The sequence below is a fragment of the Chiloscyllium punctatum genome, chromosome 41 (genome assembly GCF_047496795.1).
Source record: "Chiloscyllium punctatum isolate Juve2018m chromosome 41, sChiPun1.3, whole genome shotgun sequence".
Lineage (NCBI taxonomy): Eukaryota > Metazoa > Chordata > Chondrichthyes > Orectolobiformes > Hemiscylliidae > Chiloscyllium > Chiloscyllium punctatum.
Window position 1 is genome coordinate 11,879,686 of NC_092779.1, and position 106,816 is coordinate 11,986,501.

A 106,816-nucleotide genomic window follows, 5' to 3' on the forward strand; every position below is an offset into this window, starting at 1 on the left:
AAACAGACCCCACCATCAAGGATATATTTCCCTCCCCTCCCCTATCAGTGTTCCGGAAAGACCACTCCCTCTGCGACTCCCTCGTCAGGTCCACACCCCCCACCAACCCAACCTCCACTCCCGGCACCTTCCCCTACAACCGCAAGAAATGCAAAACTTGCACCCACACCTCCCCCCTTACTTCCCTCCAAGGCCCCAAGGGGTCCTTCCATATTCATCACAAATTCACCTGCACCTCCACACACATTATTTAGTGCATCCGCTGCACCCGATGCGGCCTCCTCTACATTGGGGAGACAGGCCGCCTACCCGCACCAACCAACCCAACTGCCCTGTGGCTGAACACTTTAACTCCCCCTCACACTCCGCCAAGGACATGCAGGTCCTTGGCCTCCTCCATCGCCAGACCATGGCAACACAGCGCTGGAGGAAGAGCGCCTCATCTTCCGCCTAGGAACCCTCCAACCACAAGGGATGAATGCAGATTTCTCCAGCTTCCTCATTTCCCCTCTCCCCACCTTTTCTCAGTCCCAACCCTCGGACTCAGCACCGCCTTCTTGACCTGCAATCTTCTTCCCGACCTCTCTGCCCCCATCCCCTCTCCGGCCTATCACCCTCACCTTAATCTCCTTCCACCTATTGCATTCCCAACGCCCCTCCCCCAAGTCCCTCCTCCCTACCTTTTATCTTAGCCTGCTGGGCACACTTTCCTCATTCCTGAAGAAGGGCTGATGCCCGAAACGTCAATTCTCCTGTTCCTAGGATGCTGCCTGACCTGCTGCGCTTTTCCAGCAACACATTTTTCGGCTCTGATCTCCAGCAGCTGCAGTCCTCACTTTCTCCTAATAACCAAAATCTATCAAACAAAAGAAGAGATACCGAAAAGAAAAAAAAGACAAAACTCAACTAACTACTAATCTAACCTACAACTAACCAGAATGTATAATTAAATCTCTTACATTACTCAAGAAAAGAAAAAACGACGAATAACACAGAAACTGAGTAGTAAAATACATGCTCGGAATATATTAACATCAGATTGTAACAAAACCCGTATTCATGCAGGATTCCTCTCCCAAGGAACTCTGGACCAGCCAGGTTCGTTGTCTCAATTAGATAAAAGCCCTTGATAGGACGGGCAAAATATCTGTATCTGTGTAATTCAAGAAGGGCTGCCATATTTTATAGAATAATTCGGTGTTTTGGTGCACCATGTTTGTAAGGAAGTCAAGGGGAATATATTCCATGATTATTCTATGCCATTTCGAGAGTCCAGGAGGGCCCTCAGCCCCCCAGTTTACCAAAATATGTTTCCTTGCACAGAAAGAGAGAACGGAAAATAATCTCTTCCCGTGCGTATCCAGGGAGGGTGAGCTTGAAAAGCCCAAAACGAGAGATACTGGATCCACTCTAATTTCCGTTCCCAAGATTTCTGGCAGGGCATTTGCTACTTTAGTCTAATATTTACGGATCTTATGACAAGTCCATAAGCAGCGTACAAGAGTGCCCACCTCTGTTTTACATTTGGGACACATTGGAGATGCTCCTGCCTTAAATTTTGCCAATCGGTCCGGTGCTATATGGGCCCTATGAAGTATCAACTGTATGGCCTGGGTTATGTTGCAGATGGAGATTTTTCTGGCATTTTCCCAAATGTCATTCCACATTTCTATGGAGATTTCCAGCCTTAAATCCTGATCCCATGTTTAAGCAGATTGTTCATATCTTCCAATACTTCATCATGTAATAAATGATAAAGAGTGCTAACCGAAGGTACCCCCATTGGCCATAACACTCTACGTTCTCTGTCTGATTTATAAAGACTATCTAATAGCGTAGTCTTCTTCTGTGTGAAATCTCGAATTTGGAAGTATCGAAAGAGATCACCATTAGGCAATCCAAATTTCTGATTCAGCTGTTCAAAAGACATCAGGACCCCTTCCTAAAACAGATCCCCTAAACAGGAGATACCCCTGGATCTCCAGAGTTTGAATGTGGCATCTGTAAGCCCCGGTTGAAACCCCCATGCCCCCACTATCAGAGTATAGAGGGATGTTTTATGTGAATTGCCCTCATTTTGTTGCATTATATTCCAAGCTTGAATTGTATTTAGGATTATAGGGTTTTTACAGTGATCCGTGATGATTTTCCTCTTGTCTGAAAATAAGAGGTTAATAAGTGGGCATTTTACTTGAGAGGCCTCGATGTCCAGCCAGATTGATTGCGGGTCAGACAAGACCCAATTGGCTATGTAGCTTAATCGGGAACTTAACTGATATTTCCTAAAATCTGGGAAATCCAATCCTCCCCTTGCCTGTGGAAGCCGTAGCTTCTTCAGCTTAATGAGGGGCCGTCTATGATTCTAGATAAAGGAACCCAACCAGCCATATAATTTACGTAGTGCCAGCCTCAGCAGCATCACCGGAAGCATTCGCATAGGATATAGGAGGCGGGGCAGGACATTCATTTTAATTAGTGCTATGCTACCCAGCCAGGAAATTGGAAGGTCTCCCCATCGCTGGAGGTCCTGTCTTATCCTTTCCAGTAAATGCACAAAGTTAGCCTTGTATAACTGACCAAATACTGGGGTAATAAAAATGCCTAAAGAGAGAAATCCTCCAGGGACCACTGAAAGGGAAAGTGGGATCCGTCCAATAAGTGGGATATACTAGCGAGGCCGCCCATTGGCATAGCCCCCGATTTTGAAAAATTAATTTTATAGCCTGAAAATGAACTAAATATATTAATGACTTGGATTAAGTGAGGCACAGACATCAGGGGATTACTGAGAAATAGGAGAACATCATCTGCATAAGGGTAATTTTATGTTTACCTGTACCAATCCTCGGGGCCGTTATATTAAGGTCAGCCCGTATAGCTTCTGCAAGTGGCTCGATTATTAGGGTAAATAGCAATGGCGAGAGAGGACATCCCTGACGGCAGCCCCTACCCACACTGTAACCACAACTGCTTTGGAATCATTGTACAGTGTTGAGACCCATTTGGTAAACACCTTTCCAACGCCAAACCTTTCCAATGTGTAAAACAGATATGACCGTTCAACCCTGTCGAATGCCTTTTCCCTGTCTAATGAGACTACTACTCCTGGTATCTTTCCCTGATGGCAGGCAGAAATAGGTTTTATTGTTACATGTACTCAGGAGTACAGTGAAAAGTGCGCAAAGTCGTCACTCTCCAGCACAGTCTTAATTACAAAACCCCGAACTTTTAAAAAAAAAACTACCTTAGATACAAACATCCTCCCATTCTTTGTTATCTAATTACATCAACAAGGGGCAAAGATAAGGTGAATAGCAAAGATCTTTTTTTGGGTTAGGAGAGTTCAAAACTAAAGGGCACACGTTTAAGGCGAGACAAGAAAGATTTAAAAGAGACCTGAGAGGCAACTTTTTCACATGGAGGGTGGTGCGTGTATGGAATGTGGGGGAAGTGGTGGAGGCTCACACAGTTACAGCATTTAAAAAATCTATTGGACAAGGTACACGAATAGGAAAGATTTAGAGGGATTTGGGCCAAATGGGGGAAGTGGGACTAGTTTAGTTTGGGAAACTTGGTCAGCATGGGCGAGTTGGACCGAAGGGTCTGTTTTTGTGCTGAGTGACTCTATGAAAGAAACGGGGTTTTGATGACTGAAAACTGGAGTGTGGCAGTTAGACCAGAGAAGAATAGGTCCGAGCTGTGTACGATTGTTTAGGATAGCCTGTGTGGAATCGAGGTACCTAGCCCTGGATATGGACCTGGACACTGGGAGATGGGGTGGGGGAAGGAGTCAGATTCCATTTGAGACGATCAACTGTGGAGAAGGCTGTCTGTAAAAACCCCTTGAAACTGACAATTTCCTATTGGAAAGATGTTGTGAAACTTGAAAGGGTTCAGAAAAGGTTTACAAGGATGTTGCCAAGGTTAGAGGATTTGAGCTATAGGGAGAGGCTGAACAGGCTGGGGCTGTTTTCCCTGGAATGTCGGAGGCTGAGGGGTGACCTTATAGAGGTTTACAAAATTATGAGGGGCATGGATAGGATAAATAGACAAAGTCTTTTCCCTGGGGTTGGGAAGTCCAGAACTAGAGGGCATAGGTTTAGGGTGAGAGGGGAAAGATATAAAAGAGACCTAAGGGGCAACATTGTCACGCAGAGGGTGGTACGCACATGGAATGAGCTGCCAGTGGAAGTGGTTGAGGTGGGGACATTAACAACATTTAAAAGGCATTTGGACAAATACATGGATAGGAAAGGTTTAAAAGGATATGGGCAGGGAAATGGGGTAAGAGTGGATGGACATTTTGTTCAGCATGAACCAGTTTGGGCCAAAGGGCCTGTCTCTGTGCTGTAGGACTCTATGACTCTGGTTGGTTGCACAGGATATTGCAAAGACTATGAGCTCAGACATCAAGCCTGTAATAGCATTGAAGGCTTGTGCTCCCAAACTGGACACTTCCCCAGCCAACCTGCTCCAATACAGTTACAATACTGGGCATCCACCTGTAAAATTGCTTGCTTATGTCCTGTACAGAAAACAGGACAGCCTGACCCACTACCACCCATCAGTTTATTATCATCAGTAAAGTGCTGTAAGGTATTATGAACAGCAACTGAGTGTGGTATCACTTGTGTATCCACAAGGACTCTTACCAATTTTTATAAATGCACCATTGAAAGCATCCTATCTGGATACATCACAGCGTGGGTTTGGTAACTGCTCTTCCCAAGAATACAAGAAATTACGGAGAGTCCTGCACATACTCAGTCCATCTCACAAACCAGACTTAATCAAACCAACATACCAACATGATCAAAGACCCCTCCCATCTCAATTACACACTCTTTCACCTCTTCCATCGGGCAGAAGATATAAAAGTTTGAATAAACGTACAAATAGCTTCAAAAACGGCTTCTTCCTGGCTGTTATCAGACTCTTGAATGGACCTTTTAAATATTAATTCTGATCTCTCTCTCTCTGCACCATCTCTGTGGCTGTAACTCTGTATTCTGCACTCTGTTCTGCTACCCTGATGCACTTTGTATGGTACGATCTGCCTGTAGAGCATACAAACAATACCTTTCACTGTATCTTGTTACATGTGAGAACAAAAAATCAATCAATCAATCAAAGAGTCATCATAATCAATGGGAATCAGGGTCAAATCCATGGGTTAGAGTCATATCTGGCACATAAGGAGATGGTTGTAGTTGTTGGATGTCAATCACCCGAGCTCCAGGACATCTCTGCAGGAGTTCCTCAGGGTAATGTCCCAGGCCCAACCATCTTCAACTGCTTGATCAATGACCTTCCCTCCATCATAAGGTCAGAATGGTGACCAATGATTGCACAATGTTCTGCACCCTTCACAACTCCTCACATACTGAAGAAGCAAGGCTTGGTCAATACCCAGACTTGGCCTGACAAGTGGCAAGTAGCAGTCACACCACAAATGTGTCAGACAATTACTATCTTCAAGAAAGATTTGAGCCATTGTCCCTTGACAGTCAATGGTATTACTATCACTGAATCCTCCACTAACAGCATCCTGGAGTTACTATTTACCAGTAACTCAACCAGAATGGCCATATAAATAATGACTTAAAAACAGGTCAGAGGCTAGGGGACTTGCAGTGAGTAACTCATCTCCTGACTCCCCAAAGCCTGTGCAACATCTACAAGGCATAAGTCAGGAATGCAGTGGAATACTCCCCACTTGCCTGGATGGGTGCAGCTCCAACACCACTTGAGAAGCTTGACACCATCCAGGATGAAGCAGCCCGCTTGATTGGCATTACATCCATAAGCATCCACTCCCTCCACCACCAATTCTCAGTAGCTGCAGTGTGTACCATCTACAAGATGCACTGCAGAAAGTCAATAAGGTTCATTTGGTAGCACCTTCAAAACCCACAGCCACGACCAACTAGAAGGACAAGGGCAGCAGAGAGATGGGAATTCCAACAACTACAAGTCTCCCTCCACTGAGCCACACACTATCCTGACTTGGAAATAAACCACCATTCCTGCAGTGTCACTGAGCCAAAACCTTGCAATTCCTCCCTAATAGCATTGTGAGAGTAGCTATGCCAAACTGGCTGCAGTAATTCAAGGTGACAGCTCACCACCATAAGGGCCATTAGGGATGGGCAATAAATGGTGGATCAGCTTGCAATGGTTATGCCCCATGAATGAATTTTAGAAAAAAAGAACAAACATTCAAACTAACACAGGAATAGGCCATGTGAACACTCAAGCCTGCTTCACCTTTCAAATTAGATCATGGTGCGATCTGTCTATGTTTGGAATTCCACATTCCCAAATACCGCTAATAATCTCTGATTCTATTGCCTTACAAGAATCTATCAACCTCCACCTTGGGAATATTTAGTGACCCCACCTCCACTGCCTTCTGAGGTAGAATTCCAAAGTTGCATACTCTCCATGAGAACAAAATTCTCATCTCTGTCCTCAAAGGATGACCATAATTGGAAATCAGTATCCCCTAGTTCTGGACTTACCCACAAGAGGAAACATCTTTACAATGTCATAGAGATGTATAACACAGAAACAGGCCCTTTGGTCCAACTCGTCCATTCTGTCATTTGTCATCTAATCTCATTAGCCAGTATTTGGCCCATAATCCTTCTCAACCCTTCCAATTCATGTACACATCCAGTTGCTTTTTAAATGTTGTAATCGTAAGAGTATAACAGGACTTTAATCAGATGGGCCGAGGAATAGTAGATGAAGCTTAGAAAATGTGAGGCGTGCATTTTGGTAAGACAAGATTTATTACACCTAAGGGTGGGGTTCTGAGGTATGTTGCCAAATAAACAGACTTTTGGGTGCAGGTTCATAGTTCATTGAAAGTAGAGATACAGGTCGACAGGATAGTGAAGGCGGCTTTGGTATGCTTGGTCAGTGAATTGAGTATAGGAGTTGGAATATCATGTTACATCTGCACTGGACATTGGTTTGGCCACTTTTAGAACACTGCTGTTCTCCCTGTTGTAGGAAAGATGTTGTTAAACCTGAAAGGGTGCAGAAAAGATTTAAAAGGATGTTGCAGGATTCGGAGGGTTTGAGCTACAGGGAAAGACTGAACAGACTGGGTCTATTGGTTAAGATCAGTCAGGATCTTCTGAACTTCAATCAGATCACCACCACTCACTTTCTAAACAGTGGTGTTGCCTGCTGGATAACTCTACCTTATGAAGAGAGTTGACTCTTCAAAGTTCACCACTGGAGGAAGGCAATTTTATTGAGGTGTCGGAGGGTGTAGAAATCAGCCACGGGAACAATAGAATCTTACAAGGATAAGGATAGCCTTTTGTTGGGTACACATCTACACCCATAACAACATTATAGCAGTTATAATTTTAAACCAAACTCGCATTGCGTGCATTTTGAACTCTCCCTCTATACTAACTCCTCTTAGGTATATTGACCAATTACACCTAAGTTATAGAGGTGAAATAACACAAGATAACGTGCAAGGTGTGTTTCATCAGTCAATAGCTGTTTTACTGGGAGTTCAGTGACGATTGTTCATTTATTTACATTTTTACTAAGAACGGGGGGAGGGGGGTTGGGTGAGGAGGTTTTAAAATATTACCTTGTATAAAAGACAGGTAGAAAACAATGTTTCCTTCATATGGAATCAACAGAATGAGGACTATTACACTCATGGAGGGAAAGCACCTGAAGCAAAAAAATAGTGCAAAGCTATGATGGGAAGTGTGATGGCTGCACTAGTTTTGGGCTGCTCTAACAAAGACTTGCGCCAATGAGATTCATCTCCTGCCACACTGGACAAGTTGTGCAATGGTGCTAACCGCTGCACTCTTGGGATGCAGGTGTTTCTAGAGTCTCGAGTACCTGACTGAATGGTTTTCCCTTCCTCCTGTCTGCCATTTACACAACAGTTAAAGTGTTCAAATGGAGGCAATAGATGTGCTCCTACATTTGGGGTGGCTCAGTGGTTAGCACTGCTGCCTCACAGCACCAGGGTCCCAGGTTCAATCCTCAGCCATGAGTGACTGTCTGTGTGGAGTTTACACATTCTCCCCATATCTGCATGGGTTTCCTCTGGGTGCTCCGGTTTCCTCCCACAGTCCAAAGATGTGCAGGTCAGGTGGATTGGCTATGCTAAATTGCCCATAGTGTTAGGTGCAGATCTCTGCAATGTGGTAGCCAATATCTTGCTGATAACAGTCTGGACACCCAAGATAACTGTCCTTCGGAAATCCTTCCTCTGGTTTTTCTTGACAGATGCTGCCGGACCTGCTGGGCTTTCCCAGCAGCATCTGTTTGCATTCCATATTATTCCAGTCTTTTGATTTGTCTCCAGAACCATCTTAGTTTTAATTTTTGTAGTTATCTCTCTGCCTCAGTTGATCGGGTTATAGGTCATCCCTTCAAATTGTTATTCAGCTATTGACACTTCACTCACACGGTCTAACATCCTTGGTCACCCGCAGAGATTTATTATTTCACACTCCACCCTATCTGTACGATCTTTTGATTTCTCTGCCCATAAATTCTGTGTTCTGTCTGCTTCCCTCTCACTTCACCTGACAAAAGGGCTACACTCTGAAAGCTTGTGATTTCAAATAAACTTACTGGACTATAACCTGGTGTTGTTTGATTTCTGACTTCGTCAACTTCAGTCCAACATCAGCACCTCCACAGCTTAGGAAATCTGTTATGTGCTACAGACAAATCTGTAGGTGTCACAAATTCCATTAAAGCCTGCAGTGCTGCATTGTCATTCATTCTACCACAGGTACAGGAAATGGACTCCACCAATTAATCTACCTTCCAGAGCACTTTTCTGGAGATTATTTCTAGAATTCAAATAGATGACGCTCTGCAAGCATCTTTCTTTTAAAAGCAAAATCCATAAGATCACATATAGACAGGACAGCTAACAAGACGTTTGGCAAACTTTCCTTCATTGTTCAGTCTTTTCAGGTGAGAATGTGGAGGTTGTACAGGACATCGACGAGGCCTCTTCTGAAATACTGTGACCAGTTCTGGTCGTCCAGCTATAGGAAGGCTATTATCAAGCTGGAGAGGGTTCAAAATAGATTTACCAGGATGTTGCCAGGTATGGAAGGTTTGAGTTATAAAGAAAGGCTGGATATGCTGGGACTTTTTCCACTGGAGCACAGGATGTTGAGAGGTGACCTAGTAGAAGTTTACTAAATAATGACAGTATGGATAGAGTTGAGGGTAGCTGTCTTTTCCTCAAAATGGGGAATTTCAAGACTAGGGGGAACATTTTTAAGGTGAGATTTAAAAAAAGACATGCCGAATATGTTTTAGAGGGTGGTTCACGTGTAATGAACTTCCTGAAAAAGTGGCAGATGTGGGTACAATTACAATGTTTAAAAGACATTTGGATGGATACCTGAATAGGAAAGGTTGGCAGGGATATGGGCCAGGAGCAGGCAGGTATGATGAGCTTAGCTTGGGATTATGTTCGGCGTGGACTGGTTGGGCCGAAGGCTCTGCTGCCGTGCTTCATGACTCTATGTGGACCAGGACCTAGATCGATCAGGTTTCCAACCCACGAGGAGTGAGAAAGGAGCATTCCAAATACTGGATCACTGGGAAAGTAAAACCACAACATTAAAAACAGTCTTGCAAATATCTATATAACCATGTGGCTTTGCTGCTGAGAGACAATATTTCAGCCACTTCTTTCTCATCTTCAATCCCAGAATCTTTTGTCCATTCACAGGAACATGATGTGTGGGTAATATCAGTGGACATATGATCCAGAGCTCCAGACAGGTGCAATGCCAGGTATACAGTATTGACCATTCGCCCATCAGTATATTAGAGTCATCAAGACTCTGACCGTCAGCTTGCTCTCTCTCTCTCTCTCGGTGGATGATGTGTAGCCCACTGTGACCTCCAGCTTTTGTTGTTGTTGTCAGTACAGATTGCAGCATTTGCCAGTACATTACTCCAGCTGTCTGTAATAGGCAGAATAAAGACTACGCGCAACCAACCCATGTTTGTAAAACTCAAAACATCCACTGATCAATGTGATTTGGTGATTGGACAACACTTGCTAAACAATCCCAAATGCACAAATAACATCATGAGCAACCAATCACAGAAAATATCCTTGCTTACTAGAAGCAACACACACTCAAAACAAAAGGATTATGCACAAGTTTTGTGCCTTTTACAAATTATTTGCAAGTTTGGAGAGCCTAGAATTCCAGCTTGCTTTCTCTGTGGCAACACCTTGGTCATTCAGTTGATTTGCCAATCATTCAACATCAATTGTCCTGTGGTATAAATGGTTGTGACTGTACTGAAATTTTCAGGTTTTGCTGCTGAAGTGCTTTGGCAACCTCTCTTGCATTTCAGAAATATTTTATGATTTAATTTCTAGATTTCACGCTATTCTTTGATATAACATACCATCTGTATGAAGTTGGCACTTCGGTGATAAAATTAGATCTGTCTACTATTGTGGCATCTCTGAACTGAGACTATTTCTAATGTGTAGAACCTTAATACATCAATCATCTCTTTCATCGTGTAATGCATATAGAACAATACTTCAAAATAAAGGAATATTTCTTAAGATGTAAACAACCAAAAGGCAGGCTATACAACTGTGTCCATAAAGAAACACGAAGTTTTTGTTGTTACAATAGATTATTGTGCTGCTAAACCAAGTAATGCAAAGATAATTTTCACCAGTAGTACCTCTATCCCTGATGAAGGGCTTTTGCCCAAAACGTCGATTTTCCTGCTCCTTGGATGCTGCCTGACCTGCTGTGCTTTTCCAGCACCACTCTAATCTAGACTCTGGTTTCCAGCATCTGCAGCCCTTGTTTTTATCCAGTATTACAACAAAGCCAAACTCTCCTGTACATTCCAAGGAGTTCCTTTTCCAATAAGAGTTCAAAAATGTATTTTCTAATAAACTGCTGTGTAGTTCTTCGTCAACATTGTTGGACTGCAATCCTACTCAATTATTTCTCACACTCGACACCTCGATGGATAGTTCTGTAATTGGCAAATTACTAGCAGCACACAATCTTGACAAGACACCTGCTGCTCAAATAGGCCAGTCAACTACCAAAATATTGCATTTGCAGTCAGCAGTAATCAGGAAGGAGGGAATATTTAATGTAAAAATAAATAAATAGCACAACTTGTTTCTGTATAGACATTTTAACCTCTAGAACTAGACTGCTAATTTAGTATCACATATCAACTGACCGACTTTGGCTGGGGAATCTAGTTTCAGGTTAAGTAGCCTGTCATTTAGGACAGAGATGAAGAGAAATTTCTTCAAAGGGTTGTGAATTTGTGGAATCCTCTCTCTTTCTCTTGAATGTGCTACAGACAGTATTGGATATAGTTATGGATGAGAGATAGATTTTTGGTGTCTTGTAGGACATGGGGAAATGCAGTTGAAGGAGATGATCTGTCACTGCTGTACTGAAGCAGGCAGGAGGGGGTGAATGGTCTACCCCTGCTCCTGTATGCTATATTCTTATGAAATAAACAGGCCACTTCAATCACTTCTTGACAAATTTAAGAAAGATCAATTTGGAATTTGCTACCAACCAACAGGATAATACAGGAGGATTAAGGCTTAAAACAAAGATTAGGCTAAAAGGAAATGAGTTTTTAAAAAAATGTTGCGGTATTTAATGATGCCATCAATAGAACGTAACAGTGGGAAACAAAATCATGTGAATTAAGTTTATTAAAAACAAAAATAATGCAAAATTCCTCCAGTAAACAAAACTTGTACAAACATGAACGGCAATGTCTCCACAAAGCAGAACAAAATATTATCGCCTTGGTCCTCCTCGGCCTCTCCCACGTCCTCTTCCCCTGCCACGACCTCTCCCCCGGCCTCGGCCTGCAACTGGTGGTTAAAACAAGGAGATCGAGGTTAGTGAGTAAACTCGAACCTAATTCAATCAGATTGTAATGACATTCTGCTACAGTAAGAAAGCATCACAGAAAAGTGATATGCCTCTACAAATCCACAAGATTGTGTGAATGTCAGAATATTTCACAGAATCCCTAGTGTGGAAGCAGGCTATTCGGCCCATTGAGTCCAAACTGAAGTGCATTCCATCCATTTCCCATAGCCAATCCACCTAACCTGCACATCTTTGGACTGAGGGGAAACCGGAGCACCCAGAGGAAACCCAAGCAGAATGGGGAGTAAGTGCAAACTCTACACAGACAGTTGCCTGAGGCTAGAAGTGAACCCAGGTCCCCGTCATTATGAAGCAGCAGTGCTAACCACTGAGCCCCCCTGTTTCTCAAATATTTGGCACTTTCCCACCATTTGTGAAATCAACTGTCAGGCGTGATTTCTCCAATTTTAAAAGTGTAGATTAGACACAATATAAAGCTTCAAATGCTTTAGACCCAGCCTTGCAGAACCATTCCTCGGGGGTCCTGCATTACTTTCATCTTTCCTGCCAGTTGCTAACACATCAAACAGGTTCAAGGGGCCAAACTTAATACTCCTGCTACTAGTTCCTATGTTCTGTTTTCAAGGCTCTGGTGAGGGGAGTTAAAGTTACTGCACTGACTCTTTAAAAAAACAGATGCACAACAGCCTGTTAGCTCAGGTCAGATTAGAATCCAAATGCTGACAAATAACTGCCTTTCACAATTTCTGGAAAGTGAGATTTTCAACATGCCTCACCAAAAAAAAGAAAAGTTTCTAAAAACCAACAGCTGGAGGGAAGAGGGAGAGAGCCTTCCCCTAAGAATAGCAATCTGACTAAGTTAATGGTGAAGCTGTCTATCTGGGTGAGCAAGGGATTGAACACTACTCACTGCGCTGTCAAAGCCTGGCTGCGCTGGATGCTACTCAAGACAAAATCATCTGGCCCCCAAAATAAGACGGAAGATGACTTAATAATTAGATTAAAATGTTCCAGCAACCCATTCAGCAAACGCCATACCTGCTTCTCTCTTTTTTGATTTAACTTTGGGCTCAACGTCAACGAGCAACGTGTCCAACGGTAAGCTGTCTGGGAGAACAAAGTAGCGAATGTTGTTTCCTCGGATACTCAGTGTCTCAAGCTGTACAGGTTCTCTGTTCTTTAATGTCATCTTCACAGCTTTCAGGTGAGTATTCATACTGACATCCACGCCTGCAGGAGAAATCAAACCACAAAATGCTTTGCATCAAGCTGTTGCAATGGGATCAATCACTTGGTTCTTTTCTTTAAAAAAAAGTATTCCTTGAAGGGATGTGGGAGCCCCTGGCCTTTGTCGTCCCATCACTAACTGCCCTCAGGAAGGTTCAAAGATAACCAGATTACAGGAAGGTCAGAATTACTCCACAGAGAGTACAGTGGAAATTGATAAGAATGTTGGCAGGGCTTAAAAATTGCAGCTCTCGTGAAAGAGTGGATAGTCTTGAGTTGTTTCCCTTAGAACATGTTGCCCTTCGAATGGAGCAGGTTGAGGGGTGAATTAATCAAGGTGTATAAGAATATTGAGAGGCTCGGGTAGAGTGGACAGGAAAGGCTAGTTTCCCCCGATGGACATGTCAATTTTAAAGTTTTATGGCGAGCAGGAGGATTATACGGGGAATGAGGTAAAACTGTTTCATCCAGAAGGTGGCAGGTGTCTGGAATTCACTGTCCAGTCTGGTGGGTGAGGCGGAAACCCTCAACTCATTTAAAAGAAACAGGATCTGCATCCGTAGCACTGGAACATGCAAGGTTATGGACCACATCCTGGAAAATGGGATTAAAATGCACATTCATTTTTTCAGCAGGATCCATTAAAAAGCAATCCAGTTAGTCCCACACCTAATTTCCCACAAATGTTTCTCTTTTATAATAATTATCCAATTCCTTTTTAAATGTTACGACTGAATGTGTTTCCACTGCCCTATCAGGCAATACATTCCAATCCCACCCCCCCCCCATCCCAACTCTTCGTGCAAAAATAACATTTTATGAATAAAAACACAACAGGAGTTTCAGATTGATCACCAAAATGTCAGGTTAGAAGTTTATTTATTACATCTTAACACCAGTTTAAACCAACTATGAAGAGTTAAATTTTGTGTTCCCTCTTTACCTGTGATAGTTCCATGTACCTGGGTTCCATTTTTCAGCTCAATGGTCACAGTCTCATGGCTCAATTTCATCAGAAATCTGTGCAAAGATATTCCCATTAAAACATGAGAAAATCATGAATAATACATAAGCAATAGTATAGAACAGTAAATGCAGAATGGCACATCACAGAAGGGCCACTCTTCAGTCGATTGGGTCAGCATCCTTTCAAAATAATTATCCAATTCCTTTTTAAAAGCTACAAATGAAGGACAATGATTCTATAACTACTAGCCTTTCAAGCAATGCACGATTTTTCAGCACTGTGGCTCAAAGGTTAGCACTGCTGCCTCACAGCACCAGGGACCCAGGTTTGATTCCAGCCTCAGGCACATTCTCCCAGTGTCTGCATGGGTTTCCTCCCACAGTATAAAGATGTGCAGGTCAAGTGAATTGGCCATGCCAAATTGCCCATAGTGTTAGGTGCATTAGTCAAAGGGAAATGGGTCTGGGTGGGTTACTCTTCGGAGGGTCAGTGTGGACTGGTTGGGCCAAAGGGCCGTTTCCATACTGGAGGGAATCTAATCAAATAAGATGTGTGTGGCTAACTCGGCCAGCATTTCTATTATCCACAGGGCAGTTAACAGCAAACCACATATGTGTGGGTCTGGAGTCACATGTAGACCAGACTAGATAAGGATGACAGTTTCCTTCCCTAAAGTTTTCCCAAAAATTGTCAATGGTAATCATTAGAGTCTTAATTCCGCATTTTTACTGAATTCAAATTCCTAGGTCTCTGGATTAATAGCCTATGATAAATCCATGAGGTCATCACCTAATGACTTGTTGCGTCAAAAAGAAATTGTGTCACCACTGGTTCTTTTGCTAATCTTTTAAATTTTATCCTCTGGTTACTAAAGAAGAAACAGTTCTTTTTTTTATCCCATATTGTTCCCTATTCTAAAAACCTCTGAATTCCTTCATAGCCTTCCCTACTCCAAATAAAGGTTGAAACCTCCCTGCCACAGAGGTGCTCCCTGACATATCTTAATTTTTAATTCTTAACCACTTCACCTGACAAAGAAGCAATGCTACTAAAGCTTGTGATTTCAAATAAATGTGTTGGACTATAACTTGGTGTCGTGTGACTTCTGACCTTGTGCAGCCCAGTCCTACACCAGCACCTCCCTATCATACTGATTTTGGTCATTGCCTGAGATTTGCATGCAGAAGGTGTCTTGCTACAGTTGTCTTGACCCTTCATGGGAGTATTCACGTGCAGTAATGTACACAGATTTGGTTTCTTTATCGAAAGAAGGATATACTTGCCATAAAGGGAGTACAACAGAGATTAAGCCCTGGGATGGTGAGATTGTTTTATGAGGACAATTTGAGATGATTGGTCCTTTATTCCCTTTTAAAGTTTTGAAGAATAAGAGGCAATGTCATTGAAACACAATTCATACAAGGCATGACAGAGTGGATATAGATATGATTCCACCCCCCCAGACGAGTTCGCAACCAGGATAAGGACAGACCATTTACAATGGAGCTAAGAAGACTCACTTAGAATCATTGGTAGTTCTCTCCCTAAGAGGACTGTGGAAGCTCAATCACAGGTTCAACACAGAAATCAACAGGTTTCTGGAGATTAACAACATTAAGGAATTGGAGACAGTACAGGAAAATGACAGAGGAAATGATCAGACACAACCTGGAATGGTGGGACAGGCTCAACGGGCTGAATAATCTAATCCAATTCCGATTAAGCTTTTTTTGTACCCTTTGAAAAGTGAGCATGTCTCCCCCTAAAGGTTGGAGCCAGAGTTGGAGACAATACTCAAGCTGGGGATGAACCGGAGTTTTGTTCAGCCTGAGCAGAATACGGGCGACGCCTTATGGACAGAACGGCATTTGTCTGCTCACAAGACTTTAAAGAAATACAGCTGATTACTTGTTCAAATCTCAAGTTCTGAAATTCCAGTCTGTGCAATCAAAAACTAATCACACACTTTTATTCAAATACTGCTGACACATTCTTTTTAATACAGTGTCCCTTTGTGCCTTACTTCACGTGCATATTTGCACAAATCCCCGTCGAAATGCAGTTGACAATTGGAAGGATGCAAACGTTATGCAACTGCATAATAGTTCATTTGGACAGGTTATAATTCGATGATTTAGATCGTGGAAAAAGACCAGAAACAAGCAACGATGAAAATACTCAACAGGAAAGAGAATCGAAAAGGGATTTGGACCAGATTGGCTAAAATAATAATCAACTTGTCAGCAAAATTAAAGCCCAGGAGCTGACTGGATTATGTGCATGCAAAACTGGCTAAAGAACAGAAAACAGGGAGTAACAGTAAACAGTTATTTTTCCCGATCTAGAGAGAACATTGATGCTCCCTCAAAGCCAATCAACATCAGCACCTGTGCTCCTTTTCATATAGATTAATGAGCTGGGGTACAGAGAATCACTCCATAGTTTTCAGGACCACAATTCTGAAATGTAGCAATATTAGCAAATTACAGACTTCAGGAAATTAACTTGGGAAGCAAACAAATGAAATTTCATACAAAAAAGGTGAAGTGCTCCACTATCAGATGAAGAATGAGGAACAGCAGTATTAAATAAATGGTATAAGAGTGCAGGGTCTGACAGACCTGGGGTATTAATTATGCAGATTTTCAAAAACAGCAGGTTGAGAAGGCTGCTCAGAAAGCAAATGGGATTTATTTTTAAACAGAGGCAGGGTGCAAAAGCAAGCAAATGATAAATTTACAAAACATTGGTTGGGCTGAGCCAGATTATTATGGTGTCCACAGCATGATACATTTTAGGAAACTGCCAAGACACTGGAGAGTGCATTGAGAAAATTTACTAGAAAGGTAAGAAAAAGGGAAGCTTACTTATGAGAGTGTGTACTGAGGCAGGGATGGTTCACCTGGAGTGTTCAGAAGACTGGGAAGATTCAATAAAGATCACATACAGTTTTAAAAGGGAGGAACTGCTTGTAGTGGCCGAAAGTCAGTGAGGCTCAGACACAGATTGAAGATAATTGGCAAAATATCCAACAGGAAAATGAGGAAACATACTGACACGTGAAGTGGGTTGCAACTTAAAACTCGTTCTTGATTAGGCAGTTCAAAGGGAATGGGATAAATACTAGAAAAGCAGGAATTTGCACCATTCTGGGGAAAGCGCTGGAGACAAATCGGACAGCACTTTCTAAGGGTTGGCATAGAAACAACAAGCTGAATGGATCCCTGTGCTGTATATTCTGTATTCTGAGATGCTGAGAACTGGTGGTCAGCCTTCAGGAACACCACTCACAATTATCATCCATGGACTTTGAAACCAGAGAGTAGGCAGCCCTGATTTTGCGAACAAAGTTGCCTACTTCAGGCAAATCCTTGCCAGCAACTGGGCCTCAGAACAATCTCTTCAATAAATTCTGGCTCCAATCTCATGTTCTTGGGCTTCTTTCTCTATCACGCAGAATGGAAGATACCCAAATATATCAAAACTGCTTCAAAAAATATTTATTAACAAAGGAATGAGGCTTTTACTGATGTTTTAACTAAGATGCAAGAATCTGGCTGACGCCTACATCCTATGACATATTGGCAAACCCTGAGATCACTAAAGGCAAATTCATAATATATATAAATAATTTGGAAGAGGAGACAGAGTATAACATATCCAAGTTTGCTGCTGACACTAAACTGAGTGGAAAGGCAAACTGTGCAGAGGATGTGGAAAGTCTGCAGAGGGATTTAGACAGGTTAAGTGAGTGGGCATGGGTCTGGCAGATGGAGTACAATGTTGGTAAATGAGAGGTTGGAAATAAAACTCGTAGATCAGAGTATTATTTAAATGGCGCTAGATTGCAGCATGCTGTTGTGCAGAGGGACTTAGGACTGCTCAGACATGAATTGCTACAAGTTGATTTTCAGGTGCAACAGGTCATTAGGAAGACAAGCGGAATATTGGCTTTCATTGCTAGAGGGATTGAATTTAAGAGAAGGGAGGACCTGTTGCAATGGTATAAGGTGGTGGTGAGGCTGCAACTGGAGTATTGTGTGCAGTTCTGGTCTCCTTACTTGAGCAAGGATCTGCTGGCTTTGGAGACAACGTAGAGGTAATTCACGTGGAGGTTGATTTCGGACATGAGGGGGGTTACCCTATGAGGAGAAGTTGGACCGCCTGGGATGGCACTCGCTAGAATTTAGAAGAATGAGAATTATGAAGCAATGAACAATGAGAATCTTATAGACACATAAAATTATGAAAGGGATAGATAAGACAGGAGTCGGCAAGTTGTTTCCACTCATGGCTAAGACTAGGACTAGGGGACATGGCCTCAAGATTAGGACAGAGATGAGGAGGAACTGCTTTACCTAGACAGTAGTGAATCCATGGAATTCTTTGCCCAAGAAAGCAGTAGAGGCAGTTTCATTAAATAAATATATTCAAGACACAGTTGGATTCATTTTTGCATGATAGGGGAGTTAAGGGTTTAGTGGATAATGCTGGTAGGAAAACCTGAGACAATGGATAGATCAGCCATGGGCAAACAAGTTAGATGGGCCAAATGGCCTCCTCCTCCTTCTATTAGTATAAAATTATGAAATGCCAATAGTTCCTTCAGAACAGATTGAAGCCATGCATTTCCAAAACATAACTGACTGATAAATGCTTAGATATTAAAGGCATTAAGGAGCATGGAGAAAAACAGGGATATGCTTTCGAGCTCGAGAATTAGCCATCATACTGAATGGCAAAGCAGGTTTGAGAAAGATACTCTTGCTCCTAGCTTCCACCAACTGTTCCATTCCAGATCTCCAAATAATAACTCATAGGTTCTTTGGAGCTTATCTTGTAGGACATTTTAAACCATGCACACTCCAAATGCTGCCTCCTGCCAATTCACCCTTGCCTGCATTGTCAGAGATGATTTACTTTGAAAACGGTGAACCACTTCATGGCTTCACAATTCATAGATTTCTAATCTAAAAGGAACTCTAGATGAAGTAAATGCCACCACTTCCCCAAAAGCTCCCTTGACAGTCATTTTCCTTCCTGGCACTCTGTTTGCTCTTCATTACCACACTCTCTTCCCACCTACCAAATGACAATTCCACCTCCTGCACCTACTTAACTTACAGGATATTGTTTCTGGCCTTAGTCCAGTGACTCATAAGAGCTAATCTTTTCCCAAATCTAGAGATTTTACCTCCGATTATGTTACTGATGTGAAGAAATTACAGAGCTATTCTCATAACTCTCAGCTATTTTAAAAAGTGGGGCACTGGAAAAGCACAGCCGGTAAGGCAGCTTCCCAGGAGCAGGAAAGTCGACGTTTTGATCATAAGCTCTTCATCAGGAATGTGATCTTTCCTGATGAAGAGATTATACTCGAAACATTGACTCTCCTGCTCCTCGGATGCTGCCTGACAGCTGTGCTTTTCCAGTACCACACATCATGACTCTGATCTCCAGCATCTGCAGTCCTCTCTTTCTCACAGCTATTTTAAGCAAATGCAACACAGAACAAGCTGAAAAATGTTGCCTTTCGTACAGTTTCAATCAATTCAATGCGCAATTCTTCACACAGAAGAGGGCAGTTCAGCCCACAGTTATCACATAGATTAGATTAGATTCCCTACAGTGTGGAAACAGGCCCTTCGGCCCAACAAGTCCATACCGACCCTCCGAACAGTAACCCACCCAGACCCATTTCCCGCTGACTAATGCACCTAACACTATGGGGCAATTCATGTAACGTGCACATCTTTGGACGGTGGGAGGAAACCAGAGCACCCGGGAGAAAACCCACGCAGACACGGGGAGAATGTGCAAACTCCACACAGACAGTTGCCTGAGGCTAGAATTGAACCTGGGACCCTGGTGCTGTGAGGCAGCAATGCTAACCACTGAGCCACCGTGCCGCCCAACTCAGGATATCACAGCTAGGGCAGATCAGGTAAAGAAAGCAGATTTCTTTTTCTAAAAGGCTATCAATGAACTAGATGGGTTCTTATGGCAATTGAAACGGTCACCATGAGACCAGCTTATTATTCTCAATTGTTTATCAAATTCAAACTGCACAATCTACAATGATGGTATTCAAATCAATGTGCCCAGTACATAAGCTGAGTTCTGGATTACTAGTACAATGATATCTCCACGATACCACCACCTCCTCCACTGAAATTTAAAGATCCTTGTTTTGTCTTGCACCATTATGGCAATCCAACTTTCATCCTGTCAGATAATTAAAATGCAAGAGATTAAAAGCTGAGAATTCAAACGCTACCATGGTGTATGTAAAATTGAATTCAGTAAATCTGCTCATTTGTGGGCTTGCACATTTCCATGTAAATGGCTCAGGGGGTGGGTGAGGCCATTCTTTATTAGCCCATATCAATGACACTGACAATCTGGTAAAAAACCTAAATTGTACATAAGTTATTTGTTTCTACTGCTGGTGCACATCGGCACACTACCCCAACATTGGTGCAGATCACAAAATTCATTCTTTACATGGTAAGGATAAAGTGAAGAGGAAAATTGCAAAGGAATAACACCAAGACTGAAGACTTAGAATCTGGGAACCAAAACTACAATCAACCCAGTACAATACACTGCAGTTCCATGGTATCATGCTAGAGAAACAATCTGAGAGCGAGGGGCAGACTTTAGTAAAGCCTCTGACAAGGTTCCACATGGTAGACTCATTAGAAAAGTTGGATCACATAGGATTCAGAGTGAGTTTGTTAATTGCACACAAAATTGGTTTAACAACAGGAGATATAGTGCGATGGCAGAGGGTCATTCTTCAGGTTGGAGGCCTGTGACCAGCTGGATCCCTTTGATCCACAGGGATCAGTCCTGGATCATTGTCGTTCACCATCTATATAAATGATTTGGATGAGAACACAGAAAGCATGGTAAGTAAGTTCAGGACAACACCAAGATTGGTGGTGTAGTGAAGTGAAATTATCTAACACTACAAAGACGTCTTGATCAATTGGGTCAATGGGCTGAGATGTGGCAGATGGAATTTAATTTGAATAAATGAGCGCTGTTGCATTTTGGTAAAACAAAGGCAATACTTATAAAATTAAAAGTAGGGCCTTGGGTAGTGTACCAACTTGGAGATTCAGGTACATAATTCTTTGAAGTCTGCATTACATATAGATAGGGTCGTTAAGAAGGCATCTAGCACATTTACCTTCAATACTCAGACCTTTGAGTACAGACGTTGGGACGTTACATTGAGATTGTACAGGGCGTTGGTGAGGCCTCTTCTGGAGGACTGTGTCCAGTTCTGGTCTCCAAATTATAGGAAGCTGGAGAGGGTTTCAGAAGCAATTTACCAGGGTGTTGCCAGAAATGGAGGGCTTGAGTTATAAGGAGAGGCTGGGACTATTTCCACTGGAGCGTAGGAGGTTGAAAGGTGACTTTAGAGGTTTTTAAAAGAAGGAGGGGTATAGATAAGGGGAATGACAAGTTTCTTTTCCCTAGCATGGGGTATTCCAAAGCTAGGGGCATATTTTTTAAGATGACAGTTTATTTAAATATAGTGTGGTTCGTGTACGTGTGGAATGAACTTCCAGAGGAAATGGTGGATGTAAGTGCAATTATGATGTTTAAAAGGCATTTAGATAAATACACAAATAAGAAATGTTTTGGAGGGATATGGGCCAAGTGCAGGCAGGTGGGACTAGTTTAGTTTGGGATTATGGTCAGCATGGACTGGTTGGACTGAGGGGTCTGTTTCCATGCTATATGGCAATGGCAACTTCACAATCCTTTCAAAGTCACAATTCACTCAGGAGTCAATGCCAGCCAGACCCAGACAGGTAGCACAGAGACACTGAAGAGTATGTCCAACCCTTGCTGGCCATCTACTTGGCACCAATGAGGCTGGGCAGGGGGCACTGTCACAGTGACTATTGTACGTGCACACGCAGGAGGTCAAAACAGGCAACTCTTGGCTGACCACCCGTCCTGTCACAGGCATCGCTTGGAAGGGCAAGACTTGACTGCGTGTGGGTGGAGGTCAACACCAATAGTCCTGGAAGACCCGTTGTCCCACTGTGGGTCAAGGACAAGAGTGACCACAGACAGCTCTCACTGACCATCTGTCTCTCCATGGGTATTGTTAGAGAGGAAAGAGGGTGAGTGGGTGTTGAGAGAGACTGAACCCTGTGGATAGACAGCAGCAGGAATGGGAGGGGGAGCAAGTGATGCACCCTCAAGTCGAACAGCGGGACTTTGTTAGAATAAAACTGAGTGAAATGTTCTCTGTTTTTAAACAGACTTTTTAAAATGGTTTACAGACAAAGGGAGAGCGGAGTGAGTCTGATCCAAGGTCAAAGAGCTCAATCAGAGCAGCTCCTTCCCCATTGTAAATCCAGGGGGTGGGGAGACACTACAGCCTCTCCTCCACCCACCCCTCACCCAGGATCCTAGGCCTTTAAGCGCCGGGGTCGCCCCGTGCCGGTGTACGGGTCTCCCCGCGGCCTGACTAGGCCCCAGGCCTCATCCAGGCCGCGGCTTCTCCAACCTCATCCTCCTCCCCACCGATCTCTCCCAGTCCCTGCCCATACCCTCCGTTCCGGTAGGTATAGGCCCAAGGTCACCCATCCCCGGCCTCCGATGCCTCCTCTTACCGGACCAGCTTCATGATGGAGGCGGATTGTTCCCGGGGGCCGCGGAATACAGGCGCCACAACCCGCCCTACAATAAGCATGCGCAGGTGGCCGGCGGCCGGTCGCTACTACTGCGCGTGCGTTAAATGGCGGTGGCCGGCCGCCGGTCGCTACTACTGCGCATGCATTGAATGGCGGTGGCCGGCTGCTCTTCTTCGCGAGCGCAGGTTCGCGCTGATTTAGAATTGAGCATGCGCAAACGTTGGACCAGCCATGCGCATAGGTGCAAATGCTGAACACGAGAGATACGGTAGGCGGTGCTCCCTACTGCCACCTTTAGTCAAATCTGGAAATAACGTCCAGTCCAGAAAATCTCACTCTGGAAAGTTAATCACTGGAATTTAGAAGGATGAGGGGGAATCTCATACAAACATTAAATCCTGATAGGACTGGACAGGCAAGATGTGGGTAGAAGGTTCCTGATATTGGGGAAGTCCAGCACTAGGGGTCACAGTTTAAGAATAAGGGGGAAACCGTTCAGGACTGAGTTGAGGAAGAATTTCTTCACTCAGAGAGTTGTGAACCTGTGAAATTCTCTCCTACAGGAAGCTGTTGGGTCCAGTTCATTAAATATATGGAAGAGGGAGCTGGTTGTGGTGCTTGCAGCTAAAGGGCACAAGGAATACAGAGAGAAAGTGGGAATGGGATACTGAAATTGCATGATCAGCCATAATCATACTGAGTGGCAATAGAGGCTCAAAGAGCTGAATGACCTACTCTTGCACCTACTTCCAGTGTTTCAATGAGAGTTGTAAAGTATTTTTGTTTTAATAGATTGCATTTTCTGCTGCCTCAGTGCCAAACAACCGGGTTCAATTCGAGCCTCAAGCAATTGTCTGTGTCGAGTTTGCAGTTCTCCCTGTGGGATTCCTCTAGGTGCTCCAGTTTCCTCCCACAATCCAAATATGTGCAGGTTAGGTGAATTGGCCATGCTATATTGTCCATGGTGATCAGGGATGTGTAGATAAGGTGCATTAGCCATGGGGACTGTACAGTAATAGGGTTGGGGAATGGGTCTGGGTGGGTTATTCTTCGGAGGGTTAGTGTGGACAGGTTGGGCCTAATGGCCTGTTTCCACACTGTAGGGATTCTATGATCCATTTGAAAACAAAATCAAAAATATTCATTTTAAGCTTTTCTTTACACTGTTCAACTTGTGACTTTGTTGGATAAGAAGCTTTGGTGCTGAGCATCATAAAACTACACAACACTGAGTGTGAACCCGTTATTTCCAATGTTCTTTTGCTCCAGTTCAGTTTGCAAATATTCTCTTTCAACTATTTGCACAAGTTCAATATAATCGAAACACTACCAGCTACATGTCTAGTCACACACTAAGCTCAGCTGATACCCAAATTATCCTTAATCATAGAGCTTTGCAGCATGGAAACAGACTTTTCGGTCCAACTCGTCCATGCCAACCAGATATCCTAAATAAATCTAATCCCATTTGCCAGCATTTAGCCCATATCCCTCTAAACCCTTCCTATTCGTGTACCCATCCAGATGCCTTTTAAATGCTGTAATTGTATCAGCCTCCACCACTCCTCTAGCAGCTCATTCCATAAACACACCACCATCTGTGTGAAAAAGTTGTCCCTTAAATCATCCCCTGTCACCTTAAACCCTGCTCTCTAGTATTGCACTCCCTGTCCCAGGGAAAAGATCTTGTCTATTTACCCTATCCATGCCCCTCATGATTTTATAAACCTCTATAAGGTTACCTCTCAGCCTCTGATGCTCAAAGGAAAACAGCCCCAGTCTATTCAGTCTCGCCCTATAGCTCAAACCATCCAATCCTGGTAATGTCCTTGTAAATCTTTTCTGAACCCTTTCAAGTTTCACAACATCCTTCCTATAACAGGGAGAGTGGGATTGCGTGCAGTATTCCAAAATGGCCGAACCAATGTCCTGTACAGTTGCAAAATGACCTCCCTATTCCTATACTCAATGCACTGATCAATAAAGACAAGCATACCAAATGCCTTCTTCACTATCTTGTCTACCTGCAGCTCCAATTTCAGGGAACTACGGACCTGACTCCAAGGTCTCTTTGTTCAGCAACACTTCCAAGGACCTGCTGTGAATCCTGCTGTGATTTGCCTTTCCTAAACTGCAACACCTCTCACTTATCTAAATTAAACTCCATCTGCCACTCCTCAGCCAATGGCCCATCTGATCAAGATCCTGTTGTACCGAGGTAACCTTCTTCGCTGTTCACCACAACACCAATTTTGGTATCATCTGCAAACTTACTAACTATACGTTCTCTGTTCACATCCAAATCATTTATACAACAAAAAGCAGTGGACCCAGCACCGATCCTTGTGGCACTCCACTTATCACAGGTCTCCAGTCTGAAAAGCAACCCTCCACCATCACCCTTCGTCTTCTACCTTCAAGCCAGTCCTGTATCCAAATGGCTAGCTTTCCCTGTATTCTAAACTTTCTAACCAGTCTACCAAGAGGAACTTTGTCAAATGCCTTACTGAAGTCCATATAAATCACATTCACTGCTCTGCCCTCATTAATTCTCTTTGTTACTTCTTCAAAAAACTTAATCAAGTTAATGAGACATGATTTTCCATGCAAAAAGCCATGTTGACTATCCCTAATCAGTCCTTGCCTTTCCAAATACATGTAAATCCTGTCCCTCAGGATTCCTTCCAACAACTTGCCCACACCTCCTCCCTCACCTCCATCCAAGGCCCCAAAGAAGCCTTCCACATCATCACAGTTTTACCTGCACATCCACCAATATCATTTATTGTATCCGTTGCTCCCGATGTGGTCTCCTCTACACTGGGAAGACCGGACGCCTCCTAGCAGAGCGCTTTAGGGAACATCTCCGGGACACCCGCACCAATCAACCCCACCGCCCTGTGGACCAACACTTCAACTCCCACTCTGCCGAGGACATGCAGGTCCTGGGCCTCCTCCACCGCCGCTGCCTCATCACCCGACGCCTAGAGGAAGAACACCTCATCTTCTGGCTCGGAACACTTCAACCCCAGAGCATCAATGTGGACTTCACTAGTTTCCTCATTTCCCCTTCCCCCACCTCACCCCAGTTCCAACCTTCCAGCTCAGCACCATCCTCATGACCTGTCCTACCTGCCTCTCTTCCTTTTCACCTATCCACTCCACCCTCCTCTCTGACCTATCACTTCCATCCCCATCCGCATTCACCTATTGTACTCTATGCTATTTCTCCCCACCCCCACCCCCTCTCATTTATCTCTCCACTCTGCAGGCACCTGCCTCTATTCCTGATGAAGGGCTTTTGTCCGAAACGTCGATTTTCCTGCTCTTCGGATGCTGCCTGACCTGCTGTGCTTTTCCAGCACCCATCTAATCTAGACTCTGGTTTCTCGCAAGATTAGATCTCATGGGATACAGGGAAACTAGCCATTTGAATACAGAACTGGCTCAAAGACAGAAGGTGGTGGTGGGGGGTTGTTTTTCAGACTGAAGGCCTGTGACCAGTGGAGTGCTACAAGGATCGGTGGAATATTGCGTGCAATTCTGGTCCCCTTCCTATTGGAAAGATGTTGTGAAACTTGAAAGGGTTCAGAAAAGATTTACAAGGATGTTGCCAGGGTTGGAGGGTCTGACCTACAGGGAGAGGCTGGGCTGTTTTCCCTGGAGCGTCGGAGGCTGAGGGGTGACTTTATAGAGGTTTACAAAATTATGAGGGGCATGGATAGGATAAATAGACAAAGTCTTTTCCCTGGGATCAGGGAGTCTAGAACTAGAGGGGATAGGTTTAGGGTGAGAGGGGAAAGATATAAAAGAGACCTAAGGGACAACTTTTTCACACAGAGGGTGGTACGTGTATGGAATGAACTGCCAGAGGATGTGGTGGAGGCTGGTACGATTGCAACATTTAAGAGGCATTTGGATGGGTATATGAATCAGAAGGGGTTGGAGGGATATGGGCCGGGTGCTGGCAGGTGGGACTAGATTGGGTTGGGATATCTGGTCGGCATGGACTGGTTGGACCGAAGGGTCTGTTTCCATGCTGTACATGTTTATGACTCTATGTGCAGTCCTTGTTTTTACCTTGCCCACCACCAATGTCAGGCTCACTGGTTTATAGTTCCCTGGCTTTTCCTTACCACCTTTATTAAATAGTGGCACCATGTTAGCCAACCTCCAGACTTCCTGCACTCATCTGTGCCGATCGATGATACAAATATCTCAGCAAGTCATGCACCAAGTCATGTTTGTTGATGTACATAGAACATTACAGCACAGTACAGGCCCTTCGGCCCTCGATGTTACACCGACCAGTCATACCAATCTGAAGCCCATCTAACCTACACTATTCCATGTACGTCCATATGCTTGTCCAATGACGACTTAAATGTATTTAAAGTTGGCGAATCTACCACTGTTGCAGGCAAAGCATTCCATACCCTTACTACTCTCTGAGTAAAGAAACTACCTCTGACATCTGTCCTATATCTATCACCCCTCAATTTAAAGCTATGCCCCCTACTGCTCGCCATCATCATTCTTGGAAAAAGGCTCTTCATGTCCACCCTATCTAACCCTCTGATTATCTTATATGTCTCTATTAAGTCACCTCTCAACCTCCTTCTAATGAAAACAGCCTCAAGTCCTTGCCTTTCCTCGTAAGACCTTCCCTCCATACCAGGCAACATCCTAGTAAATCAACTCTGCGCCCTTTCCAAAGCTTCCTTCTTATAATGTGGTGACCAGAATTGTACACAATACTTCAAGTGAGACCGCACCAGAGTCCTGTACATCTGCAGCATAACCTCATGGTTCCGGAACTCGATCCCTCTATTAATAAAAGCTACAACACTGTATGCCTTCTTAACAACCCTGCCAACCTGGGTGGCAACTTTCAAGGATCTGTGTACATGGACACCAAGATCTCTCTGCTCATCGACACTACCAAGAATCTTACCATTAGCCCAGTACTTTGCATTCCGGTTATTCTGACCAAAGTGAATCACCTCACACTTGTCCGCATTAAACTCCATTTGCCACCTCTCAGCCCAGCTCTGCAGCTTATCTATGTCTCTCTGCAACCTACTACATCCCTCATCACTATCCACAACTCCACCGACCTTAGCGTCGCCTGCAAATTTACTAACTCACCCTTCTACGCCCTCATCCAGGTCGTTTATAAAAATGACGAACAGCAGTGGACCCAACACCGACCCTTGCGGTACACCACTGGTAACTGGACTCCAGGATGAACATTTCCCATCAACCATCACACATTTTACACTGGGCCTGCAAGACGCACTGCAGAAAATCACCAAGGTTCCCTAGACAACACCTTGCAATATTGCAGCAAAGTACAAGTCCTGAGAGTACAAGTCCTCTTCTAAGTCCAGTACTTGTCTTCTTTTTTTGTCTTTTCATGTTCTTTTTCTCCTTACCTCCCATCCTTGGACGGCATCAGTGGCAGTGAGTTGAGCCAGCGTGGACTCGAGGAGAAACCCAGCACGGACTTCTCTGCTCTTAGAATTTTTTTTTCTCTCTTTCTCTGCTTTAGAAGCTCTGTAATGCTGAACTTTATTTTCCTCCTACGATTTTGTACCTAGGCACTTTTGTGCCTAACATGGCGCCGGAAATGGTGACATTGTACATTTTTCATTAGACTCACGTATCCCTCTACTTGAGTACATGACAATAAAACCAAATTCCTTATCCCAAATGAGCCTACAAGATGCACTGCAAAAAATCACCAAAGTTTCCCAGACAGCACCTTCCAAACCCATTCCCACTCGAAAGACAAGGGCAGCTGATACATGGGAACACCTTCACTTGCAACTTCAATTCCAAATGTTTCAATCCGAAATGTTCTTAATCCACTCGAAGAATTTTGGAAGTTTCCCACGTAATGACGTAACCTGTTATGTTTTACTCTCATTTAACTTTGTGACCGGAGTGAAGTGTAGAAGAGGGGACTTGACAGGGTGGACACAGATGCATCTTCCCTTTTGAGAGAGAATCTAGGACCAAGGGTCACTGTTTAAAAATAAGGGATCGCCCTTTAAAATAGGAATTCAGATTTTTTTTAACCTGTAAGGGGGGAGTTTTCTTTCTGTACAGGTGGTGAAAGCTGAGTCCTTGAATATTTCTGAAGCAGAGGTATGTCGATTCATGACAAGCAAGAGGTGAAATATTATTGGAGTGGAGGAGAATATGGAACAATTATAGAATCCCTACAGCTTCATAGAATTCTTACAGTGTGAAAACAGGCCCCTCGGCCCAACAAGTCCACACCAACCCTTGAAGAGTAACCCACCGAGACCCATTCCCCGATCCTATTACTCTCCATTTTATCCCAGACTAATGCACCTAACCTACACATCCCTGAACACTCTGGCCAATTTACCTAACCTGCACATCTCTGGTCAGCCATTACCTTAAAATGAATTAGAGTAGCACCGGAAAAGTTGAGTAGTCCCCAATGTAGAGGAGACAGCATCAGGAGCAACGGATACAATAAATGACATTGGTGGATGTGCAGGTAAAACTTTGATGGATGTGGAAGGCTCCTTTGGGGCCTTGGATGGAGGTGAGGGAGGAGATGAGGTTTTGCAATTCCTGCGGTGGCAGGGGAGGGTGGGTTGTTTGGGGGGGGGGGGGGAGAAGGACCTGACCAGGTGGTCACAGAGGGAACCTTAGAAAGGCAGAGCAAGCTGGAGGCCAAAGTGCTTCTACTTCATCTTAAACATATTGGTCTTTCCTTTAATGCAAATGTACCAATTTCACAACAAAGGATGGCACAGTGGCTCAATGGTTAGCCCTTCTGCCTCACAGCACCAGGGACCTGGGTTTGATTCTAGCCTCTGGTTACTGTCTGTGTGGAGTTTGCACATTCTCCCTGTGTCTGGGTGCATTTCCTCCCACAGTCCAAAGATGGAACTGAGAAACAAAATAGGGATGATCACTTTATTGGGTTTGTATTAAAGACCCCCTAATCATCAGAGGGAAATTGAGAAACAAATTTGTAAGGAGATCTCAGTTATCTGTAAGAATAATAGGGTGTTTCTGGTAGGGAATTTTAACTTTCCAAACACAGACTGGGGCTACCATAGTGTTAAGGGTTTAGATGGAGAGGAATTTGTTGTGTACAAGAAAATTTTCTGATTGTGTGTGGATATACCTACCAGAAAAGGTGCAAAACTTGACCTACTCTTGGGAAATAAGGCAGGGCAGGTGACTGAAGTGTCAGTGGGGGAGCACTTTGGAGCCAGCGACCATAATTCGATTCATTTTAAAATAGTAATGGAAGAGGATAGACCAGATAACAGTTGAATTCTAAATTGGAGAAAGGCCAATTTTGACAGTATTAGGCAAGAACTTTCAAAAGCTGATTGGGGGCAGATGTTTGCAGGTGAAGGGATGGCTGGAAAATGGGAAGCCTTCAGAAATGAGATAAGGAGAGTCCAGAGAAAATATATTCCTGTTAGGGTGAAAGGAAAGGTTGGTAGGTATAGGGAATGCTGGATGACTAAAGAAATTGAGGGTTTGGTTAAGAAAAAGAAGGATGCATATGTCAGGTATAGACAAGATAGATCGAGTGAATCCTTAGAAGAGTATAAAGGCAGTAGGAGTATACTTAAGAGGGAGATCAAGAGGGCAAAAAGGGGACAGGAGATAGCTTTGGCAAAGAGAGTTAAGAAAAGGGTAACTAGGAGAGAAAAGGGTAACTAGGAGTGAATAGGGCCCCTCAAAGATCAGCAAGGCGGCCTTTGTGTGGAACTGCAAGAGATGGGGGAGATACTAAACGACTATTTTGCATCAGTATTTACTGTGGAAAAGGACATGGAAGATATAGAATGTAGGGAAATAGATGGTGACATCCTGAAAAATCTCCATATTACAGAGGAGGAAGTGCTGGATGGCTTGAAATGCATAAAAGTGGATAAATCCCCAGGACCTGATCAAGTGTACCACAGAGCTCTGTGGGATACTACGGAAGTGATTGCTCTGCCTCTTACTTAGATATTTGTATCCTCGATAGTCACAGGTGAGGTACCAGAAGAATGGAGGTTGGCTAACATGGTGCCACTGTTTAAGAAAGGTGGGAAGGACAAGCCGGGGAACTATAGACCAATGAGCCTGATGTCGGTGGTGGGCAAGTTGTTGGAGGGAATCCCAAGGGACAGGATGTACACGTATTTGGAAAGGCAAGGATTGATTAGGGATAGTCAACATGGCTTTGTGTGTGGGAAATCATGTCTCACAAACTTGATTGAGTTTTTTGAAGAAGTAACAAAGAAGGCAGAGCAGTAGATGTGATCTATATGGACATCAGTAAGGCGTTCGACAAGGTTTCCCATGGGAGACTGGAGACTGGTTAGATCTCGTGGAATACAGGGAGAATTTGCCATTTCAATACAGAACTGGCTCAAAAGTAGAAGACAGAGCGTGGTGGTGGAGGTTGTTTTTCAGACTGGAGGCCTGTGACCAGTGGAGTGCCACAAGGATCAGTGATGGGTCCACTACTCTTTGTCATTTAAATGAATGATTTGGATGGAAGTACAAGAGGTATAGTTAGTAAGTTTGGTGACGACACCAAAACTGGAGGTGTAGTGGACAGAGAGGAAGATTACCTCAGAATACAAAGGAATCTTGATCAGATGGGCCAATGGGTGAAGAAGTGGCAGATGGAGTTTAATTTGGATAAACTGAGGTGCTGCATTTTGGAAAAGCAAATCTTAGCAGGTCTCATACACTTAATGGTAAGGTCCTAGGGGGTGTTGCTGAACAAAGACACCTTGGAGTGCAGGTTCATAGCTCCTTGAAAGTGGAGTCGGAGGCAGATAGGATAGTGAAGGCGGCGTTTGGTATGCTTTCCTATATTGGTCAGAGTACCGAGTACAGGAGTTAGGAGGTCATGTTGCGGCTGTACAGGAAATTGGTTAGGCCACTGTTGGAATATTGCGTGCAATTCTGGTCTCCTTCCTATCGGAAAGATGTTGTGAAACTTAAAAGGGTTCAGAAAAGATTTACAAGGATGTTGCCACGGTTGGAGGATTTGAGCTAAAGGGAGAGGTTGTATAGGCTACAGCTATTTTCCCTGGAGCATCGGAGGCTGAGAGGTGACCTTATACAGGTTTATAATATCATGAGGGGCATGGATAGGATAAATAGGCAAAGTCTCTTCCCTGGGGTGGGCGAGTCTAGAACTAGAGGGCATAGGTTTTGGGTGAGAGGGGAAAGATATAAAAAAGACCTAAGGGACAACTTTTTCATGCAGAGGGTGGTATGTGTATGGAATGAGCTGCCAGAGGAAGTGGTGGAGGCAAGTACAATTGCAACATTTAAAAGGCATCTGGATGGGTATATGAATAGGAAGGGTTTGGAGGGATATGGGCCGGGTGCTGGCAGGTGGGACTAGATTGGGTTGGGATATCCGGTCAGCATGGACGAGTTGGACTGAAGAGTCTATTCCTGTGCTGTGCATCTCTGACTCTGTGCTGATTAGGTGGAGTAGCCATGGGGAATGCAAGGTTATAGGGTAGGGGAGTAGTGTGAGTGAAATGTTCTTCGGAGGGTTGGTATGGACCTGATGAGCCAAATGGCTCCCACACAGTAGGGATTCTATGAACTTGTGTAACAATAATCTGGGTTCTTTATTTGAAGATGAGACTATACATAGACAATGTTCACTGGAGGCTATGTAGATACACCTGAACTTTGGAGCTATTGCTCTGTTCTGTGCACAGTACATGGGGTAAGACATCACATTCTGCCTAATAGAGTCATAGAGGTGTACAACACAGAAACAGACCCTTTGGTGCAACTTGTTCATGCCGACCAGATATCCTAAATTAATCAAGTCTCATCTGCCAGCATTTGGCCAATAGCCCTCCAAACACTTCCTCTTCGTATACTCATCAAGATGCCTTTTAAATGTTATAATTGTACCAGCCTCCACCACTTCGTCTGTCAGGTCATTCCATGTATGCACCATCCTTTGCGTGAAAACTTTACGCTGTTGGACAGTAATTTAAGCTGCACCCCCTTAAATGTACATCACCACAGCAACTGCCGCAGTGCAGATCAGGAAAATGGAGAAGTGTAGCTCATTACAGAAGGTATACACTGCTTCAATTGAGAGTGGTTCGTACAGGTATTTAGAAAGTTGCTGAGCCAGCAGAGTTAGGGTTCAGTTGGCAGATTCTGCAGGGCTGCTGCAACACAAATAAAATATTTCCGATTTCCAGCACCTGCAGTAAGGACTGAAAGGTAAACGAGAAAAACAGAAATGTTAACTATTTTTCTCTCTCCACAGATGCTGCTGAATTCCTCCAAATTTCTGTTTCTTAAAACATAGTTAATATTGTTTCAATTGGATGAATCAAGATTTCTGACCAAGGCTCTTCAACTCAAAATGTGATGTCTATTGGTGTCCTGTCAAATGCTGGCAAAACAGCATTTTCTGTCCTTAGCTGGCTCTTCTGAATTTATTAGGATTTTTAAAATATGCAGGATATAGAACAAAAGATTTGAAAATAAGAACTGCAAATAATATTCCTGGTGAAGAGCATATGCTCAAAACGTCAATTTGCCTGCTCCTTGGAGGCTGCCTGACTGGCTGTGCTTTTCCAGCACCACACTCTTGACTCTGATTTCCAGCATTTGCAGCCCTCACTTTCTCCCAAATGAACATGACACCAAGTCTCTTCACTGTCCAAGTATAGCACAATGAGTTAAAGTTTATGTTGTGAACAAAATAAAAACAATAAAAAAAATCTTTATTTGTATACCACTTTATTGATTACTCCAAAAGAAAAGGAACATAATACAGAGTAGGGCAATGGAATGGAAATAGTTGGAAAACTGATAAGAGTTTACTTGTATAAATAGAAGTTGCTCCCAGCCCAGTTCCCTATGTACTTGTAAATACCTGACCTAATGTCTTCTGACAGATCCTATAGTTTCAATTCTGAAAGACAATTCTTGTTCTCAATTTGCAAAATACACTGATTGAATTGCCCTCTATAATCAGTGATTGCACGACAATTTAAAGGCATTTTGCAAATTCATTGCTCTGTTCTAGTTTTAAACCCACTTTTTACATCACTAATAATGGAAAAGACAATAGCATTCATCATCATATGAACAATTGAAAGTGGATTTTCAAGGTATTAAAAAATATGAATGGATAAACGAGGCACTGTTTTGGGGGGTGAATATAAGGTGAATCTGAGTGCATTGTTTCCCAAAAGCCACAAAAGTGAGAAACAAGTCCATTGAGTATTGTGACAGCTTGATAATGCTCAAATATAATACTTCAAATGGAAGGGCTGCACAAGCAAATATCAAAATTAGGAAAAAAAGCAGGACTTCAACTATATAATTATACTGTCATTAAATGAAAATAATACACAACTCAGGAGAAACAAAATATACAGTTGATTCTGTAACATAATACAAATTCCAGGTTTATCTAAAACTCGCTGTACAGTTCTGCATGTAAATCAAGGCCCCTTTATCCATTATGTTGCAGACAGACGTGAAAGCAGTTTCAGATTTAAACGCTGGACTGAAAGAACTGAGGGCACATGGCAGGTTGATTTCCAAACTGTTCTACAAAACTTTTAACTCAACAGCTTCTAGAATCAATAACTCATTCCACACAAATGTTACTGCTCTGTCACTATTTCATGATACCTATATATATATTATATATATACACACAACACACACAAACAGAGATGAACTGACTGGAATAATAACAGGCTTGCTGGCTTTGAACCGTTACCCTGTGTGAAAACCTCCCCCCCACTCCCCCGAGTTTATTTGTACATTTGTTATTGGTCATCAAATAGGAAGATCACATGAGCAGGAAATGTTTCTAATCCTTTTTATTTCACTAGTGTTGTTCCAAAAATCGTCCAGAGTTATCAAGGAAGAGAAATGTTTGTAATAGCGGAGGCTGAGTGATCCAACGCCAGCTGGAGATCACAACCATTAGCTCCAAAGTTAGAAATTGATCGTTTTAAAAAGAAAACACCACAGCATCTGGATGTGAAAAGCAGGTCAGAAGATCCTCCACATTTGCACAGAATCTTGGTTGCCAAGCTGCTTTCCACACGTACAAATTCAGTCCATCTTTTCTTTCTGAACCAGCTTCGGTGCATCGACAAACTCCTTGCCGTTGAAGAGAATGATGGCAGCAGTCCCAAAACTTGCGCTCCCCCAGAACAGCACATAGGCCAAGGTCTCTGTCCAAGTGTCACCTAACATCACGGCCAGAGAAAAGTTCAAACTATTGAAGGACGGTCATCATAGAATTCACAGTACAGAAGGAGGCCACTCACCCACTGTATCTGCACCAGCTCCCAAAACAGTTACCAATTCGTCCCATTCTCCACCCTATCTCTGCAGCCCTCTAAATTAATCACTTTCAAATACATATCCAGCTCGCTTTTGAAACCTCCGATGGAATCTGCCTCCACCACTCCCCCAGGTAGCACGTTCCAAATCCTAAACGTCTTCAGCAAAGAAATGACTCCTTATCTCACTCCTCGCTCTCTCACGGCCATCTTGAAATGGTTACCCCTAGTTACTGACATACCAACCAGTGGAAATGGAATATCCTGCTTCACCCTGTTCAAGGTTGTTCATAGTTTTGAACACCTCAATAAGGTCACCTCTTGGAATTCTCTACTCCCAAGAGAATAAGCTCAATTTCTCTAATCTTATCTTCTCTCATTCCAGGTAACATTCTCACAAATCTCCTTTGTACTCTCTCCAGGGCTTTAACACCCTTCCTTTGCTAAGGTGCCCAGAAAACAATAATCCAAATGTAGTCTGATAAGTGATTTGTATAGGTGTAGCATCACTTCCTTTCTTGGGGTGGCACGGTGGCTCAGTGGTTAGCATCTGCTGCCAGGGACCTGGTTTTGATTCCAGCCTTGGGTGACTGCCTGTGTGGAGTTTACATATTCTCCCAGTATCTGCGTGGGATTCCTCTGGGTGATCCGGTTTCATCCCACAATCTTAGATGAATTGGTCATGTAAATTGTCCATAGTGTTCAGGGATATATAGGTTAGGTGCATTAGTTAAGGGTAAATGTAGAGTAATAGGGTCGGGGAATGGGTCTGGGGGGGACACTCTTCAGAGGGTTGATGCGCACTTGTTGGGCTGACTGGCCTGTTTCCATACTGTAGGTATTCTCTGATTCTACAGTTCAGATACAGAATAATATCTGTAAACCCAAGGATCCCAGAAGCCTTTTAAACAACTATTTCAACTTGCCTGAGCACCCTCAGAGAATTATGCACATTAACCCCAAGGTCCCTCTGTTCCTGTATTCCCCTCAGCGTTACATCATTGAGGCCTGTATCGTCTCTCTGAGTTTCTTCTACCAAAGTGCATTACCTCACGTTTCTCTGCATTGAAATTCATCTGCCAGTGTCTGCCCATTTGGTCAAAATTTCAATATTCCTCTGAAGTTTCTCAGTGTCATCCTCACAATTCACTATTCTCCCTAGCTTACTCAACGCTCACCTGCAAACTGTTCGTGTAAATCACAAAAAGCAAAGATCCCAACAGTAATCTTTGGAGCACACCACTTTCAACTCAACTCCAATCTGAGAAATACCCTCTGTCTCCTGCCTTTTAGTTGACTTCTAATCATTGCTGTCACAGACCCATCAATTACAAATATTTCTAGGTTGCTAACCAACCGATGTGACAGCATATCAAATACTTCCTGCAAGTCCAAATCTACACCATCCAAAGAACTACCCTCACCTACTGCCTGTGACACCTCAAAACATTCATTTAAATTTGTCAGACATGACCTACCCGTGACAAAGGCATATTGACTGTCTTGTTTAAATTATTTTTCTCTAAGGGTATATTTACCATATTCCATATTACGACCATCAATTTTCCCTCCACCACTGATGTCAAGCTGACCGGTCTATAAATTCCTGAGCTATGGATGTAGGTTTGCTCGCTGAGCTGGGAGGTTCATTTCCAGATGTTTCATTACCCTACTAGGTAACATCTTCAGTGGGCCTCAGGCAAAGCAGTGTACATAATTCCTGCTTTCTATTCATATGTTTGGGTTGGTGATAGTTCCTGCGGTGATGTCATTTCCTGTTCTTTTTCTCGGGGGTGACAGATGGGGTCTAACTCTGTGTGTGTTTGTTGATAGAGTTCCGGTTGGAATGCCATGTTTCGAGGAATTCTCGCACGTGTCTCTGTTTGGCTTGTCCCAGTTGAATTGGTGTTCTTCCTTATCCGTATGTAAGGATACTAGTGAGAGAGGGTCATGTCGTTTTGTGGCTAGCTGCTGTTCATGTATCCTAGTGGCTAGATTTCTGCCTGTTTGTCACATTTCCTGCACAGTATTTTCTAAATGACATTAGTTTTGCTTGTTCCCTTTATAGGGTCTTTCAAGTTCATTAGCTGCTGTTTTAGTGTCTTGGTGGGTTTGTGAGCGACTACAATGCTATGAATAGAAAGCAAGGATCATGTATACTGCTTCGCCTGAGGCCTACTGAAGATGTCACCTAGTAGGGTGACGAAACGTCTGGAAATGAACTTCTCAGCTCAGCGAGCAAACCTACATCCAGAACCTCAACCTGAGCTAAAAATCTTCTCAAAACTCAAAATTTCCTGAGCTATCTTTGCCCCTTTCTTAAACAACAGTGTCACATTTGCAATCCTCCAGTCCCCGGCAACTAATCCTATGTTCAGAACATCCCGGACAATTTCTGTCAACAGCTTCACAATTTGTTCCCTTACCCCTCTCAGCAAGTCCAAGATGCAACCCATCTGGACCTGGCAACTTCTCTGCCTGGAGTGCTGCCATTTGAAGGGTTGCAACAGATTTGAATTACGAGCAGCCAAAACTCAAGGGTCTACTTGTTGACTAACAGATTTACAACCGAATGGCTGAGCCTAATCAAATGTAATTAACTACAGCTCCAACAATGGCCTCCTTCATTAACAATGAATCTGAGGAAACCTGAAAATATTCATGTCATCACATTGCAGTCCCGGTACGCTGCACCCGGCTTCCTTCCCCTATTGAGAACAGCACATATCCATCTTGTCAAAGCAAACAGGCCGAATCACCAATAAACCTGGAACTGAGGAGGCAGTTAATCTTTCACAATTTTCAAGTGTTTCGTTTGTTCCTTCCTCATAAAACTCAATGGACATTTTATTTCTGACTTGCAAAAGGCACAGGTGTTACCTAATTTATCCTGAAACTCCCACCACTACCCTCCCACTAAAAGGGTTTGTGTGGCCTCTCAGGCAGGAGACCAGGATTCGAGTACAACGGGATCTTGATCAGATGGGCCAATGGGCCAAGGAGCGGCAGATGGGACTTTAATTTAGATAAATGTGAGGTGTTGCGTTTTGGTAAGGCAAGCCAGGATAGGTCTTATACATTTAATAGTAGGGCCATGGGGAGCGTTGCCAAGTCAGAACTCGGGGTGGAGTTGCAGGTAGACAGGGTGGTTGAACCAGGAGACATTTTGCACACGTGCTTTCATTGGTCAGAACATTGAGTAGAGGGGGTTGGGCATCATGTTGCAGCTGTACAGGACACTGCCGAGGCGACTTTTAGAATACTGTGAATGATTCTGGTCACCTTTCTAGAGGAAGAATGTTATAAAGCTAGAGAGAATGCAGAAAAGATTGACAAGGATGTTGCCAGGGTTGGAGGTTTGAGTTATAAGGAGAGGCTGAACAGGCTGGGGCTTTCCCTGGAGCAGTGGAGGCTGAGGGGTGGTCTTATAGAGGTTTATAAAATAATGAGGGGGATGGGTAGGGTAAATAGCCAAGGTCTTTTTCCTGGGCTGGGGGAGTCTAATCTTATAGGTAGGTTTAAGATGAGAGGGGAAAGATATAAAAAGGACGTGAGGGACAATTTTTTCACATGGGGGTTGGGTGTGTATAGAATGAGCTGCCAGATGAAGTGGTGGAGGTTGGTATAATTACCACATTTAAAAGGCACCTGGATGGGTATATGAATAGCAAGGGTTCAGAGGGATATGGGGTAAATGCTGGCAAATGACACTGGATCAGACTGGGATGTCTGGTCAGTAAGGATGAGTTGGACCAAAGGATCTGTGTTGTAGGATTCGAAGTCCCACCTGCTCCAGAGGTGTGTAATAATATCCTAGAACAGGTGGATTAGGAAACATCGTCTCTAACTGCACCGTGGGTGTCCCTACAAACCCGGAGTGCAGCGATTAAAGAACGCAGCTCAGCAGGACCAGCTCCAGGGCAATCCAGGATGAGCAGTGCATGCTGGTCCAACCAGCAATGCCTACATCACTCAAACAAATTAAATAAAATGTTATGACTGAATGACAGCAGAAAAAATTTAAGTCCAAGAACCAGGAGACATGTTCAACAACATTTAAACACGTCCCCTGCTGTCAACAATCTACACAAATCTATTCCTGGGATTGAGGACATTCCATTAATGTACTGAGAAAGACATACACTGCTGGAGGCAGTGCGCTTTTGGATGAGATGCTTGACATAGGTCCCATCTGCCCACTCTAGTGGATGTAAGTTGGCCCCCTCACCTTCCCAGGGTGGGCAATAACTTATTAACCTTGCTGGAAAAGTTCATATTCAATGGACAAAAAAAAATCCCAAAATACAGGAAAGCATAACATCCAAGTTAACGGCTACGTTTTTTTTAAACTTACCTGCCATAAGCAAGCAGATGATGCACATTGAGAAAGCCACAACCATGATTATAGGCAGCTACAAAAGAAGAAAAAGAACATTTACCAGAGGAAATAATACCCGTTTTCCTTTTTGGTACTTGGAAATGATAAGCATTCCAGAACAGTTTTTTTCAGATCAATGTTCCAACAACACATGTTTTATGAATATAAGACTTACTGAGGCTTTCCTATCAAAATTGGAGCATGATTTTGTGTGCTATTGCCTCTTCACTGCGAGGCTTGGCTCCTGATTACCATTCCTACCAAGCAACTGCTTAAATCCGTTCCACACAGAATGAGAGGCGATCCCATTGAAACCTACCGAATTCGTAACGGGCTGGACAAGGTACACGCTGAGAGGATGTACCTCTCACAGAAGAGTCCAGGAGCAGAGGACACAGTCTCAGGATAAAGGGCCACTAATTTAAAACTGAGGTGTGGAGGATTTTTGCCTCTCAGAAGGTTGAGAGCCTTTAGAACTCCTTGCTACAGAGAGCTGTGGGGGCAGAGCCCTTGAGTATCTTTCAGGCTGAGATAGATTCTCGATTCGTGGGGGAAATCAAGGGTTATGGAAAAAGGGTAGGAAAGTAGATGCGACGAATCTTGGATCAGCCATGTTCTTATTGCATGGCAGCAGGTCTGAGGGGCTGATTGGTCTACTCCTGCTCCTATTTCTTATGGTCCTTTTAGGATTGCCTTTCAACATAACAGTAATAATTAACGAACCGTCATCGCTGTGCAGTTTAAGATTATTCAGCTGCACTGACAAATACTGTCTACAATCATTGAACACTGCAACAATTGAGATCAAGGGCATTTTGAGGCCAGAGGAAGCTAACACAAGAGAGAGGAAATGTCAATTTTATCCTGCTTGTGTGATAATGTTAAACTGACTCAAATTATGAGCAACATCCTGCTCAATAAGAAATGGTTTATTAAAATTAATGGTCGTCATCAAACTCACCGCTAGGAACCTCCACTCTTTCTGATCATGTAAAAAGGCTAAAGAGTCAGTCTCATCCACAACATAGTTTCCAAGGAACAGGTCAATTGAATCCTGCAGCAACAATAAATACACAGAAGACATTAACTAACTGAAATAGTTGCTTGTTCATACAGAACTTGAATAATGCTGAAACTTTTCACCTTGTACTCATCAGGACCAATGTAAGAATGCCAAATTTCAAACTATTGCAACAATGTACACTACAGTATACTCTGACAATGCAGCACACTCCCTCAGTAATGCACCAGGGTGTCAGGCTAGATTGTGTTTACATCCTGGACTGGAACCCATAATTTCATGACTCAGATAAGACAGTCACATATGCAGCTTGCAACAATTCTGATGAAGAGACGCTGGACTTGAATAATTAATTTCTTCCCACAGATGCTGCCAATTCTGAGTTTCACCAGCAATTTCTGTTTTTGTTACAAGGAAGACTGAAACTGTGGCAAGTTTGAAGGTTAGAAGTGAGTAGAAAAATTATCCAGGAGACAGCCAGTTTTAATATCCTGGCCAACAGCACAGACAGCTCCCAAGAAAATGGGTCAGCATTCAAGTATTGGAACATGTTGGACTGTGAGGGGAAATAAGAGTTCTCAAGGAATTAAACAATACATGATATTAAATTGAAGTTCTTGGAGAATTTTTCACTAACACCTGAGCCTTCAATTTACAATCAGAAGTATTGATAGGGCATGAACATAGAAAGTAGAATCATTTAGATTGGAGTTATCAATAATAAGAAAGATACCCCTGAATTTTAATTGTTGAAATGTATAAGGAGAGAGGTGAGGGTGAGGGAGGAATGAGGTACTGGAAGAAAAAGGATCATCTGACCAGATTTGTGTCCTTACCTAGAGCAAGTGGGAATTTTTAGATTTGGGACCAGTCTTAGGCCATGGATAGAATTAACCACATAGAACACAAGGAAGGTCTGAAAAGATGGAAATGTTGGTACGAGTGACAGCTTCAGCAAATACAATGCAAACAGGTGGAAGAATAAAGGCCAGGTCATCAGAAAGCAAGCTGCAACAGGGTAACATGGGACACTGAGGGGTAGGGGGTTAAGGCAGAAACGAGGCTTAAAGCAGATAGTGGATCAGAACGTGACCCTGTTCCCCTTTCTCCAAAGATTATTTTTCCCGCTTTTCTTGAAAGAATTAGAAAGATGAAGAAAGATATTCTTTTTCAGCTTATTAAACTGTTTCTGAGTGCTACACTTGATATCGGTGCACAACTGTTTTAAGCTACAAAGTGATGTGTAAAAGAGAAATTCACCTTGGTATTAATGAAATATTTTATTCTTTTGTTCAAGGTAATTGATATGGGTTTGGCATTCAGCAGGGTCTTTTACCATATGTAGCAATGCTCATGTAATTCCTCACAAGATAAAAATTAGATTCGATACAGTGTGGAAACTGGCCCTTTGGCCCAACCAGTCCTTAAGAAATTGGGTCTGTATAAAGTGGTATTGAAGGATATAACAGACATTTATTATAGGTGCCTATTAAACACACATGTGTCTGGATTACTGGCAGTTACAAGGTTACAGAACAGCATAGTTATAGCAGTGTGACACATTTCTAGTGAGCTCCAGTAAGATGGTATCTGAGAACTTTAGATCCTCAGGTCACACACTAGGATATGGTGATGACATCATTAACGTGTCTCTTAAAGGTATACTTACATTCTAAACATGAGACATAACACATCAGTAATATTGTCAATCTAACTGACTTTAGATACTTTGCACACATGCCTAATTTGCATATTAGCATGTGTAAATGTCACCTCAGGATTCTTTAAAAGATCACACTACTTTTATTTTGAAAATTAGCCTGAGCCCTTTGCATCTGGGTAGTGGCAGCACACCGGCACTGTCACTAGCCAGCAATTCAGGAGCAGATGCTGGAGAGTCAGAGTCAAAAAGCGTGGCACTGGGAAAGCACAGGAGGTCAGGCAGCATCCAAGGAGCCAGAGATTCCTGATAAAGTTGCCTGAAATGTTCAACTCCCTTGCTCCTCAGATGCTGCCTGACCTGCTGTGCTTTTTCCAGCGCCACATTTTTTGACTAGCAATCCAGAATCCCAGGGTAACATCTCAGGGGCATAGGTTCGAATCCCACGATGGCAGATGGGGAGATTGAATTTAATAAAATGTCATTAGTGTCAACTGTTATTAAAAAATACTCATCTGTTTCACTAATGTCCTTTACGGAAGGAAACATGCCCTCCTTGTGATTGACTCTTAACTGCCCTCTGGGTAATTAGGGATGGGCAATAAATGCCGGCCAATATTCCATGAACAAATAAATCTAAAATTACTCAAGTTCTTTCACGCCACCACCTCAAAGCCAGCCTTAAAAGTTTTCTATTCGCTGATCTGTTGGTAGCAAATCAGTCATATTTTAATCACGAGGGGTTAGGTAAATGCAAGTATTTGTTGTTGCTGGAACACTACGCAAGACCTAACTTTCTTAGGTTACTCTTGATAGACTTTAAAACATTCTGAAAGAATTGTTCAAACAACAAAAAAATGAGAGTAATCGACTTAAGAAGTCAACACGCTGCTGTTGCTGGTGAAGGTGGACAAGAAAGTGATAGATTGGGGTACCTGTCTAAATCCATCGGAAAAGTTATTCTTGTAGTATCTTAACATCGAGTTCCATCCATCCATCACAAGGCCCCATTTGGTTCTCTTTCCAGTTCTGAAGAAAAGGAAATGGTGAATACTTAAGCCCAAAATTGCCAGATTATCAGCTCAGTGTAAGTTAGTATTAACTAAAAAAGCAAACAGGCAACGATTTGGCAGCAGTGAGCTGTTAAAATCTGCAGGCAATATTCCTTTGTCTAGTTCTCTTCATTTACAACTAATCTGGGTAATATCACTATCTCTACAAGTCCCCGCTGTCAACATAAAACATTACAGCACAGTGCAGGCCCTTCGGCCGTCGATATTGCGCCGACCTGTCATACCAATCTGAAGCCCATCTAACCTACACTATTCCATGTACGTCCATATGCCTGTCCAATGACGACTTAAATGCACTTAAACTTGCCGAACCTACTACCGTTGCAGGCAAAGCATTCCATACCCTTACTACTCTCTGAGGAAAGAAACTACCTCTGACATCTGTCCTATATCTATCACCCTTCAATTTAAAGCTATGCCCCTTCGTGCTCACCATCACCATTCTTGGAAAAAGGCCCTCCCTGTCCACCCTATCTCACCTTGTATGTCTCTAGTAAGTCACCTCTCAACCTTCTTCTGTCCAACGAAAACAGCCTCAAGTCCCTCAGCCTTTCCTCATAAGATCTTCCCTTCATACCAGGCAACATCCTAGTAAATCTCCTCTGCACCCTTTCCAAAGCTTCCTTCTCATAATGCGGTGACCAGAACTGTACACAATACTCCAAGTGCGGCCGCACCAGAGTTTTGTACAGCTCTAGCATAACCTCATGGTTCCGGAACTCGATCCCTCTATTAAGAAAAAACACTGTATGCCTTCTTAACAACCCTGTCAACCTGGGTGGCAACTTTCAAGGATCTGTGTACACGGACACCGAGATCTCTCTGCTCATCGACACTACCAAGAATCTTACCATTAGCCCAGTACTTTGCATTCCGGGTACTCCGACTAAAGTGAATCACCTCACACTTGTCCACATTAAACTCCATTTGCCACCTCTCAGCCCAGCTCTGCAGCTTATCTATGTCTCTCTGTAACCTACAACATCCTTCGTCACTATCCATAACTCCACCAACCTTAGTGTCATCTGCAAATTTACTAACCTACCCTTCTACGCCCTCATCCAGGTCGTTTATAAAAATGACGAACAGCAGTGGACCCAACACCGACCCTTGCGGTACACCACTGGTAACTGAGCTCCAGGATGAACATTTCCCATCAACCACCACCCTCTGTCTTCTTTCAATTACTGATCCAAACAGCTACATCTCCCACAAACCCATTCCTCCGCATTTTGTGCGATAGCCTACTGTGGGGAACCTTATCGAACACCTTGCTGAAATCCATGTACACCACATCAACCGGTTTACTCTCATCTACCTGTTTGGCCACCTTATCAAAGAACTCAATAAGGTTTGTGAGGCATGACGTACCCTTCACAAAATCGTGCTGACTATTCCTAATCAAATTATTCTTTTCTAGATGATTATAAATCCTATCTCTTATAACCTTTTCCAACACTTTACCAAAATTGAAGTAAGGCTCACTGGTCTATAATTACCAGGGCTGTCTCTACTCCCCTTCTTGAACAGGGGAACCTGTTACATGTTAGCTGTTGCATGCTTAGTCACATGCCAACGTGTAACAAGACAGCTCTTGGTTCCTTCTAGGTAACCCACTGCAGGACTGGATTTCATTTCCCATCTAATTACTCATCTTCTCAATGCTAATGTGATGAACAGCAACCAATTTAACTTTGCAGCTCACTGATTGCAATACCTGATCCATGGAGTATAATTAAGCTTTTCATGAAATTATTTTACTGGATGAAGCATCACTGGCTAGGCCAAAGTTTGTTACCCATCACAAATTTCTCTTGACAAGTTGGTGGTGGGCCATTGTCTTGAACTGTAGTAGACCTTGTGGTTAAAGTACACCCACAGTGCTGTTAAGGAGCGAGGTTCCAGTTTTTGACCCAGCAATAGTGATGGAGCTAGCTCCAAGTCAGTATGCTGTCTGGATACTGCTCACAAGTGTTAAAATTTCTCTTCAGAAAGTACCTGTTCTGCAGCAAAGAACTGGCAAAGTTTACCATAAATGGAGGCTCTGTCACTATCCATACTCAGTATCCACTTTGTCAAAAGCAAAGAACAGCGGTTGCTGGAAATCAAAAGCCAGATCAGAAACAGCTGGACAAATTCAGCAGGTCTGATGGTATTTGTGGAGAGAAAGCAGAGTTATCGTTTCGGATCCAGTGACCATTCTTCAGAATCCCGTCAGAACCCGCTGACGTTTTGCAGCAATCTCTGATTTTGCTCCTTTCAACACATCTTGCATCGAGTCATAGAGTCAGAGATGTACAGCACAGAAAGAGAGCATTCGGTCCAACCCGTCCATTCTGACCAGATATCCCAACCCAATCTAGTCCCACCTGTCAGCACCCGGCCCATATCCCTCCAAACTCTTCCTATTCATATATCCATCCAGATGCCTTTTAAATGTTGCAATTGTACCAGCCTCCACCACTTCCTCTGGCAGCTCATTCCATACACGTACCACCCTCTGCATGAAAAAGCTGCCCCTTAGGTCTCTTTTATATCTTTCCCCCCTCACCCTCAACCTATGCCCTCTAGTTCTGGACTCTCCCACCCCAGGCTTTGACGGCCATTCCAAGTTGTAGCACCACATCAAAATTATCAATTTTCAGGGTCAAGAAAACCAATAAACTCAACAAAAACAATGTTTGGATCAATCCATCCTTGTTATGAACTCAGCTACACTCATCGTAAAATTATTAATTTGGACTATAACGATACGCATGTTGCCCCAACTGATCATTGGATGCTGCCTGTCCACTGCTTTGCTGAGCACTGATTGAGTTCCCAGAGTTAAATGCCACTTCCTGTAACATGTAACCTCATGCATGAAACAAAGCGAAATTTAAACTCTGCACTCAGACCTTAAAAAAATGTGAGCACACGTGAGAAAGCATGTGGGAATGTCCATCTACGTATAAATCTTCAAATGAGGATATCACTGGCAAATGAAACTTTGGCCACTTTGTGAATCAGTGTCACAGTGTTATGGACCAGGCCAGACCCCCTTAAAATTGTTTAAGATAGCCCAGACCCTAACATTTCTCATCGCAGCAGCTGGTCAAACTACTCAGTTTTGAATAAAACAGAATTTATTCACACATGGACAAAGGAAAGCCAAATTTATAATAACATAACTATTTGAAAACCCAACTGACACAAAAAATGCAACTTAAAGAGCTGTTCAGATTTCCTGCAATATCCCCATAAACACCCCCTTGGCAAAAAAGATAAAATCAAACACAAGTTCTTACAGGCGAGAGAGGATCAGCATGGAGCTGTTTCCTAGGGTCCCCAGCTAAAACCTGACTAACAGCTTCAAAACCAAACCAAACCAGAAAAAAACCCTGAACTGGGAGAATCGGCCATTCACTTTTCATTGGACAAGTGTTTCAAAAAAAAACTTGAAAAGCCTTTTCAAGTAGATCTATCTGGACTGATCAGAACTTCTGCCTTTACGAACCCTCTTGAATAAAAAACCAAGGATAGAATAACCTTGTGAAAGAAACAGCATCGTCAGACACTACAATGCTCTCAAATCGGATACATCACTGTCACCTGCTCCTTTCGCATTTCTCTGACAAAGCTACTTCCCCCGAACAGCACCTTATATTTATTTTGAGCCTCAGAAGAGAATGACAGTGAACAAACTTTCGAAATGAATGTGTCCTCACAGCAGAGTCCCTGCCTTACTTCCTGCTGTTGGTGAGGGGTATTTGTTGAAACCACCAATGAAGTACCACATTAGGGAGACCTTTCAGCACCTAGTCTCCAGCCAGTGAAACATTGAATGTGTGGCTGTTCAGCTTTGAACACCCATTTTCAAAGCTGGCTCAAACAACAGAATGACTGGAAGTGAGAGAGAGAGAGAGAGCGTGTGAGAGAGAGAGAGAGAGAGAGAGAGCGAGAGAGCGTGTGAGAGAGAGAGAGAGAGAGAGAGAGAGAGAGAGAGCGAGAGAGAGTCAGGGGGAAACATGAGTGACAGAGAGAGAAGCAGAATGTGAGTGAGGAACTGTGTGTGTTTGGAAAGGTGTTAGAAAGAAAGAGAGCACAAGATAAAGTGTGTGACAGCAAGTGAATGAAGATTAGTGTGAAGCCAGAGAATTGCTAAGTCTGTAAAAACCATCAGGAGATAACTAAAAAGCAGTAAGGGGGGAAGAAGAAGAAATATGAGGGCAAGCTAGCTAATATAAAAGATTTCAAGAGAATTTTTAGACATATAAAAGGTTAGAGACAGCCAATGATGGACATTTGACTGCTAGAAAATGAGGCTGGAGAAATAGTAATGGGGAACAAAGAAACAGCAGAGGAACTTAAGGTTAACATGCTGGTTCAGTTGGCAGTTAGGAAGACAAATGCAATGTCAGCATTCATTTCAAAAGGAAGAGAATACAAGAGCAGAGATGTACTGCTGAGGCTGGATAAGGCTCTGGTCAGATCACGTTTGGAAGATTGTCTGCAGTTTTGGGCGCAGTATCCAAGAAAAGATGTGTTGGTGTTGGAGGGGGTCCAGAGGAGGTTTACATAATCGATCTCGGGATGAATGGCTTGTCATATGTTGACAGATTGAAGACTCTAGGTCTGTACTGGATGGAGTTTCGAAGGATGAGGGAGGATCTCACTGAAATGCACAGAATACTGAGAGGCCTGGATAGAATAGAAGAGAGAGGATGCTTCCACTAGCAGGAGAACTTAGGACCTGAGGACACAGTCTCAGAGTGAAGGGTTGACACTTCAGAACTGAGATTAGGGGGAATATCTTCAGCCAGAGGGTGGTGAATCTGTGGGACTCATTGCCACAGAAGGCTATGGAGACCAAGTCATTGAGTGCATTTAGGACAGAGATAGATTAATGAGGAGATCAAAGGTTGTAGGGTGAAAGCAGGAGAATGGGGTGGAAAAACATGCCAGCAACGATCAAATGGTGGAGTAACTCGATGGGCTGAATTACCTAACTCTGCTTCTATCTCTAATCAGCGAGCGAGTGAGTGAGAGAAACAAAGAAAGAAAGGGAGAAGCCTCAAAGTCCAAATAACAAATGTTTTCATTCGAGCAGAGGAACTTAAAAGCAGGTTGATAGAAATGACCAAAAGCACAGAGTTCTGATAGGAGTAAAACAAGGAGCAACTGGTTTTAAGGGCAGAATGTGGAACAGACAGTGGCGAGCGAAAGACTCTGCTTGATTCTGATCCAGAGCAAGTGAAAGGACCTGAAAGGGTGATCAAAGTGGATTTAATAACAGACAATGGAATGGACAAGAGGTTGGAGGGAACTGTGGTAGAAGAGAAAATCAAGTCTCTCCTTTTGAAGGATCAGTGGAAGAAATGAACGTGTGCAACAGATGGTGGCACTTTGCTCACATCAGCGAGAAGTTACTTGATTAAAAAGAGCAAAATTCTCCAGGTGCAGGTTTATTTATCTAAATCCATCAATCTGAAACACTGGCTTTCCATAACAAACATTAAAGGACCCAATTCTATCACCAGAAAAATAAAAATACAATCACAATCTTCTGTAAGAGAAGCCAATGTCATAGGCGATGATAAAAACGTATCACATATGCAGCACGGTGGCTCAGTGGTTAGCACTGCTGCCTCACAGTGCCAGGGACTGGAGTTCAATTCCAGCCTCAGGCACCTGTCTGTGTGGAGTTTGCACATTCTCCCCAAGTCTGTGTGGGTTTCCTCTGGCTGCTCTGGTTTCCTCCCACAATCCAAAGATGTGCAAGTTAGGTGAATTGGCCATATTAAATTGCCCACAGTGTCGGGTGCATTAATCAGGGATAAATATAGGATAGGGGAATAGGTCTGGGTGGGTTGCTCTTCGGAGGGTCGGTGTGGACTTGTTAGGCCGAAGGGCCTGTTTTTATACTGTGGGGAATCTAAGCTAATCTAAATATTTTATAATCAGAAATTTGTTGAGGACTGGGGAAAGAGAGGGGGAAATGGGATTAATTGTATAGCTCTTACAAAGTGCTAGCATAAGCATGACAGGTTGAATAGCCTACCTTTTAGTGGGTCAAAATTCTTACAGAATGACACAAATTGTGCAAAGCAGCAAAACAAAATTATTTCCAATTTCATTGTCCCATGTTATGTACTTGTAAATTTATTGTGTAATGCACTTTGGCAGTAGAGTTCCAGAAGGGTTTAAAGAAATGTCTACAACCATATTATTTGCTCCATACACTGGAGAGTCCAGAGGAAGGGGATGTATTAATTCAGGGGGTTTTGTTTCAGCAAATGGTGAGTGATCATTCAGCGAAATGTGACTCACGAGCACATGGATTACCTGAAGCAACATCACTGCTGCAATTAAGGGAGAGTTTTGATGCATATGTGAGGGAAGAGAGCACAGCAACATGTGTTGCATGGGTAAAGGTCATTAGTGTGGGATAACAATTGTGAAACATTAACACCAGACAGATAACAGTGAGGGTGAAAATCTGTTTTTCCTTCAGTGTGAATGCTATGATGCATGTGGTTTCATGGTCTTAGATCCACAAAAAACTAGAAATTCTGGTTTCAATTTTACTTATATCTAGGGTCCATGTTTAATTCAACCAATGAAATGCGAAAGTCATCTTTCCTTCCCTACCACAAATAGATTTAATAATATGTCAACTTAAACATTCACTTTTCAAATGAAACATGAAACTTTAAATGACTCAGACCACAGATTTTTTTGTGTAAAACTCAATGGTTTAAGCAGAACAAATTGTGGTAAAAACACAATTACGTTACTATTGCCTTAATCTACCAAAACACAGAATCAGACAATGGTCATGGCACTGAGAAGATCATCCAATACTGACACTTTACACCAGAAACTCATCTATTCCCATTCCTTGCTTTCACTTCTTTGTTTTGCCCTATAGCTCCGCAGAGTTTCAGTTTTCAGACAATTATCCAATCACCTTTGGGGAACCACTCGTGTCAAAAGTCACACAATGGCTTTTGTTTTCTATATCCCACAATTCAAGCTGTCTTTCTGTGCTACCCTTTCCCATGCATAACAACTTGTTGGCAACAAAACATGCAAGGCTTGAATAATCCATAGCAGAACAACACTCTGAGATAGTTACCTTGTAAAGTCAGTCTTTAAGGCTCCAGTTCCAGCATACTGTTTGGCACACGCATTCGCATTATCTGCCCAAGCTGCGGACAAATCAAATGATTGCTAAGCTGTAGTACTTCAGTCAGCAAAGGTAACAATTTCAAAGTATTCAGCAAAAGTAACAGTTGTTAGATTTTCTTATTCAGGCAACTTTTCCTCCAACATTTTGTCCCTACTCAAAAGCACAGATGTCATGCAGATGTAAGGTTACTTTAAATATTTGCTCCAGTATTCTCCAATGGGTCTACATGGGGAACACTGGCATTGTCTCTGGCAGAGTGCATGCAAACATCACAGCTATCAGCCATTCCACACTCAGTCAACAGTCCAAGCACATACATGTCCAGTAGGGAGTGATGGATAGCACTCTGAAGCAAGAACTCTGGGAAGGATATTAAGACCCAATTGAACCACTTTCTACTGTTCGGATCAGTTCAACACAGACCAGGAATCGAACCAGAAACTGCCTGGGTGCGCAAGCTTTGGTTAGTCAGTGAAAAATGCTCATTGAGTGACTGAGGAGCCTGATCTTCCAAATTACAAGACTCCATCCTAAAGTCTTTCAAAACTGAATGAAGACTCACCATTTTTGTAGATCTTTTCAAACTCTGCTTGCTCTTCAATTCTTTGGCCAACATGAAGAACACCCAGCCTCTAAACCCAACAAAAAAAACTGAGTTTAAGAATGTATTGTAGTGTTGGTAATAGATTGGCTCATACTTCAAGTTTTAAACCCTTGTAATTGTTACATCAAATTTATGATTCATTTTGGATTTATTCTTCCAGCTTTCAAATGAAGTACTTGTTAAAATATTCTCAACAACAAACTTTAAATAGTGTGGTTCTTAACCATGGATGGGGATCTAAAGATTACTCTGAAAAGGAGTCATATTGGACTCAAAATGTCAACTCTTCGTCTCGATCTAAAGGTGTTGCCAAATGGGTTTCTCCAGCATTTTCTGTTTTTAATGCTGCATTTATTCCCTGGACTTCACAAGAAGCTGCTTGGATTAGAACACAGTTGATCTCCATTTTGCACAGTAAAGAATTAGAGGGATCATAGTTGATCACAATCCCATAAAATGATACTGGAAGTGCAAACTGACAGGACCATCCAAACCTGTGACCTCGGCCATCAAGAAGGACTGCAGCAGCACATACAAGGGAACACTACCACCTTCAAGTTCCCCTCCGAGCTACTTATCATCCTGTCTTGGAAACATTATGGTCATTCCTTTACTTTTGTTGGGTTAAAATCCTGTAACTCCATTCCTAACAGCATTGTGGCTACACTGACACCACATGGAGTGTGACAGTTTACAAAAGGTAGCTCACCACCACTTTCTCAAGGGCAATTAGCACTGAGCACTAAAAACTGGCTTTGTGGCAGAATTCGCCACTGACACAGAATGCTCCAGTCCCTGGTACCTGACTGAATAGCTCATTTTTATGCAAAGACTGAAATATTCAATGGCAGCAGCCAAATCAATTGCAAAACCACCTCTGGCACCACCTCCTAAGCAGCCCTGACTTACAACGCATCAGCTGCTGAAATTCTCGCTCAAACATAGAACAAGTGGAAAAACAATACTCTGGAGTAACTCCTTGGAAATAGTGGCAATACAAGAACCAGCTGTTCAATAGGAACTTTAAAAAAATTCATACAATTTAATGAGATAGCCTCCTTAATTAGGTTGTGAATTTATTAAGCTTTAGCAGGCATCCACTTTCCTGACAATCTGTTTTCAAATGATACACAACGAAGGCAACCCCAAAGCAAGTTACTATTGAATATGTCCAGGATTCTCATCCAAATGAAAACTAGAAGCAGATGCGCAATTAAAAAAAAATACTTATTTCAATTTGCTTTGGTTGCTCAAAAATGGTCCTTGAGGTTTGGAAAAAAATCATCATCACCAATGCGAATGTTGGATCACCTAAATAAAACACACTGAAGACCTGAAACAAAAACACAAATTGCTGGAGAAACTAGCATGTCAGGCTGCACCTCTGGACAGAAAGCAAAATTTAAGTTCTTCAGAACTGAAGGAGGGTCACAGACTCGAAATATTAACTCTGTTTTCTCTTCACAGTTGCTGCCTGACATGTCAAGTTTCTCCAGCAATTTCTGATTTCCAGTTGTCATATTCTTATACTGACCCCAACTCTGTCCATTGCAGGATTTAAGAGAAACAACGCCAGCTTCTCTGACTAAGGAGTGTGCTTAAACATTAAATTCCCACTAAATGATTTAAATGCTTATAACCTGAAGCTGTGACTGCAGAGAGCGTCGAGCTAACAAACTTTGTACAACGTTTGTTCGATCCAAACAGTCAATACAGTTGGTCCGGAAAGCCCCTTCTTGCTGTGTGATCGTCTTCCCTTCAGAATCCACCAAGAAGTAACTGTCATTAACACAGAGAAATAAGTGACGACTTGCTTTTAAAAAAAAACTCTTCTGTAAAGAGTCATCATTTCTTTATAATGAAAGCATAGCAGCTGTCATATTTACAAGTAATTAAGACAACCTTTTTTAAAAGAGTTATTTTTACAAATAAAGAGCATGGAAAAGCACTGACCCATTCTCATCCTGCTGGTCTGCTACACAATCCAAAAGGATTTGGAGCCGGTCCCATCTCATATGGCTGCATTCCTTGTGGAAATCAAATGCACAATATCTACAAAAGTGATAGTGCAACCATCAGTGAACATTAGAAAAAATAACTGAAACATTACGACCATAACACTGGGTGCAAATTGCAAGTTTGAGAGAGAGAAATATGCTGACCTAATCATTCCAAAATATTAACGGTGTCTCGGTAGGTAGAACTTACTTAACAAACCAGAAAGGATATGGTAGGTGGACACAATGCTTTCCATCTATTTCATCAATCGCGGCAATCTGACGAAGGGTCCTGCCTGAAATGTTGACTCTCCTGTTCCTCGGGTGCTGCCTGACCTGCTGTGCTTTCTCCAGCACCAAATTTTGTCTCCTCTGCCTCTCCCTAGCATCTGCAGCCCTCACTATCTCCTAATCTTCAACAGGTGAAAGATCAAACTAAAAATTCTGCACCACATATCAAAAGCTATGTGACCTTTTCTAGCTCAGTGTTGCTCTCCAGCAATTTATTTCAGAAAAAAAAAAGGAGTTCACTTCATGGTATTCAGTCAAAAGAAAGGAAGGTTATCAACAGAATTCCTCAGGAATGTGTGCTAGAACCTGAACTGATGCTGATTTAGATTCACAGTTTCAGGATCAATGGGAGTAAAGTTTGCAAATTACACCTGGGATCTCAAAGAAAGTGGAGAAGGCATAAGTTTTCACCTGAGCTGATCATTTTTTTTAAACTATTCACTCATAGGATTTGAGCATCACTGGCAGGCCAGCATCTATTGCCCGTGTCTCGTAGTGATGAGTGGCAAGTGAAGTTTAATATCAACAAATGCTCCACAGCATTGTAAGTAAAAACAGGAACAACACTTTCTGCTAGATGGAACCTGCAGAGAGAATCATTAAGAGGAATCATGGATGTTAGCTGACTTGCTGTCACTCACTATATCTAAACAGTGTGAGGTAGAAATACCCCTAGGCATTACAGTGTCAAATCAGTTAACTCAAATCCCCAGAAGGTGTCATGAACTCATCCAATCTCCTGGTCAATCTCAGTAAAAATAGTGCACACACTTGTGATCACTGCAACCTACAGGGGCCAGTGAGAGGTAACGTAGAGGAATGGAACAGGATAATCCCAAGTTGCATGAAGCAGCCAAAGCTGAAAGATAATGTTTGGTGCAATGATTTCATGCAGAGGTGTCACATCAGAAGTAGTTAATGGGATAAATTAAATCTGAAATAATAATTGAGTCTCCAGAGTGAGAGGACAAAGATTCAGAGTTAGAAATAGAAACAACAGCCCTTTCAGCTCCCTGGGCCTGCTCTGCCAGTCTAGATCATGGCTGGATTATTGACATCAATGCTAATATCCCACGCCAGCCACAGATCCATCAGAGGTACCAAGGCCAAATTTAAAACCAACAGCAAGCAGCATTTTCTTATGCACAGAGTAATGAATAATTAACCAATTTCCAGAAAATGTAGCTATGGTTAAGACTCCGAGACCCAAGTCATTTATGAAACAGCCATATCAGCTGGCATGTGTTAGGTTATTACAAACTTTCCTCCACTGCATTTCTGATTTTAGTCTTCCAATTAGTGTGGTCGGAAGATACTGGGGCTGGATTTTAGAAAGATTGGATCATAGGGATCCCTCTTTTCTCAAGCCTTCCCTTGAAAGTTAGTTGGGGTTAGTTTCTCACCAAGAGAAAAACCTATTTATTTAAACAAACTTTTGTGGTTGGCAAGATAGTTCAGGGTGGCACTCTGGTGGGGGTACTGCTGAAATGCCGACCCATCAAGTTGGTACTTTGCACGTGGGACAACAAATAAAAGAATGAAGTGTTTATTCATGGCCAAACTTTGAACACAGCACTGTGAAGGGAAACTGGAAGTGTTTCGGTCAATAGTTCTCACAGCCATCATCGAAAATGAATGTTCTGTTAAACCTGTCAGCATATCATATATTTATCCAGAGGAAACCATTACATTCCTAATTGTAAAGTGCTTTGAAGTAACCCTAATGGGACGTGGAAATGACTACATATATGTAAGTCTGCCTTTCTCTTCCTGGGAACAGTCAGTCAGACAGCATCAACATTTGGTGCTTCACTTTCTTTCCTGTACAATAAATGCCGGCCAGCAGGAAATTCCAGTTGCCCAAGTCACTTCTAACTATTTTTAAAAATAAATAAAAAGGAAATGTTGATAGCGTGTGGCAGCGTAGAAACATACTTAACCATCCCATTGCTCAAGCTTGAAGTCATTTTGGAGAAAACTTGCTCCAGGGATTTCTCAGGACCCTTCTGATCAACCTGACAAATATAGATTGTAATATTAAACATAAGCATATTAAAACATATAAAGACGTGTGCTTTATTTTCAAAGAGGTTTAGTATCAAGGCAAATTAAAACATACCAAGTTAATTATCACTTGCTTCCCATAACTGATAAGCTGTGAATCAAAATGCCTTTGAAAACCATCCATCTGAAATCAAAATTTAGATGTTTACAATCTAGTTTCTCAAGAATGAAGCAGCCTAAAACAGCAAAAACCAAAGCAGTGCACTAAAGAGCTAAAACTGGTCTCTACGGTTGCAGTAGTTACTGGTAGGACAAGCAGAATGACACAGCACAATAAAACCTCTTTCAAATTTCTACACTTACCATCTGGAGCACAGTTTGCTGCCCAGGTACATTCTGGAGGGAGTGAAAATGCCAGTTTCTGAGCAAAAGCAAATCACTTAGCCTAATTTTAATATTTAATATCTGACTACTTTACACCCTGGTTGCATTAAAATCAGATGCTTTATCACCAAGCCACTGAGAACAAAATGTTATCCATCACACTATATTCTACTCTTTATCCAATGCTAAATTATCTTAAAAAGTATGGCTTTGTGGCAGGTTTTTGCATAGCTTAACAATGCTGTTTAGCTGTATAAATTAAATGTTTTTCTAAGCAATTAATACAGTGAAGACAAAATTGGCAAGTGGAAACTCTGCCAAGGAAAATTAGATTTTGTATATTCAGAATGAGCAGTGGTGCAAGGCAAATCTTGTAAAATGTATGTTAGCATAGGAGAACAGTTCCCTTACTGCAGGTCAACATGCACCCTACTGAAACTTGTCATGAAAATGTGTGTAAATACACTCACGTGATTCATGGATTTACTGATCTGGGGCTTTGGTTTGTATCTTAGGTTCGGCCTCTGTGACCAGAAGAAAGGAATTGATCCTCGTGTCTTGAAAGTAGATAAAACAAGGAGAAATTTATTCATCAATTGTTAAGAATCCTTTTTACAGCTCCATGGTAGAGCCATGACCAGAGTTGGCTTGCTTTTTCCTCATGCACTATAAATTGCTGTTCCCTTTGAAATTTGGCATTTTGTAATTATCCTGATGACTGCAAGACAAAAGAACTCATGTTTCCTTTTTCAGGAACCTTCTTTTATAATAATAAAACACTGGGTTATTAAAAGTAAAAAACAATTTACTAAAAATGTTAACTTTCATAAGTTATTAACACAATTTCTTTACTACTTTCCTGTTACCCATGATATCTTTGAACAATATTGCCCATTCTTTATATTCAAGTGTTTTCCTCAGTAACCAATATTTCTTTTCTTCATTCAAATTGTCTTGATTTTTTATTCTTAGAGCCAGGCTCTCTGAATAAATTAGTTTCCACATCCATCACTGGCGTATGCTGAATCACATTCTTCAGTCGTTCCCACCTTGGAGTTTTAATATGTATTGTCCCTCCCTCCCCACCATTGTAACATCTGTCAGCCCTACACTCAGCCCCTCTGGGTGTTTTATGGCTGGCCTTTTCACACATTGCCCACTCTCTTCACCCAACTCTGGACAGCTGTCATGTGAACAGTCTAGATCATACCCTTTGAATTTTTTGCTTTAAATCTCGTTGTTTGTCCACCTCCCTCTTCATAAGCTTTGTCAAAACTCATCTCTTTCACTAAGACATTCATGGCTCATTTCCATCCCACAAGTGCAGCAAGATAAGTTTCTATGTTAAAACACAAATGAAATGCAAGAGCTTTCTGTCCTTTAAAATACTCACTGCATGGTCGAAGCCACTTACTTGTACAAATGATGCTTTATAACCATTGTATTGTACTATTTGTTCAGTCTCCACAAAGTTTGCAGCATGTCCTTCAGAATCAATACCTGAAAACATTCAAACATGGAATTCAATAACTTTTTGGGAAAAGAATCATCCAAATTAAGTCATTGGTCATGTTTCTAAACCAAAGTGACAATTTACACGTAGACTTCACCTTGTCTAAGTCACCTCCTTTCAATTTGCTAATAATTGCTTGAAATAGGACCAAACCAAAATACATAACAGAGCTGAAAGATGTGTTGCTGGAAAAGCGCAGCAGGTCAGGCAGCATCCAAGGAGCAGGAGAATCAACGTTTCGGGCATGAGCCCTTCTTCAGGAATGAGGAGGGTGTGCCAAGCAGGCTAAGATAAAAGGTAAGGAGGAGGGACTTGGGGGAGGGGCGTTGGGAATGCGATAAGTGGAAGGAGATTAAGGTGAGGGTGATAGGCCGGAGAGGGGGTGGGTGTGGAGAGGTTGGGAAGTAGATTGCAGGTCAAGAAAGCAGTGCTGAGTCCGAGGGTTTTGACTGAGATAAGGTGGGGGGAGAGGAAATGAGGAAGCTGGAGAAATCTGCATTCATCGCTTGTGGTTGGAGGATTCCTAGGCAGAAGATGAGGCGCTCTTCCTCCAGGCGTTGTGTTGCCATGGTCTGGCAATGGAGGAGGCCAAGGACCTGCATGTCCTTGGCGGAGTGGGAGTTAAAGGCAGCCTACTTACGGAACGTTTCAGAGAACACCTCTGGGACACCCGCACCAACCAACCCAACCACCCAGTGGCTGAACACTAACTCCCCCTCCCACTCTGCCAAGGACATGCAGGTCCTTGGCCTCCTCCATCGCCAGACCATGGCAACACAATGCCTGGAGGAAGAGCACCTCATCTTCCACCTAGGAACCCTCTAACCACAAGGGATGAATTCAGATTTCTCCAGCTTCCTCATTTCCCCTCTCCCCACCTTATCTCAGTCCCAACCCTCGGACTCAGTACTGCCTTCTTGACCTGCAATCTTCTTCCCAACCTCTCCGCACCCACCCCCTCTCCGCCCTATCACCTTCACCTTAACCTCCTTCCACCTATCGCATTTCCAACGCCCCTCCCCCAAGTCCCTCCTCCCTACCTTTTATCTTAGCCTGCTTGGCACACCCTCCTCATTCCTGAAGAAGGGCTTATGCCCGAAACGTCTATTCTCCTGCTCCTTGGATGCTGCCTGACCTGCTGTGCTTTTCCAGCAACACATTTTTCAGCTCTGATCTCCAGCATCTGCAGTCCTGACTTTCTCCAAAATACATAACAGGCAAAAAGCCTATGATGATTCACGAGCAATTTTTCAAAAAGACTAGAAAGCCTATGAAAGGAATTTAAAAGCAAATACAAAAGACCCTAACAGCTGGGAATGCAATCTGTGCAGCAAATGTAATTCTTGCTCGAGCTCTAACAATGGTACAAATGTTGTTTGGTAGTACAGATCTTGCATGCTGCTAAAAGACATTTTGTTGAAGCTTTTCTTTTTGCATTTGCCAGGACACTAGGAGAACACAAATATTTATACTGTGTGAGAGTGCTGATTGGTTGCCAAGTGGACTTTGATTTGTAGAGGCATCATCATGGGCAAAGTGTCAGTTAATAATGATCAACAGCCAACCACCAAGTCCATTTAAATTTTAATGGAGGCAGGTTTACTCTGACTGGTCAAAGCGTTATCCCGAGGAGCAAATAGATGTCACCCATTTTACTGAGTTGAAGCAGGCACAGTATGTGTACAGGTCGTTTTTGTCTGCCCTGTGTATTAATATACTGTATACAGCTTCCACAGGTTGCACAATTGTAATACTTTTCAGACTCAGGATTATCTAGTAAATGCTACCCAATTGGAGAATCACACCTAACATTGGATACAGTTGTGAGTTTGCCAAGAATGAGATGGTTAGCACCTCATTTGCTGCAAACGGCTAAAGGGGTGTGCTGTTTGATACAATCTGCCCATCTCTGGGACACCCAGCATATATACCACTCAACACACTGACAGCGTTCCGCACAAGGCAATGCTTTGACAAAATGTTCTTTTTTATTTCAGCGAAGCAAGAAGTATTCAGCGACAACATAGCAGCAGGGTATTTTCCTTTAAGACGCAATGCAATTCTGTAATATAAAAACATGAGTCCCCCAAAAACAGCTGTGACTACAAACACAAATTATGAATTCAGCAATAACATAAATGATCTCTCGAACTTTTCAAGTAAGACTGAGTGTCCCGGCTGGTGCCAAGGTAAGGGACATCTTGAATTGACTTGAAAGTATTTTTTTTAAAACAGAATCTTATGGTGTGGAAGCAGGCCATTCAGCCCATCAAGTCCACACTAATCATCCAGAAAGCATCCCACGCAGACCCACCCCATCCCTTAGCCCTGCATTTCCCCTGGCTAATCCACCAAGCTTACACATTCCTGGAAACTATGGGACAATTTAGCATAGCCAATCCAGTTAACTACGCATCTTTGGACTGTGGGAGGAAACCGGAGGACCCGGAAGAAACCCACTCTGACACGGGGAGAATGTCCAAACTCCACACATACAGTCACCCGAGGCTGGAAGTGAACCCAGGTCCCTGGCCCTGGGAGGCAGCAGTGCTAACCACTAAGCCACTGTGCCGCCCCAATTATTGGGGTGGGTGGGGAGGATCCAGTTGGTGTGGTTTGTGTTGAGACTAACATAGGGGAAAGAGGTCCTGTCTGTGGAATTTCAGGAATTAGGTTAAAAATGAAAGAACAGGACCTCAAGGTTTATATTCTCTGGATTATTATCCAAGGCACAGGCGAACTGGCATAGAGATGAGAAAACCAGGGAAGTGAAAGTATGGCTAAAGGGGTGGTGCAAGAAAGAGGAGTTCCACTTCATGGGCACTGGCATTAGTACAGGGACAGGGAGGAACTGTTCTATCAGGACGGGCTCCACTTAAATCGATCTGAGACCAAGGCTAAATAGGATGGTCACAAGGACTTTAAACCAGTAAATGGGAAAAGAGGACTCGGGGGAAGTCAGCAGTTTCAAAATCGAGCAACATGACAGAGTAAAGGAACAGTCGGGAATCCCAATTCAGGTACAGCAGATCACCAAAAAACTGGAAGAAATACATTGTCTAAAACAGTAAAGAGAAATCACAAACAGGTCAATAAAGTAAAAACTGAAAGAACTGTGGATGCTGTAAATCAGAAACAAAAGCAGAAATTGCTGGAATAGGTAAGCAGGTCTGGCAGCATCTGTGGAAAGAAATTAAAGGTAATGTTTCGGGTCCAGTGACCCTTCCTCAGAACACGGATAAAGCATCTTTGCTGAGGTTACAGTCTATGGCCTAAATAAGAGTTTTAAATATGAATGCACAGAGAATAAAGAGCAAATTAAATGAGCTGCAGGCACAAATTCAAAGTGGAGATGATGATATAGTAGTCATTACGAAGACATGGCTGCAGGATGATCGGGACGGGAAGATGCAAGATTCCCCAGGTTTTACAGTTTTTCTTTATACTACCACACAACATCAATAAGGCCTGACCTTATTTTTTTTTTCTCTGCACTTGTTCCATGGCCTGAATATTACTTTCATGTCTTAGTGACCAAATGTAGCAAACCTCAAGGTGTAGTGGGAATTACACAGCAGGGTTAAAAGTGTACCGTCACTTAGCCAATTGACCAGCAGGATCTTCTGCACTTACCTCGGACGTAGTATCGAACACCTGCCCTGAAACAACTCCTCCGAGAGAGAATCGCCCAGTCAAAATATTTCCCATTTATGCTGCAGCGCTTCACAGTCAGGACTGAGACATGAGGTGGATGGTCAAGGAAAGGCAAATTACATGCTGGTTCTATCATCAGAAGGATTCATCACAGCAGGATATAGAACATTGTTTTTGTTATTTCAAAACTATAAACTCTATATTTAATAGCATAAAACTTAAGGCAAGGGCCATAAATAGCAGGCCAGCTAAAAGCTACACAAAACTTAGTTTTCCTCTCAACTTTGCTAGACCGATTATGTCCCTCAATAGACCATTTATGGAAGTCAACAGCTCAAATACCTACAAAGAAATCATCAATTGCCAAAAGAAATATAAATCTGATGAATGGCACAATTCCAACACCTTTGAAATGCTGAGTACAATAGATACAGAGTATTGGAAACACAAGTCACGATGACTGCCTTGTCACCAACTTAAAGAAAGTGCAATCAATTCTGCACTTCATTCTAAATTTAGATACAAAATCAGAACCCTCGTGAGACTACTCGAGAAGACAGTAATATTTCTGTCAATACACGCTACTGCGTAGCTTTAGAAAGCAAAATGTTTGAGGACCTTGACAATTCTAGCACTACCCCGCAGGAACTGCAAAAACTCTAACATAGACACTCAAGCACCTTGTTAGCCCCAGCACTGACCCTTCCACGTACTGCGTTTGCTCTAGCACAGATGCCCCCATGTACCTCATTAGCTCTGGTTCTGACCCTCCCAGGTACCTTGTTGGCTCCAGCAGTCACTCTCCCAGGCACCTTGTTGGCTCCAGCAGTCACTCTCCCAGGCACCTTGTTTGCTCCAGCAGTCACTCTCCCAGGCACCTTGTTTGCTCCAGCAGTCACTCTCCCAGGCACCTTGTTTGCTCCAGCAGTCACTCTCCCAGGCACCTTGTTTGCTCCAGCAGTCACTCTCCCAGGCACCTTGTTGGCTCGACACCAAGTCCGAAAATGTGTTGCTGGAAAAGCGCAGCAGGTCAAGCAGCATCCAAGGAATTCTCCCGTTCCTTGGATGCTGCCTGACCTGCTGCACTTTTCCAGCAACACATTTTCAGCTCTGATCTCCAGTATCTGCAGTCCTCACTTTCTCCTCGAAGATTTTAACCTACTGCGAATCCTCTTACAAGGATGCCTTCCTTGAAGAAGCTCTCTTCCTCCCTCTACAAGGATTCCTGAAGAAGGGCTTATGCCCGAAATGTCGATTCTCCTGTTCCTTGGATACTGCCTGACCTGCTGCGCTTTTCCAGCAACACATTTTCAGCTCGACACCAAGTCTGGGGACCTCATTAGCTCTGGTAGCAATCCCCGGTACCACATTTAAACCCAGCGCTGACCCTCCTGGGTACCTTGTTAGCTCTGGCAAGGACCCTCCCACGTTCCTCATTAGCTCCAGCACCGACTGCCCCCCCCCCCCCCCCCCCCCCAACCCCCCACTCCCTCCCCTACTTGGGGTACCTCTTTAGTTCCAGCACCGAGTCCCAAATATCTTGTTAGCAGCAGCACTATAATCATTAGCTGCTTGTTAAGTCCAGTGTTAACTTTTGGATAGCTCATTAACTCCAACAATGGAACATGGATCACACTTTCTGCCACTGACCTCGGAGTAAAATATAAAATGCCAACATTAAATTATCTCACACACCTCATCCGCCCTTGCTGACTAAGCTCAGACTGCCCAAAGTGGTGACAGAGCCATACATCCCAAAGCACTCCTGGGAAACAATCTGGGCTCTCTGCAACACATATCAATCATTGACATTGTGCAGAGGAAATGGCATACATTGCTTCAATATTCTGATAAGAGGAAGGATATGAGAAAGGTACAACAATTCTGTCGAGGTTTGGTGCATAAATCTACGCAATTTGTTACTAGACATTCGAACTGCATAATGATTTCTTAATCTTTCTTGATGAGGCACCAAAAACCCAAAAAAGCTTGAAGCGTATCTCAGTGACTTTAAATAAACAGGCTTCAATGACACGTTCTTCAAATAAAACAGGTGACAAAATACATCAAAGTGCCAGGTTTCCTTTTCTTTAAGCTGCGACTGGAATCCTTCATGAATCAATATTCACATACAAAACAAGAGAGAAATATTAAAAGTAAATCCTTTCTGAACTTACACGCTGGGCAACCTAATGAATTACTGAAGCACAATACAACACATGAGGAAGCTAATCTGGATTTTAAGATGCTTTATAAATTTCTCAATTAAAACCATTTGTTGTGAGGAACGGTGGAGTCAATCTGTTGAAAATCTCTTTTCTATTTTATATGTCAATAGATTAGTGAACTATTGAAAACGTAGAACTATTAATCATGAAGTGTCCTCATATTCTATTATTGAGAAAATGTGCAAAAATTGATCCAATTCATCTCTTTGGTCATGTTTCAAGTGTCAGTAGGGTACTTGGAATCAGGAAAACTATAATGACCTTATTAGCTTAAGATATAAAGATTAAAATAATCTTAAAAATTTAGATTGAAAACATCTTTTAAATTAGATGATTTTAAGATAAACAAATTTAGATAGAAGATTAAGATTTTAATTTAAAAGCACAGCAAAAAGTTGCTGAACAAAGTGACCTTGGAGTGCAGGTTCATAGCTCCTTGAAAGTGGAGTCACAGGTAGATAGGATAGTGAAGGCAACGTTTGGTATGCTTTCCTTTATTGGTTAGAGTATTGAGTACAGAAGTTGGGAGGTCATGTTGCGGCTGGACAGGAGATTGGTTAGGCCACTGTTGGAATATTGTGTGCAAATCTGGTCTCCTTCCTATCAGAAAGATGTTGTGAAACTTGAAAGGGTTCAGAAAAGACTCACAAGGATGTTGCCAGGATTGGAGGATTTGAGCTATAGGGAGGGGCTGAACGGGCTGGGGCTGTTTTCCCTGCAGCGTCGGAGGCTGAGGGGTGACGTTATACAGGTTTACAAAATTATGAGGGGCATGGATAGGATAAATAGGCAAAGTCTTTTCCCTGGGGTCAAGGAGTTCAGAACTAGATGGTATAGGTTTAGGGTGAGAGGGGAAAGATATAAAAAGAGGCCTACAGGGCAACTTTTTCACACAGAGGGTGATACGTGTATGGAAGGAGCTGCCAGAGGAAGTGGTGGAGGCTGGTTCAATTGCAACATTTAAGTGGCATTTGGATGGGTATATGAATAGGAAGGGTTTGGAGGGATATAGGCCAAATGTTGGCAGGTGGGACTAGATTGGGTTGGGATATCTGGTAGGCATGGATGGGTTGGACCGAAGGGTCTGTTTCCGTGCTGTACATCTCTAGACTCTAAATATAGAAGTATATCCATTTCTGTCATTTTCGATTTATCAATCAAATCGAGAGAGAGCGCTGTGTGCAAAGTGGCAGTGGTTGAATGTCACCAACTTGTCATGTATTCGAAAGGAACTGCTCTTCAGTAAAATCTCTATCAAATAAGTCAGTAAAGACTTTGCAGTAGCTGCTACTTCAAATTCTGTAAAAACTGTAACTTATTCCCCAGTTAGGTGTTGCAAAATTCAGCATCATGTACACAATAAAATTATCAGCAATCAGAAACTACACATCCAAAGCTAAATGTCAGAAAAAAGACTGAAGTACAGATAATGTTAACCTATTAAATTGCACACATTGCCTTAAAATAACAATCCAGGAAATGAAACAATAAGATCATCAGTGAAAAATAAATCTACTTTTTAAAATTCCTTTATGGGATGAGAGTGTTGCAGGCTAACTAAGATTAATATACTGCTAATAGATGCAGTATTGGAGATATAGCTGGGCTAATATTCTATTGTTATGTGAACACTGCAGCACCAATATGCTTACTTCTCATTATTAATAAAAATGGCTTTTGGCCATCAGATCGTCACGTTGAAACTTCCTTCATGAACTTTAATCAAGTGGATGGCAAAGATCCTTTGAAATTTTGATTTATGCTCGGTGCCCTGGCCAATTGTCATCCTCAGTCAGAGTCATAGATATGTACAGCATGGAAACAGACCCTTCGGTCCAACCCATCCATTCTGACCAGATATCCCAACCCAATCTAGTCCCACCTGCCAGCACCCGGCCCATATCCCTCCAAACCTTTCCAGGTTACCTCATCGTTATCACATTGTTAGAACATAGAACATAGAACATAGAACAATACAGCACAGAACAGGCCCTTCGGCCCACGATGTTGTGCCGAACTTCTATCCTAGATTAAGCACCCATCCATGTACCTATCCAAATGCCGCTTAAAGGTCGCCAATGATTCTGACTCTACCACTCCCACGGGCAGCGCATTCCATGCCCCCACCACTCTCTGGGTAAAGAACCCACCCCTGACATCTCCCCTATACCTTCCACCCTTCACCTTAAATTTATGTCCCCTTGTAACACTCTGTTGTACCCGGGGAAAAAGTTTCTGACTGTCTACTCTATCTATTCCTCTGATCATCTTATAAACCTCTATCAAGTCACCCCTCATCCTTCGCCGTTCCAACGAGAAAAGGCCGAGAACTCTCAACCTATCCTCGTACGACCTACTCTCCATTCCAGGCAACATCCTGGTAAATCTTCTCTGCACCCTCTCCAAAGCTTCCACATCTTTCCTAAAGTGAGGCGACCAGAACTGCACACAGTACTCCAACTGTGGCCTAACCAAAGTCCTGTACAGCTGCAACATCACTTCACGACTCTTGAATTCAATCCCTCTGCTAATGAACGATAATACTCCATAGGCCTTCTTACAAACTCTATCCACCTGAGTGGCAACCTTCAAAGAACTATGTACATAGACCCCAAGATCCCTCTGTTCCTCCGCCTGACCAAGAACCCTACCATTAACCCTGTATTCCGCATTCTTATTTGTTCTTCCAAAATGGACAACCTCACACTTGGCAGGGTTGAACTCCATCTGCCACTCCTCAGCCCAGCTCTGCATCATATCTAAGTCCCTCTGCAGCCGACAACAGCCCTCCTCACTGTCCACAACTCCACCTATCTTTGTATCATCTGCAAATTTACTGACCCACCCTTCGACTCCCTCATCTAAGTCATTAATAAAAATTACAAACAGCAGAGGACCCAGAACTGATCCCTGCGGAACTCCACTTGTAACTGGACTCCATGCTGAATATTTACCATCTACCACCACTCTCTGACTTCGACCGGTTAGCCAGTTTTCTATCCAATTGGCCAAATTTCCCTCTATCCCATGCCTCCTGACTTTCCGCATAAGCCTACCATGGGGAACCTTATCAAATGCCTTACTAAAATCCATGTACACTACATCCACTGCTCTACCCTCATCCACATGCTTGGTCACCTCCTCGAAGAATTCAATAAGACTTGTAAGGCAAGACCTACCCTTCACAAATCCGTGCTGGCTGTCCCTAATCAAGCAGTGTCTTTCCAGATACTCGTAAATCCTATCCCTCAGTACCCTTTCCATTACTTTGCCTACCACAGAAGTAAGACTAACTGGCCTGTAATTCCCGGGGTTATCCCTATTCCCTTTTTTGAACAGGGGCACAACATTCGCTACTCTCCAGTCCCCTGGTACCACCCCCGTTGCCAGTGAAGACGAGAAGATCATTGCCAACGGTACTGCAATTTCCTCTCTTGCTTCCCACATAATCCTAGGATATATCTCGTCAGGCCCGGGGGACTTGTCTATCCTCAAGTTGTTCAAAATGTCCAACACATCTTCCTTCCTAATAGGTATCTCTTCTAGCTTATCAGTCCGTTTCACACTCTCCTCTTCAACAATACGGTCCCTCTCGTTCGTAAATACTGAAGAGAAGTACTTGTTCAAGACCTCTCCTATCTCTTCCGACTCAATACACAGTCTCCCACCACTGTCCTTGATCGGACCTACCATCGTTCTCGTCATTCTCAGGTTTCTCACATACGCATAGAATGCCTTGGGGTTATCCTTGATCCTATCCGCCAAGGATTTTTCATGCCCTCTCTTAGCTCTCCTAATCCCTTTCTTCAGGTCCCTTCTGGCTATCCTGTATCCCTCCACTGCTCTGTCTGAACCCTGTTTCCTCAACCTTATGTAAGCCTCCTTCTTCCTCTTTACTAGACATTCAACCTCCCTCGTCAACCAAGGCTCCCTCACACGACCATTTCTTTCCTGCCTGATCGGTACATACATATCAAGGACACGTCGTATCTGCTCCTTGAAAAAGTTCCACATTTCCACCACATCCTTCCCTGACAGCCTATGCTCCCAACGTATGCTCCTCAAATTGTTGTTGCTGAGTGCTTGTTTTGTGCAAATTGGCTGATGTGTCCACTACAAGAGAGACAATAGCTTATTAGTTGAATATGAAGTGCTTTGAGATAGCTATTGGTTGTGAAAAGTGATGCATGATTTTATTGTCAGGTGTATTTTAAAATGAGAAAAACAGTGAAAAGCTTTTCGACAGTCACCACGATTCCAGCGCCATTTTGCATAGTTTTAAGAAATAAAAATAGGTATAGCTTAGAGAGAGTCCATCAGTCCTGAGCAAGTTCATCATTAATGATGCCTGCATGGTCATCCCTCTTCCACTGCCTCGCTGCCTTCTATACCAACATTAAAATCATCACTCTTCTGGTGTCATTTTTCGCTGCTACGCCAATTCTCTGTTATCACCTTACCCCAGCCTGCGCTGAACCCACTATCGTCAGAGTGGCTTCTCTCACCAGTGGGCTCATCTCAGTGGCATTACCGGCAGCACGTCACTGCCATCAGTGTCATGCCCAACTAATCACGAAATTGTCGGTCCTCAGGCATCATCTTTTGCCACTGGGGCCACCTCACCCAGTCACCATGCCCAATGGAGCAGCCACCGATTCCAATGTCAGATCCTGTGCTCATCCCCTGAAAGTAAGCAGATGCTCACGCGAATCTGCACTGGACTCACTCGCTGCCACTGATAACACCCGAGCTCAGGACAAGAGGTAAGGAAGGGAAAGTAGAAGAAATAAAACCAAGAAGAAAAAAAAAGGACGAGAAAAGAAAAATGGATGAGCCTGTCTCAGAAGCCCTACTCCGCTGCCATTTTGAAGCTGTGCTATACCAATGCAAGTCCTTTTCTTCCCAAACAATCTCCTCCATTATCACCAAGTTGTTTCTTGAACAGACATTTTGATTTATTGTTCCTACAGCCACCACTCCATCATCAGTTTGAAAAAGGATACAGCCATGAATCACTGGAACAGCAAACCTATGAAGCTTTTGGGGAGAAAAGAACAATAAGTTGGGAATGCTTTGGAATTGGATTAATTATATCAATACTTGGCAGTTGACAACTGAACTTTGAACACCTTAAGGCAATTTAAAAGCTAAAATGATTGTCAGATATTCAATAAGGGAAGATGTCAAGTCCCATTTCAATCGCATAAAACAAAGATACAAGAGAGTTAGGCTTCTTTTGCAGAGATTAAGCAACAAGAATATAGAAATATGTGGAGATTCAAAATAATTGGTCCACATTGCATACTTTTTCAGAGGAGATGAGGAGAGTTCGAAACAAACAGCATGTTTTTTTTTAAAATGCATAGCTTCAACATTATTGGTCTAAAGGGAGATATTTAAAGTGCTCACAATAATTTAAGGTGCATCATACACTTGCTGTAATTTTTAAGTATTTTTCTAATCAATCTAGCATAACCCCAAAATACACATTTAAAAGAACATTCACAACATTAAATAAACCAAAAAAGATTTACTGATCAAGAGAGCTTTATTCCACATTTAATGAGTGCATAGCTCATTTTATCTCTGCACTGTGAGCACCTCTCACATTTGAAAACAAATACAGATTCAGTAATGAATCCCAGAAGGATAACATATGGTGTGCAAGTTTGGAATACTGAGAGTAACATTATTACCAACAGCTCTGTCTCAAGTCCAGGAGTTCAGAATCCATTGAGGGGAAAATAGGTGCACTGTTCTGTGCCACTGAGCATCTATCATTATTGCTGGTAAGAGAATGGCTAAATCAGTTCAATTCCACATTCGAACCTCAACAAACTCACCAACACAATCCTCGTTTCAGTAATCCTGGTCAAATACGTGAAAATCGTTGTAATATAATGTGTGGCCGTGATACAATTGGTTGCTTCACAATACAATATTGACTTCGAAGCGTAATTCAGTTTTTTAGAGAATTAGTAAAATTTTCAATGAGGATAGGGAATTGGCTTTGTATTGGGAATGCCGCTGGAAATAACCAGATGAATTACACACCAGCCCTCTATCCTTTCAGCACAAGTATACAGCAAGATATCATGGGCTCCATCTGTGATGTATTATTTCATGATTCCAAACAAAAACAAAAAGTAAAGTGCTCACCTCTGGCTGTGCAGCAAATTCCCGCAGGAGGTGTCCATTCCACACAAAACGCTGATCTGCCTGCAAGGACAACACCATAGTAAACTGCGCAAGTTACCCAACCCTGGTTTTCTTAGACTGCAGCTGGGTGGTAAAAGTTCAAACCTGCAATACCACCATTTCACAAGATTGGATTAGATTCCCTACAGTGTGGAAACAAGCCCTTCGGCCCAATGAGTCCACACCGACCTTCTGAAGAGTGACCCACCCAGACCAGTTTCCTTCTGACCTATGCATCCAACACGATGGGCAATTTAGCCGGCCTGCACATCTTTGGACTGTGGGAGGAAACCGGAGCACCCAAGTTGGGCTTACCCTGTTGGATGCTTCCTAATATGAACATTGTAGAAAAGCCCATGTTAAAAGCACCCTGCCAAAAACAAACACTACAAGATGGCGTTCATCAGCATCTGAGAACAAATCCAGCTGCCTAATGTCAGATCCAGGGATTTTACAGAGCCAACACTTATGCATCATTGCTGCTAACAGTTGCTGTTGAAGTTAGTACAAGTCTGTTACACAAACAAATAAAACAGATGTGTTGCTGTGATTACAGTCAATCTATTTCTCCCTCAGAACTCCCAAAATTACTCTATATCCCACAGTGAAAGCAAAAGTGAGGGCCAGAAACGGAAAACACTCCTCGATGAGTGCGCCTAGGACACTCCATGAGACTGTCCAGGACAAAGCAGTCCACTTGATCAGCACACAGTCCACCACCTTTAACACTGACCAATAGTTGCACCTCAGCAACATGTCCAGACTCCTTCATCCAAACCCATCATCAAGAAGAATAAGGCCAGAAGACATGTGGGAAGCCCACCATCCGAAAGGTTTCTCTTTGGGTCACATGCCACTCTGTCTTGGAAATACATCACTGTCCCTTCATTGTCACTGCAACTATCAGCACTGCAGCAGCACTATCACTACCGAGACTGCACATGTTCCAGCTGACAGCAATAGCTCACCACCACCTCCTTAAGGGCAAAAAAATAAATTTATTCTGAAAAAACATATAGGAAATGTTCCGGCTGGAATGGTGCACCACTGATCCCAGTGTGCAACCATAAAGCAGACTGCATACCTTGACAACAGGATGGAGAACATGAAACCAAGGTCCACCTTACCCTTTCTAGTAGAGTCATCTCCTGGAACTCTGGACTAGTGTTGGCCAACCGCTGCAAAGTGTGAGTAATGTCGTAGGTTGTGGTGAAGTAAAATCCATCAGTGTTGAGAACACTGTTCAGCATTGCCAAGAAGGTCTTGTTGTCTAGCATCTGTTGGACAAGAACAAATAACTAACAATTGATGGTGAACTTTTCTCAGCATTAATGTACAAGCTGCAGCAAGGACAGAACTCAGCAGCATGTTAATCCTACTGACCGTATGGTACCTCAACACACCACCCTGTTCCCTGGCCAATATCTCTACCTCAGGTTTACTGCGGTGCTCCTGCAAAGCTTAGCACAAGCTGGAAGAACAGCACCTCATTCTTCTCTTGGGAATTCTACAGCCTTCTGGACTCAATATCGAGTTCAACAATTTTAGGGTCTAAGGCACCATCTCCCATGTCCTTAACACAACCCCCACACACCAGGACTTGTTATCACATGATCTGCTATTAAATACAATCAATTGTTAGTCACTGATAGTCCTCATTTGCAGCTATTCATTCTCCTACACTGACCATTATCCACTCCTTTGTCTGTCCAAATGCTCTCCTCTCTTTGGGCTTTATCTCCATCTATCATCGAATCCCCACAGTGTGGAAACAGGCCATTTGGCCCAACATGTCAACAATGACCCTCCAAAGAGTAACACATCCAGACCAAGTTGATGGTAAGTAAGGAGACTGCAGACCAAGTAAGGAGTGTCATTTATTCCTCACCCTATCTCCTGCATAAAAACAATGTTTTCCTAGCTACCATCAGTTCGGAGGAAGGATCACTGGACCCAAAATGTTAACTCTGATTTCCTTCCACAGATGCAGCCAGCCCTGCTGAGCTTTGCCAGCAATTTCTGTCTTTGTTTCAGATTTCTAGCATCCTCAGTCTGTTCTTTGTTTTTATTGTAAAACAGAATCAGGTCAAAATGAGCTGCACTGGTGAAGAAAGTCTCCACTGTCTTTCCAAGCAAAATACAGCCAATGCTGGAAATCTGAAACAAACAGGGAAAGTGTGAGAGGAGTTTTGCAGGTATGGCAACACCTATAAAAAGAGAAACAGAGGTAATGCTTCAAATCCAGTGATTTCTCTTCAGAACAGCATAGGTTCTGAAGACATCATATCGGACTCAAAATGTTAACTGTTTCTCTCTCCACAGATGCAACCAGAAATGCTGAGTTTTTCTCCAGCATTCTGTGTGTTTATTCCTTCACCAGCTTTTATTTGGTGAAGATGCAGCAAATGGGACTAGATTAGGTTGGGATATCTGGTTGGCATGGACGAGTTGGACCGAGTTTCTGTGCTGTACATCTCTATGATTCTATGACTGAGTTCAAACAGATTTTGCATGCCTGGCCAGTGCCCGCACCCACACTTGGAACCAAAATGTCAAGGCTGAGGGCCAATTTATTTGCGAAATTAAGGAAGATCAAGTTTATCTTGCTTATGGACTCTTAACACCACATCACGCACAATGTGTTAATCTGTTACTTAAGTGCAACTCCGATTAATCCTCAAGGCCTGAAAATCTGAGGTCACTCAGAGTTTAATTCCATAGCCAGGGAACCTGGGAAATGGTCATCTCTTTCAGTTTGTGGCTGCGAAGCACTCAGAACGAGAAATGCTTTCACATCTGCAACTGTGCAAGTTTACATTCTGTTTTCATCCATTTCAATATGCACACTATGATTTCGACAGTATTCCTACAATCAACAGTGAGACTGGATTGTGCCTTCACGAGATCAGGGAAAACAAAACTCCGTTTTCGATGGTCAATGAATAGTATGTTGCCAACCCAGTGCAAGACCATTACATATTTCAAAAATGTAGAGCAAAGTTCAGGGCTGACAAATCGTGTTAGAAGCTTGGAATTTCGATGTATGTTACTCAAACTCTCATGACGCTGACATATATTTGTAGAGAGACTAGAAAGTTAAGGTTTCATCCCTTAGCTTATCATGCCGCCATGTGGCAAAGTGCTGTAACATCATTTAGTACACAGCTCTGAAGTCTAAAACTTGTATCTACAGCAAAATATGTATCTACAACATACATTTAGAGTCAGAGAGATGTAAGCATGGAAACAGACCCTTCAGTCCAAATTCTCCATGCTACACAGATATCCTAAATTAATCTAGTCTCATTTGTCAGCATTTGGCCCATATCCCTCTAAACCCTTTCTATTCATGTCCCCATCCAGATGCCTTTTAAATGTTGTCATTGTACCAGCCTCCCCCACTTCCTCTGGCAGCTCATTCCATACACGGATCACCTACTGATTCCATACACGGAACCTTCTCCTCATCTTAAAACCTATGCCCTCTAGTTTTGAACTCCCCTAACCTGTGGAAAAGACCTTGGCTATTCACCTTATCCATGCCCCTCCTGACTTTATAAACATCGATAAGGTCACCCCTCAGCCTCTGACACTCCAGGGGAAAAAAAAAGCCCCAGCCTTTTCAACCTTTCCCTATAGTTCAAACTCTCCAACCCCAGCATATTCTTGGTAAATCTTTTCTGAACCCTTTCAAGTTTCACACCTTTCCTATAGCAGGCAGTCTCAAATAGTAGTTTATCTCCCTACTCCCTCTGCCAGAGGAGAGGCGATTTCTCAATTACACATCAGGCTCTGAGAGCTGGAGAACTACAGGTTGAGTTGCAGACAGGAGCGCAGCGATTGGATTCTGAGTTACACAAGGCAAACTAATTAACCCAAGTTCCTACCACCATTTGAATATGTAATAACATCACATTGAAAGATTAATGAAGTGATGTCATCTCTCAGGCATGAAAGGTTTAGGAGCCAATGCAGATAAGTATTTCCATCTACGTGGAAAGGACTCAATGAGTGAGGATGGCATAATATTTTTACGACATATTAGTCTATCCAACACACAAATCACTGACTTTTAATTTTTGAATTAGATTGTTTGATTAATACTAGTTGGCCATGATGGCCGTCACAGGTTTAACTGTGCAATAAACGTTTACCTTCTGTTTACTGAAGGCGGAAAGGAACATGAAGAGGATGTTGCATTTGTACAGCACCTGTCATGACTTTGGAATGCCCAAGGGGCAAGGTTTGGCAGGGTTTGGGGGTGGGTACCTGGACTCTAGCAGAAGGGAGGCGTGTCTGTGGGCACACAAGTTCAGAAAGGCCGGTGGTGTCTCTTTGGAGCTGGCTTAGAACAGTGTTAAGGTGCATGAAATAAACATCTTAACCCGAGGTGCTAGTGATTGATCTGAAACTCCTATTGTATTGCTATTTATAAAACACGACGTCCACATTCCCCACAAGAAATGGGTGGCAACAGAAAAACATTTTAATATGTTGAGTTGGAAGGATTTGTAAAGTGTTGCCCAGTACAATGGTGGAAATATATTCAATGGTAGACTTCAAAGAACAATTGGAGAATCGTTTGAAACAGAAAGGTTTGCAGCAACACTTAGAGAATGAGGAGTGTCAGAATAAATGGACTGCTGTTCAGAAGAGCCACTTCAGAGCTGATGGGCCTCCTTCTACATTGTTTGATACTTTGGTTTTCTTTATTATGGTTACCCAGCAGAGCATGTAGCCTCTTACCCTATCAGCTCTCCAACCAAGCAACTCACCCAGGGCCATTCTCCTGCCTTCTCCTCGTAACCCTGTGCATTCCTCTCTCCACGGTCACCCAGCTCTCTTTTGAAAGCATTGACAGAACCTGCCTCCACCAAACTCGTTTTCCCTCATATCACTCTCATTTCTGTTAATATTTACTTGAAGGTCATATGGGTGCCAAATCAAGGCCAAATATTTCTGGAATAAAGGAGCACGTGGAATAGGAAAGATGCCTGGTATATTGAAATCAAATCTCTCTTTATATCGGAGCTGTGTGTGTCTGTGTGTGCTGGGGGGAGAAGAGGGGTGTTTTCTGGTGGTGATAACGGGGTCCTGGAAACTTGGTGCAGTGAAGTGGAGGGTATCCTTGGATGGCTCGGACAGCACTCTCAAGTTGGTGAGGCCACTTGTAGAGTACAGTATATAGTTCTGGTCATCCTGCTATTATGTTATTAAATGGAGGAAAGGTTTATAAGAACGTTACTGGGACTGGAGAGTTTGAGTTATAAGAACAGGCTGATAAACTGGGACTTTTTCCTTGGAACAATCACGAAGGACCCAGATAAAATGAATAGCAAAGGTCTTTACCCCAGGGTCAAGGGTAAAGTTAAGGTTAAAGGTGAGAGGAGAAAGCCTAAGAACATTTTCCACACAGATGGTGGCTGCTCTGTGAAATGAGCTGCCAGAGGAGGTTAGATCCAGCTACAGTTACATCCTTGAAAAGACATTCGGATAGGTAAACAAAGAGGAAAGGTTTTGATGGATATGGGCCAAATGCAGGCAAATGGGACGAGTTTAGTTTTGGAAACTTTGTCGGCATGAACAATTTGGCCCGAAGTGCCTGTATCTGTGCTGGATAATTCTATAACTAAATGGGACTGGTGAGAAGGGGTGAAGGAGCAGTTTACCTGAACTAAGAAGGAATCAGCATTGGTTGGGAGGCAGAATCCAATCTCATTAGAAAGGGAAGAGAACATAGCAATTAATCACAACGTTGAGAAGAAAAATCAGAGGTAACTGTGCCAATCTTTCTCAGTCTATGCCAGTCTGCTGACACTAGAAGACTGGTGTGGTTCAATGAGCAGCTGTGCTGCCAAGTCCCCAGCAATCACTCAAGAAATAGCTCATGTGGCTTGAAAATGAATTTGGCAGAGCTCAGATGAAATATCATCAATCTGAAACATTAACCTTATCTCATTCTGCACTGATGCCACCAAACCTGCTGAGTTGTCTGGCAGTTACCTTTTATTTCAAGTTTACAGAATCCACAGTATATTCGTTTCCAAAGTGCATGCTGCCCAATTTAAAGTGTGTCACTACAACAAAAAAAAGCCTGAGTCAGACAGGCTCAACAGAAACAGTGCATGGGAACACACTGCAAGGGTTCCCCATTAGCTGAATGTGGCTTTTAACCCCCACCACCGATATTACTCAGATTAACTCCACAGATATTTGCGAGGGCTGGACTAGCTTTGTCAACTCTGCTGGCTCTCGCCACTGGGAAACTGACACTTCAATTTTGAAGGCACTCACAACGTGTAAAACCTATTTGTTGATGGCTTCCTAGGACTGGGAGGAAGAGTGAAGATGGCCACAGAGATAGCATGATAGAGATGCACAGCACAGAAACAGGCATAATTGTACCAGCCTCCACAACTTCCACTGGCAGCTCATTCCACACACTCACCAACCTCTGTGTGAAAAAGTTGCCCCTTAGGGTCCCTTTTAAATTTGTCTCCCCTCACCGTAAACCTATGCCCTCTTGTTCTGCACTCTCGCCACCCCAGGTAAAAGACCTTGTTTATTTACCGATATCCATACCCTTCCTGATTTTGTAAACCTCTATAAGGTCACCCCTCAGCCTCCGACGCTCCAGGGAAAACAGCCCCAGCCTGATCAGCCTCTCTCTATAGCTCAAATCCTCCAATCCTGGCAAAATCCTTGTAAATCTTTTCTGAACCCTTTCAACTTTCACAACATCCTTCTGATAGGAAGGAGACCAGAATTGCACGCAATATTCCAACAGTGGCCTAACCAATGTCCTGCACAACTGCAACATAACCTCCCAACTCCTGTACTCAATACTCTGACCAATAAAGGAAAACATAACAAACGCCTTATTCACTATCCTATCTACCTGCGACTCCACTTTCAAGGAACTATGAATCTGCACTCCAAGGTCTCTTTGTTCAGCAACATGCCCTAGGACCTCCCATTAAGTGTATAAGTCCTGCTAAGATTTGCTTTCCCAAAATGCAGCATCTCACATTTATCTAAATTAAACTCCATCTGACACTCCTCAGCCCATTGGCCCATCTGATCAAGATCCCATTGCACTCTCAGGTAACCTCCTTCGCTGTCCACTACACCTCAAGTGTAATGACACATCTAAATGGGTTAATTTAAAAAATAAACCAAAACCTGGCATCAAGGTACAAGGAGATGTTAGGCTGGACGAACAGACGTTTGGTCAGAGATAGGTTTTGAGGAGCACCTTTAGAGAAGCAACAGTTACTAGGCAGAAGGATTTAGGGAGAGAATCCCAGATCTTTTGAGCCAATTGTGGAGTAATTAAAGTCAAAGATGTGGCACAGGTCAGAGTTAGAGGTATGCAGATATTTTGGGAGGGCTTAAAAAAAGTATACAAGGAATGTTCACATCTTAGTAATGGTTTTTACATTAGAGTTTGCTGGCATTACTCATGTGTAACAGATATCGCAATTCATGACAGCAAAACAAACTGGAAGCTTGCACTAGACTTAAGGTTAATATATTACAAACACTATGAACTGAGAATGCATTGCATTTTACACAATAAAAGGGAATCAATCTGAACGCCGGTTACTTAGTCCAAATGGCAAATGTTTCATTGACCGGCATATATAAAGACCAGGAGTTCATCAGTCAATCAAATATTCCAGTTGATCAAGTCGTCCATACGGACCATGTAAAAACACACACTAAGTAACGCAGGGGTTATACACATCACTGTTATACTTTCATTACTGCATAAATTACTTAAATGGAAAATCACCAGCAGAGAGCCTTCTGACTCACGCCCTCAACCTACTCTACTCGTACATAACGGAGATCAGGATAATACAGTAAACTTGTGGTATTTCAGGGATATAATTTTTGCCGGTTTATTGAGACTGCTGGTCCATAAGATGCCGGGTAAAACAAAGTTTGCTGTATTTCAAACACAAAATTTAGTGCACATTACCTGCATCTCCGTTAGGTGCAACACAGTCTTCTTATAGGAAATGATGTCGAACTCTGTTGCTTTCCAAACAGCATGATTGAACAATTCTCCCATCTTTTGTTTTTTAGTAATAACTATAAGGTACATGCCTGCAGTATCAGTAAAAGACAACAGGACTTAATCAAAATGTAGCACATTAAACACAGTATACATGCTAGCCTTAGAGTCGAGCAAGAAGACCATGAAGACCTTATAGACAGTTTGATTTTCAATTCTGCTCCAGAATGGCTTAAAACCCCAATGCAATAGAAAATGTGGATTCTGCCAGCATTTAATCTAGCCAGAGTGTTTCCCCATTTTAGTTTTTATCAAATCTTTTATGCTTATTGTGTAACCTGTCTGGCGTACCAGCTGTTTGAAGCATGAAACCAGCTGTAACTCCAACATCGAGTTGTTGGTTTATTCGCTGTCAACCCTCACCTTTTGCTGCTTTCTTCCCAAGGTCAGTTAGGCATGTGTAATAAATGCTGAGCCAGTCAGCATCACCCACTTCTCACACGTTAATGTTTAAAGCAACCTCTTTACTCTTTCAGCCTACACTCTCACTCAGGGTTTCAAAAAAAAAAGTTCCATCATCTTGATTTGATTTGATGTATTGTTGTCACATGTACCTAAGTACAGTGAAAAGCTTGGTTTTGTGTGCAATACAGGCACATCATAACATACAAGGACAGACAGAACAAAGCGAGGCATACAAAGTTACGGCTGCACAGGGGGTAGACAAAAATAACATCAACATTAGATTTGAAATTTGAGAGGTCCATTCAGCAGTCTAATATCAGTGGGGAAGAAGCTGTTCTTGAATCTATTGGTATGTGTGTTTAAGCTTCTGTATCTGCTCCCTGGTGGAAGAGGTTGGAAGAGATTACAACCAGGGTGGGTCTTTGATGATGTTGGCAGCCTTTCCATGACAATGAGAAGTGAAGATGGATCAATGAATGGAAGGTCGGCTTGCGTGAATCTCATGGTTTCACATTTCCAAGAAGTACAAAGGCAGCAGATGCATGGGATCACCACCACGGCAAGTTCCCTTCCAAACCACTCACCATCCTGATTTGCAAACATACCAGAGTCATTGAGTCAAAATCCTGGAATTCCCTAACAGCATTCCAATACATTTGCTGTCAGTAGACTCTCAATGATTCAAGAAGGCACTTTGCCATCACCTCCTCTTCAAAGGCACTTCAGAATGGGCAATAAATGGTGCAAAGCCCACATCCCATGAATAATTTTTTTTAAATGTTGCAGTGTGAGATAGATGCAGATGAACCTATGACTAGAACATGCTGCTGTTCCACTCTAACAAAAATCTCACATTTATTCACAGCAGCACAAATAAAACAGCAAATAAATCAGCAAGATCAATTTGGATATCTTTTTCTCTGCCTGTTAGGTACCTGATACAGCAACAAAGGTGCAAACAACAAGCAATTGGATTATATTATAATTTCAATCTACAGGCAAAATGATCAACATTGAAAGAAGAAAAGCAAGTTAAGGTGTTAAAATGTTCACAAGCAGAATATCTTTGGGACATGAAGTTGAACCCGCTAGCACTTTTCCTTTTGAAAAATGTTGCCGGGTGGGAAAGCACTTGGGAGTAATATGACACATTACCCTGGCAACATAAACTGCATTACAGAATTCTGAAAACTGGAAAGATTGCCAAATGTCTTTCAATGAAAGCAGTGTTACTTTAACTCCCCAAAAAGCCACTACTTTTGGACATGAACAAAAAGCTCTTTGTGAGTTTTAAGATAAATATTTACAACATATTTCCAAACAGAAGTTTTCTTGAAATGATTACTGATCACTTATTACAGGATTTCACAACATGTGGTAATAGAGCACCAGACAATTCAGTCCAACTGGCCCTTGTCCATGTTTATACTTCACAAGTCGCTCCCATCCCTTCTTTAAATCACCCCACCCACATATCCTCTCTCAACCGTTTATCCAGATTCCCGTTAAATGCATTGAGTATTATTAAAATATAACAAACGACCTTTACAATCGTTTAGCAGAGTTGAACCATTTTTGTCTGAAAAGAAACATTTGGACACATGTTGGTACCTCCTTTTAATTAGGCAACAAAAATACTTTGCAAATGCACAAATGAAATTGAGAAGAATGCACCATTTTTATGATCTTTACTCAGTTACATGGAATATAAAGCAGAGGAGGGTCTATAATCCATGAACAGTCTGCACTGATTTATGTGCTTCATATCCAGTACTCTGGCCAGCCAGTATCAGTTGCAGTGTTGACAGTTACTCACTGTTATGTATGGTATGCAGGGATTTGGAAGTTTGGACATAACGGAGATGAGCTTCCCAGGGAACAATTAAAAATGAAGAAAGCTTCTGGCAGCTTTGGCCCCAGCCAGAGTGATGACCCACCTACTCAACAGAGCTGCAATCCACCTGCTGTCAGAAATCACACAGATGTGAAAGTGGCAACCTGTGCAAACAATATCGAACCAAAGTGCAGCCTAATCCTTCAACTCCCAGTAGACAGAAATACAGAAAGTGCCAAAGTAGATTTTACAGAGTTCTTCAAAATTAGTCGGCAGAAGCACGGCAAGAGATTGTTATATAAACTGATTGAATCTCTACTACCATTGAAAGTATTTATAGTGATTACATGGACTCACCTGCAACCAGGCGAATTGTTCCCATGATTCCATAAACAGATCTGGTAACTGCAGAGGGAGGGATATCTTTCTTAACTAACAAAAGAAAAAGGAAAAGACATTAATATAGTTTCAATATGTTCATACAAACAGCCAGGAGAATGGTCAATAAACTGACCACATAGGAAGAAGTGCGTATTCTAAAAGATAAATTGGCTAAAAACAAAGTCATTGAGGAGTCTAATGTGAAGGGACAAGTTCAAATACCTTAACTTGGGCAGCCTGCAGCAATGGCTGTGTGTGTGGGAGGGGGAGGGAGGGAGAGGGAGGAGAGAAGGGAAGTGAGTGTGGGAGGATGTGGCCAGGGGAAGGAGAGAAAGAGCACACAGTGGGGTTGTGGTGGTGATGGTGTTTGGGAGTTAAAGTCAAAAAGAACAAGTTGTGTCGAACTGGCAGTGGGATAATTACAGAATGCAAAGCGAAACTTGCCCTGGTCCTAAATTTCAGACTCTGGTCTATAGCGGTTACAAAGGATACAGTCCAAAATCTATCCCAAGTAGCAGAAGAAAAGGTCACATCTCGCAGTGAACCAGTCAGTTGCGACTGTGCATATGATCGATCACCAAACATTTGTCTTGGCAGATATGAGCTAACTTCTACACTCACAATTAAAAGATGAGGGAATAGAACAGAAAATATGACAATTTCCTCCAACAGTTACTGTACTTGATTGGAAAGCACATTGGGAAATCTAGAGGATGTGAAAGACACTAAATAAATGCAGGCTATTTCTTTCCAGGTTGATGCACTGCTTTTGAGCCACAACCTGCTGCCTTTGCTGAATGTCAGGGCGAGTATTTGGAAACCTGGGCCCCTCTGGGTTATAAAATTAACTGTGCTGAGGAGGAGGCAGCCCTGTGAATAAATGCAGTGAGAAGTTTCATACTGAACCATATGGACAAGGAGGATCCTGAGTTGTGCAGCACTGTATTCACTAATGGCAGCCAATAGTTGAAATTAGCAACAGTAACCCCAGAATGAGGAAGAGGAAGTAACGGCCCCTTTAGACTGTTCCACCTTTCATTATGATCAAAGCTGATCTCTTAATAAGATACGGTCACACCCCATTATAGACAAAGTGAGGACTGCAGATGCTGAAGAGTCAGAGTTGAGAGTGTGGTGCTGGAAAAGCACAGGTCAGGCAGCATCCAAGAATGAAGGAGAATCGATGTTTCAGGCCAGAGCCCTTCATCAGGAACCATGAATGATGAAGGGCTTATGCCCGAAATGTCGATTCTCCTGCTCCTCGGATGCTGCCTGACCTGCAGTGATTTTCCAACACCAGACTCACGACTCATGGCCCATTATGGTCTGAAATATCATTGTAAGCCAAAAACATGTACAGTTGTGATCGCTCAAAGTTGGGAAATGCATGGTCACCGTCAAAAATACAACATTTAAGATGGTTCTGAAAGTGCAGCATTCAGGCTGTGGCAAACAATGACTATTACGTTACCAGAGCACCAACAACACCCTTTCTTCACCTCCCCCTTGTCCCCAATTATTCTTTCACTGTGGGAATCAAAGCCATTCTTCAGGCAAAGATGTGTCAGAACTGATGGGATCATTGGATCAATGCGGAGGGAGGACTGCAATACTGGGGGAAGGAGGAGTCAGGGTCAGGATAACACAGCAAAAGGTACAACATAATCAAAGATTGAGACATGGGGAAGGAGAGAGAAGGTAGAGCAGGATTATCAGCTGAGAACATTAGGCTAAAGTGGAATATAGTCAGATGTTTACTGGGGACATGACAAACAATGGCTAGTGGCCAGAAGAATCATGGAAAGAGTAAAAAAAAACAGCCTTTGGTAGTTGGGAAATGTACAGGACAATACAGCTGGATAGAACCAGAGCCAGGAATACATCTTGTGGGACAGCTCACACCCACAGTGTGCTGTATCTACTGTATCTCACAGTCAGTGGTCGTGCAGAGAGCGACAAAACAGCTTTACTGAGAACATTCTGGAAGAACGTCAAGAGAAGCAGCGAGTTTAGAACAGACCGAGGCTAAAACACTAACTGAGACACACCATTGGCATTTAAGCAAGATGTTTGGATTTGCCTGCAAGGAAAGTCTAGAAAATCTAAGAAAGGTACAACATTTCAAATGTAAACTCAGCCTTCGCCTCCTTTGCTGATCTTTATCAACTGGGTGACTAAGAACTCAAAAGGTTAAATTGCAAGCTAATGCAGTTATTGTACCACAAGAATGGACAATAAATGCTGGCCCAGCCAGCAACACACACACCCCATGAGTGAATTTTTTAAAAAGTCACCACAAAATAGCAGACATTGTACAAAGGGGAGCACAAACAATGCCGCGATAGCAAAGTGTGGCAGCTTTTTACAATGAAATCATTTATTTCAGCATCAGCTACAAACAAAATGAGTAACCACAAGAACCACATTCAGCCCATTGAGTCAGCTTCGCCATTCAGGGAGATCATGGCCGATCTGATAATCCAAATCTCCACTTTCCTGCCTTTTCCTTATAATTCCCTTCCTGATTAAAAACGGTCTCTGAGCCTTGAATATACTGAGTGGCCCAGATTCACTCCCTCTGCAGTAAAGAATTCCATAGGTTCTCCTCTCCAAGAAGAACCTCCTCCACATCTCAGTGATGGGCGATGAAAGCACTTGTAAGCTTTCAAAGACCAGCTTCCCACAAATTTTAATGAATAACAATAACAGAAACTGATGCTTTTTTTATGCTGTTGAATATGGTATGTTACGCTTTGCAAACACAAACATATATGACATGCATCACTTTACATCGAAAAGAATGGAGAAGCAGCTCAGAGAAGGTTCACTCAACTCATTCCTGGGATAAATAGCATTTATGAAAAAAGGCTGAACAGGTTGCACCTACAACCATTGGAATTTAGGACAATGAGAGATGATAATTATTGAAATGTACAAGGTCCTGAGGGAACTGGATAGAGTTGATATTGGGAGGATGCTGCCCCTTGCGTAGCAGACTACAATTAGGGGACACAGTTTAAAAATACAGATACAGACTGAAAGTTTTTCTTTTTCTCTCAAAGAATTGTTGGTCCATGAATGCTGGGTCATTGAATTTGTTTACAGAATCCCCACAGTGTGAAAGGCGGCAATTTGGCCCATCGAATCCTCATCAACACTCCAAAGAGCGTCCCACCCAGACCCAACCCTTATAAATCTGCATTTCCCATGGTTAATCCGCCTAGCCTGCACATCCCTGGACACCATGGGTAAGTTAGCACGGCCAATCCACCTAACCTGCACATCCTTGGATTGCTGGAGGAAACCGGAGCACCCGGAGGAAACCCATGCCGACACAGGAAGAATATGCAAACTCCACATAGACAGCCAACCGAGGCTGGAATTGAACTCAGGTCCTTGGCACTGTGAGGCAGCAGTGCTAACTACTGAGCTACCAGGGTCAGAATTAGACAGTGTAGACAGATTTTTGATCGAGAATGGAGTCCAGGGTTACATGATACAGACAGAAAAGTGGAGACTACGATGAGACCAGACATGTAATCTTACTGAATGGCAGAGCAGGCTTGATGGGCCAACTGACCTGCTCCTACTCCCACTTCCAATGTTCTTATATCACGCACAAGTCACATCTCATTACCTCAGTCGCTGACAGTAAGCAGCGATAAGGCTTTTGCCCTGCTTGTTAATCTGCTTGACTGTAAGCAATAGATCTCAAAATTACAGATAGGTATGACAGAAGGTAGTAGTGCCATTTTACTTTTCATCACTTATATAAATGATTTGGATGTGAACATAAGAGGTATAGTGAGTAAGTTTGCAGATGACACCAAAATTGGAGGTGCAGTGGACAGCGAAGAAAGTTACCACAGGTTACAACAGGACCTTGATCAGATGGGCCAATGGGCTGAGAAGTGGCAGATGGAGTTTAATTTACATAAACGCGAGGTGCTGCATTTTGGGAAGGCAAATCTTAGCAGGACTTATACACTTAATGGTAAGGTCCTCGGGAGTGTTGCTGAATAAACAGACCTTGGAGTGCAGGTTCATAGCTCCTTGAAAGTGGAGTTGCAGGTAGATAGAATAGTGAAGAAGGCGTTTGGTATGCTTTCCTTTATTGGTCAAAGTATTGAGTACAGGAGTTGGGAGGTTATGTTGCGGCTGTACAGGGCATTGGTTAGGCCACTGTTGGAATACTGCGTGCAATTCTGGTCTCCTTCTTATCGGAAAGATGTTGTGAAACCTGAAAGGGTTCAGAAAAGATTTACAAGGATGTTGCCAGGTTGGAGGATTTGAACTATAGGGAGATATTGAACGGGCTGGGGCTGTTTTCCCTGGAGAGTCGGAGGCTGAGGGGTGACCTTATAGAAGTTTACAAAATTATGAGGGGCATGGATAGGATAGGATAGGATAAGATAAATAGACAAAGTCTTTTCCCTGGGATGGGGGAATCCAGAACTAGAAGGTATAGGTTTAGGGCGAGAGGGGAAAATATGAGAGAGACCCAAGGGGCAACTTTTTCACTCAGAGGGTTGTACGTGTATGGAATAAGCTGCTAGAGGAAGTGGTGGAGGCTGGTACAATTACAACATTTAAGAGGCATTTGGATGGGTATATGAATAGGAAGGGTTTGGAGGGATATGGGCCGGGTGCTGGCAGGTGGGACTAGATTGGGGGGGTTGGGATATCTGGTCGGCATGGACGGGTTGGACTGAAGGGTCTGTTTCCGTGCTGCACATCTCTATGTCTCTATTTAGCACAGGCATGGGTCCCAATCCTGGAATGTTTTTTAAAGAATCTGTTAACACTGGCAGGTAAAGTGCATGGACTTTTCGGAATGTCATAGAGTATCTGATTTAGAATTCTGTGCAGTGTCTCGGCTAGAATAGAATTTTCACAACGAGGTGTTGGAATAGATTAACCTGAAGACTCCTCAGTGACATGGAGCTCTTATATATATCTTAACATTATATTACAGAGAATCAACCAGACAAGGGAAACCTTCATAAATGCAATAATATTAGAGTTCAAAGAGTGTGGAAGAAATATGAGCTCTTTTGAGTTACCTCTTCACTTGGTAAAGTTGCAACGGCCCAAGTATGGTAAACAGACTGATGCTGCCTGGTTTAATTTGGAGGTTGGAAAAACAGTTGGCTTCTTAATACAGGATGCAGTGAAAGTCAAAGGCAACAAACATTACAAAAGTGTTTTGCATTTTTTTGCAGGCAATAGTGCCCAGGTGTGCTCATCCAAAATAATGAAACCATATCGGGATGGAAAGGACAAATGAGGTTGATTTCTATTACACAAATGTTATTACACAATCTAGGGTTCTTCAGGGAATCAGATCAGCAAGTCAGCAACCAGAGACTAATCTCCAGGGTTATCCGCAGTATCAGGTTAATTAGCAGTTTAAACTAACTTGCAATCAAGTTAATTTCTCCCAGGGAAGGATCTCTGGAAAACAATCAGGAAATCTGGAGTGAAATTTCCCAAAATGAAACCAGACCAGGAACTACAATGCTTTAAATGTGGCTGTGAATCATCAGCATGAGACTAATACTTCTCCATAGAAATAGAAAAAGTTTGAAATGCTTACCAGATGGAGTGAGATATAGTGAGTAAATTTGCAGGTGACACCAAAATTGGAGGTGTAGTGGACAGTGAAGGTTACTCAGATTACAACATTGATCCAATGGGCTGAGAAGTGGCAGATGGAGTTTAATTTAGATAAATGTGAGGCGCTGCATTTTGGGAAAGCTAATCTTAGCAGGACTCATACACTTAAATGGTAAGGCCCTAGGAAGTGTTGCTGAACAAAGAGACCTTGGAGTGCAGATTCATAGCTCCTTGAAAGTGAAGTCGCAGGTAGACAGGCTAGTGAAGGAGGTGTTTGGTATACTTTCCTTTATTGGTCAGAGTATTGAGTACAGGAGTTGGGAGGCCATGTTGCAGCTATACAGGACATTGGTTAGGCTACTGTTGGCATATTGCGTGCAATTCTGGTCTCCTCCCTGTCGGAAAGATGTGGAACTTGAAAGGGTTCAGAAAAAATTTAGAAGGATGTTGCAGAGTTGGAAGATTTGAGCTGTAGGGAGAGGCGGAACAGGCTGGGGCTGTTTTCCCTGGAGTGTCGGAGGCTTGAAAGGTGACCTTATAGAGGTTTCTAAAATCACAAGGGGCATGGATAGAATAAATAGATAAAGTCTTTTCCTTCCCTGGGGTGGGGGAGTCCAGAACTAGAGGGTATAGGTTTAGGGTGAGAGGGGAAAGATATAAAAGAGACCTAAGAGGCAACTTTTTCACTCAGAAGGTGGTACGTGTATGGAACGAGCTGCCAGAGGAAGTGGTGGAGGCTGGTACAATTGCAGCATTTAAAAGTCACCAGGATGGTTATATGAATAGGAAAGGTTTGGAGGGATATGGGCCTGGTGCTGGCAGGTGGGCCTAGACTAGGTTAGGATAACTGGTCGGCATGGATGAGTTGGCCCGAAGGGTCTGTGTTTCTGTGCTGTACATCTCTATGATTCTAAGTCACTGGAAATTTTTAATGCTATTGTTTGTATAATCTAAATGGGAACAAGCTGAATATTTTGGAAATTACAGTTCTATATGAAATTGTTATGAAGCAAATGCTTATCTGCTTCCCATCTATCACTCCTGCATCAAACTCAATGCGTGGACAATTACTCACTGCCAATGACAGTCAAGAGCCAGCTCATCATCGTGCAGATTACAGAGATGCTTTTATCAATGACCAAAGTACAAATTCCGGAGATATGTTTATTTATAGATTGATTAAAATAAAATTAAGTATATGCACAGAATAGATGTTGGATATGGTATCAGGAAAAGGAAACCTGGAGGCCAGAAGTGTTAAGATCAAGATGATGATGATATCCATGACTTCAGCAATGCTGAACATTCCAGTATTAAATTACTGTCAGAATTATTAATTGAGCTGTCTAATTTTGCCAATCTGGACTGGTTTGTTGAGAACTTGAATTTGCAGTGCAGAATCAGACCATTTGGTTCAATGACTCATCCTACTTCCTCTAACTCCTACATGACCTTCAACTCCTTTCTCAGGTACTGGGTCCAATTTCCTCTTTAACATCGCTGCTATTTATCTCTGATACTCCATGAAATCTGAATTCCACATTCTAACCATTTTCTACATCAGGGAGTTTCTCTTGCAATCCTCATCAGATTTAAATCTATGTTGCCTAGTTTTGGGATCCACACGTTTCTATTTACCACAAACTATTTCACCAGCTCGAGGTGGTCACCTTCAAGGTTCCTCTTCTCCAATGGCAGAAACGGTCCCGACCTGTTCACACTTTCCACCCTTGACATTTTTATTGCACCTTCTGCAGCGCCTCATTGTGCTTTTCCTAACAGAGGTTAGAACCCTACACAATACTTCAGGCTGGAATTTCCTCTTAGAGTGTCGCCACACATCAACCCGCAAGATCTCTGGCTGGTTGCACACAAGCCATCATTTGTAATGATTTGAATAACTGTACCCCTCAATCCTTTGCTCCAAGTAGACTACCTTTTCCTCAGTTTTGACCTGGAAGGTTTATGTTCATAAATTGTTTGAATATGGATGAACAGAGCCTTTATCAGTTTTGTCCTTTTTGCCTTCCTTTTGAAGGAAGTTGATACCAAACTCAGAACAAATCATCACCACAGAACTTCGACAATCTGGTAGCAGGCCATTCGGCCTATTGAGTCCACAACGACATGCTTGAAGAGCATCCCACCCAGACCCACCTCCTTTACCCCATCCCTTTAACCCTGCATTTCCCATGACTAACCCACCTAGCCTGCACATCCATGAAGACTATGGCCAATTTAGCACGGCCAATCCACCCAGCCTGCACATCTTTGAACTGTCAGAGGAAATCAGAGCACCCGAAGGAAACCTATGGGGAGAATGAGCAAACTCCACATAAAGTTACCCGAGGCTAGAATTTAACCTTGGTCCCTGGCGCTGTGAGTCAGCACTGTTAACCACTGAGTCACTGTGCCATTCCAAAGTTGAACAAACAGTAGCTCTGTAATAAAGCATGTTTCACCAAGCACTTTCCAACTTCTTGTAAACTCTCATCATTAAAACTCTTGCACAAAATATATAGCACGGAAATAGGCCATTTGGTCCATTCTGATGTTGATACTCCACACAAGCCACCTCTCTCTTCTTCCATCAACATAAATCTTCTATTTCTTCACTCCACATATTAAATCTAGTTTCTCCTTAAATTACCATAACTTGTTATTTTTTGGGCATGTGGCAACATTCAGGAAACAAAGATCAAAATGCATATTTTACAATAATTAGTGCAATTCAAATTTGGAAATAAAAAAAGACTTTCCTACTTGTGAAATGCAAACCATGCCCCCCTCCCCCCACTCTCCATTTTCAAATTGTTCCAACAAACTCCTTACCTCCAAGGGTGATTTCATTAGAGACACGGTCAATCATGAGCACATCATTTGATCCATCATCACAAGCCTCAAAGTAGAACTTCTCTGGCGTTGTGTGCCTAAAACACATTAATCAGAAGTTACCATGAATGTCAATTACATGCCAAATTGTCAATTTATGGGAAACACTCTTGAAATTACAGATAAACCTTAGAATAAAGATTAACAAATATTTTCCACTTCAAATTTAACTTTATCTGTCAGCACTTAGACTAGCCGTGTTTCCACACTAGTGCATCATTTCCACTTCCCACACAAGCTATCCTTAAAACCCCCATTAATATTTTGCAAGGGTGTATTAGTGCTTGAAGTCATGAACTGTGAACAGGTCATGGATCAGAAACTTACACAAATCCTGCAAAGCCGAAGATTTGCACCCTGTCAGTCAGGGATGAAATTGGGATTAGAACAGTTTGGCAGTTGCTTTTGACTAGCATGGACTTAGTGGGCCGAAGGGCCGTTTTCTGTGCCGTAGATCTTTCGGACTATATGAATTCAAAACAGCTGCATGCCTGTATTGTGGGGCAGAGAACCAGGACAACATTTCTGTGTACTGTACTCTGCATAATGGACTGGAATCACATGAAGAATGCCTGCTGTTTGTTGAACTCATGAAGGTCAGACCTGTGTGAGATTTAGCAGAGGTTTCTAAAATACAACTAACATTCTTGAGCAATGAGTCAGGGGCTGCAAGAGAGGCCACTACCCCTCAGCTCGGTCATTGTTGCTAAAAATGTATTAATGTGTAACTCATTGCTCAACTGCTTTGTTATGTTCCTGTTCTTGATGACAGGAAAATACAGAAAGGTCTGCTAGATGTTTCTGACAGCTTTCATCACCATCTACCCCATCAATCTGATCCTTGATGCTCCATTAACAACTGTGCATCTGCTTTGACTCAAGTTTATAGAATCTTATCTATAAACATGAATGCAAATACTGTATTCCAACTCTCCAATTTGAGATTTCTGCAATCAAACCCGGAAGTCACATGAAGGACAGAGTTGCTTCTGCCTGCAGCTGCCTAACTAAGTGCTGTTCAGACCCTTCATGTGATAAATGCTTTTCAATCAACTGAGGGAGACCTTTGTCACATACCATACTTCATTGAATGCTTGCATCATACAGGTCACTCCCGTTCTCTCCCATGTCTGGAGAATCAGTTTCCTTTTTAGATGGTCCATTTCCATCATGTCAGAGTACATCCTTGGGTCATAACACATGTGCACTCATGGACTTTAATCTCAATGTAACTCCATTCCTGAAGGGATTTCAGATCATCCATGGACAACACAGAGCAAATGAAGAAGTCGAGAATGCAGGAAGCACACATATACAAAGCAATCCCTCCCAATACTACCCTTTGGGAATGTTTATTGACTGTCTTTTCAAAGAGGTTTCAATCAACACTGAGGCATATGGCTGCTAAAACCCCCATCCGCATGTAGCTTCTCCCGCCAGTAGATCTGTTGTCATGGTCCCACATTCAGAAGTTGGGTGTTATCCTCTCACTGCACGGTAACTTGCCTGCAATCACTTGTTAGAGACAAAAGAAAACTAGAGGCTGGGAAAACTCAGTATGCCAGGCAGCATCAGGAGATGGAGAAGTCGACGTTTTGGGTGTATACCTTCTTCAGGACTGGGGTGGGTTACACCCAAAATGTCAACTGCTCCACCTCTTGATGCTGCCTGCTTTGCTGTGTTCCCCAACCTCCTACAAGTACACAATTCTTTATTCAAAATCCAAAAAGCTCTGAAATCCAAAATTTTTTCCGTGGAGTGTGGAGCGTCATTTTGGTGTGCAAACAGGTGACCCAACTCCACATCCCCTAGACCCACGTCACTCAGGTGTGACGTGGCAGCCTGGCCCAGCGCTGGCAGGTGTTAAGTGTGTCTCAGCGCTCGTTCTAGTCACACGTGCGTCTGCTGTTAGGTTTTTTTTAACTTCATTGTGAAAATGTCATTTATTCCAAAACCTGAAAAATTCCGATTTCCGAAGAACAACTGGCCCCAAGGATTTCAGATAAAGAAATCCTTGTGAACCTGTACTTGCAATCACTCTGTGGCATCCATCATTCAATAATGCTGAGGTCAATTCCTCTTTCTGTTGTACACAGTATTGGCTAATAGAGATCCTGAGAGCTTTTCTGCTCTGATCAAACTGCTGAGTAGTGACATTTATTTTCTGGACATAACTTCATAAGAATTGTTTCTGTTCTTGCATTCCAAGTACCTTTTTATTTGTCTTATAGTTTGCATATAAAATCTTAGTACGCCCGAACACCTACACCTCTTCTGTCTTCTACACATTTTTGCATATTGTCCTTATTTCTTAAGCATCAGGAAAGAGATCAGAATGCAGCAATTTATGATATTTTTCTCCTTGCTACAGCTTGAGATTTTTCTGGCAAATACATCTTTGATTTGAGTTGATTAGAGTATTGGCACCTCCTCAGATACAGTGAAAAGTATTGCTTTGTGGCTATCCAAGCAACTCATACCAGATGTAAGTACACCAGGGTAACCGAACAGAAGGCAGAATATATTGTTACAGCTACAAAGAAGGTGCAGAGAAAGATCAACTCTAATATGTGTGAGGTTTGTTCAAAAGTCTGAGAGCAGAGGAGAAGCTGTTCTTGAATCAGTTGGTGCATGTTTTCAAACTTTTGTATCTTCCGCCTGTGGAAAAGGATGCTTCACAATATTATTCTGGCTGTCTTCTGCCTTCTTCTAATTTCTGTGTCCTATCTGCCACTTTCAGCTAAATAGATAAATTTACCTACTTGCTTCAGTGTAACACTGTTCACTTATATCAGGTCAGTAAAAGCCTAGTAACTGTCAATTTCCCTGGATTTAAGCCACATGGCTAGAAAAGATATGTGAGGTGTTACCAGAGTGACAAGTAGCAGTGTCGGTTTCACCCAACGAGAGACTGTACACAAACAGGCCACAACATTTAACATGTAACACAACCAACCCGCAGATAGAGAGGCAGTGCAGTGATTTATGAGGCAGTGCAGGGGAACAGGACATTGAGCAGGAGGGGTTGTGGAATGGGAGCAAATGGAAACGCTGAAGGAGTTAGACCCAGACGATGAGAGCATCATCTGCTCCGTCAGCAAATATAAAAACACAAGGAGCACTCGAGGACTGCCAGACATGCAAGGTTAGCCAACGTGGAAGAATGAGAAACAGAAGGACTGGGAGATGAATAAAATATTGAAAGTTTATACTGTAGGTGTAAAATTAAGCGAAGCTTGGCAAAGACAGATAACATCAAAATGTGTGACTCTTCAAAATATAAACATATTACACATAACCTGCAACCATCTGCCAACCTTTGCTGTCAAGGATCAGAAAATAACTGATCAAAGGGAGCTGCGGTGTTAGAAAGTGCACCATTCCTAATTGTGCTGTGCCTTTACCTACCCCAAACTCACTGCAGCAGTTTAAAACAGCACTCACTCCCACATTCTCTGAGGCAACTAAGGATGGGCAACAAATGCTGGCCCAACTAGTGATACCCACATCATCTTATGAATAAACGATCTCTTTAAAAAAAAGATGGAAACTCAACCACTAAATTTATCTCAACAGAGTGTTCTACTAAAACTTAAAAAAAAGCTAAGGCAAATTCTGAGAGATCAAAGACACAGGGCTCCAACTAAAAAACATCAATAATATCCACGCAGAATCATTTCCTTCTCAGACGCTGCATTGTAAAGATAAACTTGGATGCCTTTAAAATAGCTTTAATCAGCCAGATTGTGATCACAAGCTGCTTAACTGTGATTTAATACTTAATAATATTTGTTCTAGGCAAGTGGTGAATGATTGGTGTATAACACACATTCATAGTGACTAAACTGAGTGCCTCCAGGACGACAATGTGCAGACAACCAGAACCAATGATAATAATTTTCACTTAAGTATCCAGATAATTGGGTTGTTGGAATTACAAGAGCAAGTTTTACCTTCAAGGGAGAACAATCTTACACAATCCCCATCGACAGAAACACCTGAGATTCGCACAAGCATCAGTCAGACATAAGCTACCAAATATTTCTCACAGACACACACTGCTCTCAAATACCAAACTTTCTACAAATTCAGAAATCACACAGTGACAGGACAAACAATATCTCAGTGCATCCAAATCCATTCCTTTGGTCATTTGAGCTACATCGAAATGTTAAAAGGAACAGATTTTTTAAAAAAATTAATGGCAGCGGGGAATCAAGCAAAGGTACCCAAGAAGACCAAGCCAGTTAACCAACAAAAGAACTTCATGTCTGTCTGAGTAGCAATCAATAATTAGCACTAGCCATCTGACAAGTCAATATCCTATCCAAGTCACCCTTCCTTGGCATTTCAAGGAAATAAATGCAATGCTAATGTTCCAACTAATTTATAAGTAATTGCTGAATGTATAAGCCAATGCTACAGCACTGTGTTATTGAATCCTGACCTGGGTCTTTGGGGTCTTCAAATGTTAATTGTTTACATATTTATCGAAAAGGTTCATATAAAACCTTGCACAATACCAAGATGGCTCAAAGCACATTCCAGTCATTGAAGCACTTTCCATGTGTAGTCCCTGTTGCAACGTAATAGATTGGGCAACCAATTTATGCATAGCAATATCCCACAAACAGCAACATGACAACGACCACAGGGTCTGTTGTTGAGAAATTGAGACAGAGAGAGAGGGAGAGAGAGGGAGGAATAATGAGGCAGGATACAAATCCCTTTCTCTTTGAAGTAAAAGATGTGGGAATCAGTGGATCTTCCTGAAGGGACAGACAGGCCTCGACTTAAAGTCTCATCTGAGAGACTGCGCCTCTAGTAGCGCAGCAGCCCACTGGTGTGTCAGCCTGGAATTTTGTGCTTAAATCTCCAGAACCGTGCACACAGCCATATGCAATCAAAGGATTTATAACTTCTTAAACTATTTATGATAATAGATCCCAAAATGATGGTGCAGCGAAAATTGTAAATTACAACACCTGGGGGACACGCACCAGCTGCACTGTTTTTGCAGTGCTGCTTATTTTGAAAGAGATCATTAGATCCACCGTGAAAACATTTTCAGCGGGATTCAAGAGCCAGCTGAGATTACGATCAGTACATAATTAGCTGCAAAGCTTAAAAACTTAAGTTTGGAAGCACAAATTACAAAACTGAAGCACCAACAATAGGGACTAGTGAAAGCTGCTGTCCCTTGCAACATTCACAACAAAAATGTGACCAACCCTTTTGAAAGGCGCAGCATATTGAAGGCTGCTGCAAGCCTGTAACTTGTGCGTGCTGCTTGAACAATTTACAATTTTGACCAGTAAACAGGTGCTTCAACTTTTGGGAGTGTTTGTTGATTCAAGTTCCACTGAATGCAACTATTACAAAACTAATGATAAACCACTCCCTGTTAGGGAATTGGCACAGCAGTCATCATTCCTGATGAAGGGCTTTTGCCCAAAATGTCGACTGTCCTGCTCCCCAAACGCTGCCTGACCTGCTGTGCTTTTCCAGCATCACTCTAACCTTGATAGCAGTAATCACTCACAATTGGGCAGTAAGTGATTTTCACCCCTGCCTCTTTTAAGAGTCATTACATTTGCAGTAGCAATGGGCAGGGGTAGGTATATACCGCAGAGAAAGAGGTATAACTGGGGAAAGGCAATTATGATGCGATTAGGCAAGGTTTAGGATGCATAGGATGGGGAAGAAAACTGCAGGGGATGGGCACACTTTAAATGTGCAGCTCCTGTGGGTCCTGTCAGGCAGGGAGGTAATTGTCAAGAGAGGGAGCCATGGTTTACTAAAGAAGTTGAAGCACTTGTCAAGAAGAAGAAGGAAGCCTATGTGAGGATGAGGCGTGAAGGCTCCGTTAGGGGGATTGAGAGTTAGAAGTTAGCCAGAAAAGATCGAAAGAGAGGGCTAAGAAGAGCCAGGAGGGGTCATGAGACGTTGTTGGTAGGTAGGATCAAGGAAAACCCTAAGGCCTTCTATTGGTATATCAGGAATAAAAGAATGACTAGAATAACATGAGGGCCAATCAACGATAGTAGTGGGAAGTTGTGTGAGGAATCTGAGGACAGAGGGGAAGTGCTTAATGAATACTTTTCGTCAGTATTCACATTGGAAAAGGGCAATTTTAGTGAGAATATGGAGATACAGGCTCCGAGATTAGATGGATTTGAGGTGGTTTTTGCAATTTTGGAAGATCTGAAAATAGTCAAGACTCCTGGGCCAGATGGGATTTATCCTCAGGTTCTCTGGGAAGACAGGGAGGAGATTGCAAAGCATTTGGCTTCGATCTTTGTCATCATTGTCAACAGGAGTAGTGCCAGAAGACAGGAAGATAGCAAATGTTCCCTTGTTTAAGGGGACAACCCAGGCATTCATAAGCTAGTGAGCCTTACTTCAGTTGTGGGTAAGGTATTGGAAAAGGTTATAAGAGATAGGATTTATAATCATCTCGAAAGCAATAAGTTGATTAGGGACAGTCAACACAGTTTTGTGAAGGGTAGGTCATGCCTCACTAACTTTACTGACTTCTTCGGGGAAGGTAACAAAACAGGTGGATGAAGGTAAAGTGGTTGATGTGTTGTATGTGGACATCAGTAAGGCATTTGATAAGGTTCCACAAGGTAGGCTATTGCATAAAATACAGAATCTCAGGATTGAAGGTGATTTAGTGGTTTGGATCAGAAATTGGCTAGCTGAAAGAAGACAGAGTGGTGGTTGATGGGAAATGTTCATCCTGGAGCTCAGCTACCAGTGGTGTGCCACAAGGATCTGTTTTGGGGCCACTGCTGTTTTTCATTTTTATAAATGATCTGGATGTGGGTGTGGAAGGATGGGTTAGTAAATTTGTGGATGACACTAAGGTAGGCAGAGTTGTGGATAGTGCCAAAGGATGCTGTGGGTTACAGAGGGATATAGATAAGATGCAGAGCTGGGCTGAGAAGTGGCAAATGGAGCTTAGTGCGGAAAAGTGTGAGGTAGTTCACTTCGGAAAAAATAATAGGAATGCAGTGTACTGGGCTAATGGTAAAATTCGTGGCAGTATAGATGAATAGAGAGATCTGTGTCCAGGTGCATAAATCCCTGAAAGTTGTCACCCAGGTTGATAAGGTTGTTAAGAAGGCAGATGATGTGTTGGTATTTATGGGTAAGGGGATTGAGTTTCGGAACCACGAGGCCATGCTTCAGCTGTACAAGACACTGGTAAGGCTGCACCTGGAGTATTGTATGCAGTTCTGGTCACCTCGTTATAGGGAGGATGTGGAAGCTTTGGAAAGGGCTCAGAGGAGGTTTACCAGGATGTTGCCTGGTATGGAAGGGAGATCTTACGAGGAAACCTGAGGGAATGGAGACTGTTTTCATTGGAGAGAAGATGATTGAGAGGTGACTTAATCGAGACATGTAAGATAATCAGGGGTTTAGACAGGGTGGACAGTGAGCCTTTTTCCTCGGATGGTGAAGGCTAACACGAGGGGACATTGCTTAAAATTGAGGGGTGATAGATTTAGGAAAGATATTGGGGTAGTTTCTTCAGTCAGAGAGTAGTGGGGGCTGTGGAACGGCCTGCCCGCAACAGGAGTAGACTCGCTGATGTTAAGGGCATTTAAATGGACATTGGGCATACATATGGATAACAGTGGAACAGTGTAGGTTAGATGGGCATCAGATTATTTTCACAGGTTGGCGCAACACTGAGGGCTGAAGGGCCTGTACTGTGCTGTAATGTTCTATGTTCAATTATATCACAGAAAGAGGCCATTTGGCCCATTGCTTTCCATATAGATTTGTAGCTCATACCATTTGGTCCTTGTAGTCCCTCAAAAGTTTATTACCTTCAAGGGTCTATCCAATTTCCTTCTGAAATTATTGATTGTCTCCACTTCCACCCCTTTCTAGGCTGTGTTCCAGGTGATTGTGTAAAACAATTTCTCACATCCTCACCTAGATCTCTATCTCTCACTCACAACTTTCAATCTGTGACCCTGGTCCTTACAATCATGACTCATGGGAGTAGGTTTTCTTTAATGGATATATTTTCTTTCATGACTGATTTTTAGGCTAACTTTTTATAACCTCAGCTTTTTTTTAATCAAAGTATCACCTCCCCAATATCATCACTGCTTATAAGCACAGGATCTCAGAGTTGAGTTTTATACTCAGTACATAAGCAGCAAGCTCAATGTGTCAAGATGAGAGGACTGTCTTAACAAGGTGAAAGAGAATAGTCCAGATCCATATCCCATGGAGTTTAAAAGAGCGAGAGGTAATCGTACTGAAACATAACATCTAAAGAGGGCAGCTACTGAGAGGTTGCTTCCCCAGACTGAGGGAGGAGAGGAGGGGTCAATATTAGATTGAGATCACTCCAAATTTCTTTACTCAGAGGCATGCAAAACTTTGGAATTATTTACTCCAAGAGTGGATCCTCAATCATTGAATATATTCGAGAGAGAGAGATAAATAGATGTGGGACTTTATACGAGGAAGGTGTATTTGAGGTACATCAGCCTGAGCATGAGATTTGAGCTTAAGCTCTTCATCTGGAATGTCCACATCCACATTCTTGATGAAGGAATTATGCTCAAAACATCAACTCTCCTGCCCCTCGGATGCTGCCTGACCGGCTGTGCTTTTCCAGCACCACACTTTTTGACTCTGACCTCCATCATCCGCAGTCCTCACATTCTCCTGGAAGGACTGAATGATCTTTCCATCTCTTTCTTTTTTAAATGCTCTTATGGACAGTCCAACTATCAGAATGTCAAGTTGCTGCACTCTAAAATAGCTGAGGTCCATTGTTGAAATGTATTATTTATGAAAGCAGATGATTGTTAAGTTGCCCACATGGGTATCAGGTTACTTTATTTTCATTTCATTGTCTGTTTGCAAGCAGTATTAATGGCAAATGTGTAACCCAGTATCAAATTCATGTTTACCAGGAATTGAATGGGTATTTTAGAAATAAAATTAATCTGCTTTTCCATTAGAACATTTCGTTTAAGGATGTCAAAGTTAATGGTGTACTGATAGTGTAACTTATGATCAATCTATCCAGACAGATTTCCACTCCATGTTTGCACCAGATTCGTTCTCCACAATGTCTGAAAAGCTTCCTAGATGGAAACCATAGCCACAAGGTCTTGGAATTAATCAAGTCTTATGGGACATTTTGAGAACCACAAAAGATCTGTGATGTTGCTCTTTTCTAAAACATTCCCACAAGCCACCTGAGCGTTGCTGGCCGGCCAGCATTTATTGCCTGTCCTTGACTTCCCTGGAGGTGATGAGCTACCTACTAGAACCATTGGAGTCTGTACTAAAGGTAGGTGCACAATCTCCTTAGGGAAGGAATGCAAAGATTTTGACCCAGTGAAGGAATGGTGATATGTTTCCAAGTCAGAACGGTGAGTGAACTTGCAGGTGGTTGTTTTCCTTGTCCTTCTCGATGCAAGTGATCGTGGGTTTAGAAGGTGAAGATCTTTGGTAAATATCTGCACTGCATCATGCAGATAGTAAACACATGCTTCAGAGTCCTCTTATTGCAGCACATCACTCAACAACTGTGTATCACCAACGATGCAAACTCCAAATTCCAACAGCAATGTGACATAATCGATCAAAACACAGATTTGCTTTGCTCTGTGAACACGGGAATGAACTGGGAGCAGAGGTGGACAATTCAGCCATTCGGTAAGATCACTGTTGACCTATTTGGAACTTCAACTCCACATTCCCATCTGGTCATCATATCACCACCATTGGCTGTCCGTTGCAGATAAGGATGACTCTCCTCTGCTCTCGGTGTGTCTGTGAGTGGCTGTAGAGATCGATGCGGCTTCTGCAGGTTCTGTTACACTTGGGGCAGAAGGTGGTCATGGGAAGGGATGGGTGGGATGTTGGTGTGCTCCTTACTGTTTTCTCCCGGCTTCCGCATTTTCCCAATGACAAGTCTAGAGGTACTTGGTGCCTTCCCAGATGCTCCTCCACTTTGGATGGTTTCTGGCCACTGATTCCCAGATGTCTGTGGGAATGCCACACTTCCCCAGTGAGGCCTTGAGGGTATTCCTGAGTGCTTCCTCTGTCCACCTGGGGTCTCACCTACCTTTTCGGAGCTGGAAGGAGAGCACCTACGTGGGGAGTGTCATGTCAGTCATGGGGATGATGTGCCCAGCCCATCGAAGTTGATCAAAGGCGGCGATGCTGGGAATGTTGGCCTAGTCAGGGATGCAGGTGTTGGGGCCTCTTTCTTCCCAGTGGATTCATGGGGTTATAAGTGACCTCTAGTTTTCCTTTCTACCAAAAGGGGATGCACCCCTCCCCATCTGATCTGTTAAATCTCCTCAGGATCTTTCTAAATTATAATCAAATCACATGTTATTCCTCTGAGGTCTAGTGGATATACAACCCTACATGGGGGACCCTCTTGTGTAACATCCCTAACATTGGATCAGGAGGCTCAGGTTCCAGTCCCACCTGCTCCAGAGTTGTAGAATAACAAACTCTGAACAGGTTGATTAGAAACAATAAGTTTAATTTAAAATAAAGGTTTTAAGCCTAACCTGTCCAACCTTTCCTCATAAGACAACTCACCCATTCTAGGCATGAATCCAATAAACATTCTCTGAACTACTGCCAACACATTTGAATCCTTCCTTAAATAAGACGACCAATATTGCACACAATACTCCAGATGTGGTCTCGTCAGTACCCTGTATAACTGAAGCATAACTTTCTAACCATAATGAAAGGAATGAGAGAATTAACAGAGTCAGAACTGAAGATATTTAAACTGAGCTGCCCAAGGATGCAGCAGCTTTTGTAGAGATTAGTGGCAACACTCGCTATGTTTCAGTCCTGCTTCCACCACCCTGAAATCCTCACAGCCTCTCCACTTCCTTTAAGAACCATCTCAGTACCCACCTCTTCGTCTGTGCTACTGAGTTTTCATCCTCCCCTCCTGTTCACTCTCCATAGTTTCGGTTCAAATCTATAGAAAATGAATAATGTTTCTGCACGAGTTTTGCCCTGTATAAGGCTCACTGCCGAGCTCTCAATTTCAATTAGGTTAAAACAATAAGCAGGAAATCAAAGTGGATATTCAGGCAACTCATGTGATCATTCCGTCCCGTCTGGCACTGCGGCAAGACCCAAGAACTGACTGCTTTCCTCAGTTGAAAAAGAAACATTCCTGATGAAGGGCTTTTGCCCGAAACATCGGTTTTTCCTGCTCCTCGGATGCTGCCTGACCTGCTGTGCTTTTCCAGCACTACTCTAATCTTGACGCTAATCTCCCGCATCTGCAGTACCCACTTCTGCCTGCTTTCCTCAGTTGTGCAATAAAGTAGAGAGCAGAGAGATCGAAACACAAAAGCACATCTGTGACACCACAGTTAGTATCAATTATTGCTTGAGATAATGCGTTTTCATTCATTAAAGAGACCAACAATGAAGCTAGTTCAGTATTAAAACATCGTCAAAATGCACAACTGTTTTACATAAGCGAACCCCATGGTGATGCCCAAGTTGATGTTGCAAAGAAGTGGCCTTGAAACAGGGAGGGTAGTCAATGAAAATTCCAGGAGTCCAACCTATGGGCTGAACAAAGTTCTCCCTAATAACTGAGTCAGGATTGATCGATTTCTAGTATCACTGGTGAATTATTCAATAGCTGCTTCTCAAATGTAGTTTATGCCTCACATCATCCAACTCAAGCAATCCTGGCGCATTGATTTCATCAAATTTTGGCTCGAATGATCAAATGTGACAGACGTTTAACAAAGTGACAGTATCATGTAATTTCACAATAGTTCTCACGCCATACTGAAGTAACCACACAAATGCATTTGTTGACAGACATCACACTTAAACATCGCTGCTTAGGCAAAAACAATGCCATTTTAGATTAGATTAGATTAGATTACTTACAGTGTGGAAACAGGCCCTTCGGCCCAACAAGTCCACACCGCCCCGCCGAAGCGCAACCCACCCACACCCCTACATCTACCCCTTACCTAACACTAAGGGCAATTTAGCATGGCCAATTCACCTGACCTGCACATCTTTGGACTGTGGGAGGAAACCGGAGCACCCGGAGGAAACCCACGCAGACACGGGGAGAATGTGCAAACTCCACACAGTCAGTCGCCTGAGGCGGGAATTGAACCCAGGTCTCTGGCGCTGTGAGGCTGCAGTGCTAACCACTGTGCCACAGTGCCGCCCAAACTCCACACCAGCACGAGTGTCAGACAAGATTCAGTCGAGTTACTTTCCTTTTAAAAAGATTTGCATTAATATAGCACTTATCACAATCTCAAGATATCGCAAAGTGCTCTACAAACAATGAAATATTTCTGAAGTCTGGAGACAGGTATAACGTAGGATACACAGCACTCAATTTGCACACAGCAAGCATCCATGAAACAACGTGATAACTATCAGATAACATTCTGATTGAAAATTAGATTTCTGGAATAAATGATGTCGGGTCAACAGAGAATTCCCATCCATGTCAGACATCTTTGAAATGGAGTCCAGGATCTTTTCTCTCCTTTTGAGGAGGCAGACTCCAATTAATCTCTCATCTAAAAGATGACACCTCAATCAGATCAGCAATCCCTTAGTCTCGCTCTGGAAAGTCAGCCTTAACTTTTGTATTCACATCTCCACAGAGGTCTCACAATCACTATCCCAGAACAAGCAAACTAGCCAGTCATCCAAAGTGGCAAAATCTGATATGATCTTTTCATGGCTTACTCCTACTCCTAATGAATTAATGAAACCACATAAATAAACAAACAGGTATCAGCAATGAGAATGAAACACCTTAATCAACTGATATACGTCCACGTATACTGACAGTCGTATAGATTTCCACTGGTTTAACTTGCAATCAGCTCCAAAATATCTTAATATAGTCCTCATTCTGTTTATATGCAGCTTTCTGAATTTGAAGACTTGTACATTCCAAAACTGTGAACCAGCAAATAATATCAAAGAATGTAATTTAATGAAGCCCATTCTATCACCGTAATTATTATGCATAAATCATTCAGGAACAGGCACACGGCATGAGATGATGGGAGCAATATTAGATATTATAATGAGCATTTCCTCCAGTACTGATCCTGACAAAAGTGTAGAACGATAAGTGTGCACAGTCTGGACCATCACATTCTCTTTATGCATGTAAAATAAAATTGCAGTTATAATGTTTTATTCACACCCATACCGAATACTCATTTTTGAAAGTGAATTGACAAGGACAACAATGAAGGTTTAGTGACAGTGCCTAATACTCATGTACTGAAAATGTGTTGCTGGAAAAGCGCAGGTCAGGCAGCATCCAAGGAACAGGAGACTCGACGTTTCGGGCATAAGCCCTTCTTCAGGAATGATGTCCGAAACGTCGATTCTCCTGTTCCTTTGATGCTGCCTGACCTGCTGCGCTTTTCCAGCAACACATTTTCAGCTCTGATCTCCAGCATCTGCAGTCCTCACTTTCTCCTAATACTCATGTACCCAGACTGACTGAGGCAGACAAACTGAACCACAACCAATACTAAGATAACACCACCATCTGGACTTAAACTCTGTAATCAATACCCTCAGGCCTGAAACCTTGTATTTGCATTGATATTCAAAGGTGTAACATTGCCAGAACTAATATCACTTCACATAAGTAGGAGCAATGATCTTGACCAGTCTAAATTTTCTGTAGACATTTATGAAATTGCAGAGGTTGATTTGGGTACAATCATATTCAACTGTAAAGCTGCCGGTTACATAAGAACTCACCTTTCCTACATTAACCTAAATTTCAATAGGAAAGAGCAGCCTTTTGCAAATCCTTCCTGATCAGATTACTATGTTAATAGCCATTTGCACAATACATCAGGGCACCATGCTTAAACAATTCAACTTACTACAATCACGAGCAACTTCACAAGTGCACGTAACGTGTTATATTTATTCTTGCAAAGTAATTTGGAAATAGTGGGTCATTCAAACCATCAAGCCTGCTTCAACATTCAATTATATAATAGACAGTGTGCATCTTAAATCCATTTGTCATCCTTTGGCTGGTAGCACCAATATTTTCCTAAAGAAAGACCTCATGAAGCTCAGTCTTAGACTTCTGACCTCATCTCTGATGTCTTTGGAGGAAGAGTGTTCCAGATTTAGATGAGCAGGATTTGTGAAAAACCACTTGCTGATTAGATGATCCAATCCACTTGGAGGGATTTCCCAACTTGAGGAAATAAGCTGAATGTGAGGGTCTATCAAATCTAGAGATCATCTTTAATACCGCATTTTAGTAACACCTTTTATGCTCCAGACAATACAAAACAAGGACATTCGACTTGCCCTGATAAGTTAACCCTAACAAAGGCTGGGATGAATCTGCACTGGAAGACAGTGAGATCTGCAGGTGCTGAGATTAGAGTTAAGTGTGTATTGCTGGAAAAGCACATCAGATCAGGCAGCATCCAAGAAGCAGGAAAATTGATGTTTTGGGCCGGAGCCCTTCATCAGCAATATCGATTCCTGATTCATGTTGAGAATGTGTTGCTTTTCCAGCAGCACAATCTCAACATGAATTTGCAATGTACTGCTCTAAAAAACAATATATCCACATCATGAGGAGCATGGTCTGGGAGTGAACATGGCTTAAAATCAGTCATTCAAAAATGTACTGAAGCTCATAGCTGGTGGAATATAGATATGCTGTTTCTCTGGATGATTAACCCAAAGAATGCAGATTCAAACCCCACTCTGGCAGTTTCAGAGTGACTGCAACACTGTTCCAAACAGTGCATCAAAATCTCAGCAGGTCTGGCAGCATCTGTAAGGAGAGAAAAGAGCTGATGTTTCGAGTCTGATGTTGTCAAGCTGTGACAAAGGGTCAGTTAGACTCGAAACATCAGCTCTTTTCTCTCCTTACAGATGCTGCCAGACCTGCTGAGATTTTCCAGCATCTTCTCTTTTTGTTTTCAGATTCCAGCATCCGCAATAATTTGCTTTTATCCAGTGCATCAATATCATTTAGAGACGAAAATCCATCATCCAAGTTCCAGTTTGATCATTAGGATACCCAGTACCCACACTAATGTAATAAAATAAAACAAAGAATTATGGATGCTGGAAATCTGAGACAAAAACAGAACTTGCTGGAGAAACTCAGCAGGTCTGGCAGCAACTGCCAGGTCCAATGACCATTCTCCAAAAAGTTTATATCTGTGGCTTCACTACTCCCTGAACTGGCTGAACAAGTCACTCAGTTGTATCAAGAAGGTGACTCACTGCCTTCGAGCAGTGAGTGGTCGGCCATGCCCACGTTCCAAGAACATTTTTTTAAAAAGAGTTGATTCTACATTGAGGCAATTTTCCTCATTCTTGTATGGATTGTGGGCATTGTGTTGTGGGTCTGGAGTCACATGTAGGCAGATTTGCACTCCAAATGCCTTGACAACGTTGACACGGCGACCCTTAAATCAGCTCTTAACTCCAGATTTATACTGAATTTCAGCAACTGCTATGGTGGGATTTGATCCCATGTCCCCAGAACATTCATGCGGGTCTCTGGTTTACTAGCTCAGTGAGATGACCATAATGCCATTGCCACCTCTCATGTCAGCGAAATAACCAGCACTAATGAGAGAAAATATTCTGTGCTGCTCTCCCATCAGAGGCTTTTATCTGAGATTTTGTTTCTTAAGACACCTAAAGACTACAAAACTAAGTAAGTCATGCAGTGCCTGTGAAACTGAACATGCAACCTTGATTCAGTGTTTGCTCTCTCAAGTTTCAAAGCTAAATTCAATAAATCTGTGGCCTGATTCAAAAAGCAGTGCCAACAATGTAAACTGTCAGTGTTATGAAAATTTCAACTGACTCACCAGCAACCTGGTCCACAGGTCACTCAACTCTTAAATGCTACCAAATCAGTATTGCCTACACCCAAAAACAAATTTTAAAATAACAACTTATCAAGGGCGAAACTGGAATATATCCAATTAACCATCACTAGCCTCATTTTATTAGGGATTTCAAATCTAAAGATTAATACACCTTGCAGTTCTTTCACTTTTTATCTGAAGGGGAACTTATAGCAGACATGACGACACCTTGTGTAACACCATCATAATCTATCATAAAATGAACAAGACTTTGGCACCTTCATTGAGGCGATCCAAAACACTTCCACGTCCCAGCCTGTATAAACATGCCACCCTGGTGATAACTCCCAATTCTGTCTTCCAACCACTCCATGCACTCCAGTTGCCCATTAAGCAACTTACTTTTAAACTTTGCATTCTTGTTTTCAAACTCATCTATGCCTTCACCTTCATTATCTCTAAATCTCCCCAACCCTATAATTCTGAAATATCAAAACTCTTCTAATCCTGGCCCCTAAAGTAGATGTGATTTTAATTGTTATACTACTGGGATCATGCTTTCAATTGCCTGAGTCCTGATCTTTGGAATCCTGGCCCTAAGTCTCTCCAATTCCATTTATCGATTTGAGAGGGGAAAGAGAGAGAAAGAGGACCAGTTTCCCTGCCTCTCTCTCACCCTGAGTTGGGGGATCACTCCCCTTTCTCTCTCCCTCAACTAGGAGTTCAACCCCCACCATCAATTGGGGAAATCACCCCTCTCTGACACTCCCTCAATTGGGGGAACACCCCACTCCTGGCCTAAACCTGGGACTTGGCCTCTTGCTCTAGAAACAAATAAACTACAAACAGCATTCCATGCAATCCCCCCGTCTCTCATCTCTGTCTCCTCACGCACACCACTCCCAGGTTGAGGCTGTCAACCTTCCATCAAATCCACCATATCCCCATCCCAGGTGTTGTCTCTCTGTCTCTCACCCCAACCACTCCTGGGTGTTGCATCTCTGTTCCTGCCACCCACCCCCCTCCCCCTCCCCCTCCAACCAAGTATTGTGCCTCTCTCTCCCCCCCGTGTGTTGTCTCTCCCTCTCTCTCTCTCTCCCCCACCCCTGGGTGTTGTGTCGCTCCCCACCACCCCCAGATGTTGCATCTCCAACCCCCCCCCCCCACTCCCAGGGTATTGTCTCTCCCTCCCCACCGGGTATTGTCTCTCCCTTTGCTCCCTCCAGGTGTTCTATCTCCCTTACACCCCCCCCCCCCGGGTGTTGTGTCTCCCTCCCTTTCCCCCCCCCCCCCCGGGTGTTGCCTTGTCTCCCTCCCCCCCCCCGGGTGTTGTGTGTCTCCCTCCCTTCCCCCCCCCCCCCGGGTGTTGCCTTGTCTCCCTCCCTCCCCCCCCCCCCGGGTGTTGTGTGTCTCCCTCCCTTCCCCCGGGTGTTGTGTGTCTCCCTCCCTTCCCCCCCCCCCCCCCGGGTGTTGTGTGTCTCCCTCCCTTCCCCCCCCCCCCGGGTGTTGTGTGTCTCCCTCCCCCCCCCCGGGTGTTGTGTGTCTCCCTCCCTTCCCCCCCCCCCCGGGTGTTGTGTGTCTCCCTCCCTTTCCCCCCCCCCCCGGGTGTTGCCTTGTCTCCCTCCCCCCCCCCGGGTGTTGTGTGTCTCCCTCCCTTCCCCCCCCCCCCCGGGTGTTGTGTGTCTCCCTCCCTTCCCCCCCCCCCCCGGGTGTTGTGTGTCTCCCTCCCTTCCCCCCCCCCCCCCGGGTGTTGTGTGTCTCCCTCCCTTCCCCCCCCCCCCCGGGTGTTGTGTGTCTCCCTCCCTTCCCCCCCCCCCCGGGTGTTGTGTGTCTCCCTCCCTTCCCCCGGGTGTTGCCTTGTCTCTTCCCCCCGCCCCCGGGACACTCACAGTTTCAGATTCTCATACGCGGCCGCCGCCATCTTCCCGCCACCGCCGGCCTGACCTCTGAACTCCCCGCGTTGACGTCAGCGTCGACCCCTGACCCGGGCCCAAGGACCGGAAGTTCCGCTCTGGGAGTGGGGCTGAGTTGTTGTTGTATCCTCCCCTCCCCTCCCCTCCCCCACCCCCTCAGTGTTTGGGGGAATTACTGCAGTTTTTACCCAATAATTCACCCTGTGTGTTTGTTGGTGTTTTTCAGGATGTTTAATGTATTTGTTTGTGGGGATGTGGACGCCACTGGCCCAGCATTTGACCCAGAGGATAGTTAAAGGTCAATTAGTCACATTGTGGGGAATTAAAGTTGTTTTATTTTGTTCCTTTGTGGGAGAGTCTGGGAACAGAGGGAATAATCTCAGGATCAGGGGATCCTCACAATTCAGACAGAGGTAAATAGGAATTTCCTCTCTCAAGGGAGTGAATCTGGAATTCTTTACAGCACAGACTGGG

At 42.9% G+C, this 106,816-nt stretch overlaps 2 protein-coding genes across 3 annotated transcripts; both read right to left on the reverse strand.

Annotated features, from left to right (window-relative positions):
* Positions 1-11,728: 11,728 nt before the first annotated feature.
* On the reverse strand, positions 11,729-22,898 carry snrpd1 (small nuclear ribonucleoprotein D1 polypeptide). The gene is made up of 4 exons (XM_072560369.1): positions 22,767-22,898; positions 14,104-14,180; positions 12,972-13,163; positions 11,729-11,911 (listed from the first exon to the last, which is right to left on the reverse strand). The coding sequence occupies exons 1-4, from the start codon at positions 22,844-22,846 to the stop codon at positions 11,835-11,837; spliced, it is 426 nt and encodes a 141-aa protein (XP_072416470.1). The 5' UTR covers positions 22,847-22,898; the 3' UTR covers positions 11,729-11,834.
* Positions 22,899-33,558: 10,660 nt separating this feature from the next.
* LOC140464847 (phosphatidylinositol-3-phosphatase SAC1-like) lies at positions 33,559-106,416 on the reverse strand. Of its 2 annotated transcripts, XM_072560370.1 has the most exons (21): positions 106,319-106,416; positions 88,468-88,565; positions 79,996-80,070; positions 77,304-77,431; positions 70,447-70,596; positions 69,281-69,340; positions 68,125-68,158; positions 60,873-60,974; positions 57,141-57,226; positions 56,197-56,283; positions 55,706-55,738; positions 55,458-55,526; positions 55,274-55,353; positions 53,004-53,102; positions 52,691-52,829; positions 51,009-51,078; positions 50,393-50,465; positions 43,138-43,231; positions 40,483-40,575; positions 39,498-39,555; positions 33,559-35,047 (listed from the first exon to the last, which is right to left on the reverse strand). In XM_072560370.1, the coding sequence occupies exons 1-21, from the start codon at positions 106,348-106,350 to the stop codon at positions 34,911-34,913; spliced, it is 1,797 nt and encodes a 598-aa protein (XP_072416471.1). In that variant the 5' UTR covers positions 106,351-106,416; the 3' UTR covers positions 33,559-34,910. The 2 variants fall into 2 exon arrangements, with proteins under 2 accessions (XP_072416471.1, XP_072416472.1); XM_072560371.1 differs by lacking the exon at positions 55,706-55,738.
* Positions 106,417-106,816: the final 400 nt, after the last annotated feature.

What these genes read in the sequence shown, in the direction of transcription:
- LOC140464847 (XM_072560370.1), bottom strand. Translation starts at nt 106,350, where the DNA reads ATGGCGGCGGCCGCGTATGAGAATCTGAAACT. An exon ending in TGAAAAGATCTACAAAAATG is followed by an intron (nt 50,466 to 51,008) that starts GTGAGTCTTCAT and finishes ATTTGTCCGCAG; the next exon opens with CTTGGGCAGATAATGCGAAT. An exon ending in AAGAGTGGAGGTTCCTAGCG is followed by an intron (nt 39,556 to 40,482) that starts GTGAGTTTGATG and finishes CTTCTTTTGTAG; the next exon opens with CTGCCTATAATCATGGTTGT.
- snrpd1 (XM_072560369.1), bottom strand. Translation starts at nt 22,846, where the DNA reads ATGCTTATTGTAGGGCGGGTTGTGGCGCCTGTATTCCGCGGCCCCCGG. An exon ending in GGTACATGGAACTATCACAG is followed by an intron (nt 13,164 to 14,103) that starts GTAAAGAGGGAA and finishes TTTCTCCTGCAG; the next exon opens with GCGTGGATGTCAGTATGAAT. An exon ending in ATCAAAAAAGAGAGAAGCAG is followed by an intron (nt 11,912 to 12,971) that starts GTATGGCGTTTG and finishes TTTAACCACCAG; the next exon opens with TTGCAGGCCGAGGCCGGGGG.